This window comes from Echiichthys vipera, assembly GCF_963691815.1.
Source record: "Echiichthys vipera genome assembly, chromosome: 16".
Lineage (NCBI taxonomy): Eukaryota > Metazoa > Chordata > Actinopteri > Perciformes > Trachinidae > Echiichthys > Echiichthys vipera.
Window position 1 is genome coordinate 16,601,297 of NC_139841.1, and position 103,349 is coordinate 16,704,645.

At 40.3% G+C, this 103,349-nt stretch overlaps 7 protein-coding genes across 8 annotated transcripts; 3 read left to right on the forward strand and 4 right to left on the reverse strand.

The window, feature by feature from the left end:
- Positions 1-14,704: 14,704 nt before the first annotated feature.
- LOC310958740 (TBC1 domain family member 10A-like) lies at positions 14,705-23,355 on the reverse strand. The gene is made up of 9 exons (XM_083929820.1): positions 22,891-23,355; positions 20,903-21,002; positions 20,453-20,560; positions 19,482-19,588; positions 19,270-19,384; positions 18,955-19,020; positions 18,123-18,312; positions 17,274-17,428; positions 14,705-17,104 (listed from the first exon to the last, which is right to left on the reverse strand). Exons 1-9 carry the CDS (start codon positions 23,073-23,075, stop codon positions 16,697-16,699), a joined length of 1,434 nt encoding a protein of 477 aa, XP_083785946.1. The 5' UTR covers positions 23,076-23,355; the 3' UTR covers positions 14,705-16,696.
- Positions 23,356-24,311: 956 nt separating this feature from the next.
- LOC310959181 (protein phosphatase PTC7 homolog) lies at positions 24,312-34,385 on the reverse strand. The gene is made up of 6 exons (XM_083930438.1): positions 33,888-34,385; positions 31,332-31,511; positions 30,105-30,303; positions 28,707-28,830; positions 28,481-28,610; positions 24,312-27,469 (listed from the first exon to the last, which is right to left on the reverse strand). The coding sequence occupies exons 1-6, from the start codon at positions 34,087-34,089 to the stop codon at positions 27,411-27,413; spliced, it is 894 nt and encodes a 297-aa protein (XP_083786564.1). The 5' UTR covers positions 34,090-34,385; the 3' UTR covers positions 24,312-27,410.
- Positions 34,386-36,154: 1,769 nt separating this feature from the next.
- On the forward strand, positions 36,155-40,314 carry LOC310958834 (uncharacterized protein). 2 transcript variants are annotated; one of them, XM_083929963.1, is made up of 3 exons: positions 36,155-36,281; positions 36,923-37,596; positions 37,633-40,314. In XM_083929963.1, exons 2-3 carry the CDS (start codon positions 36,927-36,929, stop codon positions 38,448-38,450), a joined length of 1,488 nt encoding a protein of 495 aa, XP_083786089.1. In that variant the 5' UTR covers positions 36,155-36,281; positions 36,923-36,926; the 3' UTR covers positions 38,451-40,314. The 2 variants fall into 2 exon arrangements, with proteins under 2 accessions (XP_083786089.1, XP_083786088.1); XM_083929962.1 differs by having other exon boundaries at positions 36,923-40,314.
- A 4,928-nt stretch (positions 40,315-45,242) lies between these two features.
- On the reverse strand, positions 45,243-64,544 carry LOC310958704 (calsenilin-like). The gene is made up of 10 exons (XM_083929763.1): positions 64,528-64,544; positions 59,123-59,213; positions 56,381-56,555; positions 48,507-48,631; positions 46,923-46,992; positions 46,574-46,644; positions 46,349-46,456; positions 46,150-46,254; positions 45,480-45,542; positions 45,243-45,370 (listed from the first exon to the last, which is right to left on the reverse strand). Exons 2-10 carry the CDS (start codon positions 59,126-59,128, stop codon positions 45,323-45,325), a joined length of 771 nt encoding a protein of 256 aa, XP_083785889.1. The 5' UTR covers positions 59,129-59,213; positions 64,528-64,544; the 3' UTR covers positions 45,243-45,322.
- trim69 (tripartite motif containing 69) lies at positions 64,276-68,968 on the forward strand. The gene is made up of 6 exons (XM_083929762.1): positions 64,276-64,951; positions 65,330-65,425; positions 65,621-65,854; positions 66,531-66,553; positions 66,647-66,762; positions 67,275-68,968. Exons 1-6 carry the CDS (start codon positions 64,322-64,324, stop codon positions 67,817-67,819), a joined length of 1,644 nt encoding a protein of 547 aa, XP_083785888.1. The 5' UTR covers positions 64,276-64,321; the 3' UTR covers positions 67,820-68,968.
- Positions 68,969-70,415: 1,447 nt separating this feature from the next.
- Positions 70,416-86,316, reverse strand: LOC310958889 (bone morphogenetic protein 1-like). The gene is made up of 20 exons (XM_083930042.1): positions 86,155-86,316; positions 81,782-81,892; positions 81,551-81,700; positions 81,300-81,417; positions 79,476-79,654; positions 79,279-79,384; positions 78,112-78,236; positions 77,791-77,906; positions 76,784-76,886; positions 76,535-76,651; positions 76,198-76,343; positions 75,792-75,987; positions 75,585-75,710; positions 74,233-74,393; positions 73,905-74,085; positions 72,609-72,734; positions 71,592-71,719; positions 71,287-71,500; positions 70,829-71,079; positions 70,416-70,733 (listed from the first exon to the last, which is right to left on the reverse strand). The coding sequence occupies exons 1-20, from the start codon at positions 86,285-86,287 to the stop codon at positions 70,599-70,601; spliced, it is 2,922 nt and encodes a 973-aa protein (XP_083786168.1). The 5' UTR covers positions 86,288-86,316; the 3' UTR covers positions 70,416-70,598.
- A 2,113-nt stretch (positions 86,317-88,429) lies between these two features.
- Positions 88,430-102,351, forward strand: antxr1b (ANTXR cell adhesion molecule 1b). The gene is made up of 18 exons (XM_083930043.1): positions 88,430-88,748; positions 91,657-91,728; positions 91,809-91,880; positions 91,994-92,075; positions 92,199-92,232; positions 92,460-92,539; positions 93,508-93,576; positions 93,671-93,751; positions 93,848-93,908; positions 94,114-94,212; positions 95,262-95,331; positions 95,477-95,555; positions 96,254-96,349; positions 96,458-96,499; positions 96,693-96,785; positions 99,732-99,890; positions 100,679-100,759; positions 101,486-102,351. Exons 1-18 carry the CDS (start codon positions 88,594-88,596, stop codon positions 101,864-101,866), a joined length of 1,806 nt encoding a protein of 601 aa, XP_083786169.1. The 5' UTR covers positions 88,430-88,593; the 3' UTR covers positions 101,867-102,351.
- The last annotated feature ends 998 nt before the right edge of the window (positions 102,352-103,349 follow it).

Consider the following 103,349-nt stretch of genomic DNA (forward strand, 5'->3'; position numbering starts at 1 on the left):
CATTTAAGTATCACTGTAAAAGAAAGTTTAAAATGCCTCATATGCCGGTATGAAAATACATAATACAATTGCATTAATTAAGAGCAGTACATGACATAAACAAAGACATTCATCATTAAATACTACAAAAAAGCCTTTAAATTAATTCTCAAAAGAGCAAAACTGATGGTAAGTAATGTAATGTAATATATTTTCATCACTACTTGCATTTGTGCATATTTTAAACCTTTTGTCAACTTACAAAAGAGAGTTAATATCACAAAGCGCTTTGCATTGCGTGAAAGAGAACAAAACCTTTATTTTTAGAACACCATCACTAACGCCAGATGATTTTTACCCGAGATAATACTCCCAATAAAAAGTACTTTCCATCAAAATACATCAAAACATGACAATATGTGACACATTTGAGTAGTGTTCTTTTAATTTAAACTGTCATGTCTAACAAAATGAAAGAAAAGCATCATGAGGGGACCATATAAATATGCTCCAAAATTTCCTGGAAAATTAGGAATATGGGAACAAAAAATTCCTAAAAATAAAATAATGAAGATGGAAACCTGGTTCCACCCATTCCTGGTGAAGGCTCAGTGTCCTTGGCACACAAATAACACTATCACTTTTGGGTAGAATCCACCCAAAACCTCCTTTACCTTCTCACACTATTGCTGGGTGAAAATCCCCCAAACATGTGCCTGTAGTGAAAATCATATACATTTATTTGCTCAGGTGAAAATCACAATCAATCAGGGTTAAAAAAAACATTGGCGTCACATTAAAAGAGCAAACACGATGCATTTAAAATATTGTTTCATAAATACCTTAAACTTCAGATGAACCAGTCAGTACAAAGTCCTGCTGTGCAGCCAAACATTGTTTTAAGGTACAATATGATACATATACATATATATCATATTGGATATATATATCAACGAACACAAATGTAAATAGTGCAGACAATTCAGATTTCACCAGAGTGCTCCGGTGCCAGAAGGATCTCATTGATATTGAAATCGACTACTTCATGAAACTTGTCATGCCCAGACTTGACTCATGGGCTGCTGTGCAAACATGTCTTTCGTTCCCTAAAGTAAAAAAATGTGCTACAATAATATCTATTATATAATGCCTGCAGCCCATATTTTGTGCATGAAGTGTGAGGAAGGGATATCATACAAAATAAACAAAATACAGAATGATGCATGAGTTATCTAGAATAATTCTATCTAAAATATTTGGTGCCACCATAAGTTATATGGAGTCTTAGGCTTGAGTATTTAACTGTAAACATCCTATAGCGTCTCTGGAAAGTTGTAACAAGCTTTTATGTGTGATATTGTCAGTTTTATCAACTTTAAGGCTACTTAGGAGGAAACAAAAGTGGAGAATGCCATATCAAGAAGTTAAATAAGTAACAGTCTTCTTCTGTCTTTCTCTCCTTCACCGTCTCTGGGGTGTATTTGTTGGCCCAGGTGGGTCGGCTCAGTCTTCAGTCTGCTCTGTCTCTCAGCAGAGAGGCAGCAGTGGCGCCGGGGCACCGACCTTTAGACACAACTACTGTATCACTCAACAATCTTTTCCTCAACTGATCCCTTCCTCCACTCCTCCATCCTCCTCCTCTCCCCCTCCCCGTTCATCTTAGCCTTCCTCTGATTATGAAGATGAGGACTGATTCCCGTCTTCCTCTGCTTTCACCAACGTCATTTACTCTCAGAGAACTGTTTGTTGTTGCCAGTTACTGTGATGCGATCTTGTGCCGTTTGTTAATGAAACTGATGCGATTGTGTTTGTGCGCCTCCTCCTGAACTCTATCCTCTCTCAGCGCTTGATTGTCCGTCCAGCTCTTTGTCCGTCCAGCAGAACAGGAAAAAAAAAAAAGCATAAAGAAGCTTCCTATGTGCGCTCTGGTGGGACTGAAGTCTGTTTTTAGCTGTGCTCGCCGACAGGGATGTGACAGCTAAATAAAACATCAGGCCTTGATGAAAACATCAATCCACCCACTCACTTTTTCCCAAAATCCCCTCATCATCTTTTATGAAGCAGTTTTTACAATGACAGGATGAAAAAACACAAAATACAATAAATTAACTTTTAGCCCTCTTTTAAGCTTTTAGGAGTGACAAGTTCCAATTGAGCTTAAGAGCTTAAAACTCTTTACAGAGCCTCCATTATATTCAAACAGCTACTAGAGACCGATTTAGCGACTTATTCAGAGCATCTGGGCAAAGGGAGAAATATTTGCTCGGCCTAATTAATTCCCATGCATGTGGCTCAATGTACAGTTCAGTCTATAGGTCTGTGTCTCTCTGTTGTTGTTATGTGACGCCCCGGGGTTAGAGGTCCGAGGTGAGATGATGATGACATTACTTAAAGTATGCGGTTTTGCCGTCCAGACGATAACACAATTGGGGGCATTTTTTAAATATTCCCACTCTGTGACCCAATTAAAAAAGATCCCGTTTTCAGGCTCCGATAACGCCGGCCTTGTGTGCATGGTCGGCCAAAACCAGACTACAGCTGTGAGGTTACAGGACAACGCGTCTTCGTGTGGACGGGCCCTAAGACTGTAAGACTTTTTAAGGATGCGCTGACACCCTGCAGTCAGCTCATGTTTTTCCTCTTAATTGTCCACCTGTGTCTCAAATTGATTGTTGTTATTGTTGGTGCTGTCCTCATGTGTGGCCTTGCGCTGTAAACCACACACCATGAAGACATCCCTTGTGTTTTTTTTGGACTCTTATTTAACCACACCAAGGCGTTTCATCCATCCTTCATTATACTACCATCCATCAACGACGAGTCAGGAACAGACAGCATATCCGGGGGATATATAGAAAAGGCTGAGAACTTTCTTCTCAAAATATACACAAAGGCAGAAAGACACAGCAACAGTCTGTCTTTTTGATCTTCTATCGTGACCTAGTTTGAAGTTATGAGTCTGTTTTCTGTGATACTCACAGCGCCAGAAGAGCGTGAGGTGTGTGTTTGTTGTTTAGGCGTGTGTGTGGGGGTCTGACGTTTGTTTGATGTGTGTGTTAAGCTGTCGCAGACCACATGCACAGGCTCCCTCTGTGCTGAGACAGCTGGTTCCTTGAGGGTTTGTTTGCGATCTGACCAACTCTGAGTCAAATTCGAGGTCTTCAGAAAATTCATGCCATCACACGTCTGAGCTGATAGCAGTTTGACAGCCCTGATGATAAACAGACCCCACGGGCAGACGCATGAGCCATCAGCACCATTTGCATTACCAATCACATCAGCGGTCGGATCTGCTCTTTTAATTATCTGAACGCTGTCAAAGCTAACACGTGAACATTTGGGCGTCGTTACCGCCTGCTCCACTCTTTCTCTCTTTACTCTTTTCAGCGAAGACGATGAGGTGATTGACACCAGCTTGTTAGACACAAAGGCCACTAGAATGGGAGAGGTTCACACCTTTTCTTACTGTTCCACCAAAGACTAATGTGGCTTCAGCTAGAGTTTTATAGCCTTTTGCATGGATGAAACAGTTCTGAACTAGTCTGTGAAGTGACTGTGACTGACCAGCAGTGGCATGTCGGGCTGTGTGAGATAAAAATGTTTGATGAAAGCTGGTGCACAGAATTACATGTGTATATAGTACTATTTATTTTTCATGAGCCTCTCCTAGGCAGATGAATTGTACCATTACTAAAAACATGTGGACAGAATTGGATTTGGTATGATTGTATAGGACAGGACAGGATGGCAGGGCAACGTATAATATATATAACACTATGCACTACATGTTAAATTGTGGTTGTTTGGAAAATGACAGAAAGGTTGAGCCTAGTTTAACTTTTCTTCCTGTGCCAACATTCAAATAAACAGCTTATCAAGGTTGATGAATTCCTGACAGATTTGATGAATGCTGCAGAATAATTATCGCATGTTAACTCATTTGATTTCTGGGTACTCAAACTGGCCAAGAACAGTTTCTGAGTCCAAACTGGCCCAAGTCCTTATCCCCAAACACAGCCAGTTCTAGGAGCCATAAACTGAACGGGCCACATCTCTCACAGTTGGTCCCCAAGTGCCAAAAAACATGTGTTCATTTGTTATGGCCCCTTTCCCCTACAGACAGATTTCCAGCATATTGACATTGTACTAACTAATCACAACCGTTTATCTTGTGTGGGACGGGTTTAAGACGATGACCGGCTGCGTCATTGTCCGGTCTGCAGATCCATTCAGTTCGTCGAACTAGGCAGCACTGATCAAATATGACCTCATACTATGTTACAGTATTGTTTTTCTCGTATAAAATGTTTTTAGAAACACATTTTAGTGTATTGTTTAGCTGTAATTTGAGAAAGTTTCTAGCCCAATTACCATTGTTTTCCACTAAGCGAGCACTGCTGCTTCTTTGCTCTGATTGGTTGTAGGTGTATCTAATTGCGTCCAGAAGCATTTTGCTCTGCACCAATAAACTGAAAATGGAAATCGAAAATGAACTGAGAGGGGATTAATATGCATTTGTGACATGTCTGGTGATGCCAGGCTACCAAAGCACCAGAAGTGAGCTCATCATATGTTGTCTACTGCTTTTTCTTCTCTTAAATCACAGATTCACACATTATTGTCCAGATACCTTCTCTTATTCAGAGTCATAAGTAACGGATAATATAGACCAAGTGGGTCATTATTGCAAATTTAACCCTGAAGGGATTTAATTCGCAATAACACTCACTCTACATTATCACACTTATTAAACCTACATACTAAATACATCATTTATTAGATTTTTTTAAAACTTAAAATGGTCCTCTGAGTCTGAACATATGCTGCAATTGACCAATCAGAGTCAAGTATTCAACAAAGCTGTGTAATAAAATAATTAGTACTGTGACAGAAGCATCCAGGACGTACGTGTTACTCCTTTTGAAAGGTCAGGAAACAGCCATGCAGTCCACCATCTCCTCCACAACCTCTGTCTTCTTGCTGAGTTTGTATCTATATGATAACAGAGTGCTTTCTTGACCTCACTCAGCACACGCGCACAACATGTTTTTATGACCTTATGTCCTGCTGACCCCACTGCACTGAAGTCCCTCACACATCCAGAGCAGCATCAGCAGCTACTCTGAAGGAGCAGCTAACACACAACTTCTGTTTTCTGCTTGGAGGTCAGGTGACCGGAGAACTTTATTGATATAAATCTTCCTGCTTTCAAGATGTTGTTGTCTTCTTGTGCCAGTAGCAGCTGAACAGACATGTTTATCAAATATAAATATGAGGACAGGGAGGGGAATCCCAAACAGTTTTAACGCGAAAGTATAAATAGCTCAGACATCAGGGTCAGCGGTCAAAATATAACTATTAGAGAAAGGCGGAGTTCCTCCTCCTCTCACGCAGGACAGCTTAGGAGAGTTTGAATCAGAAGCGAGAGGTTAATTTATCATTTATAGAAGCAGTGAGGTAGCACTGCAAGTCATCACGACAACTGGGGCTTGTTTACAGAGATAAAGAGTTGTATCACTGTTTGCTTCCACTTCCTGTTTGACAGGATGAGGACCAACAAGGAGGTTTGTTTGGTGGGTGATGGGTGCAGTCTACCAAGGTAAATGTGAATAACATACAAAGTGATGAGGATTGGTGAGGCTGATGGACGTACAAGTAGCCTCTTTCAAGAACTCACTCTTATTATAAAACTGAACAATGTTTAAACACCAGACTTTGTGGCTTTGGAGTTCTTAGTGTGCAGCTTTCCATTCTCTTTTTTTATATATTTCTGTGAGCCAGCAACATTTTGCATGAGTTTTCCTCAATTAGTAAATGTTAGCATCCTAACACAAGACTGTGGACATAGAAAACAACCTGCCTAACATTAACATGCTAGCATCGTCATTCAGTGCATTTACATGCAGTTGAAAAAAACTGATTATAATCAGGTTAAGGGCATACGCTATGTAAACACCATACCCCAGTTAACAGACGGAGATAACTCCTTTAGTAACCGGAGTTCTCTTGCATGTACATCATCATCGAGGAGACCTGACTAAGGGCCACTCACGCTGTCCTTCCGTACCCTGCCCAAACAGGTTTTACGGGTAAAGCCTAGTTCGTTTGACCAGTGTGAGTGCAACCTCACCGCGCCTAAGTGTGGCCAGCTTTCCGGCCACGGACCGTTTGAGAGAGGTGGGCTTTTGTAGGGTGTTTGCACATGTACGAGCATGAGCTTGCGCACGTGTACGAGCACGAGCAAGAGGCCTACTGCGGCTCTGACATCAATTTATGTGCGTCTGTTCGGACATGGAAAAAAAAACAAAAAAGACGTACCATGCGCGGACATTTAACAACAACAACAATGGCGGCGAAAGGTTCTGTGATGCGGAGATGGAGTGTTTACTGCAGATTTGGTCGGATGAAAATATTCAAAAACAGTCGGACAAGACGTAGAAAAACTCTGAGGTCTATGGAAAGATTTGTAAACAAAGCGACGCATCGCGTGATGACATATAGGCAGCAAGAAGCATTCGCGCGAGGCCCAGGCAGTGTGAGTACAAACGGGCCTGGCTAGCGGAGTACCCTAAAGCCCGGGGCACGGTACAGGCGGACAGTGTGAGTGCGCCCTAAGAAGAAAGAAATGGGACCACAAGCTGGAAACAACTTACATGGCACGGCAGCTGGAGGTTAGCATATATGCTGCAAAAGCATATAACTTACCAAGTTTCAACAAGAGTTTGATAGACAGATGGTTCATCCGATCACCTGTCGAATATTTTTTTGAAAGTGCCAGCGTTTTTCCAAACTGTTTCCTGTAGCGGCTTCTCAGATGAAAAAAAATGACCATACACCTCTTTTTAAAGCACGTTCATATGTATGTTAGGGTTGATTTGATTTGATTTATATATTTTCTATATTTTGTTAATATGATATAAAAAATGGCAATAAAAATAATTATTAAAAAAAATAATTAAAAAGTCAGTAAACTAATATGGTCATTTTGAAGCCTTAGTGTTGCTGTTTGCGTTACATTACATCAAGGTGTACATATTTTGTCCCCCCCCCATATATGAATACCATGAATTAAAAATCCAATTCTCAGAATGCCGTTTATAGTTTAACCACATTTTCAAGTGCACTATTTACTTAATGTCACACCATTTGAATGCACAGCATACTTTATTGCATATCAGGCACTTACTTTAGAGCAATGTATCATGCTCAACAAACCTACCTACAAACTGCTTAAAACTAAGACATTTAAAAATGACCATTTGTGAAGAATAGGGATAAAGTCTAGAGCTGTAAAGCTGCAGTAAAAGCAGCACCCACATGTCCCCCTTCCTGTGAGGAACGTCCAGGAGGTGAGAAACTTCCCTCTGGTGCACTCCTCCTCCTCCTCCTCCTCCTGGATGTATGACTGATATTAATTCACAAAATTGTGTGAAACAGCAATGGGTCAGAGAACAAGAGGTAGTCAAGAAACTGTGTGAATTATTCTAAATGCGCTGCAGGATTTACAAAGTCTTTTATCCCTCACGTGTAACATGAACTGTTTTATAGATTTTTACGGCTGTCCGAACTTCACACAGTTTTGAAACACGAGCCTCCAGTTTAGTTTCAAGGCTGAGAGATGTACACACACACACACACACACACACACACACACACACGTGCACAAAGCACACACCACAATCCTACATGTTCACACACACACTGTAACACCCATGACTTCGCTGGGTGCAATACAATAAGCTATTGTAACCTCAAACCAAAGGTCTTGACGCCCATATGCTTTTGTCATTAGTCTCAATTATAACAGGCTATGAGGTCACTGCTGATGTGTGTTATACATCCCTTAATCTCTCCCGAGCACACTCACACACGCAAACACAAATCTTAATGCAAAAATAAGGTCTCTTGACCTCTTCTGCAGGCATGCACCAGATCACGGTTGGATTCCAAGCTTAATATTTTTCACGATGGACGGCGTCTTTTCTCTTGGTCTTTTATCTGGCTGTTATCACAGACTGCTTGTGCTTCTCAATATCAGTCTGGCCCAGTGAGGTCCGGCCTAGGTTTATCAGGGCAAGCAGAGGTGCCGCTTGCCAGCAGGCAAGGCAGACAACTAGGACAATGCACAAAGTTTGCAATGACAGTAGGAGATCTGACCTCACAAAGGGAGCTCCACACGACTCCACCCAATCCTGTTGCAAGTTTTCCTTTTTTTTCAAGTGACGTGCAAGATTTAAGCTTAAACAAAACCATAATGGTGACGGATGTGTGTTTGAGGGGCCCCTGGGAATTTTTGCCTAGGGCTCCAATAGGCTCTAGAACCGCCTCTGGGGACAGGTTTCTCTTTCTCGCTCTGAGTCTCCCTCGCATACACCCATACATGCACGCAAATTAAGATACACACTTACAGCAAGCACTGCCCCCCCCTCCCTCTCCTGTGTATCCTCTCTCAGCCCCTGGCTTCCTTGATGGGGAAAGAAGGGACTAGATGGACGGGAAGAGAGGAGACAGCAGGGATGTGACACAACAATGGCAGGAAGTGACTTCAGATCAATACAGATTAGTGCAACACACACCAACACAGATGCACCAAGCTAACAAACATCCCCAGTGAAGAGATAAACACGCAACACAAACAGAGCCAAATACATGTTGCTAGGCCCCTTTAAGACAGCAGCCTCATTCATAATGTGTTACAGGACATTTCTTCTTCTTTCATTACCACAAATGAGGTTAGGCCAACATTTTCTTATTTCTGTGAGGATATCTGTTTAGATCTGATTTGCAATTGAATTATGTTTAACATACATTGAACATGGGAACGCCTCGGGATCCCCCAGTTAGAGCTGGTTAACGTGGCCCGGTAAAGGGAAGTTTGGGGTCCCATGCTAAAGCTGCTGTGCCCACGACCTGACCCTGGATAAGCGGTTGAAGGTGAGATGAGATGAGATGGGTAAATACCCTCAAATACTGTCAAATGGTTTAACCAGAAAGAACTGCTGATCTGGCAGCTTTAACAGCAACTACTTACAGGCCTGGTTATTTATTCCTGTCAACTCAAATTGATTTGTATTAACAGAAGCCTTAGTGAATAATGATTCTGTAATTAAACATTATAAAACCTTTACAAACAAATCAAGTGCACCTACAAAATAAAAGTAATTTCTCAGGAAGTTGAAAGAGGGTGCAGTTGGAGAGGGGGAAATGCCATTAAGGAGTTCAGAGGTCACAACAAAGTTCCTATATAAAACCTGATAGGTCTGGAGGCTGTCTAATGTGTAACCAGGAGCCTGCCCAACGTGAAATAGCTGAAATTGTGAGGAAATAAGCCAAAGTTTAATTTAGTCTAGTTTTCTGTATCAGACCGCCCATGGTCAGTTCGTACCAAAGTACAGAGACTTGGAGTAATCCAAGTTTAGAATATAACCATAAGTCTTTAAATGAGAGGATATACTTGTATATATTACTATATGTATTTTTGTAATAGAAATGTACTCTTAACTGACTTAAAACTACGGGGAACAAAAGTTCTTCACACAATGTTAAACTCATTTAGCACTGCACATTACTTCACTGACTCTCTGCTTTATCTTTTGTATGATATAGCTCCGGCTATGGACTATTTATATATATGTATTTTGAGAAACTACTTACATTCTAATACGAGGAGAATCAATGGACTTTAAGCGACAGTTCACCCCTAAATCAAAAATACATATGTTTCTTCCTACCTGTAGTGCTATTTATTAATCTAGATTGTTTTGGTGTGAATAACCCGGTGTTTGAGATATCGGCCGTGGAGATTTCTGCCTTTTTTCTCGAATATAATGGAACTATTTGAAAAACTCACACAAAACACCATGCAGACCAAATCTATGAACGAGAGGCTCGGTACTGTAAGTTCACCTAGCACCACTGAGCTAGCTAACGTTAGGACAAGTCCCCCTCCACTCATAAATGTACTCTTCTTCTGTTTATAGTCTCTAAAATGTCCTCTATCTTCATAAGTCGCACCCATCGTACCGCTAGTCGACAATCCTCCCAAGGGGCTCTGCTGCCCAGAAACATTTTTAAATACTTTAAAACCTCTCTGGAGTGGGACCTCAATGTTTACAACCCACACCGTCAAAAGCAAGAGCATCTCATCCAGAAATAGTTGCATGTTGTTGAGTGATGCATGTAGTTCGGTAGAAAGGAAAAAGTTTATACGTGAAACTGCTCAAAACCAGGCCTCTATATTATCTTCAGTAAGAGGGACATGATTACGGGGAAAGAGACATTGCTGTTGAGTTTTTGCTGTTGAGCGCTTTGAGCACCATAAACTGAGTGACATTTAGTTGCATTATATATGAGACAAGGCTGACATAAAAATATGTATTTTCGATATGGGTGTGAACTGTCCCTTTAATGCCTGGGTTGACTTTCACTTTTAAGTTGTTGGTTGGTGCAGAAAATGACCCATTAACAGACCGTTCACAGAGACAACAACTTGGATGTGGATCCACAGTTGCTCAGCTGTATAAATAATGATTCATAATTCTGCTTAGTCTTTAATGTTGAAGGAGATCGGGGGGGGGGGGGGGGGGGGGGGACCAAACAGGTGTGCATTATCATTTCCTATTATGAATCATAACCCAGTGTCAAAACTCTGATGGACCTGAGATCATTAGGGCTGCACGTCCAGCTACTGTTATCCAGAGGAGAACCATAAAAGGACACACACACATCCTGTCCACTGTCCATTGAACGAGCATCTGTCTGACCCCTGACACCTTCCACTCCGACTCTGCTTCCTGTCCCACACGTGCAGCTTTGCTACTTGAAATTTTTATCAAAGCCTTTACTCCAAAACATGGAAGAGTCACAAAAAGGGTTGCTGTGAAGTTTCAGTCATCTATTCATGCACGTATATAGGGTGAAGACAAAATAAGGGGAGCACTGATAGTTTTTCTCTTATAGACACACACAGTTATTGTATTATATTGTATTTGACAAAAAGCAAATCATGCATACGAACTGCAGAAAAGGCATGGCAGCTGCAATCCAATTTAACAATCCTTCATTATAAACGGTTCTCAGTTGTATTTTTTGTTTTGTGCCCCTGACCTCTAGCCCTTTTAATCCCTTCTTTGAGTGGGGGGCATGATGGGGGATGGCAGGCCGGCGATAAAGGTGCAGATCCTCGTTCCTTGTTACCAAATAGCTTTAGAGGAGCTTTACAGCTCATGAAGCCAGACTTTAATCTCCCAGACGCTTCACACATATGTTCTCTTGAGATCATCCATCTCACTGTACTCACCCACCCCCCCATAAACAGCTACAGAGTATAAACAGACATCACATGGGTGGGGTATCTGCTTACACAACGAGCTTTATAATAAGCTCTAAAATATTTCATCCCAGAGTAGAAGTAGCCTACCAGTAAAGATATTGTGATCCACCACAAAGGTACAGCATATTTTCTGGCCGTTAATGGTACAAATTTGTACCAGCACTAGTGGCACAAGCAGCAATCTCCAGGCCAGGGGTGAAAAATAAAGTGCGAATGGCCGCTTGAGGCTCGCTGCAAAAACGAGTCAATCCCCATTTAGGACCGTGTTAAAATGCAACAAAAGCAGAAACCAACATGTTTACAGCCTGGTATAAAAAGCGTTTTTGGTCTCACCAGTTTAAATTATATTAAGGCTTAAATGTATGCATAATTAAAGTCGTGCTGCTTTGAGTGACAGGTGGGTGCTGTCACAGGTGGCAAGCATTGACTGTAGGCTTCCTTCGCCCCTCCTCAGCTCCATCCACGTTCCGGAGCCGTCCACTTTGAGCTTAATTTTATTTGTTCAGAAACCTGTGAGTGACGTCACTACGTACATATATTTATGGTTTGCCATCTTGAAATTTGGTCTGTGTTCACTGTTGTTCACTAGTCACTAGTTAAGGCCCTGGCATACTTCAAAAAGGACACAAACAAGACCAATGGAATTTAGTTTATACCACAGGTGTGGCATGCACACCCTAGTAGCTATGTGAACAGGGAAAGTATAATTTGAGCCTGCTGGTTGTTCTGTCTACACTGTCCTCAGAGAAGCCAGGAGTGGTACAACAAGAGCTTTTTCTCAGGAAACTACTAGTCAACTTATCAATATTTTGGGGGGTATTTCATGTCTTCAGATAGTTATAGCGAAGCGATGACGGGAAAACTGGGGAAAGAGCTATGCATTAAAGGTAAGGTAGGTAAGACGTTGGGCACCAGGGGAGACTCCCTGATGATGGTGGGCCTCTGTCTCAGGTCCTGTCGACTGGGAGGCTCGGCAGCTATGATGGCCTTAGCGCCGTGCATCCTGGGAGGGGACTTGCAGTTTAGATCACCCTGGGTCTCCTTCCAGCGCCGCAACTGAGCGTGGTGTTCCTTCTTAATGTCTTTGTCGGACACCGCTAACTCAAAGCCAGGAGTGGTACAACAAGAGCTTTTTCTCAGAAAACTACTAGTCAACTTATCAATATTTTGGGGGGGATTTCATGTCTTCAGATAGTGATAGCAAAGCGATGAAGGGAAAACTGGGGAAAGAGCTATGCATTAAGGGTAAGGAAGGTAAGACGTTGCTGTTCTTGGTCTGCTAAGCCACCGGGGGGCCCTCGAAGCTGGGTTAACTTTTGCTGCGACACAATGCAACATCATCCAACAACAGCCAATCAAACATGTCCAAGAGCACTTTCCTGGTAGATTACTTTGTAACGTGAACCTTGCAATCGTCAAGATGGAGGATAAAATGATTGACTTTCCAGAGCTGAAAAATCCCATCTCAAAGTGAGTCTTAAAGCTCATGGATGCAGCGTATCACTCAAACTGGACGTCCTGGATCGTATTTCATCTTCTCCCCAGTACTTGTAGCAACACGCCCACACAAACATTGACCTATTTTCAGTATGAACCTGACTTCTGCAGCAACATGGACTGGGAAAAATGGTTGCTCCAAATAGGAGGAAGAGGGGAAAATGCACCAAAACATAAACTAATCATGTTGTTCATGTTCATGATAGCACTTTTGAAGGTATGAACGGTAAGAGCGCAACGACCGACTTGTGAGAGTGCACCATGGTGTTCTTGTGGGCAACTCTGCCCCAGCAACAACCATGAAATTTAAAAATGCTGCTCAGCTCTTTTCTGAGAGTGTGGTTATGGGGGCACGTCTGGGTCACATCTCTGCAGACCAGCCGTAAAACTCCCATTACACACTCTTTGGTCTGGTCTAAGCTCCGCTGTAGTGAATGTCAGAGCAACAGCACAGGGAGAGACAGACAGGTGGGAGGAGTAGGGTGGCGTCCGGCGGATGGGGTGGGGTTGGATTGGGGTGAAGGGTGGAGTTGGGGTGAGAAGCTGGCATTGTTTACAGAAAGCAAATGGCACAAAAGAGATGATGAGAGGACCCCCAAATACAAAAATGCTTTAATGACAGGCATCCTCAGAGAAGTGGAACCCAAAATCATTAACAGAAACAGAAGGAGCCACGGTGAAGGCTGCGAGGGAGACTCAGGAATGTGACATGAAGAAGATGAAAAATCTCAATCATCTTATGTGATGAATTTCAAATGACAAAAAATGTCTTCATATAAAGTACATGAAGTACAGAGACATGAAAGGAAGACTGTGAGAATTCAATTGACAATAGTAATGTAATTATATCCAAGAGATGCATCAACTACTGAGAGGTAATATATTGTAAAAAGAGTGAGATTGCATGTCTTGTTGATAATAAAGCCTGCGAGGTGCTATGTAAATACTGTGAAAGTATGCAAACGCTCAATCCACAGAGAAATGCACTCAGACCGTATTCAGCAACTGTCTTTAAAAGAGCCGTCAGGACTTTTGTACAGTTATGATGTCACAACTATACTTGAAGAGGTAGAAAAATGCTGATTCAGTGCTGTTACAGTCATTTCCCGGCTGCAATGCGGTGTAAAGAGTGCAGATGCGTAAGATTGGAAAATCAGAGCAGACTTGGCTTTTTTGGGAGGAGGCCTTAAAGAGACAGGCGCTAAAAAAATGGCGCCTTTCAGACAGAGGGACTTTTCACACAGACCAAGCAAAGGTGGCATACATACAGGTATATTCGACAATATGAGAAATATATGTTCTAGCAGAAACAACTAGAAATATGAGTAAATAAAAACCAGAAAATGAGCGGAATATGTCCCCTTTAAATAAATTTAAACAGTGTTGGGGTTACACTGGTTGGATAAATTCAAATGTAGAGAAGAGCGTTTCTAGCTGTCATGTTCTTGGACTGCAGCTGAACCTTGTCGAGAAAGGAGAAGAAGAAGAAGGCCTGTATACATGTAGAAGACTCCATTCAGAGACCATAGGCAAATGGCTGGGCGAAGCGCTTTGGACGGTGCTGTGGGAATTCGCCCTATTTGAGATGCAAATTCCTCAAAGAGCTGAAAGAGCCGGAGAAACAGGTGTCCGAGGAAGTGTGCTGCGTGGGTGCAGGAGGGCGGGTGGGCGCGAGGGTGCTGAATGATAACACAGGGTGTATTGAAATCCTGCTCGTTCAGTCCAGTCTGCACGGCACTTCATCTCTTGTCTCATTTTCTTTGTTTCACATTAAATAAAGGCAAACGAAGGGGAAATTGATGTCAGGATAAAATGGAAAAACAGGGCAGATCAGCAAAAGAGTTTACATTTTTATTGATTCAAATCTCATTTGGTATAAAAAAAAAAAAAGCTTGTAGATATGAGAAGTAGATTTCAAATCAAATGAGCAAACTGATCAGAAATAAAGTCCTATATACCGATGACAACAGCAGCATACGTAGCACATTTACGTACAATGTTTTAATCAGAATAGTTGCAATGATTAGTAATAAGGAGCTTCTTAACATTATACATTTTTATGGATATTGAAATTTCTTAAAAAGTCTTCAAAAAATCAACACAAAGTTTATATATGGTGAACAACATCCTGTATATCCCGTATCCTTCAGCATGACTGGGAGACTAGTCATTTGAGTCCCTGGATGAAGCTCAGTGGCCCCCTCCACAGGGCAACATAGAAAGCTCCTGGTGGAAACTAAACTGTCTGTGGATTAAATGTGATCCGTGTTGTTGCTTTTAACAAAAAGACAAACGAACAATCTAAATATGAAAAAAACTTCAGAGCGCATTGGAGGTTATCAGTGCTTCTTAATAGACGAAAAAATAAACCCGTAGCATTTACTTAAAAATCTCCACAGTGTTTAAAATCAACATATATCTACAGCAATTTTCCACTCTAAAAAAAACTTGACAGCGAATAATCTGATGTAGTTACACATGTAACTGCTAATAAAAGGAGAGTTAAATGTTGATTGCGTCTGAATTAATTACGGGTTTTTCAAACAATTTCTTCATCTCTGATAAATTGACTCCGAGCTTTGACATTATCAAAGGCTTATCACTCCCTTGACTTTTAATATCTTTTTATCTAAATAATGCCATTACAAAGGAACTTCTGAAGATAGCTTGGACATCATAATTTTTTTTTTTTACACTCATTCAAAGCAGTTTGTCAACAAAGACAATACAAACAGCACATTTTAGTGGGGTTCCCTGGTTTAAAAAAACACACTGAAGTGATTGGACTGAGTTTAGATTGTGACGCTGCAGAAAACAAAACTCATAACGCTGTGTTTTTCTTTTCTAGCATAAGATATTTTTACGTCTAACCAACAAACCTTTAAGCGTGAATGTATTATTGTTCTTCAAAATGGCAATTTCCCATATCTCATATTTAAGACATAAATATTAACCCATCCCCTCCCGTACACAATATGATTGAATACAATTCTTGTACAATATATATCTTTAAAAATATGCATCAAAATCTTTGGCTTAGTGGCACAAAATGTCCCTGCACACTTCCTTCATTGTGTCAGTTTGCTGAGGCTGTGAGATGATCTCCGGACGCCCTCAAGTGTTCAACTCAGCAAAGACAAACTCCCGGATGCAGCAGAACAGTCAAACGACTTTACAGACACACTGATAGAATGTGTGTCTGCAAAATTAGTGGGAGTCTAGCAAAGCAGGATAAATACGAAATCTCTGTGTTGGCAACGTAGTGACTAACGTAGGCAAAGAGGAAGACTATAAAAGGCAAAGTGCTTTAGAAAAGACCTCATCAATTAAGACAAAATCAGACTTCATTTATAACAAAGGAAAGAATCTAAGAGGTAAGTTTAAAGGAGTTAAATAGCAGCAGTAGCGGTCAACAGTGAGTTAGCGAGTTTATATCCCCACATGTTCAGTCATATGAACCCTAACAGCTCCATACCCCCACAGGCTAAAACAAACTCAAAGCCATGTGTGCACATCATCGCCATCTCTTGTCTCTCCCTGGCAATTACACATTTCTGAACTTCTGTATACTTTCATCCTACATTTCCATGACTACACTTAGTTAAAAGCAACTTGTATCAATGTAAAGACACTGAAAATGTTTTGAGTTTTACAGTGCCTGCTTCATAGTCAAAGCAATAGTATTTTTGTCAGCTTTGAAAATGTGAAAACTAAATGGTTATTACTACAACCTGTCACAGTCACGACCACTATGGACACATTAAGTCACGGAAAGGTTGGTCATGTCACTGTGACGCGTGAGAACTTTGACTAAAAGCTCGGAGTGAGCAAGTTAGTGAAAGGCAGCGTGGGATGATTTTTGTAAGTAAATTAGTGACACTTACCCTGCTACAGGTAAGTGTCATGTTCTGCACTGCTCAGACTCTCTTTGGACCCTCGTTCAGTCATGTGTTTGTGGAGCGCCGGGGGGTCACTGGGAGCGAGGTAAGGATTAACAGTCTCCTGCTGCGGCGGTAGGGCGCCTTTCTTCTGTTTCTCGTCTTTAGTCTTTCCACTTTCCCTGGCGTCCCCTGCTCTCTCCCCATCGGTCTTGGGCGCCAGGGGAGACTCCACGATGATGGTGGGCCTCTGTCTCAGGTCTTGTCGACTGGGAGGCTCGGCGGCTATGATGGCCTTAGCGCCGTGCATCCTGGGAGGGGACTTGCAGTTTAGATCACCGTGGGTCTCCTTCCAGCGCCGCAACTGAGCGTGGTGTTCCTTCTCAATGTCTTTCTCGGACACCGCTAACTCGATAATCTGAAACACAAGAGGAGATTGAGTGTGGATCAGGTGCGAGTGAACGCCTGGGTTGTGTAGTTCCAGAACATTACAGGTGATTTTTTTTTTATATTGCTGTTATCACAACCACAGGAGGGCAAAGTCAAAAAGGAAGACGATAAAGAATGCAGTAAAATGGATATAGTACCTCGCGAACCAGGAAGCCCTCTTGCATATACTGTGGCTGTATCGCTCGGAGCAGCTCCATAGTTTCATAGAGACCTTGCCGGGCCTTCAGTTTCTCTTGGGATCCCAAAGTGCATTTCAGGAGAACCAGGCCCACTTTGAAGAGGATCTTCACTCCTGAGAACCGCATCACATCAGATAACATGCAGCTAGAGCAGCAGCAGTCTACACTTTCATTTTATTGGAGCGACCAACTTAGAGCTGCACAGAACTGCTGAAGATCAGTTCATTTGAGTGGATATTTAGATTAGAGATGGTGATATGGCCAACATCTTCTATCCCGATATAGATCATTTCATATCTGGATAACCATATATATCACATAGCATTTTCTCTGGTAATTCAATAAATTAATGGTCTATATTAAATAACCACATGGTAAAGCCTATTTTTGTATTATCCTGTGTGGATTTAATATGTAACAAATGAAAAATACTGAATATTTTCTTATTTTATTAAGAACTTTAGTGCACTCAACATTGGTGTTGTCATTGGGTTGAGTGCAACAATCTTGCAGTACGGTGAACCATCCCAAAATAGATCAATAGGTAGGCTTCATGTATTCAGTGTTGGCCTTAAAAGGTGATCATGCTCTGATGTTTTACAGGTTCAAATTAAATAGTGTGTAAAAAGCACATGACATGGCTTGGAGGAAAATTAAATACTGCTATTGTGTATATAACTCTGCTGTTTTAATTATAAAAGGATCCTTGATTCTACTACATCGAACAAAGCTGCTGTCTATGAGATCAACGTATTGTTTTCATTTCTATTTCAATGCCGACAATATTTTACAAATGTAGTGTCTCACCCTCACAAAGGAACATGTCCCAGACGCGCAGCACTGAGGCCCACGGCAGGGTCCGGGAAAACGCACACATGAACCACTCCGTCATATACAGGATGGGCTCCATCTTGTGCTTCTTCAGGTGGCGATGGGCTACAGGGGACACCCGCCGCAGCAGAGCGTACAGGATCTCCCCGTCCAGCTGGATCGCCTCCTGTGGTGACGACATTGAACAGCAGTCGGTATGGAGAGAGGGAGAGAGGGAGAGAGGGAGAGAGAGAGAGGTGGAGAGATGGAGACACCTTTCTCTTTGTCTAATTGGATTTTCTGCTTATCTCGTCCTTGTAGCCTGGTCACCACCTCGTGTTATTCAGGTCGTTAGCATATCAGTGTCAGTCTGGAGACGTGCTGGTCTGAGAAATCTAACACCACCACCAGATGACATACACTGACTCTGATGTTAACTGACAATTTCATCTGAGACTTACGTTGTTGTTGTTTTCAAGAAGCTTAAACACTAATACAGAGTAGACTCTGTTCACTCTCTGTAAAATTGTAAAAATAGTAAAATGCAAAGATCCGGTCCTATAAAGTGGCACAAATGCAGTTTTCAGAAACCCAGTGTTCTTTGGCAATGCTACATGTTTGTGATTTGTGAGTGTATTTTTTGCTGACAGTCGACAATAGGTTCATTTAAGCAATAACTACAAGGTTCGGATGGATAATAATTGACATGCTGAACAATGTTAATATGTAATTCTGTCACGGGTTGTACTCAGATGGTCTCAAGCTCTTCCTAAGATAATAAAGTTTTGTTTTTCAAATGAAGCGACAGTGTGCCTGGCTGGACCCTCACCAGTCCTGTACTGTAGTATCCAGGAAGGTATTTTTCACAAATCTGGACAAGGATCCAAAATGCATCCTAGGACAAAGAAAGGAAACAAGGGTAACCTTTATTATCGTAAAAAAAAGAAGCATGACTATTATACCGTATATGCATATGTAACAATTATGCAGTGGATGTTTGTTTAAGGTGTCATTCTTTCTTTGCCTCATCATTCTGCTTAACCCTATCAAGGGCAGGGAATACACAGTATCAACTTTATATGATTTTATATATTAGAGAACAAATATTTGGAAAGGTTGGGTTGAATCTCTGGTGTGTATTCACCTCTGCTGGCATATGCATCAGGAGCACAGCAGCGATGGGAGCCTGAGCCTGACAATAACCCTCCTCAGGACGATGCAGAGTATAAGCCTTCAACACGCGGAACAGGTCTTGCTGCCTGAATGTAGAAACATGTATAAATTATATTCAGAAACTATGTTCAGCCACATTAATACAAAAGGCATCATGACAGGCCTTTAGAAGGCAGCGCGTACCCGTGACCTCCTCTTGCTGAAAACATTTCATGGAAGGGGAACTGTCGATGGAGGTCCCTCTCTATAATATCCACCCATTTAGGATCTCCTGGCTGACTGTCCAGTTCCTAAAAACACAACACAATTTTGTCAGCTTTTGCAACATTATATCTTACATTTTTGAGTCGCTTCCCACCATCTATTTTTTTTAAATTGAGATTTCATAATGCAGGCAATTCTGGAAGTTCAAGCCAAGTGAAGTTATTAGCCTTGAGAAAGTCCAGCCCCTCACCAGGAGTTTGGGTACTGAGACACTTAGACGGTATCTTGGCACTTTCTAGTTGTCAGTGATGTACAAACGTGACAATTGAATTACTAATATATGCACATGTATCATGAATATGCATAAACATATTTTACAAAAAACTCTTCAGTACTTTGAGTGACTATGCTTTGTCCCAGGCATAAAAGTAAAAGGTCCCATATGGGGGAAAAAAGCGAGAGTTCCACTTCTTTCTTTTTTTATTATAAAGCAGGTTGAGGTGCCATATTAATACTGTGAAAGTATCAAAACGCTCAATCCACAGAGAAATGCACACAGCCCGTATTTAGAAACTTTTCCTTTAAATGAGCTGTCATTATGTCCCAACTATACTAAGGAAGTGCTGCTACAGTCTTTTCCCGGCTGCAATGATGGGAGGGAGACTCAGAAGACCTGGAAAAGCTGACCAATCAGAGCAGACTGGACTTTGGGAGAGGGGCTTAAAGATACAGGCGCTAAAACGAAGCGTTTTAGACTCTCAGAGGGGGAACACAGGTATATTTATACAGACAGTATGAGAAAAACAATGTGTTCTTTTGGACATTAAAGCATGTAAACATGTTCTATTTTAAACCCAAAAAACACAAGTATGAACCTGAAAATGAGAATATCATGGAACCTTTCAGTCAAATGCCTTGATGACAGCGGGGATCACAAATATACAACTGACCTGGAATTTCCCCTGGTTTTGCTCCCTTCTTACTTTTCCCCCCGTGAGGTAGAGCCAGGCCCGGCCACGCAGGGACGGAGGGATCCCCTTCTGACAGCGCTCTTTCACCTGTTATTCAAACACACGCACAGTTACTCAAGAGCCTGCAAAAAGCGCGAGAAAGGAAAAAAACAGGAGAAAGGAACACAGACAACAGAAGACAGTACGGTAAATACCGCCGCATACCTCATGCCACTGACTGCAACATGATGACATACAACTGACCATCAAAGATTTAAAAACAAAACAAAAAAATCCTGTTGTGATGATGGAATGATTACAAGTTTTCCAACTCAGTTTTTGACATTTGCATTTCAATTATTCAGTCGATTTAAAAACTGCTGCTACAACAGCCACATCCACGCTCCGAAACAGCGGACATATTTTTAATTTAGAGTTTATAAAGCAGACCTTCTTGTGTTTTTTGGCCATCCACTTGTCCCAACTGTTTAGCATCTCCAGCCATTTTGCCTCCCGCTGCCTCAGCACATCAGTGGGGATTTCTTCAGCACTGTGAAGATGGGAGACGATGTCAGTGATAAAAACAAACTAAATATGTTCATACAAATGGACAATGGCTATACTGTACTTTGTAACTTCCTTGTTTTTATGACAAAGGGAATCCTGCCTTCAGAAGGGGCGGGACAGTGGCTCATCTCTTCCTTGGCCACACAGGAAATCTAACCTCAGACAAAAACAGTGGAACGCTTGCAGTCGGCAGCGAGGTACAAGGAAAACAGGAAGCTGTGGGAGAACTTTCCCCTGATCCAGTTCCTTTAAACCTACTCGAAACGTACACCAGTATCTCACTTCACTACAGTCCTATCAGAGCTGACACGGACAAAAAAAGAAAGTTCAAAAGTTGTCAGTCACTAATCTCTATAAGATATCGAAGTGACTTGACTGAACTAATAAGTCTCGACAGTTTCCGATATGTCTTCAAATTACAAAGGCAGGTGACGAGCCCCACGCTGCCTGCTTTGTTCAGCTCTTCCATTATCCCCGTTTTTCAAAGGTTTGGGTCAGAAAGCCGACAGAGCTACCAGAGATTTGATTTGCTTAAAAGGTCAGAGATGTAGGAATTGACAAGACCATTAAGTAACTTTAAAACAACCATTCAGATTTCAAAATCAAAACTCTGCTGGAACCGAGTGAAGAGAGACCAGCAACGGAAAAGGAGCAATCAAGGTAGAAATAAGGAATACTGAAAAATTTAATAAAATAACAGAGTGGTCTTTGTAAATGATTCCCAACCTGGAGGCTCACAAGTTAACTGACGAGATTAAAAATTGGAAAATAAAAGCATTATAATTATTTGATTTGTTTTGATTTAAATTAATTTCAAACATGTAAAAAAGAAAACTGATAAGGGGATACAGATAATAATATTACACAACTGGAAAGCACAGAGATGTTTTTCTTTACTTTTGGACATGTCTGAAAAAGAGTATACCCTTATTTAATCCTGCCCCTTCTGCATACAGTTAACAGCTACCTCTGTCATACATTGTTTTTTTATTTATTTATTTTTCTTTCCAAACTCAACCAATTTTTGCTGTACTGTACTTAACAAGTACTTATAAACTGCTATTTATTCTTCATATATTCCTATATATATATATATATATATATATATATATATATATATATATATATATATATATATTAGTATACAAAATATAAATGTATTCAGAATTATAAATAAAAAATAAAAAACTAATTATACCAAAAAAGGGTAATTAAAATAAAATGAAAACATATGTTTTAATCTAACCTGTGACAAAGCCAAAGGGTCAAGAGAAGAGATAACTTTGCTTGGAAGGGCCCAGGTGACAAGAAAAGCAGCTATTAATGAGTAATTAGCCTATTATTATTAATTAGCCTGACAAATGACTTGACTATTTTTTTCTTTGTTTTCCTTCTTCCGTATGGAAAATCTCTGCATAGATGACATGTCAGTCTCCCAAAAGTGGAGAGATTTATTTCTGTTCACCTTTACCTGACTTCAGGAAGGTGAAGAAGAGTGAATCTTGTCAGTAGACCAGGGGTCTTCAGTGTGTTTTAGGTCAAGGACCCCCTACTGCAAATACTGTGCTTAATCTAGTTAAATTGGACCAAACATAGGTCCTAAAGCCTATACACACAGCTTGTTATGGTGTATACAATACTAAGAGACTACAATGATCATTATTAACATATCCATGCATCATGTGTTCATGTTAAACATACAGCTCAACTGTATCTGTACGGTACGCTCATCATCATGGCTGTGTAAATGCATTTACACATCTATCTTTGCTAATAAAACGTTGCATAACTTCTATTTTCAGACATATTTTTGAAGAAAAACACAAACAATTTGGCGGACCCCTGCAGTAACTGTGAGGACCTGCACTTACGTGTCTATGGCGTGCTGCTGGGATCCTCCGCTGAATCCGTACTTATCCACCAGTTTCTCCCCGGGAACGGTGCCGTTTACCTCTGGGTCGGATCCATATGAGCTGCCTTTCCCGTTATTCTCTGTCAGCTTCTCTGTGCTGCTGCCCCGCAAGTCAAGTCCATTGCCCTGCTCAATTTTTGCCATTTAATCACCATTTACCTCAGCAGGTCAGCCAGTCTTGAAAGCTTAACGTGAGCCAACGAGCTCTCCATGAAAACGCCCGTTGCTTAATTAACCTGCTGTAACGGCTAACCTAGCTACAGTTGCTAAGGAAGATTTGCTTCCTAGCAAGCTGCTAGCTCACTAAAATAAAAAAGACAGTTAGCGTTTGTTCCATCATAAACATTTTCGCTTCGATCACAGCGATACACGCTAGATTAGTATGCTCTTGCTTACCCCGAAGCTAACATGCTAGCATCACACAACTGTCAGCTGACACAGAAACCAATCTCTGCTGTCAGCAAGAATGCGGGTTAGCGTCAAGGCTAATGGAAGGAGGCAGGGTCACCAAAAAAATCATAGTTTTAAGGCATGACGCGTGCGCAGTATCATATGTTTTACTTGTATTGTTCTTCACTGCTTTTTCTATGGTTTACTGTCTTTGTACACTTTAATTTATGTCATTAGTTTTACATTAGAAATATATGTTCAAAATTGTATGCAACTCTGGAACATATTAGAAAAGTAATGTATATTGATTGAATCATTCTTTTCAATACATTTTTTTCTGGGGAAAAAAATACCTTTTTTGGTGTCCCAACCTCCTTCCTTTAGCCTTGGTGGCTACCAGGAAGAGATGCTGGAGCAGATAGTACACAAAACCTCCATGACATTTGATAACTCTACACTGTCATTTACTGCTGAAAAACACATATTCAGGTACAAAGGTTGATCCTTTTATAAAATAGCTTTTTAGGTTTTAATTAAAATGTATGGAAAACTTTGAAATGTCAGTTAACTAGTATCAAAAAGATACAAGTTAGCTGGAAATGTGAAATAAACCTTTACTTTCATATACAGCCTGCTTCCAAACACTTAAGCAGGATTTCGTAACAGTCTGTGGGCCCCAGTTGTATAATACCACAGTGTAAAAATGTGCAACAGTCCTGCCTTCATAATTTGACTTATTTAGGCCACCTTTTTAAATCTGTTATCCCCCAGTACAGAAATGTTATTCAATATTGAAGATGCAGCCGTTACAAATATTTTCTTTTGATACGAGTATACTGTAACACAATGTGTTTTTCTCTTTGTAAGATTGAATGCCTTTTGTGAACAGTGTATTCGTTCCTGAAGATGAAACATGGCATGGCATCATGAAAATACACAAGCGAATTTAGTATAAATACTAGAGTCTTTATTTAAATATTTTACATATTTTAAAACATATTTACATAAATTAGACCTGCATTGTTACACTGTAGACATCGGTGTATCTCTCATACACACAAACATCGCTTGCTGAAAAGAGGACAATCATACCATACGGACTGCAGAAGCACCTTTGAGAACAACTTCACAGGAGAGAAAGCGGGGGAGCAGACTTTCATTTACATCAAACACTGGACGGGCGACATAACCGAGACAAGACAAGCTTGCAATGACAGGAAAGGCCTCTTGATTACAGGTCTAGCTATTTGTTAAGGCTGAAACTGTGCTCACCCTGGTACTGTAAGTTCATCACTCCTCCATCTGCAGTTACACCTCTCTGTCAAATATAGGACTATCTTTAAAGTAAAATACAAGTTCACAACCTTTATACACCATGAACCACTACGACAAGAACAGGTGTCAACTATGTGTAATTAACTTTGTAAAATGGTGCCAATACTTTGAAAGAAACCATGAAAAAAAACAGTGCAGACAGCAGGACAGGTGATATTCAAATGATTATCCATTATGTGTATGAGGAAAAAACAACATTTTATCTTTACAGAGCAGCATTCTAATCGTGTGTTTATATATGGCTTTCCTTCTTTGGTTTCATCAACTTGTTTTAAACTTTGTTGCGACCGATCACATATAACCTAAACTGAGAATACGATACAGCTTTCGCTCTGATAACTTTAGGCAAAGAAAATACGTTTTTAATGTCCCCACCAGTTTTCACCGGTCATCACACAAGATTCAGAGCACAAGGAATTTACAGTATTGCTGTATGATGTTTGTAACAACAAAGCATTGTGTATGACATACACGAAAAAATGCGTCTTTGGTGCACCTGCTTTTTTCAAACTGTAAAGACATTGTCCAAACCACTTGGGTGAGCTGTTAGACAAAAAAAGAACAGCCTATCATGAGCAGAACAGTATTATCAGTGTCTTTGATTAATGTCGTTTTGATGCAGCAAACACATTTACACACAGTCTTTACAATCATGTTCATATAAATCACATCAAGTCATATACAGACATCTGAATTACAAAAAAAGAGAAGCAGCAAACAAATGTAAAAAGGGAAATAAGGAACTGAGAAATCAGAACAAATTTGACACATACACCCACACACACACTAACATGCACACCGGGTTCTTGTTAAGATAGCTGGATCGCTCATCCATCACACATTTCATGTCAGCAGACGCTTCAAACTCTTACTTTCAAAACTAAATAACGTTAAAAAAATACATCTTTTCCGTGCCTGACCTATCATTGTAATTGTATGCATTCCCAGATGCTAGCTTTAGCTTTGAGAGATAACAAATAAACATTAAATACACCAAATATTCCAATAACGACATCTCACGCGTATACCACGCTCACTCACACATTTTTAACATCCTTCCTACCACACAACTATTGCAGCGATCAATCCAAGCAAAGATCTTCTTGTTCATTTCAGTGAGTGGAAGTGTGGGATTGATAAAGCTCGCTACAAGATTAACATCTATACAAGAAAAAAAGAAGTTTTATGAATGCATGTGTACACCATCCACAACAGTAACAAAATAACTCTTTGCCTTCACAACCAAAGCAAAAGACAACAGAAAGGCCGGAACGAAGCCCTAAAAACACAAAAATATTTACAACTTATCAGGATGTGCGCATCTGCCAGCCAAATGACAAAAACTGATCAACCTTCACATGAAAACTCTTTAAAAAAGTGTTATGGTTTCCCTTTTCTTTGATCTGAGCAATTACTAGTTTGCGCTTCCATAGTTCACAATCCCAAATCTTTAAGCTGCAGTCGGCAAGTCTAGCAGATCGAGTTGACTTAGGGGGCACTTACACTGTCCATTCGTACCGTGTCCAAGCACGCTTCACACCTAAAGTCTAGTTCGTTTGACCAGTGTGAGTACAACTGTCCAGTGCCCAGGCACGGCACGCTTGCCGGCCGCGGCCGGTTGTGGACTTTAGTAAAGCGCGGATGCACATATACGGACACAAGCGTGCACACGTGTATGAGTACGAGTACTGATGTCTGTTTATATGCGTCTGTTCCCCGCGACGGACATTTAAAAAAGTTGTAGCCAAACGGTTCGCGGTGGTTTGATTTGATGCAGAGGTGGACTGTTTACTGCAGATTTGGAGAGATGAAACGTTCAAAAACAGTCAGACCAAACTAATTCCCAGAGGGGTGCTGACATATAAGCAATACATGTATTTACGCCTCAGGATCATTTAAAGTCATGGGAGTACAAACAGACAGTTACCCTAAAGCACGGGGCACAGTACGAATGGACAGTGTGAGTGCGTCCTTAGTCACGTTCCGTGTTTACAACTCCCACGCCCCTTCCCCACTACCACCGCGCTACTCGTCTTCCTCACAAATAACAGGCTCTAGGAGGAGGTAGAGGCACGTTTTTTTTCTAAAACTGGCTGCTTAATGTTGTTCTATCGCAGCATAAGTTCGATTTCAGTGATTATGATCAAAAAAATGTTGCTGACTGCAGCTTTAAATCCCATTCTCTTATAACACCCATCCATTTCCAACTACAGCTTCCTCAGTCCATCTACAGTATATGCATTTTTTAAAAACACATTTACAACGCTAGCTGGGTTCAATAGTTAACTATCACCACTCTCCCAAGAATCCAAAACCTTGGCTTACTCCTTGTAATATCACTTTTTAAACATGAGGGCTACCAGGTTTTACCAGGTCAGTCAAACCAAACTGTCCTGGACTGTTTCTCAGTCACATCACCTAAAAATAAAAGACTGAAAGGCATCCCTCAGCCCGTCGTACCCAACTCCTCCTGCATCATGATCAACATGAAAATGACCTAGCTGCCTGCTTCCCCCTCAACCGTTCAAGCACCAAAACAGAAAAAGAGGAAGAAAACAACAACAAAAATGTACACGGGCAGACATCGTCGTCCCTGCAGCAAGGAGTGTGTCATGTTGGTGGGCCTCCCCTGTCAGCCCACAGGATGCAGTGCTTTTATGGGGGGGGGGGGCTGCAGGTGGAAGACTCAGGCAGACTGGAAAGGAGGATCAGTCCGAAAGAAGCGCACACAGACACACACTCCCAGACACACTTTTAGTCTGTATATTCTGCCACAATGGACAGCAGCACCGTGATATCATCTGGCTTCCCTCCTGCAGAACAAAAAGACAAAAGAGTGTGAGGAACCATGCCAACACTTATCAGTTCATGCAAAACAGGCCTGGAATTTTTTGTTCCCCTCAAGTGCACGGCTATTTTGAAGTCACTGACTGGGAGCATACTGACATTTCCCTTTGTATTTAGCTTTGGTTCTGACAAGAGGAGCCAAACTAAACAATGATAATAATAGTAGTCATTTTTCTTTATAAAGCGCTTTTCAATATCAAGAAAAAGCAAGTCTAAAATGAACAGAAAAAACGCTCACCTTTGGTTTTAAGGTTTGAGTTGATGTGAATCTATTTCGAATAAAACCCTTTATGAGCATTAAAAGCGATCATTTAAATGTTAGAGTCCACTCTAAGATGGACGGGGAGCCAATGGACTGATTTAAAAAAAAAAAAAATCTGTGTCATGTGTCCTCTCTATCCTGACCTGGTTATGAGGCTTTTGAATCAGCTGATTTTTATTGGGTTTTTACTGTATGTGTGCGAGGCACGAGAACAGTGCAGAGTAGTAATCTAACCTAGGATAATATAAAAGCATGAATTACTGCAAGTTCCTGTCAGATAAAAATGACCAGATTTTTGAAAAATGTCTTAGAAGAAGCATGATTGGACCAAAGAATGTACATGCTGGCTTCATATTAAAAGGGGAAAATAAAACCAGAAATACCCCTAAACTTGTATATTTTATGTCTAAATATCATAAACAGTAGCTAATGCGTTGAAAAAAACAAACATTTTTAAACATCAGACAAGGACAGCAAAAATATTTGCAAGGTTTATCCTCATTCATTTACTTAAATGCAACAATTATACAGTCTGTTATACATTTAAGAATAATATATGCAGTCCAAATATATGTACTACTAAGCCTTACTTTAGGAATTTGCAATGAGACTTGAAAAGAGTTACTGATGACTTTCTCTGAAAAAGGCCATTTTGGTTTTGGGGCCTTTAAATGGAAATTACATTTACACAGCATCTGGAGCACATCATGCTTACCTCTTACATTCAGGCCATTGTCACAGGCAAACTGTGCAAAAGGGGACATATAATTAGGGTCGTAGGCAAGGTCGTGAGCTTGCTTTGCAATACTCTGGGCAGTCTGCAGGACGCTGTCGTAGTTGGTCGTCTGAAATGATCAAAAAATAAAAAGCATTACATTTGAAAGACCTAAACTAGGTCTGCACATATGTTCAACTAGATGGGGAATGTTTGAAAGTGACACCTTGAGTTTTTTGAGTTCCTGAAGGATCATGTAGTCTGGCATGTTGTCGAACAGGCCGTCGGTTGCCGTCAGGATGATGTCACCGAGCTGCACGTCGAAGGACGAGCTGTCAGCTGCTTCAGGGCTAGAGGAAACAGACACGGGCACGGAAAGATCAGTCACAAGTGTAATAGGAGCATGTGGCGCCTGAGCTGCTGGCAACGATATATGGAATTAAGCAGGTCAGTGGAGTGGCAGTCACTCTGCCAAATCTTGGCGGCAGACGCAGTGTGGGCGTTAAATCTGACAGCCGACTCGGAAGTGGCCTGCCCAGTGTGTCTTTGCAGAGGTCCTGGTGCTCGCTAGTGCCATACCCAAGACTTATTTACTGAGAGCCTTTAACCTTGCGTTCATGCTTCGTCTTGAGGGTTTTATGGGTTGTTGTTTTTTTAGGTGGCACACCACACAGCAATAAAATACCTTAAAATAGAAATGTTTACTTGCTGAATGGCTAAATCTTAAACCTGATTTCACACCAGAAGAACAGGATTAAACCAGTGGGGTGGAGGGCAGGATTACAGAACGTACAAAAGGTTTATCCCTTGTTAATAAAGCTGCCTTTGTCAGAATCAAGGTGTGACACCCATCTGGGTAACCTGGCAGGCCTGTATCATGTGTCTTGTGCTTGAAATACTACTTCATGGGGGAACATTTTGAATTTACATTCTTGATACTAATTAGTGCTTGTGTAGTTGCTGCAGTTGTCTGCAGACGCATGAAGGTAACATCTATAAGAGATGATTTGTGTTGTTGCCAATTCATTGCCTTAAATACACTTTATGGCAAACAAATATAAGCTACATGGTGATGTACATAGTGATGAATATAAGTATTTTATTAGGTTGTGATGATAATAAAGATGATGGCATGTTCACCTCGCAAAATCAATGAAATGTAAACCAAAACAACAAACTATAAAAAGGATATGAAAGGATTTTCCATGAGGGTGATATAAAGAAAGATGATTAAGTAGTTATGGCGGCGTAGCATCGTACGCCCAGGAGTGTGATGCCAAAGCAGGTGTTGTTTATCCTGCAAACACTGTCTAAAGGTTCCTACTGCAATTATGTTTGCTGCCCACATCAAAGGATGCGGCATATTTAAACGAATCCAATCTCGTATCTAAACAATTGTTTGGAAGCATGTGAAGGTGAACATACATCTTTTAATCATTTGCTTTGCAAAAAGGCACACTCATTCAAGATTCAGCATGTGCAGAGGTTCAACGATATCCTGTGTAGTGTGTTGTAAAGCTATCAGTGTCACCTCTACAATTAATCTATTTATTCATTTATCTATAGTCTTCAAATTGCATTCAAATATGACTTGCAGGGATGTATCAAACCCTGAGAAACTGACCTGTCACTGAGCACCACGCCTTCAGCTCCAGGAGGAGCGATTGACAGCTGAAAGGGCGTGTTAAAATAGTGCTGTTGCTCATCTGAGCGATGAACCACCTCTCCTCCCCGAACCACCAGAAAGCCTGAGTCACCGAGGTTGCACGTGTGTAGCCGGTGACTCCGTCGATCCAGAACTACTATACAGGCTGTGCTGCTCCCTACAAACAGAGGAGAGCAAAACACAGTTAGGTTATGGATATACTGTATATAGAAGGGGAATTTGACAAGAGAACAGTGAAAAAGAAACTGATGTCAGTTATGAAAATGGAAACAGGCAGGAAAGTGCAGGTTGTGTGTGTTTATAGAGAGGTAGAACGCTGCCCTGCCAGTACATCACTGCCTTTTTTTTCATATTTCCATAGTGGGTGGTTGAGATTATTATGCTATTCACAAGTGAAGAAGAGAAACCAAACACAAGGAGCATGTACCACGCCTGCCCCAGACTCTCACCGGCTGCAGCTTAAGGCACCAACATTCCAGATAACCTTGGGCAATCAAGGTCAGACACAGACCTTGTAACACTTTCCCAAAATAAAAACAGGACATTTGACAAACATCGTGCCAGGAGGGCTGGAGGTTGAAATTCCGTGTAGGGGCCGGCTGTAAGTCAGGGATACCGAGCCATAGAAGAAATGTGACCTTGGTCAGGTGTTTGGCATGTGGACAGTTTTATAAACCCCAGCAGTGTCGGTTACAGATTTATTTGGGACCTTTTGGAGCTGTGTTATGAGACAAAATGTTCACACCGCGCCAAAAGGGAAATAGTTTAGTCCCTGCAAGGTCACCGAGTTTTAACTTCCAGCAGGAGCATAGCAAAATACAGTCCGAATTAGTCAACTCGCAGTTATTACATCAGTCAGGATGCAGGTCTTAGCCTAAATCAATGATGACTAACAGCCCTCGTGCAAAATAATACACTGGGTGAAGCTAAAGTTCTGTCTTATTTGCATATCCCTCCATCTTTTTGGAAAACACATCTTAACAATTTAAATGGAGATACATGCTGTCATGACTTATAGTCAATACGTTGTGCATCTCACTAAGCAAGGCAACTACTCATAGTCTGACTCATCCTGCAGCTTTCTTATGCATTTCTCTGCGTATAGCTGGTCACATGGTGAGCATGACTCGCTCCTCCACTAACTGTGTGAGAACCATAATGTATCATCTGTGCGTGTGTATTTACCTAGCAGGGGAACTTTGTTCTGTAGAAGCTCATAGTAGCCTGATGTCAGGATACCCACTGGGCTACTGGGCGTGAAGCGTCCCTCCTTCACAAGTCGCTCGCAGGTTCTCATTAATGTGGCGGAGAACTGAGAAGGGTCGACGCCGTAGTCACGCCAACCGCCGACGCCATCGGCAACACCTGATGGAAAAAAAGAGGAATACAACTGTAGTCTAGTCCTTCTTTGGGCGCTCACCCATCCGTGTAACAAATATGGCATTTCCGTAATACTAGATGATGACGAGTATCCAGGCCATGTAGTGCTGAAACGATGAGTTGATTAATCAATTAGCCAATGCACACTAAGATAATAGAAAATCAGCAACTTACATCTAACACGGATTTCAGCTGCTAAATAGTTTGGGGTCTCCTTTGTCGTTTTTCACACAAGTCGGGACTGCAGGTGAGTCAGTTCAGCGCCCAGAGTTTTATGACAGAGTCATGCTGTTGTAATGTGCAGAATGCGGTTTGGCATTGTCTTGCTGAAATAAGCAAAGCCTTCCCTGAACCTCAGACGCAGCTTCCATGATTTTCAAACATAATTTCAACTTTTGACTCATCAGTCTACAGCACAGTTTTACACTTTGCCCCCATCTTAAATAAGCTCAGACCCAGAGAAGGCGGTAGCATTTCTGGATGTGGTTTATATACGTTTTTGTCGTTGCATGGTAGCGTGGATGCAGCGATGCACCGTTCATAGACGATAGTTTTTGGAAGGATTCCTGAACCCATGCAGGGATGTCCACTACATAATATTGTCGGTTTTTAATGAAGTACTGTCTGAGGAACAGTAGATCACCAACATCCAATATTGGCTTTCAGCTTTGTCCCTTGTGTACAGAGATTAATACAGATTCTCTGAATCTTTAATGCTATTATGTACCCTAGATGATGAAATCTCCACTACTTGCCAGAGCAGTCTTTTCATCACATTCCTGTGGTTGTTTCCATGTACATTTTACACAGCGTCCCAATGTTTGAAAACAGGGTTGATTATAGTAAATGCAGCAGCAGTTTCTTTTTTTGCCTGTGAAAGGTTACAAAATGTCATCATCAGCCAAACTACACACACCACAGCTGTTGTGAGGGTTAACACTTTGTTAGATTAATCAGACTGGATCAGAGAGTATTAAATGTATTGGCAATTTATCAAACTAGGTAGCCGATGGGTCAGAATTCACCAGGACGACATTGGATGGCTTAACTGGATATACTATTAAATTCGCTAAAGAGAAGGTTGCAGGAGCAAACAGTCCTTGATTAAAATGCAGTTCTGCATCACCCAAAAACAAATAATTATTATTTTTATTAGAATTTTAGAGAAGTCCTAGCATTACAAGGAGACCATGCATATATGATAGTAACATTTAGCTTCAACTCACACTTTATATTATATCTAGAGGGAATAGGAGCATGTTTCTCCCCTTAGTCATGTTCATGCAGCTCGCAGCTAATATTAAAACAGAAAGAATAAAATATATAACGTGAAAACAACAATGAAGTATTGTTTCCATGCTCTAGGTTTAGTTTCATCTTTGTACCACAGTTGGAAGTTCCCTCAAACATGAAACTAAAGTAGAGTGGTGCAGTTTACTACCATGCCATTTGTGCTTTGCCATGTAGCCTCACAGGAGGGCTCTGCTCCTCATAACTGACTATATTTACTCCACATCATCAGCCTAATCATTTAACACTGTATAGTGCTTGAGAACTATAAAAAATATTAATAATAATACGTCGTGTATGTGCCGACCAAGCCCGGTAGGTAAGCATTTCCCTGTGCTTTAGCCCTCCTCCTGTTACAGCTGGGCGGTGAGAACAAAGCACCCCCTGACGCTATAAGCAACATGGCCGCCTCCATACTCAACCATTCTGACCTTTGCAAGACATTGTGGTGTTCGGTCTGAGAAGCTGTAATAAATGCGTTTCCGGCCTTTTCTACCTTCAGTGACGCTAATCTCAAGTCTCCTGATTTAACGGGCTTATTTTTGTGGCATTACCGCCGTGTATTCATCGGTTGGAGCTCATCTAGGTGAAAGGTCATGCAGCGTTTCACCTCATAACTACCCCATATGATCGCAGTTTATGCATGTGGTGACATGACTGCAGCGGCATTGATCTTGTTTAAGCATTTGGTTCAAGTAAGCATTACATTACAGACATACAGCATAGCCTGGGGGACAAAAGTTGAGGCTTTGTTGTCTTGAGGGGCTGAGGGGGGGGGGGCTTGTTGTGTTGTCATCCAAGGGGTCGGAGCACGTGCAGGCCAGCTCACTGAAGGTCACCTGAACACTTTCTTAATTATACACTTGCTAGAACTATGCAGTTAAAATCCGCTTCTGCTTTTAACATATACTAAGGAGCTCAATGACACTTCAATATGTAGACAGACATGGGGAGCCGGGTATCGAACCTCCAACCTTGTGGTCTCAAGTCCAATCGCTGTACTTCCTGCGCCATAGCTGCCCTGCAACATGCAACCTCAATGCAGTTTTTTTTATGGAAAAGAGAGCTTACCCAAAACGTCGGCGTTCTTGTTCCGCGCAATGAAACACGCATCATCTCCGTAGCACATCCCTTTCTTCAGGATCCCCTTGCGAAAGTCTTTACCGAAGCCATAACTGGCGGTGATCAGGCTGTAGTCCCGACCGTCCGTCTGAGAGAGTCCGCCCAGGACAGCCCTGGCTACCAGTCTGCCATACGACAGTACGGATAACATCCCCTAACTAACAGACAGCAAACCCCGTCTCGTTTTTGAGGCCGCACACGGTGTCCACCCCCCTCTGCTCTCTCTCTACCCGGCCCCGGCCGCCTGCCTGCCTGCTCGGCTACTTCTTCTGATCAGTCCCGGCTCTCTGTCTTTATCCGCCCATCCGCTCCCAACTGGACCCGCTTCCGTGAAAATAGTACCGTGGCCCCTGCAAGTTGTAGACGGATTTACGCGCAGTTTATGCCTCAGGTGTGCGTTTCATGAGCGCAGTTCCTCCGCTTGGCTCTCTCCTTCCCGACATGTTTCCACCGTGGACAGAAAGCTGCGAGTACATACGGGTGTTTGATCGTTTACAACAGTGACGCCACGGCTCACCGACGTCATCGCCCAATGACAGAGCTGCAGATCCCAGACCTGCCAAACCAAACCTCCTTGGCCGCACGATGTGCCAAACTCTGGTAAACCTTGGTCCAAACTGCGCAGGCTTCGGGGTGTGCACTTGTTCTAGTGTAACTGGACGTAACGGATGGATGACTATTTTATTTTATCATTTAACAAAGTCTCCGGAAAGTGTAAACCTACTAAGACTATCACGACACGTCAGGTTCGTCCTTTTTTATTTTTTTTTAAATGTAATAAATGTTTTTTTTTAAATAATCCAAGACTGCAATCATAGTCAGACATATACACAATATAATTTCAGAGGGCACAAATAAATTATATATATATATACACACACACATATATATTTAAGATGTCTATAAACCAAAATTCACAAACTTTATGTATATGTATAATTAGATAATAAGATAAGATATTCCTTTATTAGTCCCATTTCCTTTTTACAGCAGCAAAGTGAATAGCAAACATAGTAGAAACATCAATAAGGAACAATAAATTGTAGAAAATATAGGAAAAATATGAACAATATAAAGACAGGGACATTTAAAATATAAGAATAACAGGAACAATATACAATATATTTTAAATATTTTAAATTCACACTAAGGCACAGAGGAAATATATTGCTATTGCACTTTGAGATAGAATTCACCTGAGCTAAGTATTTCACACCGTTGGTGAACATTATAGTTGTTGTCATTATTTATTATTATTATTTTGGTGTGTAATAAACAAATGAATTAAATAAATGTAGAGAGGTAAATGAGGGAGGAACAAATATAACAAGTATGAAATGTTTATAATATGATACACAGTAAATCACACCACAAAAGGGGTACATTCATTAAACAATTTGAATAGAGTATAAAGTAAATAAACCAATATGGCGTCAAGGAAGTTCATCAAATACTAATAATTCTTGTAACAGTCTATAAAGCTGTTGCTTTTTATTATTTATCAGGGGAAAGATTTGAGAAGTGACTTCCACAAATAAAAAAAAGAGGAAATAAAGGCTGAGAACCTAAGAATCTTTGCTTTTGAATGAAACATTTCCCCAGTGAAATAAACCAGTTATACACATGAATTAGACACTTATCCTTACTATTGTCATAGTAACACATGTTAATTATTAGAGACCAGGGGGGATGGGGATTAAACCATTTAAATTAGACCGAAATGTCTTTGTAAATTCAAAATTGAAAGAAAATACGGATATGTTTTTATTTAACCCTTTTTTTTTTATTCATCAACAAAGACAACAATCAAACATCAAACAAAACAGAAACAGAAATCATTGTAAAAATGTCACACAGGGTAAACAGATTCAGGGTTTAATAGCTTTTTAGTTTTTAGAATTTAAAATTGACTAAAAATAATGGTTGATGGGTTGAACATGTTTATTTAAGTAGGCTATATGACATTTTGTAAGTAATAGTATACAAATGTATTATATAGTATTGGTCTGATGTGGTAGAAGGATAAAAAAAACAATATGCAAGGGAAAAATTCGTAATCAATAAATTGAGAAACACTTAATCTCGCCAAAGAGAGGAGACGAGACTAAATGATGGATATGGTTTTTGGCGTCATGATGGGAAAACCACAGCAAACTGTCTCCACCTCTCTACTCCACAGTGCACTTGCTCTTCATCGAAACGAGCGCACCCAAGCAGGACAGGGGTGTGCTAGATTCCCTACAGAGACATAATCCATGTAACGGAGCCGAGAGAGAGAGAGAGAGGGGGACAACAACACGTTATCACCGAATTACCGAAGCGCCATAGAGAACACCGTCCAGGGTAAGGAATGATCCAGTTATACTCCACCATGATGTTTAAAAGTGTTTGTGTTTGGGCTCGACGACAGAACAAAGCGGCGCATTAAAGCCCCATCATGGAGGCTAGCGTTAGCGCTTCTGTCAACGGTGATGATGGTGGTGGTGGTGGTGGTGATGATGCAATGGTTGTGTTCAATGTTTACAAAATAATAAACGGAAAAAAACAGATCATTGTTCACTCCTTATATAGTTAATGATTTAATTCACGTAGGGGCATTTTCTTTTTCTACTGCTACATTTAAATATCTCCTAAACTTAATTACATTTCTCTTCTTGGATTTAACACGGTAGACTGTTGCTAGATAGATAGATAGATAGATAGATAGATAGATAGGTAGGTAGGTAGGTAGGTAGGTAGGTAGGTAGGTAGCTAGATAGGTAGGTAGGTAGATAGATAGATAGATAGATAGATAGATAGATAGATAGATAGATAGATAGATAGATAGATGGTTATGTAATAAGCCATTCTTGCTCATATAGCCTATCTCTTTGTTATGAAAGTGTAGCACCAGACCATGCATCCAAAGAACAGGGAAAGCTATGTTTGTTTTTAATGCCTAATTGTATGAACTGATCATTACCTTGAAAAACATTTCTCTGTAGGACCATGATGAGGAGATTGCGCGAGGTGGCTCTTGTGTCCCTTCTTGTTGTGTTTCTCCTGAACACTGAATCTACATGGGCTAAGAGAGGCGGCAGCAGCAGCAGCAGCAGCAGCAGCAGCAGCAGCAGCAGGAAAACCTCGTCGTCTTCCAGCAACAGGGGCGGGACGCAATCCAAACCAAAAACTTCATCACAGCCAAGCTACCCCAGACAGCCACAGAGTCCCAATCGAAACCCCAATCCATATCCTGCTGGGGGGAGTTACCCTAATCCAGGCAACACTAATCCAGGAGGAGTTCCCAGACAAAACCCACCAAGTTATCCCGGAGTCGGTAGTAACCCAAACCAAGGTAGAGCTAATCCCGGAGGTTATCCAAACCAGAATCCTGCAGGTGGATATCCAGCTGCTGGGGGAAATCCAGCCGCTGGGGGGTATCCAAACCAAAACCCAGGGAGAGGGAATTATCCAAATCAGCAACCACCTGCTGGAGGCTACCCAGCAGGTGGAGGCTACCCAGCAGGTGGTAGCTATCCCAACCAATATCCAGGCAGAGCTGGCAACCCACCAAACCAGTACCCAGCTGCAGGAGGTTACCCAGCTGCAGGAGGTCATCCCAACCAATACCCAGGCCGATATCCTAACCAGTACCCTGCAGGAGGCTACCCAGCAGCAGGTGGTTACCCAGCAGCAGGTGGTTACCCAGCAGCAGGTGGTTACCCAGTCAGAGGAGGAAATACAGGACAGGGTTGGGGTCAGCCTGGTGCCTATCCAGGGGGTTACCCCGGTGGAGGGGCGGGTGGTTACCCTGGTGGTTACCCCGGTGGAGCGGTTGGTGGCTACCCCAACTGGAACCCAAATAATAAGATCCTCAGTCCTCGCTTCGGTGGAGGAGGCTATGGATATGGTGGTCATGGGATGGGTGGGTCTCCTTTCTCTCGTTCTGTGCAGAGTATGGGTTACCAGCCCAAGTCTTCAGGGTTTGCCAAAAAGGCTATGTTGGCAGCAGGCGTTGGTGCTGTGGCTGGAATGGCTGTTGGGTACGGACTAGGGCGCTTCCCTCGGCCACACTTCGGTTTCCGCAACCATGAAGAGGAGCAGTACTACAACAACTACATGTACCGCCGTTATGGCACCCAATCCACAGATGAAAAAGACTACGGGCGTGATTATGTCTACAAGCCTCCTCCACGGGCAGAGACTTACGACAAGTTCATGGATCGCTGTATGAACAGGACTGACGTTCTTAAAGATCAGGGGAGCAGCTCTACCACGCCTAAAAGCCAGAATGGAGGCGACGAGGACGATGACACCGTCAGCATTGAGGAGATCGGATACCCAGCATTAATTGATCAAGTGAAGTCCCGGCGCTGTGTTGAGCAGTACATGGAATACTCTGCACGTTTTCTGGAGGAACGAAAAGCTGAGCAACAAGTCCGCCCAAATCGCAGCAGCCCTCTGAGTGACGGGGCGATGCAACTGTTCACCTCACTCCTCATGTTACTGTCCAGCATGCTTCTACTCCAGTAACAACATACTGCAAGTGGATTTCTACTTCCTCTATTATATCTGCACGACTCCATAGTAAGTGCTTCGGTTCGTATTTAGTCAATGCTCTATTATCACCACAATAAACTAATAAAAGGTAAGAAAATGCAGATGTGTAAGTCAATTTCAAGAGGCAGCAGTCAGTTAAAAATGTAACCTCATCAGTTGTGTCTTGTACAAGCTGCACTATTTTTTCTGTTAATTCTTTCAAGAATGTATAAAGCATCTCTGTTAATTTGCACTTTTTAACTTCACAGTAGTGTGCACTGGATGCATAGAATACGCTACAGTATGTTTGCCGCTGTGTAAAATAGGAATGTGACATGTACTGGGTGTACAAAAACAGCCAACTAACATCTTTCATTCGTCCTTTTCATCGATACTGGACAATTCAACACAATGGTTTTTCAATTGGTTAATTCACTTAATCAAAGGGGAGGATCACTCACAAGGGATCAATTAGAAGAAGAAGATATGTTAATGGTGTTATAAATGCCCTCAGTCCACAATGTGATTTGCTGCTGCTCAGCGGGGACCTGTGGTAAAATATTTGCTCTGCATTGTTGTGTAATAGCCAAGAAGAGGCCATTTAATGGTCATAAATGTGGACATCTCGATACTAACGCTTGCCCATAATGGTGGTTGCATATTAAATCAAGCATCCCTCATAATCACCAAACTGGTCAACTGTTTCTTCTCAATGGGTCCGTATATCTTACGAATCCTTGTGCACTACCAATTTGTATGGTATCTTAAGAAATACGACATTCTATTATACGTGTTTTATATTATTATATGTGAAACACAGCCACTTCTTAACCAAAACAACTTGGCTAAGGTTGGAAAAGATGAAATTGTGCTTTGGTTTAGAACTTCCAGGATGCGAACACCGGGTGAAAGTCCTGTGTTTCAGGAACCATCCAGGAATTGGAATCACTGGCCTAAGACTGCCTGGATACACTGGAAGTTAGACTCTTGTGGTCCATTGTCACAGTGTACATTTTCTGTATATTGCTGCATGTTTCCATGCTTGAGTCGGTCAGTACATGTCAGTGTCTTCCCCTTATCACCTGAATCTTCCCATAGCAGTCGTACGGCCCTATAGGTCAGGTGTTCTGTAAATACCTGTGTTTGCTCTACACACACTCCAGCCTCCCCGTGGCTGAATGAACATTCTGCTCTGCTTTTCCTCCCCCTGGGTTTGTGAGTTTGACTAATTATTTACTTTTCCCCCTTGGGTTTTGTAAAGCATTTTGTAACCATGTTTTGAAAAATGCTACATAAATCAAGTTCGCAGGCTTGTCAAGGGGAGCAACCAAGTTCAAGTTCTGTTCATTTTAAAGACAAACTTTGTATTTCAGTCTGTTTTTTTTCCTGCTATTTTTGAATACTGGTGTATTCTGTCTTTTGCTTCACACACACTTTATTTAGTGTGTAATAGTAAAGAAAGTCAAGTAGATACTGTCCACATTTTAACAGTATATCTGGAAATGTATTGCTGTATAGTTGTTTATTTTGTTCTTATCGGGCCAGTCTCACAGTTTATTTCTTTAATCTCCGAGTTAATTAGTTTTCATACCCCGCCCAGGGTTTTTACTGTTCCTTCTCCTGTCTTTCCTGCATTTTTGTTGATTATGGCAAAATGTTTTAAATTGATTTGAAATCCCAATTTGACATTTTCATACTATTTTTAGAATATCTGTAAAGTGCACTTAACTCCCTTTAGGTTTTGATATTCTGTAATTGTGTCATTGAGCTCATATTTAAAGTACAGACATGTTAATCCTCTGGTTTTGACTTGCAGTCGTTAACGCTTTGGGCTACTAATACGGTTTAATATGATTTGTCCTGGATGTTTATGTGTTAAATAAAATAAGTAAAGTAAAGGGTTTCTCTGCCTAAATGATCATTTCACAAACACAGTCACTTATCCACCACAAGCTCCTTTAAAAAGAATTAAATAACAATGAAATAACATCAAAATATAGAATGAAGACAGTGAAATAAGGATTTACTAATAATGTTTCCTAACCAGTATAGCAATCAAAAGTTCAGCTCTCAGACACTTTTGTTTAGTAAAGTAGTAGTAAATCTGCTAAAGCTTTTTATCTAGCAGTGAATTGGATGTATTTTGTTTAATGAAAAAAAAGAAGGTTGAAACTATAAATGACAAACAATAAGCCTCCCTGGACAGAAAAGTTGAATTAATGTATTATAATAATGCAATTATTTGTCCAGCAAACATATATCTGGTTTTCCCACTTCTCAAGAATAGGCTGCTTTTCCTGTTCTTACAATATAGGAAATTGAATAATTTGGGGTTTTGGAGTGTTGTTAAAACACAACAAGACATTTGGTGATTTAATGATTTGTATTCAGAGACATTTTTCTATTGTTTTGTATGCCAAATTATTAATCTGTAGATCGACTAATTAATATAATAAGACGAAATAATTGTTATGTGCAGCTCTGTAGTCAAACAATGTTTATATTCCCCAAATGAAGGTGTTATACAATCATTCATGTTGATATCCAGCACAAGTTTATCCTTAACTGATCTTTTGATGACCTAAGTAGTCAAAGGTAAGTATATTAAGTCAGCAATCATACTAGAATCAGCTTGTGATGTTAACCACCATGCGTATGTTTTGATTGTAGTAGTAGTAGTAGAGTCCCAGAAAAAATATTGTACCCTGCAACCATAAACAATTAACGGTAGTAATTTCACCATACCGTTACCTTATGTTAAACAATAAAAGACAGGAAGGATAACTTGCTTGAATGAGCTTTTATTTCACTTCATTTGATGATTGATCACTCTGCAGTGATGAGATGTGTTAAATGTCTCTTATCCACACTGCTATAAGAAACGACACCGCATGCCCAAGCGTGAGGAAGATGTTAGTCGTGGGAGCAGGGGCTGCCGCCTTAACAAAGGCCCTCCAGCGAGACTGGTTGGGATATCTTTGGCCTTCGTTGTGGGACACCTGTTGCTCTTGCTCAGAGGATGAGGTCTTATGGCTGTGATGATTTCCAGATCTGTGCTTTGGCTTACCAAACAACCCCAGCCCGTACCCGGTGCCTGTGCCTCCCAGCATCCCGGCTGCTGCTGCTGCTCCTGCCCACTTCAGGCCCTGCTTGGAGAGGCCTCGGCTCTGAGAGGGAGGTTTTTTATCGCCATCCCCTTTCCCTCGACCCTTGAAGATGCCTCCACGCTTACAGTATGCCCCAGGCCACAGAGCTGCCATAAGCAGCAGGCAAACCCACAGTGAGAGGAGCTTGTGCTGGCCAGTCATTACTGGAGATCTGCACCCTGCAACAACACACCTGCATGTAGATAAAAGAGTGCTCTGTGAAAGCTGGGAGTGAATGACCTGGGCCTGATGAAATTCAATTGATCTGTCTTTGTATTCTTTTATTTGCGAGACAAAGAGAGTGTAATGGCTGGCATTGAAGCTTTTGATTTAGCTCACTGCACATCCAAAGTCACACGCTCGCCAGCACTAACACAACAGACATCCAGAACTGTCCACATGCTCTGTCAAACACTGGGATTAGCTGGGCATTATGTGTGTGATGCATATTTCTCCCTTTCATAATGCATTTGTTTTTTTTTGCTCTGATAAGTCCTATACATTACAGAACATGTTATACACTACCAAATAGTATCAAATGTGGATATGCAGCTCTGTATCATTGCAATGCATCTGGAGGGTTATTTATACTTACTATAATCTTTGATCCCACAGGTAAAATATGTTGATACCATCCATTGTGAAATTAACAAATATTAATTAATTTAGTCTTTACCTTTCTGATCGGTCACAGTGAGAGGTCGTGATGCTGGAGCGGCAGTCCTTTGTCAAATCACAACACTTTCCGTATAGAAGAGAAACATTTTGTTATCAGTGCTATTTCCACACCAACATCCACTCACCAAAGCCAGCAGGGCTCCTCCCCGAAACAAACCATGCTTTTCTATTGGTTGAAGATCAATAATACAGTACAAGCTGAATGATTTTGGCTGATGGCGGCATTTCACATACAGTCACAACACCTAGTTTTCTCCCATTATTCATCAAATGCAAAGACCGGTGCAAAACCAACATTACTGTTTGCATTATCGCACGTATGTTTAACTTTCATCCTCAATTCTCAGCAGTCGTTAGATAAATGATTTGTTTATCTCCTTAATTACTCCTTAATTGGCCCTTTAACTGGAAGGATAACTTGTAAATGGTGAGATTTGAGGGTGTATGGGAAGTACTGAGCATATGACTTGATACATGAGTAGTTTTGCTGTTGTTCGACGCTATAACCCTATTACTTCAATTCATCATGTGACAAAAAAAGTTTTTTTTAAGAATTCAAGGCCACCCTCAGTGAGTAATTGCTATACAAAGGAAATCTTAAAACAGGATGTTATCCTTTGTTGGGATTCATTTGCACAGTTGCTTCCAATGGCCTTTTATGGCTATTGTCATTATAAAAATGTACCCAATGCAACCAGAAATCAGAATTTTGTGAGTAGTCTCTGCTTTACAGATTGAGATTCTCTTGTTTTTTTGGTCCCAAATTGTAATTAATTGTAGTATTAGTACATTTTTTAACATTATCATTTTTTAGCATTTTCAATCAATATAGAAAAGCTATACTGTAAGAGATGGAGGTTGGCCCAGCATTCTGAATTGTCTTCAAAAGGAGGTATGTACGGTGTAGATAAATATTTCCAAAGAGTACTAAGATTAGGAACCTAGCTTGTGTATTGCATTCAACCACTATTACCTGTTTTTTTAGGACAAAAACCAAAACCAAAGAACAGCTGCCCTACTTGGTCTCCCGCACTACCTTTCAGATGATTCCTCCAACACCATCAGGATGTGAGATGTAAGACACTATATTCACACATTTTATAGTACACTCTTTTAAATTAATTTCAAATGTGGCTAAGGCACATTTATCATGTTCATAAGAGGTATATATTGGGTATAAACATACCCAAAGCAACAATCATTTTTGCAGAAGAAATCCTAAGAATCTTGACCCAATAATGTAATAATTTCCCTCACAATGTTCTTTCATTTCAAATCCAATGTATTGAATATTAAATTCCTAAAACACAAACTATAACACTGTCAGGCGGTATTACATTTTTGAAAATAAATTATTAGTAGTTGGTTATTTAAACTCAAAACTGTAAGTTACAATAACGCAGAAATGTGTGTTTGTTCAACTAGCTAGGGAAGTTCTTGTAGTGGTGATGTTTAATATTTTTTTGTTTTAACCCTTAATTAGGTTGAAACAACAAGTGATTAACAGTTTTCTTATACTGATAATGTGTAATGATATTTTGTTTTAACTCAAAGTATTAAGTTGAGACAGCAAGTGATAAAACGTTAAATCAACTCTGACGACTTCTGAGACCAAGTTGAGTCAACTATGACAACGTAGTACAATCAACTTTTTAAACTTTAATTTCTGAGTTGAAACAATGATAAACCTCAAGTTGAGTTAACATGTGTTTTTAAGGCAGCAGGTGAACTTTCATTTGCACGTTTAACTGACCTGAAATGTTTTGCAGTGTACCTTTTCATCAATATACAAAAGCTATACTGTAAGAGATGTTTGAGTCAACAAATTGAGTCTTCAGTGTTGTTCAGATTGTGTCTTTAGTTTATACATAGTATACTGTATATATAAAAGTTTGTTCAGTGTGTTTGTCGTGTTACTATATGTGCATGAAGATGTTAAAGATGTTTGGTTCAGAGGAACAAGTTATCAAGATGGAGAACACTCTTTTGCTTATAGATGGAAAAATGAACTGTTTAACTGAACAAGCCCACAGCCAGTTACAGCTGGCTTTAAGAATTTAAACCTCTTTGTATAAAAAATCTCTAATATGTGATGCTACCAAAAAGTCTGAGACCAGAGGATGCAGAACAAGAGGGATGATTATTCAGGGAGAACAGAGTCAATATGCAACAATTAAAAAAAAAAAAAATCCTTTAGACGTGACCAAAGATCTATGAATTTTTGCTTTGTGTCAAGATCCTCTTGAGGGCATATTTTGGACAATTGTCCGTTTGTTCAGTAACACTTCAATGACTTATGGCATTTTCCAAAGAGCAAGTTGCATAGAACTCTGATTATTTCTGTTTTATAGTTACATAACTTCAAATTGACGTAACAGTTGTGTAACTGAAATAATATCTAGTTAAATATCTTATAACACAAGACTGGTAGGCCTTATGGGTAAGTGAACATCTTGCTGCTTTGTGTGTCGTGGAAAAAGAGAAGATAGTCAACATAGTTATCAGTATGTGAAGGTTTATATTTATTTCAGCAGATTTTGGGTCAACGTGACAATGGCAGGGTATCCCGTTTACACAAAAATCTAAAGAACTCAGAAACATACAGTAACTATTTTCTTTACAGTATAATACAATAGCAAAGTATTCTTATTTGCCCAAGTTTCAAGGTGGTCAATAATAAAAAAGAATAAAAAAAACTTGTTTGTGTTCATTGTGGTGTGCATCTCATGCTTTTAAATGTTGGGTAAGCACTCATGCTCTCCTGATAATGATGATTTGTTTTCCTCCACATTTCCTTCATGCGCAAATCAAAGAATTGTCATGCAAAGAAACATTTCTTCTTCAATTGATTTGGTGAATTCTGCACATTTCTCTGCATGAACAGTTTGACAGGAAAAGTAATAGTGTTCCACTTTATATTAAAATGTGTCAAATGTGTTGGACAACCTAGTTTTCCTTTCTTTTCAGGATGAATGAAGTGATTTTAGGCCCAGAGGCTATCAGCTGGAAGCACTACATAACTGATCCAGGTTTCTACAGAAACTAGATGACGTTCTCAAAGAGCTGCATGGAAGCCATTATGTTTTCATCCTGTTGAGAAGAGAAAGCAGATGCAAGTGAAAGTGTGTTGTCGTGCACACAGCTGCACGATCTTGACAATCACTGTGTGTTAAACTTGTCAGTTTGATGGTGGGATTACCTTTTGGCAGGTTTCTATGAATTCATCAATAGTCACCACTCCGTCTCTGTTTCGATCCATTTTCTGAAAAATGTCACGCGTGAAAAGGATAGATTTCATATTTAATCAAATAAAGTTAATTAAAGGGGACATATTATGCTCATTTTCGGATTCATACTTATATTTTGGGTTTCTACTAGAAAATGTTTACATGCTTTAATGTTAAAAAACACATACATTTTTTCACACTGTCTGTCTGTTATTTTGCTTATTTTTGCAGGGACAGCACACAATTAAAAATACTTGCACCATAGTAAGCTTCCAGCTAATTTACATCTGTTATGAGCTGTGTACATTTCTCTGTTCTCTTGAGAGTTTCACAGTAGTTATATAGCACCTCAACCTTCTTATAATAAACATAAAAGGCATGGTAGCTTACTTTTTTAAAATACGGGACCATTAATCTACGGTACAAAATCACAATTATGAAAAGCGGCATTGCTTTTAGATGGACTTTGTGCCATTTATTGTTAAATTAGATTTTATTTTTTTAAGCGTGTAATGGGTTAAACACTACAGTAATCAGGTTTAGTGACACGCTGTGGTCTTGAGTCAGTACAATATTTGGATGTTATACATTAAGATGTCAGGGATTAGGCTGTGTGGTTAAGTGGTTGCAGAGATAACATACCTGGAAGAATTTCTCCACGTGCTCATATGGAGTTTCGTCTCGTACACCGGGTAAAGTATACCTGCCCATCATGTCATAAATTGACGTCATTATTGCCATCATTTCCTGCAGGACATACAGTGACATACAGTACATCTGCAGAAATAAGGACCCTGATTGGTACGTTTTCTCATAAGTGAGAATGATTTGCTGAATGTACCTCTTTAGTAATGTAGCCATCTTTGTTGATATCATACAGGTTGAATGCCCATCGAAGTTTCTCTGTAACAGAGCCTCGAAGCAACACAGACAGTCCTATCACAAAGTCCTGAAAGAGCAATTAGAAGTTTGATTATTAGCTTTCATCATTGCACTTAAAAGTGAAACTAAAGCGCTGCCACCCATGACAAATTACCTCAAAACATTCTGGCCCTGCTGAACTCACCTCAAACCGGATGGAGCCGCTTCGGTCCATGTCGAATGCGTTGAACAAGAAATGTGCATATGTGGTTGCATCTGAGAACAAATTATGAGTGGATGGAAATGAATACAAATTGGCCATGTTTAATCACAATATCTGTTTTACATTGAGAGGCATGAATAACTATGGTTGTCTTACAACCTTTAACAGATTTGTTTCATTTTTCATTCATACCACACAAGCTTAGATTAATCAACTAAAAATTTATGAAAATATTAGTTTTAATGGGGATTAACTGATAAATATTAGCAAACAGTGAGGGCAGTCTGCTATATGCTAATATGATACCAATTTCATTGGTTACATACTGTACCTCCTTGAGGGAAGAACTGTGAGTAGATGGTCTTGAAAGTTTCTTCATCCACAAGCCCACTGGGACATTCCTATAGAAAGACAAAAACACATTTAGGGGCCCCGTTCAATTACATTGCAGCCATGTTCACAGCGGCCAGGCTGCAGCGCTCACGCTTAATATTGGACCAATTAAAAAGAAAAAAAAGTTGTTGCCATTAGTCACTAACACAGAAAAACATGGAGCAAAAACTACTGAAAGGGGCCTTTTAACAAACAGAGGTTCATTTTCAAATTGATTTGCTGACTGAGCAGGTATGTACAGATGCATTATAATGTGTACTGATTCAATAATTTTCTACGTTAAAGACATATATTTAATAATTACACGGCTAATACACACTATTACTAAAAGTATGCTGATACCCCCATTCGCTTTTGTGTCATTCAAGATTCAAGATTCAGATTCAAGAAGCTTTATTTATCCCGAGGGAAATTATTGTGCAACAGTTTCGATACAAAGGCGGAAAAGGATCAGAGTAACAATAAGCATAAACATAAATCAAATTAAAATAAAGCTAACGTCAGATAAATCAAGCAATGAACCAAGTGTGACAGAGTGCAACAGACGTCGTGGTTAAGCGTAGGTATATACAATATACAACAATTCATGGTTTCATCTTAACAAGGGGTGTCAAACTCTCAAGTGGGCTGGACCAGTAAAGTCATAAAGTCGACAACCCCAGATTTTTCTTTTTGTTTTAGTGCAAAAAAGTAAAAGTACATTCTGAAAATCCCCATTTGGTTAACCTGACATAGTCCTAAATGTTATAAACTCTCTATTTAATATGGCATTTACAGTTAAAATTCAGGTTATAAAATTGGGTTTTGGCCCAAAACTGCTGCTATGATTTGGGCTTGAGTTGGGTTTGGACAGAAACTATGCAGGTTCCTACAGGGTCCGGACCAAGCCCCCACCACAGCGACTTCCTGGTTGATCCAATATGGAAGTGCCTAAAATTGCAGTTCTCTGAGTGTCCACTAGGGGCTGGTTTCATAACAGAGCAGTTTCTCAGTGACCCCCATGTTAAACAGGCCGTTTTCACTACAGCATAATTAAACCTGTTTAAGGCCCGGTACAGAAAAACATTCTAGTCTGTGATTAGGTCATATCTCCATGACAACACTGAGGGGGTAAATTTTTTTGTTCCAGGCTAGTTTTTATTTTATTTGAGGTTTATGAATATTTATTATAACCCAAATCATGAGCGATTCCTAAACCTTACCTAATACCTTTGATGCCTACATCTAAATAAATGCAGATAGCAGCCCCCATTAATGGCAATGGGTTTTAGAAAGAGATGTTTAATATTCACATAGGGTGAAATATTTTGGAGTCTAGATACTTTTGGCTACGTACTATATATCGGGTTTAAGGAATTGTAAATTCTGTCAGAAAGTTGGCTTTATTCCTGTTCAATGATTGCTCACATTTCTATTGATAATGTCTAATGATAGTTGTAAATATGGAAGCTCCTCCTCTCATATCAAAACCACCGGAGAAGTTTTTTGGATGAACAGCTGACGGTGTTGATTGTTTTCATACATTTTTGAAGCCTCTGTAAAGCGACTGAAGCTCCTTCCTGGTGAACTGTGTCTGGGCCTGGAGCTGATCGAGCCCCTCAGGTTGGTGACGCACCATTGAGAGTTCAAAGTCGCTGTCACCGATGTCTGTCAGTGGGAAACAGAGAAAACAGGGGTGGGGTGGGAAAGGGGGGGCGGGGGGTGTAGCAGTAAGACAAGAAACAAAGAAAAAAAAGGATGGAGAGGAGTTGAAAATACTCCAAAATCAAAATAAATGGGAGGCAAAAAAAATGTACAGCACATAACTCAAAATGCTCACCATCTTTACACAAACAAGGAGGGTTTAAGAAGGAAAGGTGAGACAAGGAAATAGGTAGGAGATAAAAGGGGGTAAGAAAAAAAGAACAGTCTTGGTTAAATATGATAAAAGAGGAGATCACAGGACATTTTTTATAGAGAAATGGGAAGAATTATGAATAAGAGGACCTTGTAGCGTGGAGAAATTAGGGTGGTTAGAGGAAATAAGCAGATAGTAGGTAGAGTATAGACCTTTCTTATTGGTCCAAAATAACTCCCTCTTTCACTCTTTATCTGTAAAAATGTAATAAACACACAGTCGTTTACTCTTTAATAAGGAATATATTGAGTTTTTTGACATGAGTTACGTATCATTTTTTTGGCGTCATTTATAGATATAGAGTCAGATTTTTAGCACATGTAGTGCTCTACACCTAATTCTTTGCTGAAGAAGTTGAGAGAAACTATAACAAACAATAGTATGACGTAACTAGTGCAGACAGGGGTAACAGCAGGCATACAGTTTACTTCTTCCTGCTTTATTGTGGACATTGTTGAGGTCATTACGGCATGAATTTCAATTCTGACACTTGACTTAAATAAGGAAATATAAGTAGCAATTAGGGAGTGATTTTAGACACAGCCTTTGACTTGCCATATAATCACAGGTGTCACTAATGAACACTGATGAAGTCTCTGTACTAGGATGTATCACACTCAGTGCAGGCATAATTCATCTTATTTGTAACACCTGTGTTTGACAAATCTTAAAATGTCCAAAAAGGGAATAAAGGCATTACTATATCAGCCAGAGGGACGAAACGGACAAGTTCAGTTCAATCAAAGAATGAAGCGGGAGAAGTTTACAGAGGGGGCTGGGATTAAATTAGACTTAATAATAATGTGCAGAGGAATACCACGGGAGGTACTCACCATCTAAGAGCAAAAATACAAGTTGGAAAAGATCAGGAAGAGATGGTGATGAAGAAATGAGAGGGGAAGAACCGTTAAAACATCTCGATATATGCAAGTTCCCAATATTTACCAACACAGTGAGTATACTGTTGAAGGATAGATTCACATTTTTGTTTAAAAAAACAACATTAAAATGCCAATATGTACACTGAAAGAGGGTTTGGTTGCTGTAAATGCATGACTCTTTCTATGTACATTATGTACAATTTACCTATAAAAATGTTAACCTATCCGTTAATACAGCCAGCATGTGACTGTTCTTACTCATCATTCTAGCATCCCAATTGAAGTCAACATAAAACAAGAAAGTTTAAGAAGATTATTGTTCTAACAGAGCATACAGAACACCAAAAACAAAGCTAACAAACAAACATCTCTTTATGTCTTACCTTCCAGTGACAAGGGCTCCCAAACCCCAAACTGTTTGAGTACTACATAAAACAGTCCGATTACAACAGCAATGGCAATTACTTCCATGCCATCCAATCCCATTGTTGCCTCGCATTAGATATTGCGTATGCAAAAGCACTTTAAAAAAAACCTTATCCTCCTGCCACGTCCTTTCTTTATCAGTGTTTTTGCACAGGCATCAGCAATTATGTTCACTTAAATGAAACCCTGACTTAAACCACTGACTAGTCAGACAAAAAAGCAGCTCATAGATCGGCTGCAGAGTATCTTCCTTTAAGTTTAAAGTCCATCATGTGCAAAAAAAATATCAAATTCAGAGTGTTAATCCCCCCAAATGATCCAAATCTTCCTCCACTTGCAAACGATCCATCTCTGGTACTACGCGCCGGCATTTTACCTCCTTGTCAGTTCGTTTTAGGATTTTTCCCACAACTCCATCAACTCAGGGGCTCCACGCCCCACTCACTTCATCTGCTCTTACTCTGTCCTGAGCTGTGTATATGTGTCTGTTTGTGCGTGTGTGTTTAAGGTTGGTATGGGGGTTGTTACTGAAGGAATTTCTGTACTAATAGTCTCTGATTGACAGTCTAAGCTGTCTTTATTTGCTCAGTCATTTCAAGGATGCAAAGCTGTAAAACCAAGCATTGATCCACATCCGCTGATGGCTGGGATATGAACAGCACTTAGAATGAAGAAGCCTGCCCTGCCCTGTGTGGCGCTGCTTGTGTCTACTTGGTCCTTCAGTCATACGCACGCTCAATAACTCAGGAGGATTCACTCAGAGCTGACAAACAGAGTGACCATTGTGACTGTTAAAACGGGTGCTTTGTTTCAGACATTGTAGTTAAGAATAGTAAAGTTGAAGTGAATTGTATCTGTGCTGCAAAGGCGAGCTGCACACCTCAGAGGTCAATTTGTAGCTTCTGTAAAATGCTCCACATAACCTACATGCAGAGTATTGATGGTCTAAAAGTGCAAAAACTTCTTTCACTTTTAGTTGACATGAGTGAGTCTTGGTATGATTATAATGTGCCGGAGGACAATGAGAGTGAAGAAGAATATGAGTACAGTTTACAGATGATGACTCTGCACAACATAATGGACTCAGTTAAAGTACAAAGGGGCGTGGAGGACAGATCAATTGTTGAGAGTTAAAATATTGGTCTTAGAATAGGTAGAGAAAACGTACCAGCAATGCATTTCAAAAGCAAATGTAAATGTAACTGGGCTGAATCAGACAGCTACTGAGATAACGAGTGATCTGGGACGGTGCCACTCCAAAAAAACTAAATACATTTGATAATATGGCTGCAGTGTTCCAGTTGTATGCCTACATTTGAAAGTTCAGAGTGAAATTTTAATGTCAAAGTGCTATGTTTTTCCTATAAAAAAATCGTGCAGTATATGACTCTTGTGAAGCTCCGATGAAGTTGTTTATAGCAGAATATGTCAGCATATGAAATAAAATAGTAAACCGAGACTATAGCATTAAAGGTCCCATGTTATACTCATTTTAGGTTATATATACGATACTGTATAATATGTTCTGCTGGAACATGCTTTGATAAAGAAAACAAAAAAAAACAACATTGTTTTTCTGTATTCACTCTCTGGCTGTAATGCTCAGTTTTAGCGCCTGTCTCTTTAAGGGCTATAGGTATATATTGTAATTGTGATAGCATAAAAAAGGGCAGGGAAATCTCACCTTTTATAATATGGGACCATTTAGATTGTTTGTGTTTTTGCAGTGATCACACTGTTTGTTCTCACTTTAACACCTTCACTCAGAGGAGATGTCCCTTCCTCCCATTGGACGGACCAAAATAACCTTCCAAAATAATGTGCTTAACTTTGCCTTATATCAGACAGCAGAATATAAACTGTGAGATCAGAGGTGATCGATTGCTCAGCTCATAAAATGGTGCCACTAGTTACCCCTTTACATACATATATGGATTTTCTGCAGTGTTTTTGATGTGTGGGTTAAACCTACTTTACCGGACAGAAACACACTCAGCCATTACACGACATGCAAGATGTATGAGCTCATGTGGGAACTCGCCTGCCATAAAAATAATGCAGCATTATAGTGTTTAATGCACCCTAAGTGCTGATCTATCCCTGTTCTTCTATTAAATACAGACAAGAGTGAGGTGGCTTAAGCATGCAGAGATGCAGACAGTGCAGTCATCCGTCTCACCATCAGGTTTTAATGACTGCGGTGAGAGCAGCATTACAGCTCAGAGCCTGAGCTCATCTATCAAAAACTGTCACACAGGTTCTCAACACACTACTGAACTTTGCTCTCTCTCAGCCTTTTTCTTAGAGCATGCTTTTAGCTTTTCCAATAATTTCTATGCATTTTAGTTTTGGCAATAAACTACCGTTCTGGAGACGCTTCATACACACCTTGCATTGTGCAAAAGGAGCTCCCACCTTTCCTTTCATACAATGTTTGTCCAGGTTTCATTAAACTGTGCATTGCATTTTGAAATCATTTCCTGAAAAAACTATAAATTAAAATGAGATGGCATTACCTCTCCTTTTAGACGCTGATATAATATGACAGATATCCCAAATGTTTAGAACTCTGTATAATATGATATGAAAGATAACTTCTTCTCTTATACTGCTATCAAGAAGAAGAGTTTGCAGCAGGCCTAGCAGCAGCCAAAATGACAATTTATTGTACATTTTAACCTAAGAGAATATTTGGCCAATTCACACATTGCCCCTTTCAAAGTGTCATACTGTATAATTATGGATAGGATGTACAAATAAGAGTATTTTAATATTGTAGTTCATCGATGTGGAGACCCTTTAAGATAGTTTGTATACTAGTAGGTAGATTCATAGTATAGTACTGCATCATAAGCCTGGCATCACCAGACTAATTTGTGAATGCAAATCTGCCAATGCAAATTAAACACAAGCTTGACAGATTTGTCTGGTTCCCAGGCAACCATCATATCACTCACTCACTCATCTTCAACGGCTTATTGGGTCGCGGGGGCAGCAGCTCTTGCACGGGACCCCAAACCTCCCTTTCCCGGGCCACGTTAACCAGCTCTAACCAGCCATAGTAGGTCTAACGTGTCATCACCGCACACAAACGTGCATAGCAAAGACTTTACATCATACGCAAACTGAAATCACTGTCTGCAGCCCCCCACCTACTCATACTCCTCTACAAAAGCATCATCCAACCCATCCTAACGTGCTGTTTCCCTGCTTCTTCACCCTGCTCAGTGTCACCAGCAGAAACAATCTCCTCCAAATCTCACACATAGCAGCCAAAATAATCAGCCTCCCCAACCCCAGCCTCATAGAAACAATTGACATTGCTATCATATGCCTGGCACGTGTGATAGTCAGCAGCTCGGATCACCCCCTGAACCCACACTTCACTCTCCTCCCAACTGGCTGCATATACAGGGTGTTAGACTGGAGGAGAGACAGTTTTAAAAGAAGTTCTGTCCCCTCAGCCATCACAGTGCTTAACAAAAATATGTAAATCATTGCTATGTGCTGTCTATATGTCTATATGTTGTTCTGGAGATATGTGGGAAGAGGGTCTATTTGTTATTTGTGGGGAGAGGGTGTGTTATCTGTATATGTTGTCCATATGTTGTGCCTTTTTAAATGTATGCTGCCATGAAAAAAGAACTGACTTGTGTGAAAACGATGATCCCCTTGGGGACAACAAAGAACCTAACCTAACCTAACCTAACCTAACCTAACCTAACCTAATTGGGGGATCCTGAGATGTTACCAGGCAAGTGTGGAGATATAATCTTCCCCAAGGCCTCCTCCCAGCTGAACATACCTTGAGCACCTCCCTAGGGACGCCCAGGGGGTATCCTTACTAGATGCCCTAACCACTGGCTCCTTTCAACGCAAAGGAGCAGCGGCTATACTCTGAGTTCCTCACGGATGGCTGAGCATCATATCATATAAGCATATTCATGTAAACTAAAATGATCAGATATGGAGTATGTAGTGCAGTAAGTTTTCCTCTGAGGTTTAGTGGAGTAGAAGTGCACAACAGTACATAGCAGAAAATGGATATACTTAAAAAATAGTACACTAAGAAGTCTGCAGTGCACCAGTGGGTTTGCTAATGTAATGTAAATTGGGTAGTCTAAACAGTGTGCAGTAGAAAAGTGGTTCTATCTCAGCTATGGCCAAACTGACATCTAGAAACAGTGTTATTCTTACTTTCAGCTAGAGGAACACAAATGTGTACATCATGTTGCACAGTGCATCATAGCACCATAGCTTTTCTTTCATTATTAAACACACTTTCCAGCATGATATTTAAAATGTTCGTAATATTTGTTTATGTGAGAGCAACAGGTATTCTTAATGGGTCGTTCTGCTTGGACTCTTGGGTGCTATGATGTTCACCAACCAGTAGATGGCGATCAAGTTGTATTAAAGTGGAGGAGAACTGCTTGAAACATAACCAATATGTCCATTTTAATATGTAACTTCTGGTCCTGATGGGTTAACATAACACTAAGTGAGACAGTAAGAATAATGATGCATTTGAGCTGAACTTTTGACAAAAGTTTCAATACATTCCTACTTATGATGTACTTAAAGGATTCATAAATTTAAAAAATAGGACCAGTTCCTTGCTACAGTCCAAATAAGGTGGATGGGATACATTGTTTAAAGTGAGTGAGCTAAAAGTGATGGTTTGTCAGCCATGAGAGCATTTGTTCTGTTACCATTTTCATCGTGTGTCTGTTAGCAGAGAGAGAAGCCGGCACTAAATGAGTGGGTGACAACAGCAGGTCATTTCTGGAAACCGCAGAGGAGAAATTGTGTCTGCTCATCACTGTGATTGTTACCCAGGCTGATTAAAGTATCAAAGGGGGAAATATGTTTTATATATCATATGAAATAAGGGAGTTATGAGATAATGCTAGCGACATATTGCGGATTAATGTCTCTTATATCTCTCTTGTCTGTGAAGTGCGTGCACAGTCTGCACTGTCAATAATAGAAAAACCAAGAAAAAGGGGGCATGTGGGAGCAGTCAGTGGGAATCACTATGCTCTTTGTCTTAAAAATGTGGCACTTTTAATTTTATATTACAGTGCTATATATTCTTTAATTGCCTTATTGATTTATTTAGAAATAAACTATTTGATAAGATTGAAGCTAGACCATAAGATGAAATCATCATCAGCGTTTCTTTGAGGTGAAGCAGTCAGACAGAAACAACAACTCTGTGTGTGTGTGTGTGTGTGTGTGTGTGTGTGTGTGTGTGTGTGTGTGTGTGTGTGTGTGTGTGTGTGCGTGTGCGTGTGCGTGTGCGTGTGCGTGTGCGTGTGCGTGCGTGTGTGTGTGTGTGTGTGTGTGCCGAGGGGGAGGGATTGCATGTATTACTCATGTTGTGGGGACACAAGTTCGTTTACACAGTCACATTGTGGGGACAAAATGCCAGTCCTCATAACGTAAATCATTCGAGTTTAGGGTAAAGACTTGGATTGAGGTTAGGATTAGGTAAGTATAGCATGAATGGTTATGTTTAGGAAATTAATTTAAGTCAATATGAAATGGAATCACAACTGTGTGTGTGGTTGTGTATGTGTGTGGTTGTGTGTGTGTGTGTGTGTGTGTGTGTATGTGTGTGGTTTTGTGTGTGTGTGTGTGTGTTTGTGTGTGTGTGTGTGTGTGTGTGTTTGTGTGTGTGTGTGTGTGTGTGTGTGTGTGTGTGAAACAGAGACACAGAAGAGCGAGCATTACATAGGGAGGAAAAGACGTAGTGGATCAAACTTAATTCTTTAAAGCAGAGTCAGCCGTTGCTATTGTTTGTATTCACAGCATTGCTTTTTAATTAAGCTTTGATGAATATTGTGGGTGAAAAAGCACCATCTACTGATGGCTTTAAATATGTACAATCTCTTTAAGCCACAACATCATGTGGAAGGTTTCTATTGGTGGAATACCATTATAAAACCACTACATACTCCATGAGATCTGTTCGACGGCCTGATGCTGAAATGTTTCTGAGTTTGTTTTTAGGTCTAACATGAGAACTCCCTTAAGATAAAGGCATTTTATTGTTTAAATAGTTACCTTTGAGTTTTCTTTTGCATTTATCCTGATCTAAAGAGCATCTCAAACTAACTCACTTTGAGTCTAGGAAGTGTTCCTCCCCAAACACTTTTTGATTCAATACATTGTTGAATGAGCTTGTACCTGGCCCTTGTTGTGTGGTACTCGCAATAATCCACTTGACGAGACAACAGTTCATCAAAGATTTGCGTGTCAGCCGGGGTTTCTGCCACTTGGAGCCGTCTGTATGTCCACCCGGGTTCGGATCTTTCCCATTGGCATCTGGCAGCAGGCCGCCATCCACTGCCTTCTCATCCCCCTGAGGAAGTACAGAGAAGAAAGTTTCCTCAAAAGAGAAGAAAGACCTTATGGTGCGTCTACACTTTCAAAACCAGAGGGTCCACATGAGTCACATTTACAGATGATGCAGAGTAGAAAACATTGCACATTGTCACCGTTGTAGTTTAAAGTTTGTCAGCCCTTGGGGGAGGGGACCCCAAGCAGTTGACTGCCACAGAACTCAATTTGAGCTGCATGAATGCCTTTTAGTGAGGAGACCTTATAACAACGTGGGTTTAGGTAACATGACATAAAAGTAGGTTTGGCACTGGCAAGCTATATCTGTTTTCATAGCTTTCTTTGGTGAAATCATAGCACTGCTCTTGCGACAGCCGGAACAGCAGCAGGAGTTACATTCAGACATCCAGCCAACGAGTTTGATTACACCCTACAGATCGATACTGCAGTAAAACGCCAATTTTCAAATGCTGAGAAAAAAAGGAGGTGACTATTATTTATCTCTTTGCTCCGACATGCTGCGTTTTTGAAAAGCAACATGCGGTTAAGGATCAGTTTATATAGTTTTGTAAAATGGTGGTCGTTAAAAAAAAAAGTATTCTACAGATTAAGACATATTACAGATGTTTTAAATGTGCTTAAATTCCAGAAAAAAAGAGAGAAATAATTGGGAAAAATTGAATATCATTGTAACACGAGCACTTATAAGAATAGGGACATGGAAGCTCTGTTGTTTCCAGTTATTTTCACCACCAAATAACATCTTCTCATCCCACAATGGATGCACACTCAATGTTTCTATATTCTGATTAATATTTCAGTGATAAAGAAAAGCTTTATATTTCAGAATTTCCGCGTCTGATTAAATAGCACAACTGATCTACTGTAAAATAATCCAAGGATAATAACTGTACACTATACTGTTCTGTCTGGCACTTCTACATGTTCAGTGGCTTCTTCCTTCCTTTTGTCATGTGGTTCTTTGATATTTCTGTGGCTTTTTTCGTCTTTTCCTAATCCTCCTTCTTTGTCTCTACAAAGTCCTTTAATCACATGTGATAAAGGGCTTTAAGAAGTTGAAATGTAAAGAGTTTGTAGAGAAAACAGCCATGGGGAGCTCCTCTGTCCCCCCTGGTCCCCTATTTGAATATGAAAGGATGCCAAAGTATACAGAGCATCAAGAATGTCGCTCAATAATTCACACTCTTTAAAACTGCATCAATAAAAGATCAGAGTTGGCTGCCACAGACCAGTGAGGTGAAAGATGACTTCAAGTAAAACACTAAGACTGATACTGGATGGACCCTCCAAAAGCCACAGACAAACAAACATATACTGTACACACACACACACACACACACACACACACACACACACACACACACACACACACACACACACACACACACACACACACACACACACACACACACACACACACACACACACACACACACACACACACACGTTATTATACAGCCTTCTGCAGCGTCTTAGGCCAAGTGATAACCCAATTATATACAAAGCAAATGATAAAATATCTTTCAAATTCATCATCTTTCGTGACATATTTAGAATTATTGTGACTCTGTGTTCAGAAATGAGTCTAAGAGATCTGAAGAAGAAGAGGATTTGGGGGTCTTAACATCCAGAGCGCTGCATTATTCAGAGGGACTGGAGCCATGTGTGCTGAGCAACGAGATGTTCCCTGTGATCATCTAAGTCGTCATGAACGCTGTGGGCGACCATCCTCCCCTGATCATCACATAGGTTCCCTTTGCGTGCATGCACGCACACATGCACAATGCTTGAAATGAAGACACAACCTAATATCAGCCAAAATACTGTCATTTCTTTTCCCAGCAAAGTTGCAAAAGAGAAAAACATCCAAAATGCATGAGCCTATGTTGGATGTTTTTCCACCTCGAACCAATTTTATTTCTGATTTGCTACATGGTTCAGGTGTTCTGGCCAACTGCACTAAACAACTTTCATGAAAAACACAGAATATTGTAGTAGCTGCCTTGAGGTTAGTATGACATACAGTGCATGTAATCATATTAACAGCCTGATATTACTCATGAACTGAGGTTGAGAACTTCAATTTTATGCTACTTTGTACTTCCATTTTATTACATTTCAGAGGGAAATATTGTACTATATATCCACCACATTATATATATTAAATATACATGTTTATAGATAAATCTACAGTTCTCAATCCACTGACTGTTAATGCAATAATTACAACATAACCCCAATAATGTATACATAGCACTCTGAAAGGGACCATTCTGCATAATTACTAATTATTTTTATTTATAATACGTCTGCTCACACAAATTTCAAATGCATGCCTCACTTAAATGTACGATCCACTGCTTTTCCCCTCTAATGTTCACTTAAGTGTAAAGACTTTCTAATACATTAAAAAGTACTAAGATCATATTAAGTTATCTACAGTACATAGCACAGGTAGATACACTACAAGAACCTACAGAAAAAATACCATGATTTATTGTTCTGCGGGCAAGTCTATCCCAGCAATAAGTAAATAATAAATTGTATAGTAATAAAGGTTTTTTGTACCTGCATTTCTTCTGGATGTGTGTTGCTGTTTTGCAGAATAAATGGCTGCAATCCTCCTCTGCTTGTGCTCCTCCAACGACCCTGAAGTGATCTGCAGCAGTGTGCAGAGAGACAGAGAGAAAACAGCTATTTGAAGGAGGAGCAGAGCAGCTCGGAGGGCTTAGCTCACACACACCAAGCTGAGGAAAAACACTATAAAAGTAAAACCATCACCGCTACAGATTAACAAACGCTCGAACCTGAAGAGTCAGAGGATTAATACATGATTCAGTCAGTGATCTGCGGGAGAGTCGTGGTCCTCAACAGATATGTAAGAGCATCGAAGCCTGAGCTGCTCTCAACAAGTGAAGGGGAGGCAAATAATTTATAGAGCGACAGAAGTAGCGAGGTGTGGATGAGGCGTTCACATCGTGACATATATTATTAGAAGTGCCAGACATATTAAAAACCTGCAGTGATGGGGTGTAGGTCCAAACTCAGACGAGCACTAACAGTGTGACTCTCTGAGGAAATTAAAAAGGATTGCTGGGTTTCAAACTCACTTACTGTCCAAATGGATTTGTTGATTTTATGCTCTCTGTGCCTGGTTTCCTGCTCAGATATAATAATTATAATAACAATAATAATAATAATAATAATAATAACAATAACGATAACAATTACAGGAAGAGTATTACATTTTTAGATTTACAGTCCCATCGTCAACAGACAGGACAGTCTTGCAGACTGCTTGTAACAATGTATTACTTTGATCCGCAAACTATGACTTTCTTCTTGCTGTAAAAGACAAATACAATGGCATCAGTCAATCCATTCTGTCACAATCAGTGCTTAAAAATATAAGCATATCACAAGATTCATTATGTGGTGGTCTCCCTAATGCAGGGGTGCCCAATCCTGCTCCTGGAGGGCCGCTGTCCTGCATGATTCAGGTTTCCCCTGCTCTAACGCACCTGATTCTAATGATGTGCTGGTTATCAAGCAGCTGAAGCATGTTGCAGGTTTGGAAATCGTTCAAATTAACTGCGTTAGAGCAAGGAGAAACCTAAAACGTGCATTGCGGTGACCCTCCGGGAGCAGGATTGGACGCCCTTACCCTAATGCATGAGATTGATTTAGGTGGTTTATTGGTTGCTTTGTTCTTGCCAAATGTTCTCAAACTACAGAAGAAAAGAAACTCCTATCAACACTGCATCGTAGGCTGCATATGACTTTGAAATGTAGCATTATAGCCTGGTTAGAGCACACTTTGTGCTGTGTCCCGTGGTTTCACATGAGCTTGGAAGGTAAACAAATACGAGTGCAGGAAGCTGCCTCTTGTTCCCAAAATATGCTCTGACATTGCCTCTGCATCTGCTTAAGTGCCTCATCTCAAATGAAAGTCATGGGGGTGGATCAGACAAAAAACAGAGATGAAGATCAACAGGGAGAGAGAGAGAGAAAGCAATATGGGTTGGGTGATGGAGCGAATTATATAAATTCCACTTTATGGGCATATCAAAGTCTCAATAAAGTCACACATGCACTGTGCACGTTATGGTGTGAGCATTAATTTGTGAAATTAATACAGTAAATTGCTTTTGTACACAATGATAATGCAAACACGTTGGTATCTAGCAGGTATCATGTTTTTACTGTATTTATTATCTTAGTTTAGCTTGTTAGCACATTAGCCAATTAGTACTAAACACAAATAACTGAGGTTGACAGTAATGACATATGTTTTGCAGGTATGTTATCATAAACCAAAGTATTGGTCAAACTGAAAAAAATGGCTCAATGATAGAGTTAAAGTGAAAGTCAAGGGATCATCAAAGTCATTCTAAGCCAAGCCACTAGTAAGGCTACAAATGTGATAAGAAAAATAACAAGCAGTTTGAAATCGAAATGAGATCACTCCTTTGACAATATTTCATTTACAATAAGATCCTTCTCAGATGTCAGAGAACACATGACTTGAAAATAGTATGTCAAGCATCGTTACCACCGTCATCATAACTGGAGAAATTCAGTATTTTCCTACCGTCTGTCCTCCTGCTTCTTATCTTCAGGTCTCTTGCTCCTGCAGACACTGAGGTTATTTTTAGCTCTTAAGTTCCAGAGAGCCTCCAGTTTCCCTGGAGCCTTACACATCAGCTCAGGGTTTAATTGAGGGTGTGTGTGTGTGTGTATGTGTGTGTGTGTGTGTGTGTGTGTGTGTGTGTGTGTGTGTGTGTGTGTGTGTGTGTGTGTGTGTGTGTGTGTGTGTGTGTGTGTGTGTGTGTGTGTATTCAATGCACATGCGTCTCCTGTGTGATTGTGCGTATGTGTGTGTGTGTGTGTGTGTGTGCGTGTGCATGTGTGTGTGTGTGTGGGTGAAAGGGAGCATCTTTTATTTTCTCTCGGTCCTCATAAATGTTGCATTTCTTTCAGAATTTGCCACAAACACTAACATGCATGGCTGCACAAATTTGTGCACATATTCACACTTTGTCTCCAGCTGTGACACAAATATCCACTGCTTCTCATACTTTTGTATGACAAGAGAAACAACCATAGCCTTGAAATGAGTCAGAGCATATAGAAGTGTTTATGTATTAAGGCAGATGAACAGCCTCACAGCAAAGAGACATTACAGTTGTCTTGTTGTTTACATTCAAAGGTTCAAACAGACAACAGCAATAGACACAGCAAAATTATAGAACCTGAATAAAAATGTCCACAGCTATCCCAATAAACAGAATCACATGATACGTTATGTTTTCTAAAATCTGATTTTGGTAAGATACCTTCACCATTGCATGGTGAGCAGGTAATTTATTAACCATTTTCACAATCTCATTGATCTTCAACAGCTTGACTTTAATTTGAGTGAAAAGTAGAAACTGCTGTTGTGTTTTTGCAGAACGAATTTTAGGGCTTGCAGTTTAGTATATCGAGCAAGAAATGTAACTTTTATCACACTATACCAACTCACCCACTCAAGTGTTTTTGACCCATGAGGTTTAAAGGAATCGTAATGCCAAAAGCATGTCAGCGTTTTAATTAACTCAGCAATCCTAATCTGTGTGTGTGTGTGTGTTAATTATGTGTGTGCAGGTCTGAGCAGCACTGAAGATGGTCATTTTTATTCAGACCACTGAAGGTTACAAGTTAATTGCACTGTGTGCCATTAATTAACTGATTCTCCACTAAAACCTCAGTGAATATGGAATACAGCAGATAAAAAATTCATATCACATTGTCTTTCTTCTTGCATAGAGTATATGCCCCACTCACCGCACATAATAACTAATGCAACACGTGCTGCGACACATCCACCATATCTGACCTGATTTATTGCAGGCTGATTGGATTGGAAGGTATGTCACATCTTTTTTTTAATCTTATGTAATATTTCATGCTTTCACATTTATTTCTATACATGTTGTGTACATAAAAAAACTTCTGCAGGGAAGAGGCTATAATCGTATACAAAGACCCGGGAAACTCAAGGCAAGAGACACAGAATTACATAAAATAAAAATATAGTTTGCCAGTTTGATTGCTATGTGAGTCATCTCAAATCATAGGTGGAGCAGGAGCGGTTGTCTTTATCTGTGGTATTCAGAAACACGCACACACGTTTTGCATAATTTTAATCTGTATAATGGTTTGTGCTTGTGGAAGACTCCACAGGGCATCACACCTGTAAATGTTCAGCACCACAGACAGCTCTAGTAGCTCTTTAGCACCATGGACAGCGACTGAGTTCAGAGGTCACACCATTACAAGCGCATAGATCTGCAGCACATCTGCAATCATCCCAGTGGTCCGCTAAACCAAAGGGAGAGGAGACAGACGAGCCGCTACTGCTGTCACACCCTGCCTAATTTCTCCACAGATGTGTCCGTACCTGCTCCCTCACACGCAGCTTCATCAGCTACTCATCGCTCTATCAGTCTGGTCACAATCTTTGCGTCATACTGTGCCTGTGGAAACAAACTTGTGACGACCGCACAAAGATAGTGTATAACACTCTAATTTACTATTTTACTTCTCAAACACAACTGGTTTTATTTATTTGGACACCAGATGTCACCATTGTCCCTAACATGACAAGTTAGCTGTAGACCTGCTGGTTCTCTCTTCAACAAGAGACTCAAAACATCTCAATACACTCCACACCAGGTAAGATGTCACATTTGCTATATTCTCTCTCTCTCTCTCTCTCTCTCTCTCTCTCTCTATCTCTCTCTCTCTCTCACAAACATACACACACACACACACACACACACACACACACACACACACACACACACACACACACACACACACACACGCATGCATGCATTTTAAAATTTAAATTTAGCTGCTACTAGTTTCACTCTCCTGACCTTTGCTTATGTTTCAGTGTATACTCAGATATTGTCTGTATTTACTTTACAGCCGTAATGTGTGATTAGCCTGATGTAATATTTAAACTGCTCACGTGCTAATATGTGTAGCGACTCACATAAATACTCTCAACTAGCGTGTTGTAAGCAAACTCTAGTTTATTGGACAGATGTTCCTACCCTCAGGGACCGAGCTGTAAATATCTGTTATAATAACTGGATGGGGGGAAAAGAAGTTCACAGGATGGCTGTAGTGTTTGTCCATGGTGGAGCTTGCCTGCAGCAGGGCGTTTTTTTTGTTCTCTGTGTAAATCTTTTAATGAGGTGTTTACCCTTAAGCGACAATGATTACTTACTGGGCAGAGAGCGTTGCCATAAAAAGGAGCAGGAAATCTGTTACCGCTCACAAATTTCTTGTTGCTCTCTCTCAGTCTCAGACACACACACACACACACACACACACACACACACACACACACACACACACACACACACACACACACACACACACACACACACACACACACACACACACACACACAACACACACAGATTTATGCATCAGGAAAGTCCTGGCCAGACAAAAATGCAGAATAGCATATCCATGGTCCTATCCAAAAAATGTGACGTCAGTCTGGAGGGAAAAGGAGGGGGCGCCCATTGAGATCCCCTCACTATCTGCTGAGGATGTGAGAGGCTGTTGCTGCTTCAGCACCACCCACTTCATTTCCCCACAATCAACAGGAAGAGTGGAGGCCAAAGAGAGCAGCCACTCTGCAGGAGAGGAAGGACGTGGAGGTCCAGCTGTACAGTCAGAACAAAGGAAAACTATCAAGGCAAAGGAATGAGCAAGAATCAGAAAGAAGTGAAGAAAATCCAGACAGTTTATCTGCAGAACTTGGAAAAACTAAACCAAGGGATAAAGCAAGAAAAGAAAAATTGGAAACCAAAGGAAGGAGACTTTGCTGCAGCGATGGAAAAGCTGCACCAGCCTCCCATAGCTGGAAAAGTAACCAAAAGCTCAGCACACAGAATCAGCAGAGATCTTACCTGCTCCATCTGCTTGGATCTCTTCAAACAGCCGGTGTCCTTGCCTTGTGATCACACCTTCTGCCAGGGGTGCATTGAGGGTTACTGGACCGGTCCCCGTGGCCCCATTCAGGGAGGCACAGGCTCCTGCCCTCAATGCAGGAAGGTGTACCCTGGGCAAAGCTACAGACCCAACCGCATTGTTGCCAACATAGTGGAGAGCTACTGTCAGGGTCTTGAGGAGAGCAAGACTGGACCTTGTCTGCCAGATGTTGCCGTGCCAGAGAGGGTTCCTGCTCCGGTCCCACGCTGCAGTAGACACAGAGAGGAGCTGAAGCTTTACTGTGAGGAGGACCAGGAGCTGGTGTGTCTGGTGTGCGGTCTCTCCCAGGAGCACAGGAATCATACTATGGTGTGTGTCCAGGAGGCTGAACAGAAGTACAGGGTGAGTTACTCTTTAAATGTCTGTTTATTGACTTTATTAAATGTACAGCAGTGTCAAGATCTCCCAATCCATCTGTTCATGAAGTTTAAAAGATTTCTGTTTATTTTCCAAAAGTCTAAATGTTAGAATGCATCTCTGGAAGAATGTATATTTTACTTAGTCCATATATATAGTATATAGTATATTTGGTCATTGTAATGGTGGAAACTTTATCCTCATCATTTAGATGAGGATAAAGTATAAATTCCATCATTGGAAGTCTTTTTTTTAATGTAAAATGAAGTTATAATCTATATAGATCTCTCTACTGTTTTGATCCAAAACAACGAGTATAAAAAGATGTCAGTATGCAGTGATGTTGTGTCTCTGTCCTGTCAGGCGTCTCTGAACAGCTCCATGGATTCCCTTAAAGCTGAGCTCAACACGGCGCTGCAGTGTGACAGGGAAGCTGAGGACGAAGTTAAGAAGCTCAAGGTGAGAAGAAACACACACATACATATCCTAATGCACACACTGCAATCACTTCTGGACTGAATGTCCAGTTTGACCTATTTAATGTCTTAAAATCAGATCACATCTTATTTCCGACACAGACAGTTTCCATCTTTGTGGCAACACTGTGAGTAATTTGCTTCAAGTGACAATGCCCATCATCTTCCACACACATAGGAGCACACCGCTGACCTGAAGCAGCGCATTGAGGCCCAATTCAGCGACCTGCACCAGTTTCTGTACCAGGAGGAGAAGCTGCTGCAGGTGAAGCTGAAGACGGAGGAGCGCAGAGAGCTGATCCGACTGGATGAGCACAAGGCCTTGCTGTGTGTGGAGATCTCTCGTCTGCAGAGAGCCGTCCACGAGATAGAGGACAAGCTGAAAGAGCAGGACGCCTTCACTCTACTCAGGGTAAGTTCAGTGCATATGAACTTCACACAGCATGAATATAGTCCATCTGGAAATGATTAACAGCATGATGAGTCAGCTCTGGGGATCATTAAGGAGAGAAATGCTGAGCTTTTAACTCATTTCCACAACTATTTATATCACAATGAAACAAGTAGAGATGCGAAGTGTTGGGTGAAAGTTAGTTTTATACGTCATCCTGTCACATAGCTCTTGCCAAAACAGCCTCCAGCATCAACACTCAAGACATAACTGAGAAGGGTGAGCAGGGTGTGACCATTTCAGCTTTCCTGTTTAAATTTGTACACTATTCTTAAAGGCCATAAACATGTTGATCATGTCGGTTTGCATTTACTTGAAGACTAACACTTAACAGACTCGTAAAAATGTTAACACTGTTGCTACTTTTCTAATAACAAAAGACTTGAGCCGTGAGTGGAGACAGGATGTAGGCCAGTGATCTCACTCGTTGATCTGGAGGATAAGGAGTTTAGCTCAGACACGGGGCCATACTCTGGGCCATGGCTGACTGTGGGACTTTCCCCCGGCCACAGGGAGATCCCACAGGGTGGGATAGCGTGAGCTCAGACATTGATGTAATGTGGAAAAAGCCATCTCTTCTTTCAGATATAACAAAAAGTAATCACCAGTGTCTGTGTTTATTCCTGTCTCGTTTCAGAGCATCAAAGTCCTGCTACAGAGGTGAGTATGGGAAACGTTCTAACAATTTTATCCTGGATGGGTTTTGTTTTTACTCTCGCTCTTTATTTTTCTGACTTTTGCTTTTGTTGGCAGGCCTTCACTGAAATTTGAGAAACCCACGTTTACACCGCCCAGTCTGTGCGAGGGTCGGTTTGCAGGGCCCCTGCAGTACAGAGTGTGGAAATCAATGAAAGGAAGCATTTATCCAGGTAATTTAAAGGTCCCATATTGTAAAAAGTGAGATTTTCATTTCTTTTTTTTATTTTTTATTATGAAGCAGGTTGAGGTGCTATATGAATACTGTGACAATATCAAAATGCTAAATCCATAGAAAAATGCACCCAGCCCCATATCAGAAATTGTGGCTCTAAATGAGCCGTCAGGACTTCTGTAATGTTGTGATGTCACAATGTCATTCTTGGTGTCTCCTTTTAAAGAGAGAGGCGCTAAAATGGAGCATATCAGACAGAGGGGGAATACAAGTATATTCAGACGGACAGGATGAGGAAATAAATGTTTTGAAAATTAAAGCATATAAACATGTTCTAGTAGAAACCAAGAACACAAGTATGAACCTGAAAATGTCTCCTTAAAGTGACACTGTGGCCCCATCTGTCTTTGCAAATGTAAATTACAAGCACTGATGATAACGAGAGCATCAACACATGTTATCAAAGATTCTTTTAAATCTTGTCTTATTTTGTACTTTTTTGTTTTTTAGTTCCAGCAGCCATCACATTTAACTCCAGCACGGCCAACCCTTGGCTCAGCCTGACCTCCTCTCTCACCTGTGTTCGCTACCAGACCTTTAACCACACCGTGCAGGACAACCCTTACAGGTTCAACGCTGCCCTGTCACTGCTCGGAAGCCAGGGCTTCACCCATGGGCGCCACTACTGGGAGATTGAAGTCTACAGCAGCACAGTCTGGACTGTGGGGGTGGCCCGAGAGTCGGTGCCCAGGAAGGGAGTCATCAAAGCCCTCCCAGCCAATGGCTTCTGGACTCTCTCCCTCTCTTACGGGATACAGTACATGGCTGGCACTTCACCCCCCACTGTCCTGTCCCTGGAAGAGCCACTGGCCAGGATCGGGGTGTACCTGGACTACAAGAGGGGCCTGGTGTCCTTTTACAACGCAGAGTGCATGGCACACCTCTACACCTTCAGGGAGACCTTCAGGGAAACGCTGTACCCTTATTTCAACTTGGGATTTCTGGATAAAGTGCATGAAAATGAGCCTCTCAAGGTTTTCTTACCAAAGATTTAAAAAACTGTGACAAAAATACAAGTGAAACGGGACCAAAACGGTTAAAAAGTTACCAAACGTGGAAAAATGTACTTTCTTTTGTAGGTAATTATAGTAGAAGATCATTTGTAATTTTGCAATTTACATTACGTATTATAATTATCTGTCCAATAGAAACAGATGTATCTTAAAGGGGCCCTGTGGAGTCAAACAAAAGTAATCTTTAAGTTCAGCATTGCTCAAATGAACCGTGTGGATCCTTATGGTCTAACAAACACGTCAAGTGCCTTTACTTCCTCATAATATATTCACAATTTTCATTCCAGCTTTGTTTACGCCCATGTTTGCTAGCTTTCAGTTTTCTTCTTACCTGTCTTTGCTGGTGCACTATGCAGCATATCTTGGTGCTACTGCCCCCTGTTGATCAGTGGAACAGCGTGAAACCATTCATAGGACCGTGAATACATCAGAGAGAAAAAACAACACCATTCATAGGACCGTGAATACATCAGAGAGAAAAAACAAGGACTCGCTAAGTGAAAAAACAGCTCTATAGCGCGACTAGAGGAATGAAACTCCACATGGAACCTTTAAGCAACATTTTTGTGACACTTTGCTCAGTTTGTAGACTGAATCTGCTGCCACACATTTCGTTTCAGAGAAGCTGTGCTTCAGTGTAGAATGTGAAACTGTTTGGTTACTGGCTCTCGTAGTGCGCTATTATTTTTGTAAGGTTTCAATCATCTTTCTTGTGCACGACACTAAAACATTCCTTTAAAATCTTTATCACTCTATACAGTGGTTTTATGACATGTTAAAAATAATGTACATTATGTTTTATTTGATTATACAGTGTCATATCATATCATTCATATTATCATATTATGATATGCAGTGTTTGGTGCAAGGAACTTGGGAGGTGTTAGGCTTTTTGGATTTGAAATGGTAGCAGAACGATGATAAGACATCTGCAAAAGCAGCTTTGGTTTAAAAGTCTTTTGTATGTTAACAAATAGTTTTCATTTTGGATTTCTACTTTGTACTTGTCATGATTGATGCATTGATTGTTCCAACTGTCTACTGTTTGGTCCGAGGGCTGACGCATGTTAAATGACACCCAATATCACACTGAATTATATGGGCAACATTTTAATAAAAGCATTTCTTGAAGCCTTTTTCTTTCCCTCCAAACGTGCTTATCCCAACATAAAAAATAGAACATTGTTGTTATTTGATCACATGCTGTATATGTTGAAGTCATTGTTTAAGAGTAACTGTCCCCAGGAAGAATCTCACACACACACACACTCCTGCCGGGTAAGATGCCCCACGCGGGTGCAATTCTCCTTAATGAGAGGCTGTATGTGCTGCCTTCCTCCCTTTGTTCTTTCTTTGACCCTAATCATCTTGTGTGTGTGTGTGTGTGTGTGTGTGTGTCCTGTAAGTGAATCTCCTTCTTTAATACTAAGCTGAAAAGCAGATTTTCAGTCCTCTCTGGTTTAAGGCTTAAAGTTGCTCCTTAGACCACACGCTGTGAGATGTGTGTTCTGTTGCACCTGTAGTCACACCCACTGGTGATGTCACAGTGTACTGACACCGTCCAGAGTACAAAAAGGGAAAATATTGGATAGATTTGAAGAATGTGCTGCTAACTTCACTAACTGATGCCTCTACATGACCTACATAAGGAAACGAGACCATCAACAAGAATATTGGCTATTTCTATGGTTATTTTAATGCCTGCATCCAGGTCTGATTCCCCTTAAATCAGACAAAACAATTTACAGCATGCAGATCCGGCAGAAACTCCTTTATATCATACTCCAGCAGGGCCTCCAGCATTGCCTCCAGCAGCGACCAGCCCGCCACAGACTGACCCAGACCTGGTTTCGCTATTGCCTTCGACCCTGCAGTCGGAGCTCCAGCGAGAGGAAGAGACAAGTTTGCGGTCAGGAGCATCTTTTATGGGGTCCAGGAGGACATGTTTATCCACTTCAGTAGGTCGGCAGACAGAGAGAAGCTTCAGCGGGGCAGCAGGGTTTCTTATCTGCTGGAGGCCCTAGACAGTATAACTGGGGCTCCTGGAAGTAAAAGGAGGCACAGGAGAAGAGAAGGGAGTCTGGCAGCTGCAGATCTTTACACCATAAGCGGTGGCGCTCGTTGAAACACTGTTGCATTTGTGCACAGGGGCCGCCATAATCACTACAAAATTAAAGTTCATTGTTGTATCTTCAATGTGCTACGAGGGAACTCAAAAAGCCGTGTGTGCAGGTCACAAAAAAATGATATTACAGACCAACAGTTACATGGTTTCATCCTACATACTCATTCTTCTTCTTATTATTATTATTAATATTATTATTTGCATTTGTCCAGTGATATAATACAACAAAGTGCATTACATTCATTAGAATGAACCTTCAACCCCAGACAGTAAAAAAAGAGACACAGTTGATATTATGATAAAAAAAAAACAAGAAAACTATATCACAATATATACATTTTATATCTCAACACAGTGCTATGACGTAATCAGCTCATTACAGGCGCTGTCACTGGGTTTACTCAAAATAATCACTGCAATCTAGTCCTTGCCTTTCATCCTATATAGCTATATAATGAGGAAGAGCAAAGATGCAATTTGTCTGCATGGCTTCACTCTGTCTAACACATGTGAATGTAAAGTATGTGGGTTGGTGTTTGCGGTATCAATCCATGCATTCGCTCCTCGCCTGGAGATGGGTGTGTCCGACCAAATGTTAGGGGTGAAGTCTCCATTTAGGTTTTGGTAGTTTCAGTGTCACTTGCTTGCGTGTAACGTGTCCTGGAACTTTGTGCTTGTGTAGCGTACATGAAAGCCCTTTTTATTGATGCTGTCATCTGAGTGAAACTTCAAAACTATGGCATCTCCGGCCGAGTAGACTTCCTCTGGGGCCTGAGGAAAAGAAAAGACAAAAAGAGATGTTTTTTTTTTTTTGAAGAATAATTGAAACGTTGTTTACTATACAACGCTGGTAATTTTAGCCTTACCCCAGATCCACAATATCGTCCCAGCCTCGGAGACTTGATGTCAGCGCCGTCATACAGCTCCACATAATCATACCCGCAGTCCGCCTCCTCCTCGATGTCAAACACTTGGAAGATGATCTCCACTCCGTAACCCTTCTCGGCAGAGACCACCCAAAGACAGTCGGAGCCACTGGGGTAGTTGTTATCACCGAACTGGGCATGAGAGTAGAGATCTTTTGTCTTGACCTCAGCTTTCAGGCTTCCTCCACATTCTGGGAAATCACAACCACAAATTAGAGGGTCAAAAAGAGGATCTCGTAAAAGTGAAGAAAGAATGCAGCTTTTTAAACACAGCACAAAAACAAACCCATAGTTGAAAAATGTCACATTTTTGGTATCCTATTCTTTCTACAAAAGTGCCATTTTATTCATTTGCCAGGCCTTTTTAGGGGTAGAAAAGTTATAGTTGCTTGGCCTACCTGCTCTGTATGAAGCCTCAAAGCCTCTCTTCTGCACTGAGTTGTCTGAGAAAAAACGCAGGAACATTTTGTTGCCACTGGAGACGACTGGAGAAGGCTTTTTGGTGCCACAGAAGCGTCCGAGATGCGGGGCACGCGTGTCCCGCCCATCGTAGATCTCCAGATGGTCATAAGCGCACTCCAGATGAGCCTCCATGTCGATCTCATTGAAAACCTGCAAATCATTTTACTATGAATCACCCGATAAGTTGCTTATCAAATTTTTAATCTGGGTCATGACATAAAAGTAAAACAAAGTGACGTACAAGTTTGATACGATGGCCCGGGGTTGTGGACAGAGACCAGGTGCAGGCCTTCTTGCTGGGATACTTATCAGGCCAGTTGGGGCTGCTCATTGTGCCTGACACAGAGTTTACAGCATGATCACAGCCCGCTGTAAAACACAATAACATATCAGAACAAAACAAGGAAAGCTGCATCACTGAGTGGTCACATCATTTCCTCCTCTTTAACACAAGTGTCCTCTGGGGGTATTTCCCCTTGAATAGACATCTTCTGAAAATAATAAGTGGCTGTAAGTACCGGAAGTTTGTATGAAAACCAATCCAGACTGAGAACATCCATGTATATCAAACCTTTGTCACCGATCATGACCTTAAAGGGAGACACATTGATCCAACTATTTTTTGTATTTTATGCTTCCTGACATGATGATGTTCAAAGACTTTTTCTCACTCTGAGCCACAAATCTCCAATTCAGTAGCATTTCAAATACCAAACTTTCCATAATGCCTCAGCTGCATATTTAAAGATATGTATTGTAAAATTCCATACATTTTGCAACATACGACATGTAAACGGGGTAAAAATGTGACTAATGAAACTTGCCCAGTTAGATTTATAGATTTATATCTTTTTTGGATTATAAGTTTTCAGTAAATGTAATTTGAAATATGCAAATGATATGTATGATCTAATTAAACTTTTGGTGGATTTAGGAGAAATCTAAAGACACAAACAGACAATGTGTAGTAAAATAAACACCTAAATGTGTATTTAGTTTTTTTTTTCTTTCCACTAGTTAGGGAAGAAGACATGAAGACAAGTAAGCAAAATAGCCCAACATCTCAAAACTGACCAGTGCATGAATGATTATAAATTGTTTTTGCCTGTAGAGTCTTAAACGATCTGGGTGAAAAAGGTGAAGAATCAAACACTCAAATCTAAAACACATTTAATCGAGACTTACTGTGTTCTGGGTCAACTGACCCTTTTAAATCAAACACATGAGTGGACAGCAACAAACATCTACTGTACTGTACCTTCCTTGCAGTCGTGTTTATTGTCATGCAGCATGAAGCCGCTGCGGCACTGGCAGCTGTAGCTCCCAAAGGTGTTCACACACTCATGCTGGCAGCCTCCGTTTTCTTTGGAGCACTCGTCTATATCTGTTGAGACGGTAATGGTATTTTAATTAAAAAAACATGTGAATGTGTCACATTGCAGAACACATTGTGTTAACATTTTAGGCCCAGATCTGCAGCTGAGTGCGGAAACAAAAGGCTTTCTGTGTTACTCAAGGAGAAAGAATCTGTAGTATGAAACAACCCTGGGTCATCTCTCAGCAAAACATCTCTTGGGTTTTTAAAAAGCTCAGTTCTTCCTGTTCACATAAATCCATGGAGGAATGTCAAAAAATATATCCACAACTAGTTTTTCCAAATTATCCCATTTATGTGAATATGGTCCTGCTATCACAAGTGGATAAATAACATGGGAGTCCAAATAAGATGTGGATATGTGCCTATGTGGATTTTTAGACGGGCTATCAATATCTTTACTAATCACAAAAAGAGCAGGACATTTTTTGGACAACAATAGAATTAATCCTAGTCATCTGTGGTTTGATTAAGCAACAAATATTTATTTAAGGTTGTATGGCATTAATAATAATAATACATTTTATTCATAGGCGCCTTTCTAAGCACTCAAGGACATTTGTTAAAAACAGTGCAACACAAACAATAATAAAAATGTGGAGTAAACAAAATGATCAAATCAGGTAAAAATAACCACACAGTTTTTTCTCTTAGATCCTTCTGTTGGAATATGGACCTGGCACCCGAAACTGTGCCTTTTAATCCGTAAACTTGCAGTACACAAACTGAAAATATCCTTTACCAACATGTTGTTTACTTTCTGAGCTTTGCCTCAACGTTGTGTGTGTACGTCATCTGATTGGTTGATTCGGCCCGTATGTTGGGGACAAATGGTTTATCCAATCAGCAACCAGTATTTTTGCCTCTTCCCAAAGGATCTCCAAGCGAAAGTTCCCAGATGGATATGCTGAGCAAATGCGAATCTATCAGTCTGGCGGAGTCAGGTGAGTGCGACATGGCAGAAAGGTAAGAATTGCTTAAAACAACAAGCTACTACTACAGTAGGTTATTGAGTTGTGCAAAATAAATCTAAGCTTCACAAACTGTCAAAATACACATTCTCGTGTCAGACACTGAAGACAGCTGCCTGTATTGCTGTTGGAGAGAGTGATGATGGTCTTGGACATTACTTGCACAGTGCTTCATTTCTCGGTACTTCTTGAATACTTTGTGACTTACCAGAGAAGAAGTGAGCCTTAAAGCCCCTCTTGGAGACAGTGTTGTCAGACTTGAACTCAATCCGCATGTTGTTTTGTTGGGAGGTGATGACCTCGGGTTTCTCCGCTCCACAGAACTTCCCGTGAAGCTCTGAGTCTGAACTCAACCCACTGCGCACCTCCACATAGTCATATTTACACACCTGGTGGTAAACACTGGAACATTTTACTTACTAAAGAGGACAAAGAACTGGCCTGTTAAATGATCATGATTTCAGCAGCTTATCTGATAAAAAAAATGTCTGCAGAAAGACTACAGTACCGGAAAAACATTACTATTGTTAACTTACATCGTTCCCTTCGGTCTCGAACACATCAAACCCCAGAGTGATGCGATACTGAATGGGCGCCACAAGCTGCCACACACAGTTCTTGTTGGGTGGGTATTCTTTGGGCCACCCGGGGGTGGTGAGGGAGCCATTCAGCTTGGTGATGAAGCCACCACAGGCAGCTGCTGGTGGGAGAAAACAATGATTTTAGTGGAATAAGTGTGACAGACTAACACCAACATAAATTACATCATATCCATTTGTGTGAATTTGTGAAACCTATTAATTAACCACATGCAGAAAGAGATTACAAAGACATGTTAAGAAATAAAGTTATGACCAAGTATCCATGTATTGGAAACAGTGGTCATGGAATAAAGGGGAGTACTGTCCTCTGGTGGTAGAACAGAGACTACCAGGTACTCATGTCCCGTGTTCATTTTAAATACTTTGGATAAATGTCAGATACGATTAATCGTTGTCATCTATCTATCTGATGACAAAAAGATTTCTGACTTAATTGTTTCAGTCGATACTTCAAAGCTGCAGTGAATATGTGGAACTCAATTCAATAAATTCAGCCTGTTGATCAGGCCTAAACATAACTGAACTTAAATGGAAACAAATGTCAACTGCAGGTACTGCAGTAAAACTGGAAACAGGGGGAAACAGGTGTTTGTAGGCAGATTTGATTGTGTTTGGACAGAGCCAGTCTAGCTGTTCCCTTCTTTACAGTGATTAGGTCCAATATTGTGCTAATTTTCAGGTTCATACATGTATTTTGGGGGTTTCTGCTTACTGTTTTCATAATATAATGTTCAAAAAACACATTTCTTTCTCATACTGTCTGTCTGAATATATTTACCCTCTGTTTAAAAGCCACTTTTTGGGGTCTTTTCCATCTGCGTTCTCTGCGTCTCTGCATCATCATTTCAGCCGAGGAATGACTGCAACAGCACTGTAGCTACTCTTTCTATCTATGTATAGTATAGTTGGGACATCACAACCACACAGAAGTCCTGATGGCTTGTTCAAAGATAGAGTTTCTGAATAGGGACTGAGTGCATTTCTTTGTGGATTGAGCATTTTGATACTTTCACAGTATTTATACAGCACCTCAACCTGCCTCATTATAAAAAATGACATGGAAATCACACTTATTAAGATATTGGAGCTTTAAACTAAGCTATGCTAACCAGTTTCAGGCTAATCTTATATTTAACAGAAAGTTTTTCGAGGGGAATCAATTTCTAAAATGGCAACTTTCACTTAAAGACCACCACCATGGTCAAAAGCGTTCACTCAGAGCAGAGCGCAGACTCCAGTTGACCTGGCTTGCAGGTTTAACGTGTTGCGTCATGCTCTACACTCACTCTCACAGCTGCGTCTGTCAGCTGCCAGCTCATATCCGGGGTCACAAGCACATCTGTAGCTGCCCAGCGTGTTTATGCAGCGCTGCTCGCAGTGACCCTTGTCAGGTCTGGAGCACTCGTCCATCTCTGGCACAAATGAAAAATTGTCAAGATGGAACCAGAAGTTATTTTTTTATTTCTGGTTTGTAACAGAAATTACTTTCTGACCTTTAAAAAAGTTGGCTGCAAACCCAGCTTTGTTGACCGAGCCGTCGGACACAAACTTCAGCCAGAGCTGGTTTGAGCTGCTTTTGATGTCGTCAGGTTTGTCGTAGCCGCAGAAACGGCCGAGCAGCGGGCTGCTCTCTGAGCTGCCATCCCGCACCTCCACATAGTCGTAGGCACAGCTGTCATGTCTCTCAATCTGCAGTGGAAGCGAGGACAGTGGGGTTTGCACAGACATTACATCAGATTATAGTGATGTTTTAACAGGCATCTTCTGGACTGGCCAACTGAAACAAAGGTAAGAGCTAACAAAAATAAAGTTCCTGGCAACCTGAGGGAATTTATGGAGTATTTTCCCAGTATAACAATATATTCTTAATATGTAAACAATCCAAACAAGCGATTTTACCTCAAATGACTGAAAGGAGAGGCCAACATTGAAACCCTCTGCTACTGTGATTTTCCACATACACACTTTGTTGGACTGGTAGTCATCGGGATAATTGGGGGACTGGATCTGGCCGCTGTCCCGCTTCACCTCTCCCCCACAGATGGCTGCACCAGAGGTGAGAAGTTATTTGTTTCATCCAGGCATTTCTATATACTTCTACCTCTAGTTATCTACATTATACAGTTCAAAGGGACATGTAAAACCTCTCAAACCTGATATAATTAGTGATGGTTCACGTGGGAATGTAGTATTATGTAAAGTGTATGTTAGAATCTACATCTTGTCAATGCTGTACCTTCATAGACAGCTGAAAAGCCTTTGCCCAACCAACTGCTGCTGCTTCGGAATTCAATCCACAGTTGACTGTCGGTTGAGATGATTTGATCCGGAAGTGTGTCTCCACAAAAACGGCCTGCCAAAGTACATAAAAAAATAATGAAAAATAAGTGTTTTGTACTGAGTATGTGGAGGGATGACATCGCCTCAAGTTAACGGATGATACTCAGAGGAGATAGAGGAGAGAAGGTCTGTTGTAAATCAAGACCTTTCAGAGGAGCTTTTCTCCAGAACCCATCTCGGACCTCCACGTGGTCGTACCAACACAAGTGGCTCCTGAAGAGGTCCATGGAAGTAAAATTCAGAACAATCTATGAGACAGAAAATACACACGGAGGGCAGAGTGTTACAGGAAAAAATTTATCAAAATGTAACGTTAATCTAGATTAATGAGATTCATAAGAATAAAAAATGTCTTCCTATTTTAGTTACTTCCAGGTTTGAAAAATGTGACATTAGCTAGCCAGTGATTCATTATAATTCACTGTTTAATAAATCGTTAAGCTAACATTAATCCTTTGATTGAGGTAAGTTTTAATCAAAGTATGAATCTTGAGAAGAAACTAGAATTTCCACCTTGCAGTTGTACACCTTCGTCCGAACGACTAAGATCAATATTATGTAATGATCAATTGTCTCACTGACCTTGAATATGATTACAATAAATGTAATGATTTTTTATACACGTCTGTGCATTATATCACTGCTGGTGTACAGTATGTTATAAATGCAGCTAAAGAGTGTTGAGGGGTAGTTTTCTTGAACATTGTGAGTGAGTAGATACTGGCATATATTAAGGTTATTATTAGGTCCCCTATTGTAAAAATTGAGATTTCCATGTTTTTTTTTATTACTAGAAAGTCGGTTAAGGTATTATATAAATATTGTTTTAAAGTGTAGTATCAAAATGCTCAATCCACAGAAAAAAGGACACAGCCTGTATTCAGAAACTGTGTCTTTAGCCGTCAGGACTTCTGTACGATTGTGATGTCACAACTGTACTGTATATACGGTATATGTAGAAAGAGTCACAACAGTGTCATTCTCCAGCTTCAATGATGTATGAGAAAGTATGAGAAAATAATGACTTTTTAGAACATTAAAGCATGTAAACATGTTCTAGTAGAAATCCAAAATACAACTGTGAACTTGTAAATGAGCATTATACGGGACCTTTGAAATGAAACTACCACTTATTTGTCATCTCTCACTCACCTTCTCTCCAGGGGTGACAGAAATCCTCCAGACACAGTGAGCGTACGCCGAATAGCCGTTTGGATACCCAGGGGATGAGAAGTTTCCATCACTCTCCTGCAGGCTGTCCCCACACCCTTTAACAACCAGACGCCATAACATTCACATGGTTATACAACAATAGTCCAGAAAAATTACATTAATGTCCCATAAAAACAAACAAACAGTTTATTTTATCTTAAGTGCACAGTCTGTCATGATGTGTAATATCTAATTGGCTTTGAAAATGATAAAAATGTAAAATCAAGGTGTTATACTTTCTCCACATATAAGGAAGCTTACTTGCACACTTGTAGAGTTTGCGGGCTTGTGCAATGTCCCCTTTGCTAAGCCTAGTCCTCTGTCCAATAGGGGGCCTGACTCCATTGACGTCATAACGGGGCAAGATCGTGTCTAAGAAGATGCCTCTGTTTTAGACGGAATCACACATGTGAGCAGTTCATCCTCAGAGAAGATAAAATAAATCGAATCATTCAAAAATAAATTACATCACATGCTGATGTGCAGATTTTTCAAAAGTTCACACAGGTTTTTTTTCTCAATCCGACTCCTGTTCAGCGCTTTGGTACTTTATTGATTCTGATAATCTCTCACTGGGTTTGGAGCTTGCTCTTGCATAGTTTCCATGGTGATGCGCCCATGAATGACAGGCATGTGCAAACAGAGCACTCTGAATGGGGCCTTTTGACGGTTGCCAGCCGGCTCACTGGAGCCCGCTTCTGAATGCCAGAGAAAAAGGCCACTCCAGCCCAAATTGTTCAACAAAGCCTGAACTACCAGGCCTTTATTTAGCTTGGCTCACTTCCATGACCCAGACCAGCAAAGCAGCGATGGAGGTAAAAAACCAAAGCACAGAGAAAAGCAACGGGGGCAACAACATGCACGAGACAGAAATGAAAAGGAGACTAGTGTGAAACTGTTTCTGTGACAATAAAAGATCAAATCCCCTGAGGTTTCCTATGGAGCTTGTTTAGCAAAGCTGAATGAAGGGACAAACACCAGGTCAGTGTAGGAGCTCAGCTGATAATGCAGCACGATATTAGGAGGTCTTTGGGTGGACAAATGACCATAAACCCTGTATTAAAACTGTGCAACCATAGTAACAAGCCAGATCTCAAATATGTAGTCATTCCAAACTGTAAACTGCAGAAATATAAAGGTGTTTAACGACTGTCAGAAGTAAGGTGTTGGTGATGAAGGCCTGAGCAGGCTGGTGCACTGTTTGTTGCCAGTTAAAATATACAGGCAGGGTGGACCGAATGAATCACCAAATGCTCAACAGCATGCTGCCCCAGTGGAGCTGTTTAAATGGCCTGTTAATGTGACCAAGGGTGGAGCTGAAAACAAAGCCCACCTGGGAAATAAATGTGAAAAAGAATTCTGTCCAGTCGCTTTAACACAAAACTAACTTCATGAAAAGAAAAGCATAAGAAAGCATCACATGCAAACCTGGAAAATGTATTCCTTGCATAATGCATGATGCTGCCAAAGTCGTAAACCTCCCCAAGTGAGTCGACTTCGCCTGGCTCCATCTTCAGGAAGTTATACTCCTGTCCTATTAATATACGGATAAATCAGAGGACTAAAGGCAAAGAGAAACATCTGGAGGGTCAGGCTTTTTTCATGTTGACACAGTAAAACAGTACCTGCTTGGATGTTGTCTCTGATGATGCTTACATGCTCATCACGGTCCGGACGTGTGTGTTCATGCCAGAAGCCGATGACGTGGCCCAGTTCATGCACCACAATGCCAAACTTATCGCAGTTCTTTCCGATGGAGATGGCCTGAGGTCCGCCACCTCTCCTCCCCACGTAGGAGCAGCACCTGCAGGGAGCCACACTGTTTAGCTCCACATCCTGGAGCACCTGCAGAACAAACACTGGCTCTTTGTTCCTTGTGAATATCAAAGGACCATACGACTAAGTATTGTTCGCAAGTTTAAACTAAACTTATTAATAAGTTAGCTATACTTGTCATTCATGTTGACCTTTGTAGAATGCCAGTTTTAAGGTTTAAGGTTCTTGGATGTAATTTTTCCTACAGTCCCAGGCAGCCATTGCTCTCTATTTGTTTCTGTATACTTAGATAGCCAATTAGCAGACTCTTCAAACTTGCTTGAGTTTAGTAATCTTTCACCAACATCAAGTATGCATGAACATTTTAGAAAACAGTTGCTTTTTGACACATCCGGAAGCCACTGATAGACATCAGCATTCCTTTGGAGATGCGTTTCTGGCCACTGGATGAGTGTAAGTCATCTATTCACTCTTCTTTTAGCTCCACCTAGTCCAGAGGTAAATATTGGGTTATTTAGCTGCTAAATGCTCCACTGTGTTCACCAGCCTGTTGTGAACTTTATCAGTCTTATAATGTCTCCTCCGATCAAAATAGCTAAAAACAATATACAGTACACTTCTGTCCAGCCAACCCTGTCTCCTAAAATATTACTTTCCCATACAACTAATCTGCATTCTCATTCACATTTCGAGGAAAAAATATAATTATGTCCTGGACTGCTTTTGTTTTGATGTATTACAGATACGTTTCTTATCAAAATTCAACAAAGGACAGCTGCTTGTGTCCCGTGTGAAACCAAGTCAACATTGACTTATTTCAACTTATGTATGTAAGTTCATTCACGTAGCATACTTGATTTACATCACTTAGCACTTACATTACATAGGTTACTTGTTTTAACCCATACCACAATCTTTTTCTAAACCCAACCAAGTTTCAATTCACAACATAAACCAGGTGTTTAAAACTGTGACAGTTTCACAACGTGCACATGTTGCCGGTACAACATATATATATATATACGTATGTTATATGTTTCCCTTGAAAGTAATTGAGAACACAGCTGAGTTGTATGAGAACATATTTATTTAGGCCACAGAGTTGGCTGTGCAGGTACTGTATATTGTTTGGGGCCAGAAAGAGAAAACAATGAGCTCAAAGTAAATAAAACATCATGTGAAAATGAATGGACGCCTTGTACAGTAGAAACATTTCGATACAGATTTCTATAACACAACTGTATCATATGGCAGGCTGCAACATTATCTACGTGCTAATCTGTTAATCTAATCTCTACTTTCCGTCCGTCCCCTATATGTTACCCTCTTAACTCAAGTTAGAAGTTCCCCATTTCCGATTACAAGTGAACGAAGCATAACTGTTAGTGACGAGTTCAGCTGGCAGGCCAACTGCACTTACATGGCAGCGTATTTACATCTAGCGCGAATGTCGCCACAGACAGGGATATTATAATACTCATCAAAAAGGCAAGTAAAGGTGCTTTCATTAGTGGGTCATATGATCCACCACCATTGTTTGAACTCACTCTTTGATAGGTAGTGACTTAAAAGACAATTAAATAGATGAAAATCTTACGGAGTACATATTTAAGAAGGAAACTAAACAAAACCTACACAAAATAGATAATTTAAAAAATGAGCACCCAACTCACCCACAAGGTCGGTAGGTGAAAACAATGTAGCTTTCTTCAGTCGTTCTCTCAGTGAACGTTACACAAGTGTGTTTCTCCCAGTGACGCATCGCCTGACGGAAAATGGCTCTCTGACTGCCTGAAAGGAATTAGACTTTGACAGCTTCAGCAGGTCAAAACCGCACAAGGCAACCGACACATGCTGGGCTGAACAGCAGACAACTCCACTGTAAGAACATATGACTGATTTACTGTTTCCATTCACAACTCACCAGTGAAATTCCCACTGATCACGTACGGTATGATGCCGTCCGGCCAAACTCGCTCAGGTCTGGAAGTGGCTGCTCTCCGCCGACGATGGAGACTCTGTCTGTCTGTAGCTCTCTTGCTCCTGACGCTCTCATTGGAAGTGGACCCGTTGACTGTAAAAGAAAATCCCTTTATGAACTCACTAAACAGTCAGAATTATTCATAGATTAGTCAATGTATCCCAGCTTTGATACCTGAGTCTGTGTGGTTGGTCTGGATGGTGTGCTGTGTATCATCCCTGGTGTGGGCATATTTGAACATGCGGAGGTCATCTTCATCAAGGGCAATATCTCCCAAAAAGGCAGCTGGGGTGAACACAGGGATACACAATACATACACAAAGCTAAAGTTCTGTTAATTTACACATTATATCATTTGATTTACTCATGTGCGTTAGTGGTTTCACGAACAAAGCAAATACAATAATGTGAATAAGTGACATTTAGGGATGCTGGTAGGCCATTTTTTTAACCTGTGGACAGAGCCGAGCAAGCTGTTTCCCCCCGTTTCCAGTCTTTATGCTAAGCTAGCCATCTGCTTGTTCCGTTCTCACTTGGAGCACGTTCAATCTGAAAACGGCGTGCACCGTTTTGCTACGTTTTCCAGGTTGAACAATGTGTTGCCTCAAAATGGTGTGAAACAGGCTTTGAGGTGTGTTCACGTTTGGTGAATGTGTCAGAGGTGTTACCCAATCAGTAGCAATGTGTATGTAAACACAACAGGGTGTTCAATGCACCACCGTTTCAGTTCAAATAAATGTTTTGCCACGCTTTGACAGGGCTGAACACACCCCAGATCAGCAGTAATTGCAGGTGTGTTTTTGAATCTCATTTCTCAGAGATTCAAACTGTTTTGCCTGTGTGAGTCAGTCAATTGGTTAATTTCTTTAGATTTTTGCTTGTTTTTGAAGCTCCATCATCAGTGGTGGTCTTTTATTTGTTTGTTCAGCTGTATATACATTTACTCCCAATGCTAGCAGAGACCAGAAAAATCAGTACGCGGCTTCACACACAAGTGATTTGAAGAGTGAGTTTGTTGCCTTTCTGGTGGACTAACCACTGCTGGGCATGCTGATTCAGTTCATAATACTGAAAATCCAAGGGCTTTCATCACCTCATTTGACAAAATATAGTAACTTAACAGACATTTATACAAACATCTTCAAGATTATTAATGTAGCAAAGAGATATGAGAGTGGTATAAATCACAAAAAAGTATAATTATTTATACGGTAAACCAGGAACCAAGATTTACACATATTAACTCCTTATCTCATACTTACCATCTAACTATATGCAGTAGTAGTATTATGCTGCTTTAGTAGTAAATTAAATGAATTGCTTTGCACAGACAGAACTAGTTTCATGATTTCACAGCCAAAACTCCCTGCATGCTTATGTCGGAATCTGTGTCCGGAGAAGATGCCTGAATGAGACTTCAAGTGTCTGTTTGATCAGCAAATACACCGACTGAGCACACAAACTTAAACATATTGGAGGACTGTCCAGCTTCTGTGTCATTTTAAAGAACGAAGACGTGAGGTGAATACTTACAAGGTTGGGATCACACTATGCTGGAGCTTCATACGGCCTATAGATTACTATAGAATACTAGAATGATCTGCATACGTAGCAGAGATACATGAATGTTTCCATATTCAGCTCAGTAACCAAGGTGTGGAGTCCTTTAAATGCCCGGTAAGGTGGAGCAGTACATCTTTACTATGAGAGGAAACTCATTCGTCTTCTAAAATGAGTCAGGTGTGGCTGACCATCTGGACCGTGATTGTCCTCTGAGCTCTCCAGCATCACTGTATATTTGTTTTGTGTTTGTTTAGCGGCATGGAGTCCTCAAAAACGATTCTTATGTTTTGTACATGGCACAAACACATGGTTCATCTCTTCTTGGTATGCATTGCCGTGTAGAGAGAATGATCACAATCCTGAACTGATTTTGCTCTTTGACGCCAAACTTCATTGCTTTGTTACTTTTCCAACAAAAGATGCATCACGGCCACTGCCACAGTATATTTGATTTCTATACCTACAAGTTACTTTTCCGATCAATATTTTACACACAAATGTCACACGGACATCACATTAGACAAAACTCTTAACACAAACTTAAGCAATTAATTTTGGATTGTCCTTAAAATTGGCTCAGAATCATTGACTCAATGATGAGAAAATATCTTTGTATTCTTATTGTAATTCCACTGAAAGAGATGGGGTCATTCAGCATAATGAGTACTGTTACTTTTAACACTTTAAAGGGAGGGTTTGGATCTTTTGAAGTGGGGTTTTGCGAGGTCACTTATCCATAGTCAGTCTACAGATGGCTGCTGGCATGCCCCCAGTTTGGAAACGCAGTCAGGAGTGCTTACAGTAATGTACTGCTGTTGATGGGGGCAGCAGCTAAATATAAAAAGGTTATATCAGTTTAAGTGTCTGCTATATTTAAAATAGTTTCACTGCTTTATCTTGCCATCCAACGGCCCTTTATAACAGGGAACTGAAGTTGTTCTACAGCTCTCTTCAAAGCCACCAGACTGCATTGACAGAAACAGTAATATAGCCTTGCAGAACATAGGACAACCCCTGTTAGTGTCCAACTGCTGCCTCAATTGGTTAATTAGTTAGTTTTGTTTGTAACCCTTTTAAAAAACCAAAGTCTCTCAATAACCAGCAACTCCTGTGTTCTGAGAGGTAAAATTACTGTTTATATGAATGGAGTCTGGTGGCTTTGACGAGAGCGTATCCAACAGCTTCAGTTCCCTGTCGGAAAGGGAAACTGAAAGTTAAAGGAAGTGACTGTGCTGAAGAGTTGTAATTTATAGCTTAAATAGCTACTCAATATGTGCTAAAAAAAGAAAAGAAAAGAAAAGAAAATTGGTTCCTTTCAGATAATTCAACCTTAGCAGCTGAAGATTGGAGGACACGGAAGAGCAATCGTAAGAAATCAATCATGCCTAAAGCAGGAATGTTTGTCTTGGACAGAAAACTCGACTACAGTTGGGTCGTTGGCTTTAAGAAAATGTGCTGAAATGAGTGGGAAAAACATCAACTTCTGCCTTAAAATACAAAGGCGAAAATCTGAAGCCCAAATCAGGATTTCTGGCTCCAGCAGCTGACGAAGACGACACTGAGTGGTAAATCTAAAGGTTTTTAAAACATCTCACACACATTTGAACCATGGTCTCTATTCCTTCTATGGGATTAACATTTTGTTTCCATTATTTTGGCCCTCCTGTATAAATCAGGATCTCGTGCTGTACTAGTCGAGCAGAACAGCTCACTAGAGGCTTTCCCGTTAAATACCTCATTTGGCCATGTGATGTAACAACCTTTGAAAGTCCAAATGAAAAGACATAGCAGGCCCTGTGTCGGCCTTTGAAGTGAATTCACTCATGCAAAGGGTGACTGTAAATGACGGTCACCCCTGCAGTGTGCACCCCATGCCCTGAAGCCAGAGGGATTTCACCGGCGTCCAGCCGAGGACTGCGCTGGCACGGCCTCAATGACCTCCAGTCTCCAGGCAACTGTCTTAGAGAAGAAGAGTGGTGTGTTTTGGAAGTTTCAGAAGTCACAAGTGAAAAGGGACCCCAACCAGCTGGAGGCCCCCTAATAACCAATGTAATTGTTTGGCATGTAAGATGATAAGGGAAAAAGTTGCATATTCATTAACACTGGAGCGTTGCAAAGGTACGGCAGGCAGATTTACTGAATCAGAGACAGTCCGGCAGCTTCCTGACAATTCATTTAGATTTGACATTTATATATATATAATGATGCATCATTGAAATGACATTGGTATCATACATATCTGCATTTCTATAATTGATATGGTTACTTTTATCTACTGAATGAACAGGAAACTTGACGTGCTTTAAAAATAGGTGTGATCCTTTTAACTTAAAATGCACGAACTGCAAGTTTGAGGTATTTGTACTTCACTTGAGCACATTCATTTTAAGCTATTTGATACTTGTACAATTATCTCTGTCTCAAATGGAAACATTAGAAAAACAACATAGTGCACCTAAATGCATTAGTATTAAGGATCTAATAACACAATATAAAACCATAAAAGGGGCCATTCTGTAGTCTAATGTGTAGGCTTCTTTTTTCTTTTTTTTCTTTTTTACAATTGAGTACGTTTTGCTGCTTATACTTTTGTACTTTTGTACATCCTGTGGTTTTACTTCTTCGACCATTAGAACTTGAACATAACTTGTTGAATCAAGGTGATTTTTCCTCATGGAAAGAGAAAAACAAGTAAATATAGGGATAAAAACATCTTCTAATACAGTAACTCGTGAATAAATGATATGTCAGACTTTGAATAAGGGCTTTTACTTAATTGATTGTTACTTAATTGTTAATAAACTAACAGTACGATGAAAATATGGAGGTAGTTTTTGTTGTTGCATTTTTTTTTAGCCTACATGTTATCCTAAATTGTCACTTAAGATGCAATGAACTTCCTATGGGGCCTAGGGGGTCATGATATTGGAGACACACCGAAAGGTAATGCTACAGATCAATAAAGGAATTAAAATGCACTGTACCAGCTTTACAGGGATCCTTGTAGTCGATTGCATCACCGAGGTGGGTAAAGTTCGTATCCACAAACTCCCAATCAGCCGCCAGAGAAACGCGCAGACCGCACAGCAGGAACAGAAATGTCGGAGCGACTTCCATTACTTATGATCTAATATCAACAAGAGGAAAAGTTGGTCATTTAAGGAGCTGAAATGAGAGCAAGAAAAAAAAAGTTCCTCGACAGCGGCGGTGGGATTTTAGAAACACAGCGCTGTTTTCTCACGTCTCCATTCCGCTGCAGTGATTCGCTGCCAGCTGAGAGCAGAGCCACACAGTTCTCTACTAAACACACAGCCATGACTATAAGCCAGAGAGGTACTTCACCTGCAGACATGGGTTCAACTTCTTTCTTTCTTTCTCTCTTTCTTTCTTTCTTTCTGTCTGTCTTTCTTTCTTTCTTTCTTTCTGTCTGTCTGTTTTTGTTTTATTTTGTGTTTTGTGTTCTGAACTTGAGTTTGGAGCCAAATTATCAGATTAAAAACAAGAGAAAAGCTTCATTGTCACCTGTTATAGAATCTATATTTGCACACCGACACAATGTGTTAACAACAGCACATTTTCTGCAACTCATTTAAAAGATCAGCTCTAATTCTTTTATTCCAACAGGCTCTTTCTGAGACTCCGGCTTCCAAGATGTTCTCAATAGGAGTTCATTCTTGACCGGATACACCTGCAGCTTCTAAAACACTTAAAGAGAGAAAAGTATCCACTTACTGAGTGTGATGAGTTTAATGTCCTCCTCAGCCCGTCCATCCCTGTGAATGTAACATTTAAACCTATGCAAACTGATGTGTTTAGTTTGTCCGCTTAAATTTGGTAAAACTAAGAGATAAATCCTGTTTTCTGCTCTTCATCAGAGCTACTTTACTGCTGCACGGTGCCATGCAGTGATGGCAAGAGAGGATTCAGTCTCCTCTATGAACTGTTTTATGTTGGCACAGACAGAAAGGACTACTGCCATGTTGTTTTTTGTATTTGGGTGAAAGGCCCAACAACTGTCACTTCAGTTTAGTTGGTTTGGTGTCAAAGGATCTCTCTATTTGCAGCAGCTAAAGTTGCTTTGAGATTATCAACAGTTTTTAACTGAGCCACACAAAATGGCCTGTATATTTTAGTCATACATTAAACATGAACATAGCTTTAAAGGAATAGTTCAACATTAGTTAGAAGAAAATCTCAATACCATTCATATATTTTTTGGCCTACATCAGAATTAGAATCAGAGTCAGAAATACTTTATTAATCCCTGGGGGGGTAATTGTTTTTGTTTCAAACTCCAGCTATACAAAAAACTACAGAAATATAAAACAGCATATATGTATATACCATATATATAACTATATATATGCGTTTTCAAAATTACAATGGTAATGTATATACTTTTTGTATATACAGTGGCGCTTAGCGTAGTTTAGCATAAACACTGGAAGCAGGAGGGAAACAGCTAGCCTGGCACTGTCCAAAGGTAACATCTGCTTACCAGAACTTTGCCTACAACATGTTATTTCTTGTCTATAGTGCTCCTTGGCTCTCACAGTTGATAATATATCTTAACAATAATCGCCAATCTGTTAAATAGTCGCCAATCTGTTAAATAGTCGCCAATCTGTTAAATAGTCGCCAATCTGTAAAATAGTCGGCAATCTGTTAAATTCATTTTAATAATACATGAATGAATGATTCAGCGATTTTTATTCCCCTTCTCAGGTCAAAACATTACCAAATTAATCATAATTTTCTAATTTTTCTCATTCTTACTCAACCTTGAAATTACACAAAAATTCACAATTAGTCCAATTTGTAGTATCCTTCCTTTTTTCTTTCTTTTGTGAATCCCTAAAGGTCTCGCTGTGTTTGACATTATAGGCGATCGTGTATCAACTGTTCCAACGGATAAAAAGTGTCACTTTGCTGCAGGATACACATCAAGTTCTTACTTTTAAATGCAAATAAACCGAATGGCCTTTTCATGCTGAAGTACAGTGACTTGCATGGTGCATGGGTTTACCACTAAGTGGCACTGATGGGTAGGTGTAGAACTGAGAAACCTGCAAGAGACTGGAGACAAAGAAGTATTAGCAAAAAGAACCTCAACACTTTTTGAAAAAAATGTGTTGATGCAATCTCAGGGCACCGTGTGCTAAAAAGATTTAGTGTGGAGAGAGAGGGAGCCCAAAGACTCAGTCCCACCAGCCTCACTCCTCCTCTGGCAGCACAAATCTGCTGCTGAGGAGATGGGACACTGATCCAGAGAGGAGCGTTCAGTGCCTTGGAGATCGGTCTGAGCAGCATGGTGGACTGTATCAGTGTGCTGTGAGGGGGGAAAGTGGATGAAGACCTCCAACTTGGAGAGTATTTATGTTTGACTTCTCTTTGGTTGAGCTGGTTCTCTTAAACTTGGGGTGATGTCCCAGTGCTGGTGCAGGCCGGTCCTGCTCGGTGTGGAACTGGGCATACTGGTGGCGGTCCTGGTGGCCAGCAGTGCAGGACAGATCCATGCCAGGAGGGAGGCAGGGTCGTCCTGCTACGGAGGATTTGACCTTTACTTTGTTTTGGATAAGTGAGTGCTACTACTTTTACTCAGCTTTTAATATGTGGTGCATGACTCATTGTGTTGAAGACAGGTGCAAACACTCAAGATGATATCCAGAAACATTAATGGGCGTCTTGCATGAAGAATATGTGCTACTGTAGCAGCCTTAAAAGCAAAAGTAAAATAAAACTAGGACAGGTTTTGGGCTTGAGATAAAAAAGAAAATAATGTGAGTGACTCAGAGTCATAACTGCCAAAACAAAGCTCAGGGCTTTGAACTGGGATGTGGATATAATGTATGTTTATTTTGAAATGTCACCTGTCCAGTTCTTTCTGCTTAAGATGCGTGCTTGCTAGAGGTTAAATCACAAAAGGCTAATGAGTGAAACATTCACTCAGTTGTCATCTGATGACTTCTTGCAGTACTGTACGGGTTGTGGTGTATATCTATGACGGCATTGTGTAGCTCCATTATTTTCCAATTTTTGAAACTGAGGAGTAGACCAATCAGCTGCATTGCAATTCATTGTCATTCTGCCCTGTAACAAACTAGGGCTGAAACAAACAATTATTTTTCTTTTGGATTAATCTGCAGATTATTTTCTGGATCATTCGATTAGATTAGACTATAAAATTGTTGGAAAATAGTGGAAAAAGTCCCATTGCAGTTTCCCAGTCTGCAGATGATGCCTTCAAATGTCTTATTTTGTCCGCCCAACAGTTATAGACGCAAATATATTCAGTTTACAATCTTATAAAACTGAGAAAAAGCAGCAAATTCTCACACTGGAGAAGCTGGAACCAGGGAATGGTTGGCACTTGTGCTTGAAAATTTACCATTTCATTTAGCAAACACAGGAGCAGATTTACAGACTTAAGTGAACTATGATTGAACCCTTTCGTCTGCACATGGGTTAAATGACACTCTCCATTAAACTGTCATGAAGCTAACGTGAAGCTTCTGTCAGTTTACAGTAATACTCTCCTGGATGAAAACTACAGTTTAGTCAACCTCTCTAATCATTCACGAAAAACACTCACTGTTAGAGTTGATAGAGAGTGTGTTTACACAGTGATGCGTTCACGATAAAGTGCACTGAAGAGATGCCTATCAAAGTATATATCAAAGTGCAGCCACGTTTCACTGACACTCTGACAGGAGCCCACATTTAGCCCCAGCTTCAGCTCTCTCTCTGCTTCAGTCTGCAGAACCCTTTCTCCATTAGAGCCAGATGTTCCAAAGATCCAGTGTTTTTTTTTTTTTTGGGCTGCCTCTGCACTGGGACTCTCATCACAGGATAAATGAAAACATAAGAGAGGGAGAAGAAAGAGAGACAGTGCAGCGTGAGAAAGGATTTTGCATATTTTCCTCACAATTCTCTTTAATTACTGACCTCCATTTTAAAAGTGGCGTTCTTCTTCTGATTGTTGTATATTGAGTCTGCACCTTTTTTCAAAATCAGGACCTAACATGAGCTCATCTGAGAAAATAACATGGCCCTTTTCAGTTTTTGTTTGCCACTTAAAAATGGGCATTGAAGCCACATTAGAAAAAGTGGAAATATTACGCATCAGCACAAATGCTCAAAATCGCTGGCATCTCTCTGTGAAGTTTCACTGTGACAAAGAGGGAATAGATGGGCTCATACTTCACATGTATACAGTATATCTAAAATTCTGTCAGTTCATGGCACAAAGTCAGTAGCAAAATAAATATGCAAAAAGCAGCTAAAGCATAATGAATCATTCAACTCAAAACCACAAGGCAAGTGGTTACTGATACACTTTGGAATACATTATTGTAGTTTGTAACCTTATACGCTAAACTGTGCAGTACGTTTGATCAGACTCAAAGATTTTAGTAAAATATGTCTATCAACAGTAAAATAATTGGCAACAATTTTGACAATTAATCAATGATTTAAATCATTTTATTCAAGCAAAAGTGCAAAAATACTAACCGGTTCCTTCCTCTGAAATGTTTAAATGTCCTACTTTTCTTGTCTTAGATGATCATCAAGTAACGGACGAAACAAAGTTCCACTTTTTTCTATTTTCTGATGTTTTATAGACCAAAACAATTTAACATCAATCATTGGGTCAGATCACATCACAAACTCAAAAGCCAGTTTAAACCTTAAAGGGGAATTCCATCCTTCTACGCGTCAGTTCACTTATCATAGCACACAGTCTGCGAAAACTTCATCAATTCAGCCATTTCAGTCTTGTAACTGTATGAAAGTGCATTACTAAGTCATTTTAGAGCTCTTAAATGTTTACAGTAGACTAGGTCTATTTTGTTCCAACTCATGTACATGTGCTGACTTTTTGTTCATTTATTAAGATCTCCGTTAGCTACCACATTATAACAGTAGCTTCCTGTGGTCTCTAGTCGTATTTTTCAATACTAATACTCTCAGTAAGACTCAAACATAACACAACCACTAATACACACAACAAGCAACGCCATCTCAACGACTGTTTAATACATACGATAGCTCTTTCATCTCTTATATAACTGAGAAAATAAATCACTAAGCAAATCAATGCACTAAATTACAAATTAAGTAATATAATGCTCTACATGATTCCTTATGTAAACAAGTACAATCTTAACTTTTTGTTAAAACATGTTATATCATTTTCTGAAATAAAGAAAACTTTGTATTAAACAGAGGCAACAGAAAACATCCCTCTGATGACTGCCGAGTACAATAATGATGTCTGTCTAAAAAAATATACTTAGTATTTCTGGGGATTTTTTAAGTTACTATGACATTTGTAGAAAAGAAGACTCCAGAATAATATTATCAGTTATCTCCACAGGATTCATGAATGGAGGAAACTTAGGACTGCTACATTTATCAGTTAAAGCTTATCTTATTGCATTTCCATGAAACAACAAGATGGTTAATTCCTTGAATATTCTTCTCAGGTCCGGCAGTGTGCAACATTACTGGAATGAGATATATTACTTTGTTGACCACTTGGCTCACAAGTTTATCAGGTAGGTCAACACAAGTACATCCGACTTAAAGAGAAAATGATCGAATGTGAAACATGACAGTCGTCTCTTCTTTTCTCCAGTCCTCAGCTGCGGATGTCTTTTATTGTATTTTCAACAGAAGGGAGGATTCTCATGGCACTGACAGAAGACAGGTACACGTGCACAGCCTCACAATGATGTGATCTGTTGTACCTTCATATATTTAGTTGAATGTAATCTCTTCAATTTCAATTAATGTATATTTTTGTTCTCTGGAATACGTCAGAGAGCAGATTCGAGCTGGACTGGAGGAGCTCAGCATGGTGCAGCCAGGTGGAGACACCTTCATGGACAGAGGTTTTCAAAGAGTAAGTCATCTGTTAAGTCAATGGGAAAGTGATCTACCTAACCAACAGTATGGCATCTAACTTTTTTAGAAATGAGGCTCATTGAAATTTATTGCCACTGACGCCTCTAAACTTCTCTCTCAGGCCAGCGAGCAAATATACTACGGGACTGGAGATGGTGAGCAGAACTTTTCCTTTTTAACACTTAATCATTCCTTCGTCTTTTTTATCCATTAATCAGAACTCAGTTCAAACATGTGGTACAATCATCACATGAAGACATGAAAAAAACAAAAAACAGGGCTGCTCTTTACATCACGTGACGATTGAGTTCAAAACATTTTGAGAAAGTCAAAGATTTTCTATCATTAAATAGCTTTTCCCTCCCCAATCTGTCTCTTTCAGGTTACCGGACAGCCAGTGTGATCATCGCCCTGACGGACGGTGAACTGAGGGAAAATCAGTTTGACCTGGCACAAAGAGAGGTGACATGAAAACCAGTTAGGCTCTACAATGAAATAAAGGGTGTTAGCATAATTTCAAAATTACAGTGAGTCCTATAGAGAATGAATAGCTTTGAAAACCGACTTGTTTCCGAAAAATTTAATAATGATTCATGCTGCTTATCCCTTCATTTTGTTACTTGAAAAAAATGTAAAATTAGAGAACTTAAAGGTCCCAGATTGTAAAAAGTGAGATAGCCATGTCTTTTTTAAAATTTATTATAAAGCAGATTAAAGGTGCTATATAAATACTTTGAAAGTATTAAAATGCTAAATCCACAGAGAAATGCAAACAGCATCCAGAAACTGTGTCTTTAAACAAGCCGTCAGGACTTCTGTATGGCTGTGATGTCACAACTATACAATATATAAGTACAAAGTGCAGCTACAGTGTCGCTACAGTCATTCCCCGGCTGACATGACTGTGCAGAGAAGCCGAGATCACGGATGCAAAAGACCTGGAAGACTGACCAATCAGAGCAGTCTGGGCTTTTTCGGGAGGGGGTCTTAAAGAGACAGGTGCTAAAAATGGAGTGTTTCAGATGAGGCTGAATACAGGTATATTCAAATAATGTGTTTTTGGACATTAAAGCATGTAAACATGTTCTAATAGAATCCCAAAATACAAGTATGAACCTTAAATGAGCATAATATGGGACCTTTAAAGGGTAGATCCACAATGAATTACATACAGTAGTAAGATGTTGTCCTCTTCGGCTTAAAAACATCCAGGCTTGTTATTCTTGTAGCCACATGACAGCAGATGTTTTCCAGCATCTGTAAATTGCATAACATTAGCAGCAACATAAATGATGGAGGCGTGTCCTCAAGTGGAAAAAGCTTGACATTTTTGTCCCATTAAGAGCAGTGCAACCACATGTTTCTTCCCATTGTGATTTACTGAGTATTTTCCTAAAGCATAACTGTTGTTTGTTTGTTTAATGTCTAAGGCCAGCAGAGCGCGCCAGTTGGGCGCCACTGTGTACTGTGTGGGAGTAAAAGACTTCAACGAAACACAGGTAAAACAATCTGCCAGTTCACCAGTGGATGACTTAATCAATCCAGACTATAAGACATATAATCAGTTAATCATTCAGTCATACGCCTCGACAGCTCTCGACGATAGCTGACAGTAAGGAACATGTCTTTCCGGTGGATGATGGATTTGAGGCGCTACAAGGGGTCATTGACTCGGTATGAAAAACATTTTCATCTCACAGAAACATTATTCAATACATTAATTCACAATTTAATCTTTAGTTCTCTTTATGTTATCATTTTCCTTTTCAGATCCTAAAGAGATCATGCATTGAGATCCTGGCTGTAGAGCCCTCCAGCATCTGTGAAGGAGGTAAAAAGGCACAGAAGAAAACACACAAACATATTATATATCATATTTAGTTTAGGTAAAATACTTTAAAACAAGTTACATAGAGGCATATATCTACTATATAACGAGATTACATCGATGAGTCTTCTTAGGCTTATTTGCAGAACCTACTGCAAGGAAAATGATATAACAATTATAAATACGATCCATTTGAATCCCACTTCAGAATCTTTCCAGGTGGTCATCAAGGGAAATGGTTTCCTTCACGCCCGAGACGTGCAGAAAGTTCTCTGCAGCTTTCGCATCAATGACACAGTTACTTTGAGTAAGTAAATGCTCTAAGGTTTAACTAGAATTAAAAAAAAAAGATTAAACATCTTTTTAGGATGTATATTTTTGTAACATTTAAGCTGCATTAATCCATATTCATATAAATACAATGGGTCAAATCACTATGTGTAATGTGAAAGGAGCCACTCGTGCTCACAAACCTACACTGAACACAAAGTTAGCGACTAGCTGGTGAACATTATGGAGAATTTAGCTGTTAAAGAGCTGGATACGTTGTTGGTGGAGACCAAAACAGAGCTAAAAAAGAGAGTGAATAATGGACTTACATTTATCAGCTTGCCAGACAGATGACTCCAGATGAATGCCAGTGTTGTCGTGTGTCTTCTGGAGGTGCAAATAAGCAAAAACCCTATCAACTTTATGATGCTGTGATATGTCAACTGTGTTGTCAAAAGTGTTTCTTGTGGAGCATAAAGACTTCATGGTTGTAAAAATAACCATAGAGTAATGTAAACTACCTCATCTTTGGTTGTCCAGGTATTAGGAAGAAATCGACAAAAGGCAACATTGTAGGTGTGTGAATCCAAACTATTAATAGACAAAATAGAAAGCAGCATTTGGGATTTACATCATTGTTGTAAGTTTGTTTTTGGCATACGGGGGGGATGGTTCATGGGGAGAGCTGCTCTTTGTGGCTCACAATGATTAAAATCCCGGTCCTCCTCCAAAAAAACATCAACACCATCTTCCCCTCCTTTAAATCAGCTGGTATAACGCTCAACGCTTCTCACATGTCTGAAGGGGAATGTGGATCTCATCAGGGGCGAGCACTGTCTTTGCACACACTAGACACTCACTCAGCCAGGGTAAATAAACCACAACCCTCCCTCATTTGCTTCATTTTCCATAAGGAGAGGAAGTCCAGGGATTTAATAACAAAAAGAATATTTTGAAGCTTGAATCTCCTGAAGTTTCAGGACTGGTAGAGAAAAATGATCCTGATTTATATGCACAGTATCCTCTCAAATCACATCATTTCAGCATATCGGGTTACACATACTCATGTTAATTCTGTTTCCACAGTGAAACGACCTTTGGTGGTGAGAGATACCTACCTTTTGTGCCCAGCTCCTGTTCTGGAAAAAGAGGGGACGTAAGTGATTAGTGTTACTGCTCACAGACAGGGTGTCTGGGTTGAATTATACTAAGGGCTTAATGTGCCAACTTTGGTGCCAACTCTGGTGCTAACTCTCAACAAATTATCAACCCTCTCATTGACTCTGCTACAATTTCCACAGGTCTGCCACTCTCCATGTCAGCATGAATAATGGCCTGAGCTTCATATCAAGCTCTGTCACAATCACTGCAGTCACCTGTGTAAGTGCAATACTAAAAAGCTGACCTCACACATCAGCTTATGGCGAAATGTACTCTATGAACTTTGGTCTAAGCTTTGACTGATTTTGTGACTCCTACTGCTAGTATTGTATTGCTGGACATATGGAATCAATGTATCATAAAACTATTTTATTCTTGCATGGATCAGCTGTTTGTCTTTGAAGAAACTTTCCGTCACACATGTCTGCAACTGCAGAAACTTCACCCTCTGACTCTGACTCAGTGTGCTGCGTTTCATTAGTGGCCTTTATGCTGACAATATTTTATTCAGTTCAAATATAATCTATATTTTCCTTTACAAGTATTTCTCACTATAGTAAAAGTTGTTTAAAAACACAGAAAATCCACATTTTTGTGATGACTACTTACCTAAAATACGTTTCCATAGTTTTGGCTGAAAAGTTGTGAAATATGGAAAATATTAAAGGTACCATATTTTTTAAAGTTTTAAATTTTTTTTATTATTAAACAATTTGAGGTGCTACCATATATAAATACTGTGAAAGTATTAAAACACTCAATCCAGAGAAATGCACATCGCCCGTATTCAGAAACTGTGTCTTTGAACGAGCCGTCAGAACTTCTGTACGGTTGTGATGTCACAAAGAGACAGGCGTTAAAATGGAGCGTTTCAGACAGTATGAGATAAATAATATGTTTGTTTTTTTACATTCTAGTCTGATGGGACCTTTGTGGCCATAGCTCTGCTCATCTTGATGCTCCTGCTCACCATCCTTCTGCTGTGGTGGTTCTGGCCTCTCTGTTGCACCGTGGTACGGCAGCCATCTTGGATCCTCTCAGAGTGAACAACATACAAATGTTTTTTTAATTTTTTTTTATGTTGAGACACACCAATACATATGTCTATGTCATGTTTGCAGGTTATTCATGACCCACCTCCTCCAGTAATAGAGGACTCCTCTGTAAGTGATTTTTTTTCACCTCTTAATGACAAAATGATACAAAAGTCTTGCTGCTCAAATTAATGTCTGTACAGTAATAATTATCTTGTTTGTCAATAACAATACATTATGCTTGTTAATTATAGTATAATCTATTTGTAGTCTCTTTGTATGTTCTTTTTGGAAACATGAGTATGGTTTCCTTGTTCTTCAGGATGATGAGGATGGTTTTCCAAAGAAGAGGTGGCCCACAGTTGACGCCTCGTACTACGGAGGACGTGGAGTCGGAGGCATCAAGAGAATGGAGGTATAAATAGAGAACAGCAACCAGATAAATTAATAAATATGTACTAAAACTTACAACAATATTTTCCATATACCTAAAAACCAAGGTAATACAAATCTTAATCCTAAAAATCTCAATCCATTCATTGTTTTCACGGTGTGTATGTTCAGCTACTATAATCAGGAGAGGGCTCTCTTACACTGATTCAACATCAAACCATCATTCCAGGCTTCCATACATGATTTAACTTAAGTCTGTTTCTTTCAATATCAAACATGAAATCTTTAACATATTCAAATGAAATCTACTGCATATCTGTATCTATCCACCGACGAAACACGTGGCAGTCTTGAATCTATCACTTGGCTACTTTGAGAGAGATCAAACACAGATACAGCGGGAAGAAACAGGAAGTGACTCAGTCCTTAAAAGAGATGAGTATGCAAGTCCATGCTGGAAGCAACTGAGTCACTTTGTTGTTGTGATTGCTTCGGAGAGCCAAGATGAGGCCATCTGGCCAGTAAACTGCAAAGACAACAGATTAAACCATTGCCCAAACGGCTGGGATGTGTACTCTGTTTGCAAGCTTGCATGGGTTCCTTTGTGGTCGTTACACAACAGGCCTGTGGCCGGCAGTTTGCTCAGGAGAAATTAAGGTGCCCGTCAGTGAAATCTTGTGGAAATGCTTGAATGCATCTTGAGCTGGTAAAAGGAAAGAAATTCAATTTATTTGGGGAAAAGAAGGAAAAGGTAAGCAGCGGAAAGAAAAAGTTCAGTGACATGATGATGAAAGATTTCTTGTGGAATAAGAAGAAGCTGTCAGACATCTGAGCCCTGATGACTGATACCCTGAGAGGTGAACAACAGAAATAATACCGAGCACGTCAAGAGGGGCAAGATGTGACTGTTGTCTAAGAAGAAGAAGGTCAAGAAGACAGAAGTCCCCTTCTCAGTGTGAAGTGCTTCACAGACTGGCAGTGCAATCTTAGGAGTGTGCTGTGAACTTGAAGCCTTGAAGCGCCACTGCTTCCAAACAGAGCAGTGGAAAATATGCACAACTTCATTTAAGTGCTTTCTCTGCCAAGTTAAAGTCTCTGTGGCCTGTGGCAGCTGCAAGGGAGTAAATCTGAGTAATGAACTTTCAAGGTTGCTTTGACAGAAGTGCTTTCACTCTCGAAGTGATGGATCGTGCTTGACCTTTACTTTAGCTTTTTTAGTAGTTTTCTGAGCATCAAGGTAATTATTCAAAAGAAAAAAAAAACTTTAAAAAATGCTATTAGTGAATTATTCTTTACATTTGAGAAGGCGGACTGTCTGCAGCAGTAGTTTTATGCTATAAAACAGGTCCAGAAGTAATTGCTGTTTTCTCCGAGGCTTAGGAAAAAAATTACAACTCTGAAACTTTTGAACATATTTATGCAATGAAACTTTGAGACTAGGTAGCAAACTTCTGATTTCATGTGGTTCTAGAGGATTGATGATGATCAACTGACGCAATTAAATTGTCTTGTTATCCTAAAATAACATTTAGGAAGAGTGATATTTGAGGCAGCGCACTGAAAGTCAGCATACTAACATGTTTAGCAGTGTTGCATATCCACCATCTATAGTGTGTTAGCATACTAACATTCACTAAGTACCACAAAATGCAAAAAAGTACGTATTTGGTCATGAATATTGAGATGCATAGTAGTAGTTTCAGAATCACATTTAGGACCCTAGTTTTAGGGTACATGCTAGAATGTAGTTACTATAACCCTAACCCCTAACCCTAACCTTAGCTGCTAACTTAAAGAAAGTCTTACCTTTCTGGCATTTTTACACTTTCCTTTTTAATCTCAAAATGCTCCTTATAAGTGTATGGCACACTGAAATGTAAAAGAAATCCACCAGGTGTTAAAACTCATCAATATTTAATTCTAATATATTTCTCTTAAAAGTCTGATCAATCATTTTGTTCGGTCCGAATAAAATGATTTGCCGAGCTTCCTGCCTGTCATCATCGCAGAGTCCCTTCCAGTTGCCTACGGCTGTCACTGCTTGCAAGTTGCGCGCCTCTCCCCAGGTGTGGTCTGTGAGAGATAGCAAGGAACAGCGATGAAACTGATGCCTCAAGAGGCAAGACGTGAGTCAACATCGGCTCTGCTTTCCAGCGATGGCAGAGGCTAATGCAGCTTCATCTGGAGCTAAAAAGAGATGAGATGGTCGTGGAGTTTCCGTTATCAGTTGCTATAGTTCTGTAATATTCTATATATGCAAGGAAGATACACTGGTAGTGTAAACAAACCAGCCGTTTCACTTGCTCTGCTCACTTTCTTACTGCATGCATTGGTGGAGGAGGGAGCGTAAGAGGTCAGGCAGGGGGAAGAGGGTGAGACTTTGGAGAGAGGCAAAGTTGTTAATGTTCAAATTTTTACTAAGTGCTAAACAACATGCCAGACAGGTAAGAATTGCCCTAAGTGTTGCACATTATACCAGTTTCCTTTAGTAACTAGTTTCGTAGAAATACGGTCTTGAATCTACCTCTATTGCAGGAACATAGTAGAAATTACTGGACACGTGAAAAATTTGACCTGTTGATGGTGTTAGATGAAAGAGTTAATAAACAATAATAATTAACCCGATAGTTGTTGAATCAAAAAGGTCAAGCTCAAGGTAAGCCTGGCGCAAAAGTCAATAGGATTCATCAACTGGGAACCATTAATGTTTCTACTGAATTTCATGGCAATCTATCTAACAGTTGTTGAGATAATTCAGTCTGGACCAGAGTGGGGGACCATTACCAGAGCCACAGTGCTCATGTGGGTATAAAAATATTGGAACCAACGCTGCCTTCAGCTTCAGGAGCACATTTAATGCTTTATTTATCAGCCATATTCCTATTGTAGAGGCAGTTTTACTCTAAATGAATGGCTCTTATTTGTCACTGATCGCAGCACAGTGTTGAAAGCTTTTGTTTCTGCACAGGTCCGATGGGGAGATAAAGGCTCGACTGAAGAAGGAGCCAAACTGGAAAAAGCCAAAAACGCTCGAGTGGTGATGCCTGAGGAGGAGTTTGATACACCCCGGCCGTATTACACTGCGCACAAATCTATCCGCCCCCAGAAGTGGTACTCTCCCATCAAGGTGCTGCAGTTATTTAATCCTTCACTCAATCATTAACACAGGACTTTTGGGATTAGGTGCATGTTAGCCTTATCTTGATTCTGTAATTTGTGTCTTGTCATATTTTGCTTGTTTAAGAGGTTTTTTTGCTATCATTTGGACTACACATTCCTACACATTGTCCAAAAAATGCTGGATCCACTTTCTAGCCTTTTCCAGAGCTTTCAACATGTCATGGTCCTCCTCAGTTTGCTCACTTGTCATAGAGATGTAGGCCTGTAACTGTCAGCAAATGTATTTCACAGCATCACATAATGTTAACATATGTAATATACGTAGATGATGATATAAATTCCAGATGTCTATGTAATCTAGAAATATTAATTTTAACGTTTCTGGGACTGATTTGTGACCAGGAAACAGTTAATATAATACGCTTCCTAACATATTAGTCAGCTGGATGGACGGTAATAAGAACCAGACATGAACTAAGCTCACCCCCGAATATGGAAACTGTTGAGTGGGTGTTATTTCTAACAAAAATACATTCTTTGTTTATCTGTTGCTCTATCATACAAAGTATAAAGCTTCCTATGCACGAATCAAACAGAGACGTCTGGAGAAAAGAAAATGGAGCAGATACAGTCGCGAATAAACAGACAAACTCGGCTTTTTAGTGAATTCAGCGGATTGTTTCTGCTGCACTGCTGGCCACTGCACACAAATTATGTTAATATTCTGGTTGTTATCAGAGATCACATATAAACTGTTTTTTATATGTGCTGTCATCTTTGATCATATTTCTACAGGGCAAACTGGATGCTCTGTGTGTATTCCTGAGAAAAGGCTATGACAGAGTGTCTGTGATGCGACCTCATCCTGGAGACAAGGTGAGATATACCAACAAGCCAGAGATAACAGAATAACGGAAAGTCGAGGAGTGATGCTGTGGCTTAATGAAAAACAGCATCGGCTCTTTACAGCTGTAAGATAAGAACACTTTCATTCAAAACAAAGCAATTACTTAAGATTGTAAACCGACTATGTCAACTTTTGGCAGGCAGATGTGTAGCATTTTGCCAGAGCTTAAATTCATGACCTCTGGAAATGAGGAATAAAGGAAGTTTGGAGCGAAGGGATCAAACAACGGAGTAGAAACCAAGATGAAATCTTATCTGCGTGACATCAATTACACATATTCCAGGGACTTAACATTTTTAAAGCTGCATCGACGTGACTTCAAACAAATCCTTGAAGGAGCATAGTGATTAGACAGAGGTAAAAAACAACTGCAAGTATTGTCTGAGGGAATGCTCTTGTCTGCAGAAGTCATTTAGAGTAGATGCTGCCTGCCTCATCCAGATTCCAGCTTCCAGCGTCAGCTCGACTGGGCTGGCAGGAATGCTGTTTCCTTCCATGACACTCACTAACAGAGGAATTTACTTTTTCCATCTGTTGAAGGCTGTACCCTTCGCTGTGCCACAGTAGATTCAGGATTTTTCATGCAATATGTGCAGTTTCTTGCCTTTACATCTCACATTGCACAGTTAAGTTCAAAAACAAAACAGGCCTCTACAATGACCTGTGATTACATTTTGTTGTTTTCTCCTTTACAGGGTAAGTGCATTAACTTTACCCGAAGCAAATCCTACCCTGCTCCTCGCTATCCCGTCTACAACCAGCCCTCCACGCCCGTCTACACTTTGCCCCACAGTTACCAGCGTCGCCCATCAGAGGGCAGCCACATTTTCAATTTGCCCCCTTCGCCAACGTCTACGCTCCCCCCTCTACCCTCCACTCCTCCCCCATCCTCCACCACCCCTCCCATGTACTACACGCCACCTCCAAACAGAGCCCTGCCCCCGTCCAACATGAGCTCAGCCTCTGCACCCCCGTCTCCGACTGGCTCCCTACCACCCCCGCCTCAGGGTCCGCCCCCGTGTAGAGCACCACCTCCGTCACGCCCTCCTCCACGCCCCAATCATGAGAACTACTGACTATTCAAAAAAAGTCGAGGAGAAGGATCTGAGCTCAGGATGGAAACCTGAAAGGATCCTCTCACTGTGCCTCTGTCTAAACAAACATTATAACTGTATAATGTTGCCTTATTGAGGCTGCAGCTGGTGATACAATCCCTGCACAGATGCCATGAACTATGACTTTTTTTCAAGTCTAGAAAGTGGATATTTAGTGAGCAGAGCTTTGACTATTAAATGCTATTGGAGCTAAGCAATTTATCCATTTCTTAAGAACACTGCTTTCTAATATTGAATGCATTTTTAGCCTTTAACTGATGTGCATCTTTTGATCAAAAACAAATCTCTCTGCTTTGCACAGTGACAAACAATCGTGAGTTTAAACAGAAGGAAATCCAGGGGCTCAGCAACTGCGTCATGTGTTTTATACATGCAAGTCTGTTTGGCAAGTGCTGTCTCGGAAAATGTATACTTTGTGAATGGATATTCATTAAATCACGGAAGTATATCCATCATATTGCATTAAATGTCTAATTTCCATGGATGATGACAGTTTTCATTTCACGATCTTCTTAGGTAAGAATAAGAAAGGCAGTGAAGTAATGGTTCAACATTTGCTTTCTTGCTAAGAGTTTAAAATAGAGCCAGCAGGGGATTTGTTTAATCAGTAAGTAACTATACAGTAATAGATCCAGAGAGTTAAACTACAACTTGGTTGAGATGGTTGTTACACCTAAAGATGCCCCCATGTGTCCATATAAAGATATTTTGTTCCCCACTAGATACTTATGGAAGAATTTGCCTGGAAAAGCACATCTGGGCTGTTATGTATTCATGGCTGGCACTGCAGGAAATGTGCTACGGCTAGAAAGTGTATGGGTTGGCAGAAAGATAAATAATGTGAAATTATTTACTTTATTTATAACTCTGAATGGTTCAGAGTAAATACTTTCCATTTTGGGTAAGATGTGTCTTTCTCTAAATTAAAAAAAAAACATAACTTGATTTTGAGTTTGAGATTATGCAACTAGTCAAAGGAGCAGCCAGTCAGCTGACTCTTATTCCACTCATATCTATTAAAATAAATTCTAATATATATTTTCCACGTGCTTTCCTTAGTTTCTTAGTTGTTTCGTAATTTGAAAATGCTTTCACAGATGCAGTTCTGCAGGCAGTGAGCTCATGGGACGTGTCAGAGAAAACTGCCAGATTCAAGGCAGACAATAAAATAATAATCCAACTATGATGTGATCTGGAAGATTACCTTCCTGTTGAAGAGTATACGTAACTGGAGTATAATGACAGGGCAAATTGTCTATTTCTAAAGGAGAGCAATGTAAAACCTTCTCAACTGTCTGTAATCACGTTCCGTTTTAGCACCTGTCTCTTTAAGCCCTCCCTCCTAAAAAAGCCCAACCTACTGTGATTGGTCAGTGTTTCCAGGTCATCCACATCTGCACTCTTGCAACTCTGCACCATCATTGTAGCAACACTTTCTACCTAT

What these genes read in the sequence shown, in the direction of transcription:
- trim69 (XM_083929762.1), top strand. Translation starts at nt 64,322, where the DNA reads ATGAGCAAGAATCAGAAAGAAGTGAAGAAAATCCAGACAGTTTATCTG. An exon ending in AGGCTGAACAGAAGTACAGG is followed by an intron (nt 64,952 to 65,329) that starts GTGAGTTACTCT and finishes CTGTCCTGTCAG; the next exon opens with GCGTCTCTGAACAGCTCCAT. An exon ending in ACGCCTTCACTCTACTCAGG is followed by an intron (nt 65,855 to 66,530) that starts GTAAGTTCAGTG and finishes GTCTCGTTTCAG; the next exon opens with AGCATCAAAGTCCTGCTACA.
- LOC310958740 (XM_083929820.1), bottom strand. Translation starts at nt 23,075, where the DNA reads ATGGCAAAAATTGAGCAGGGCAATGGACTTGACTTGCGGGGCAGCAGC. An exon ending in CAGCAGCACGCCATAGACAC is followed by an intron (nt 21,003 to 22,890) that starts GTAAGTGCAGGT and finishes CCATCTTCACAG; the next exon opens with TGCTGAAGAAATCCCCACTG. An exon ending in AGGGCTTCCTGGTTCGCGAG is followed by an intron (nt 17,105 to 17,273) that starts GTACTATATCCA and finishes CTTGTGTTTCAG; the next exon opens with ATTATCGAGTTAGCGGTGTC.
- LOC310958889 (XM_083930042.1), bottom strand. Translation starts at nt 86,287, where the DNA reads ATGGAAGTCGCTCCGACATTTCTGTTCCTGCTGTGCGGTCTGCGCGTT. An exon ending in CAGAGACAACATCCAAGCAG is followed by an intron (nt 79,385 to 79,475) that starts GTACTGTTTTAC and finishes GTATATTAATAG; the next exon opens with GACAGGAGTATAACTTCCTG. An exon ending in GACGATATTGTGGATCTGGG is followed by an intron (nt 70,734 to 70,828) that starts GTAAGGCTAAAA and finishes TCTTTTCCTCAG; the next exon opens with GCCCCAGAGGAAGTCTACTC.
- LOC310958834 (XM_083929962.1), top strand. Translation starts at nt 36,927, where the DNA reads ATGATGAGGAGATTGCGCGAGGTGGCTCTTGTGTCCCTTCTTGTTGTG.
- LOC310958704 (XM_083929763.1), bottom strand. An exon ending in GCGGCTCCATCCGGTTTGAG is followed by an intron (nt 46,457 to 46,573) that starts GTGAGTTCAGCA and finishes TTGCTCTTTCAG; the next exon opens with GACTTTGTGATAGGACTGTC. An exon ending in ATGGCTACATTACTAAAGAG is followed by an intron (nt 46,255 to 46,348) that starts GTACATTCAGCA and finishes TATGTCCTGCAG; the next exon opens with GAAATGATGGCAATAATGAC.
- antxr1b (XM_083930043.1), top strand. Translation starts at nt 88,594, where the DNA reads ATGTCCCAGTGCTGGTGCAGGCCGGTCCTGCTCGGTGTGGAACTGGGC. An exon ending in CTTTACTTTGTTTTGGATAA is followed by an intron (nt 88,749 to 91,656) that starts GTGAGTGCTACT and finishes TATTCTTCTCAG; the next exon opens with GTCCGGCAGTGTGCAACATT. An exon ending in AAGACTTCAACGAAACACAG is followed by an intron (nt 93,577 to 93,670) that starts GTAAAACAATCT and finishes ACGCCTCGACAG; the next exon opens with CTCTCGACGATAGCTGACAG.
- LOC310959181 (XM_083930438.1), bottom strand. Translation starts at nt 34,089, where the DNA reads ATGTTATCCGTACTGTCGTATGGCAGACTGGTAGCCAGGGCTGTCCTG. An exon ending in GGCGTGGTGCTCAGTGACAG is followed by an intron (nt 28,831 to 30,104) that starts GTCAGTTTCTCA and finishes TGTTTCCTCTAG; the next exon opens with CCCTGAAGCAGCTGACAGCT. An exon ending in CAATGGCCTGAATGTAAGAG is followed by an intron (nt 27,470 to 28,480) that starts GTAAGCATGATG and finishes TTTGTTCTGCAG; the next exon opens with GAGGGAAGCCAGATGATATC.